Here is a 104,506-nt window from a genome sequence, read left to right on the forward strand (position 1 = left end):
ATTTATTGCATACTTATCATTATTTATGAGATTTTCAAAATCAATCTATAAAGACAATAACTCAAATAACATTATGATTTCTTATATAAGTGAGTAAGAATAACTATTTTTTCTCTTTTTATCTGCTTACTGGTATCTCTAGAGGTCCATAGAGATGTCCCCATATGCGTGAACCCAATATCTAAACCTGTCAATTATCTGGCCGTCCCCATACTTCGTCCGGTATGAGTGCAAAAAATATTGTCCCCATACCTCGTCCGGTATGAAGGTGAACTGGGCTATTCCCATACCTTATCCAGTATGAGCACCAAAAATGTCATCTCTCGATACCCCGTCCGATATGAGGTGACGTTTATGGTAGGGTTCCCTATGTACCCGATCTGTCCACCATCTCTTAGAATATCTAGTAAAACAATTATTTATTAACTCACATCATTAAGTAATTTTTTATTTGTATATAAATTTTACATTTCATAATCAACCGTAAATCACGCAAAACAAGTGATATATATCAAGGAAATACAACTAAATCATTTAAATATTTCAATATATTATCATGTATTTAAAGCTGTACAAGCAAATAATTAGTTAAAAATGATAAATAAATAATTAACCGATTTCGACTATATTAGTGGCCTGTAATCATTTTCAAAATTTTTTAAATTTCACAGAATACCATATTATTGATTTTTAAGTTTCAATGCCATAATAAGGTGATGCGGAACCCCAAGACCCTTGCTTGAATCTTAAAACTCTTCAATCGGTTTAGAACAGAATTTAGATCATAAGTAAAAAGGAATCAAATTCATTATTGATTTTTAAGTTTCAATTCCATAATAAGGTGATGCGGAACCCCAAGATCCTTGCTTGAATCTTAGAACTCTTCAATCGGTTTAGAACAGAATTTAGATCATAAGTAAAAAGGAATCAAATTTGTTCAATCACTCAAATGGTAGAAGTTAAATAGAACCTAAGAAAGATAAATGATATCCCTTAAATCCAATCCAAACAAGCACCAAGAACAATCGAAATAGGAAATCAAAATTAAAATACAAGTAATAACAATTGTATTACAAATCAACACCTTATGCATAAAGTGAAAAGAAAGTCAAAAGATTCTTAACTCAATTCTGAAATATTTGATTACAACTCCTGATGTCCACAAAGAAGAGTTCATTTGGTATTTATAGCCAAAGAAATCAATGATAAGTTACAATACAATACCTACAATTGTAACTCCCATAATAACTAGGCTAATTATGTGATAATTACAATTGTAACTCCAACAATAACTAAGCTAATTATAGGCATGTAATTGTTATGTAACTCCAATCTTCTTAATCAACACCACTAATTGTTTGTGACACCATATAGTTATGGGCTCATTCTTGTAATAACACTGAGACAATACTTAAGCCCAAAATGAGTTACACTTCACTATATGGGCTTAATTAACTCAAACTAAAATAAAACAATGCAAAATACTTAAAACAACTCAACTAATCCAACCCATACATAAGGCTTATTCACTCATTACCAATAAGACTCAAACAAGCCCAAATTATCCCAAATCATTTAAACCCAATTCTTTGAAATAGCTTTTCGACGCACCCGCAATTTGTTTTACTCTGATATGGCCACAGGGGTCTCGGAATTGAATTCCGAGTGGGTAGAAATTTTTTTACTTTTTTTTAGCAATCGGAGGTGGCTCTGATGCAGCGATAGTTGGCGGTCTGCTTTCTTCTCCAGCCGGGGGAAAGGGGGGCTGACAGCTAGGGTTTGGGTTCTGTATGATGCGAAATATTTATACCCATCCCATATTAATCTGGACCGTCCATTGCGATCGATTTTGTCCGTTCGATCGCGCCTAAGGAAGAAATAAATCTGGACCGTTTATCGCGTTTGATCTCAATCGTTCGATTGCACCTACGGGAGAAAAGAATTTGAGTCGTTCATTGCATTTAATCTCGACCGTTCGATCGTGCCTAAGGAGGAAATGGATTCAGACCATCCACATGCACGGGATCGATCCTGAGCTATTCGATTATGAGGCATGTAGATCGCTAGCGTGCCCTCCTGAGTGGCGTCGACGTCAACATGCCTGGCCACGCGGCGTGATTCAATTCGTCGAGACTACTGACTGGGTGGTCCTACGTAGTCGAACTTTTCTATTTGCACTTTGACCCCCTATTTTTAATTTTTCTTTCAAAAATATTCACCTAAACTCAAATTTTCACATATTCTTCCCAAACTTATTTTTAATTTCATCTCTAATTCGTTTTTTCTTAAAAATTTAATCAAATTAATATAAAATAATTTTTTTTCAATTATCATATATATTCATAATCCGTAAAAATTATCTTGAGCCAATTTTCAGGCATCGATGTTACATATTACCCTTATCCGTACTTTTGTTGATGCAGAACAAGATCAACAGTGTGATCCAAAACTCACATAACACTCAAATAGCATCAAAGACTTAAATTTTAGATAAAATTCTCCCTACTTAATCCACTATCAATTTAATGATAGGAACTAAGATAATCAGGAAATCATAAGAACTAAGAAAATGCTACAAAAATAACTTGATAAGTTTATTCAATTCCTTGCTCAATGAGAAGGTTGAAGAATACTTCATATGTTGAAAATAAACTTTGTAATTTTATTTTCTTAAACTTGAAAGAATACAACCATGAACTGAACTCTTTTAAATTATAGTTGTAGACCATATAAAATATAAAGAAATAAATCTTCTAAATGAATTGTAGAAATTACATAAGAAATTAAATATAAACTTAAATAAGAATAAAATTACAAATTAAAAAATTAAAACCAAAATAGTGTAGATATGTTCTCCTTTTGAGGAAACCTCTTAAATTGTGAGGATCTTTTAGAATAAAGAAGATATCTTGAAAATCTCTTAATTTAAAGAAAATATCTTGAAGATCTCTTAGTTTAAAGAATATTTCTTGATTCTTTAAAAAAGTGAATCTGTCCATGATCTTGCGATAAATGCTTTTAATGTTGGTTTCCTTATTTATGAAGATATGATCTCGGTTAGGAAACTTGGAAATGTATGATTTTGATTTTCCCTTGAAGGATTCCTGAAATTCCTTGATTTTGGTTTCTTTTTTTACTATTTGAGAAACATATAGAGAAGAAAATGAAACTTTTCTCGTAGAGAGAAAAATCTCTGTTGAGTGAAAAAAATCTTTCATGGGTGGGGGAGATTTTCCCATGTGTTGCTTTTGGGTTTTCTTGGACTTTTAGACTCTTTATTGGTTTATTATTTTCTTGACTTGGTTGGTTGTTTGAATAGTTTAAGCAATTTGTACTTACATCATTTGCCCCTAACCTTTATGATATTATTTCGCCTATTGTCCCTTTTTTGCAATAATTGTCATGAAGTGATGGCAGGTGCACCTCTCCATGTTACACTATGCTAAACAAAGGATCTCTAACCCATTGGTTGTACCTGTTGACACAAATATTTCGTTTTTCAAATGACTGTATTATTTTTTCTATATAGTTCTGCAATTAATTTCTCTCATAATATTATAATTATTTAGAATACTTAGTATAAGGAAAATTTTCTTATTTGTACTTAAGAATTCTTATATATATATGAGTCATTTGTAATAATAAAAATATAGTGAAATAAAGTAAATATTTTTTTCAAATTTTTACATGGTATCAGAGTCAGGTTAAAGGTTTTTTAGAGTAAATCCTAGAATTTTCTCACCAGCCACCCAAAACAGAGAGAGAGACTCACCAGACGGCCGATCGCCCTACTCTAACTCTATCTCTACCCTACCCGACCTACCTGCTTCGCCCGACTAAATCAGCTCAAGCGGCATTTTATGCCTAGCTCTCTGGTTCATGTTCTCAATTGATTCGGTTCGCATACCAGATTTGCATGCTCCTTCGCGAACAATCCTCTGTTTACTCTATCTGACTGCAGTGATTCATACAGCCCCTCGCACACAACCCTCTAGTTCTAGTTTTGATCCGTCTGCTTGTAGTGGTGCATGCTACTTCCTTATTTGGTTTGCGCACACCCAACCAGGCCTGACGTTGCTCCCTTCCGGTTTCTTTATACATGATGCGCACACGCGACATAACGTTTTGGTTCGTGTACAGCCATTGCTCCTTTGCAGGGTTCCCTTGCGCGTGGTGTCTGATTCGTCGGGTTTCCCCGACCACTCCTCTGGGTTGCTTCAGTTATGTTTTTCTAGCTTATGTTTTTTATATTAACTTCTGTTTTTTTCAGCTTCTGCTTCTGCTATACTACTACAAATTGTTATTTTTCTGCGGTTCCAATAAAGGGCCATTCATCAGGTTTTTTTTGTCTTTTTTTGTTGGACCTCTTCTATTTTTTGCAATCTTGTGTTCTGTTTCAACAAGGGCTCTCTTTGTTTTTGTGATCTATTATTGCGTTCCAGCGCATACTCCAGGTTTTATCTCCATTTGCAATGTGTTTGACATCCTTGGTACTGATCAGAGGGATTTTTGTATCTTGTTGAGATCAGCACCTGGGTATTGTTCTTTCTCTATCTCTAGTTATTTTTTAAATAATGATAAGAGTGAAAAAATTAATTGTTTTAAGTATGGGTAACCATCCATCAACTATTGGTATGTCAAAAATGGTCAATTCAGGTATTGCTCTTCTCTGTATTATTTTCATTTTTGATACTTGGATTATAGATTCTAGAGTTAACTAACACACGATAAGCTTCTCTAAGACTTCATAACCTATTTTTTGTATACTCAACGAGAAAATGTATGTGTCGCAGATGGATCATATACTCCTGTATCTGGAACATGTTCCATTAATTGTACTCCGATTATTATAATGTTTTCAGTTCTCAATGTGCCTAATTTTTATGACAGTCTCCTATTCATTAACTATAAAATTAAGTTTTTTCTTGATCATTGTGTCCTATAAAATCTTCAAACAAGAAAAATGATTGACACCGGTATACTACACGATGACTTATATGTTTTGAATAGAAGTCAAAACATAATTGAGAATTAAGCTGCCTTCAGAGATACGGATGTCAATAGAAAAATCTTATAGTTGCATCGACGGTTGAGACATCCTTCTTTTTTTGCTATAAAAAAAATATATCACACATTATTTAAAAAAACTTCTATGGATTTCTTATTGTTAATGCATGTGAGCTAGCTAAATATAGAAAAAATTCATATCATGTGAGTAACCACATAAGTCCTACCCCTTTTATGAAAATTCACTCTAATGTTTGGGACTTACTCAAAATACATCTTTATCTAGTTATAGATAGTTTATTACTTTTATTGATTGTTGTACTCGATTAACATAAATTTATCTGTTGAAAGTCAAAAGTGATGTCTTCTCATACTTTCAGTCATTTTATAAAATGGTATGTACACAATTTAATGTTTAAGTTAAGATTTTACGAACAGATAATGGTATATAATATATGGATGGTGGATTATGTACCTACTTGGAGTCTAATTGAATAATTTATTAAACAAGTTACATGTACACCAGTGAACAGAATGAGGTTGCTGAAAAAAAAAATAGACACATACTTGAGATAGCTTGGTCACTAATATTCCCCATGAATTAACCTAAAAACTATTAGGGAGATACAATTCTCTCAGCCGCTTACCTTATTAATAGAATGTTTTTGCGGATTCTTAATTTTAGAAGTTCTCTGGAGTTTTTACAAGGTACAAATTCATATATTATTTCCCCGAAAGTGTTTGAACGTATTTGCTTTATCCATGCTAGAAATGTGAATAAGTTGGAACTTAGAGCTCTTAAGTGTATATTTGCTGGATATTCTCCTACTCAAAAGGGTCATAAATGTTATCATCCACCATCTAGAAAATATTTCGCGATTATGGATATTACTTTTAGATAATCTGAATCATACTTCAGCTCCACCCCAATACCTCTTCAGGAGGAGAACGAAATGAAAGAGGTAATGCTCAGTTCGATAACCCTTGACAACCATATTCAAGGGAAGAATTTTATAATAGAAGATTTTATTCAAGAGGAAAATATTGAACGACTGGATAAAGCATACTTGAAGAGATATTTGATGAGAGATAAGATAGGAAAAACCATCATGCAATCTATCCCATATAAAAAATCTTCTTTAGTTCCTGAAGATACTAATGAGTCTTTACTTTGTGAATTATCTAATAAACTCATAACTCTTAGAAAAGGAATCAGAATTTGCACTAAACACATGATGTCAAACTTTGTTTGTTATGACTCTCTATCGCCATCCTATAGAGTCTTTGTTTTATTTATTTCCTCTGTGTCTATTATGCATGATTGGAGAGAAACTCTAGGAGATCTAAAATAGAAGGAAGTGATTATTGAAAAAATGAAAGTACTGGCCAAAAATGAAACATGAGAGTTTGTTTTAACCCCATAAGGAAAGAAGATGATTGGTTGTAAGTGGGTATTTACTGTAAAACACAAAGCAAATGGGTCGATTAAAAGATACAAAGCTAAACTAGTGGTTAAAGAGTTTACTCAGACCTATGAAATTGATTATCAGGAAACTTTTGCATATGTTGTAAAAATGAACACAATTAGAATATTACTATCTAGCACTGTTAATCTTGGTTAAGACTTACACCAGTTTGATATAAAAAATGTCTTCCTCCACAGAAATTTAGAGGATGAGGTATACATGAAAATTTAACATGGATTTGAAGATGAAATAACATAAGGGAAAGTTTGCAAATTAAAAAATATTTTGTATGAACTAAAGCAGTCTCTAGGAACATGGTTTGAAAGGTTCAGAAGAGTTATGATTTCTTTCAGATATCAGCTAAGTAATGTTGATCATACCCTATTCATCAAGCATTATAAATGTATGATCACTTTTCTCATTATTTATGTAGATGATATTGTGGTAACTACAGATGATACATAGGAGATGACTCGATTAAAGGAACTCCTTGCTCAAGAATTTAAAATCAAGAATTTAGGAAAATAACAATACTTCTTGAGAATTGAGATTGTCAAATCTAGTAAAAGAATCTTCATTTCTCAAAAAAAAAAAATATCCTACACTTGTTAGAAGAGAGTATTATGATAGATTACAAGTCAGCCAAATCCCCAATTGAAAGTAATCACAAATTACAAATAGATAGTGGTACATTAGTTGATATGGGAAGATATCAGAGATTAGTTAAATGACTCATTTATCTCTCATATACCATACCACAGATAACATATGAAGTTAGTCTAGTGAATCAGTACATGCATGATCTTCGTGAGACTCATTTACATGCCATCTTTCAAACACTACGATATCTGAAATCTGTATTAGGAAAAAGTTTACTCTTCTCCAAAAATGGCCACCTTAAGATAGAAGCATTTACAAATGCCGATTGGACTAGATCTCTGAATGGTAGAAGGTCAACTACTAGTTACTACACATTCATCTGAGGCAACTTGATTACTTGAAAAAGCAATAAGCAAAGTATTATTGTCCATTCTAATATTAAAGTAGAATATAGAGCAATGGTCCAAGGGACATGTGAATTATTATGGGTGCAAAAACTAATGAAGAAATTAAAACTGTTTAAAAAAAAGAATCTATCATTATTTTGTGACAATAAAGCACCTATTAGTATTATCCAAAATCTAGTTAAATATGACCAGACGAAATATATTGAGATTGATCGGCATTTCATAAAAGAAAAAGTGGTTGATAACTCTTTATGTTTATATCATGAGTTTTCTGATAATCAAATGACATACTTCACCAAAAAGACTCCACAACTAAATTTTTTAGAGCTTGATATGTAAGTTGGGAATGTGCGATATCTTTACACTAACTTGAGGGAGAGTGTCGACACGAATATTTTGTTTCTTAAATGACCATATTATTATTTTTATATAGTTTTATCATTAATTTCTCATATAATATTGTAATTACTTAGAATCTTTATTATAAAAAAAATTATTATTTGTACTTAGAAATTTTTATATATATATATGAATTATTTATAACAATAAAAATATAGTAAAATAAAATAAATATTTTTTCCAAATTTCTACAGTTCCTCAGTGCTATTTTATGGATCACTTGAACGCATTTCACTTGGCCTCCTATGCTATAAAGTAATAATGTAAATATTACTAGCATTATAATACATCAATCATTAATTTAAGGTAATGTACTTGCATTTAGTGTTGATGTACCAATGTTGAGGTATGGTTCAAATCCCCTAGGTATATTGGACATGCCGGTTAACTTAACATGACTTACACCTTGTATGATGTCAAAGAGTTGACCCTATTATTGTTCTACCACATGAAAGTGCGAAAGTTGTAAGTAAGATGGTAAATAATTTATAATCCTTGAGTCATAGTAAGTTTAAATTAAAGCAATATTTATTCAACTGTAAGAAAAATTTGCATATTTTGTATCATAGACTCTTTCTTTTGTTTTTTGCATTTCTAGTGCTTGCCATATGCGAATTGTTCTGGATAAGCAACAAAATCAATGAAACATAGATTCTTTAAATAAATTCAAAGTATGTAAAACTTACTTATAATTAGAATTCTTCTTCTTACCTAGTTGGAATTTTACTATATTATCAGTTATTATAATCAATAGATTGACATATTGGGATAACATCTTCCTTCCCCTCTTGGACATAATGTCATATTTCTTTTGCTCGTCCTTGTCTTTTATGCTTCTGATCTTAGGCGTTCCTCATTTCACATAGAACTTTGAAGGTTTGATCAGACTCAATCCATTGCTCACTCATTTGTCCATGCCCCTTATAGGTTGCAAATGGAATTGATATGCACTCAAATAAGCATCACATTTTCCTCTGTTTTCTTCTAATCATAATATATTGCACACGATGAGTGCATAAAAAGGATATCAACCAAGCCCTATGCTCTACATGAATAATTCATGTTCCAAGGAGAATGGTGTGTTGTTCGTCTATACAAACAACCTCATACCCACTGTCACCACTCAAATCTACATGGCATTAACATGATTGGACTTTTGATTTCTCCAATCTCATGACAGCAAACAGTTAAATGTCATTAATCCACTCATCGACCAAACTTCGGTCTCTATATGACACATTCATACACATAACCCTAACATCATTTAACATACTTATAATGGGCTTGCACCTTGGTCCTAAAATCTGTGAAAGGAAAGTCTCTACCAAGTTGTTATCAACTATGTCAGATCTAGGTGTTGTGCACAAAAAGGTCTTGACCCATCGAGTTGGACTGACCTTGATGATTTCGCTGGTTAATCCTTCTCCTAACTGTTCAAGGAATGTCCAATGTTAAAAAACTTTTACATTTTTAGATGGAAAGGCAATAAAAATTGAATTCAAATTACCAACTCTACAATGGAACAAATTATATATATAAGTTAGAAAATGCTTTCATTTCTTAAAGTTTGCACAAAGTCCTAATCCATAGAATTTACTGATTAGTTTAATAAAAACTGAGTTAAAAGAATAATCAAAAAGGAAAGTTAATAGAATCTGAAAATGAGTGGTTTTCTCAGAGCAACTTTATCTTCTTCCTCATTTTCTTTTATACGAAACAATGGACTCATAAAGCACCTGATATATGGATATTCTTGTAAATACCTGTTTGCAATAGTATTTGGATATTCATGTGAACTCACAGCGTCCACAGTCTGATAGGAAAACATCTTAAAACCAATCACTTGAGCAAAACACTTCTAATCAATCAAAATAACAGAAATCATAGATTAACCAGGAAAAAAAAAGAACACAACAGGTAAAAGATCTCAATAATAGGAGACTAATAGTTCTGAAGAATGTATCCAAGTCTAAAGAATCTGCACCAATATTAATAGAAGGTTTGTTTACCCAGTTGAGACATTTCATGTTGTTATTTTCATCTATTTACTTTTTACTAAAGTTGCAAATTGCTCTAAGCCACGTCTGAGTAAGCTTTCAAGAAAAGGTTGCAGGGCCTGGATGCATTGACAGTGGAATACAATTGAAGGTCCGTGTTAGTTCAATTACAAAGAAAAAGTTTTATAAAGAGAATAACATATTATTAATCTTCCTTCAAAGTGATGGAATAATGTAACAATAATTTAAGGTAAGAATACTCACTGATGCAACTGGGACTAATAATTGTGGAACTTCATATGAAACAGTTAACTGAAAACAGAAAATAGCAATTGTAAGAACCTAACTCGTCAGCAAATAGAATAATAGAATGCGACTGGGTTTATCTGCTTTCCATTAATTTCCTTTCCTTCACAAGTCTGAGATGTACAATAATCACAAGTGTAAGATATGTAAAGAAATCTATACTGTTTGTACTTATTTCCTCGTGCCATCAAAATGGCTTGAACTAATAGAAGGGTGTAATCCTTTTCACAGATGGCATATATCAAAAAATGCAATCCAAAACAGTACAAGGACAACCAGAATGGATGATGAGCAGTGCAAAAACAAAATCCAAAATGTAGTTTTGAAGGGAGAAGGATTTCGAGAGAAAGAAGAGAATTGTTTCTCTACTCTTTTCCCCTTGCATTACAGAAAAGATGGAGTGCCATTTTATAGGCTCCATGCATGCGTAACAAACATTATAACAGAATGAAAACAGAAGGAATATTGTGGTAGTGGAGCAGCTGGCTATGCCACCTGTCCAAAGCAGAATATTCAGCAAATACTAAAGTACTCTCTAACAGCTAATGCTAATTTTCTACACTTCCTTTCAATCTAGGTACATAGATATTGAGTAAACCTAGATTGATACAATATTATTAAATGCTCCCTTTAGAAGAGTTTTTGTAAGAATATCTGCAGTTTGTTGATTGGTTGGAACATATAGAAGTGTTATAGATTGGTCTTCTATCTTTTCTCTGATGAAGTGGCGATCAATCTCAACATGTTTAGTTCTATCATGGTGCACAAGATCTTTGGCCATGCTGATGGTAGATTGATTATCACATCAGAGTTTCATAAAGATAGGAACTAAGAACTTAAGTTCAAGTAGTATCTTTTTCAGCCACACACCTTCACATACTCCATGGGCAAGTGACTGTAACTCAGCTTTGGCACTGCTCCTTGAAACAACTAATTGCTTCTTGCTACACCAGGTGACAAGATTACCCCATACATACAAACAATAAGCAGATGTGGACCTCTTACCAGTTACTGATCCTACACATTTTGCATCAGTGAAGATTTCAATGTTCCTGTTCATACTCTTTTGAAAGAATAGCCCTTGTCCTGGAGTCATTTTTAAGTATCTCAGAATCCGGTACACAGCGCTCATGTGTCCTTTAGTGGGTTGAGACTTGAATTGGCTTACGGTACTCACAACGAAACTAATGTCTGATCTTGTGTGAGCTATATAGATAAGTTTGCCAAAGAGTCGCTGGTACCTTTCTTTATCAACCGGTTTATCATCAATTTTGAGACCAAGTTTAATATTTGACTCTATAGGTGTTCCTGCAGGTTTACAGCCAAACATACCTATTTTTTTTAGAAGGTTTAGGAGATACTTACGTTGTGATACAGAGATTCCTTTCTTAAATCGAGCTATCTCCATTCCAAAAAAATACCTTAATATCCCAAGGTCTTTGATTTCGAATTCCTTAGCAAGGAAGTTTTTGAGTTTTAGGATCTCTTCATCATGATCACCTATCAAAATAATATCATCAACATGCACAATTAGGACAGCTATCTTCCTTGAAACACTGTTTTTGACAAATAGAGTGTGATCAGACGAGCACTGTGTATATCCCATATGTTTAACTGTCTTGGAGAATATTTCAAACCATGCCCTTAGTGACTGCTTGAGACCATAGGGGGTCTTTTTCAATTTACATACCTTTTGCGGATTTATTTCAAATCCTGGAGGGACTTCCATATACACCTCTTCTTATAAATCACCATTGAGAAATGCATTTTTCACATCAAGTTGGTAAAAGGGCCAATCAAGATTTGAAGCAAGTGAGAAAAGTACCTGGATGGTGTTATGCTTGACAACTGGGGCAAAAGTTTCCTGATAATCAATCCCATATGACTGGGTAAAACTTTTAGCAACAAGGCGAGCTTTGTATCGACTTATACTTCCATCAGGATTATATTTTGTAGTAAAAATTCATTTACATCCTATTGAAATTTTCTCTGAGGGCTGTTCAGTTAACTCGCATGTCGCATTCTTTTCAAGTGTTTTGATTTCTTTTTAAATAACAACTTTCCATTCAGGGAACTTGAGTACTTCATGAACTATTTTTGGTTCAGTGATGTTGCTGTCAAGTTTACTTACAAGTGCATGAATTGTTAGAGATAGCTTACCATATGAGGCATACTCCTGTATGGGATGCATGGTGCAAGAGCGAACACCTTTTCTCAAAGCAATAGGTAACTCATTATCAATATCAGTATCAATCAATGAGTCTGATATTTCATTACCTGGTGTGTTCTGAGTGTTTGGTCCAGGAGTTGATTCATGACATTGCATAGTTGGTTCAGAAGTTCTACCAACTTGAGTCTTATTCTTTCTTGTGTAGACACATAAGTTACTTTCTGCAAATAATGTGTTATCAGTATCTGTGATAGGTTCATACTCTTTTGTGGTTTCAGGTACAACTAGCTCTTTATTGGTTTCAGGGTCATGTTCAGTTGTTTGAGGAGGTGTATTTGGTAAGAAAATATGTGGAGGTGGAGGTAGGTCAATATCCCACAATAGATATTCTTGAGTGAAATTCTCCCCCAAAATATCTATTGTGGGATAAAATGGTTGATTTTCAAAAAAAGTTACATTCATAGTGTTGTAAAAACGATGAGTACTTGGAAAAAAATATTTGTATCCTTTTTTATTTGAGAAGTATCTAACAAAAACATATTTAATAGCCCTAGGGTCAAGTTTTTCCCGAAGATGAGTATGAATGTGAATATAAGCAGTGCAACCAAACACTTTGAATGGAACAGTGTTTAAGATGTGAGATTTTGGGAAGGCTTGAAAGCGAGTGTTGTAGGGAGTTTTAAACTTGAGAACACGGGTAGACATTCGGTTGATCAAGTAGGTAGCAGTGAGAATAGTTTCTCCCCACAGGAATTTAGAAATATGTGTAGTGAACATCAAAGAACGAGCAACTTCAAGAATATATTTGTTTTTTCTTTCGGCTACACCATTTTGTTGTGGGGTGTAGACATATGAACTCTGGTGAATAATACCTTGATTAGTAAGGTACTGTCCTAGGGTGGATTCAAAATACTCGCAAGCATTGTCAGTTTTCAAAACTTGTATCATGGTGTGGAACTGGTTTGGAATCATGGTGTTGAAATTCTGGAATATGTGGCTTACTTCAAATTTTTCTTTCATTAGAAAGACTCAGGTGATTCTAGTGTAGTCATCAATGAATGATACAAACCATTTTCTTTAAGTAACATTTTTAACTCGTGAGGGTCACCATACATCATTATAGATTAATGCAAATGGTTTGGAGGGTTTGTATGACACACTTGGAAAAGAATTTCGAGTATACTTAGAAAATTGACATACCTCACACTAAAAAGAAAGTGAATTTTCATTTTTAAATAAAGTAGAAAATAGTTGTTTCAAATACAAAAAGTTTGGATTGTCTAATAGATAATGCCATAGTATGATAGAATGATTATCATTTGAACTTCCTACAGATACTGAATTAACATATACCGTATTTGTAATTTGTCTATTCAAAGGAGATGTTCCATTTGCTAGAAGGTAGAGTCTAGAATCCATCTTAGCACAATCAATCATCTTTCCCGAAACTAAGTCCTGAAATACATAGAGATCATTGTTAAATTTAACAACATTTCTAATCTTTACAAATCTTGCTTATAGACAACAAATTGCAATCCAACTTTGATACATAAAGAACTGAATGTAATGTCAAACATGGTGATACATCAATTGACCCAATTCTTGCCACTCTAAAGCTTGAACCATCGGCAATCTTGATAGAAATTTTTTTTTTACATTCACTGTAATTGTGAAGCAGGGATCGATTTCCTGTCATATGGTTAGATGCTCAGGAATCCACAATCTAAACTTCTCTTTTTGTAGAATAAGCAGATAAGCCAAAAAGAAAATTACCTTCTTAGGCAATAGATGCATTACCGAGAATACCCTTTGATGAAAACATTTTTAGGAGAGCATCCATTTGTTCTGGACTGAAGGGAGCACTGTCAGGTTGGGTGGAGGAGCTGTCATCAGATGTTGCTGCCAGAACGCCTGTTGCTGCTAGAGTGCCTTGAGGAGTTTCGAGTCTCGAAGTCTTCTTTTTCCCTGGTTTTCCATTAAGTTTCCAACATCTCTCACGGAGGTGCTCTGGTTTTTTACAGAAGTCACACCATGGGCGACCCTTTTTTCCTCAGACATCGGGAGCTCAGGTAGTGAGAGCCGAAGCATTCTTACTCAATTGAGCAATTTGCGATTCTCCCACATAACCTTTTTGCGACTTTCCTGCGAGGGACCTCAGAGAAGACTTCTCTGATACCCATCAATGGTTTCATGCCCAGAATTCGACCTCTGACTTCGTCCAAAGATTTGTTTAACCCTAAGAGAAATCTGAAAATTCTCTTCTGTTTAACAAAGGTACGAAACTTCTTTGCATCTTCCGAACAGCTCCATTGGTAATCTTCGAAAGCATCTAGCTGTTGCCAACTGCGAGTGAGGAAATTGTAATACTGGGTGACATTCATTTCACTTTGTCGCAGCTCGTGGAGAAAAGATTCAACCTCGAAAATGGTTGAGGTGTTGTCGTGATTGGAATAAGACTCTCAGACCGCTTCTCATATTTCTCGAGCAGTCTCATACAGCATGAAGTTGTCTCCAATCTCGGAAATCATAGAATTTAACAACCACGATATTACCATGCTGTTTTCTATCTTTCAAGTCCTAGCATGTTGATCGTGAGCTGGTGGCTGTATGATTTCACCAGTTAGATATTCATCACAACCTTTCCCGCGGACGAACAGGAGCACAGACGTAGACCATTAAAGATAGTTGTTGCCATTGAGTTTGTGGTTGGTAATGAACGATGAAGATTGTTCCACCAGTCCAGAGTTGATGTGAGTGGGAAGATAAGCGCCTGAGAGAACTTCGGGTGGAGAAGAAGTTTGCTCCTCCGTGGCCATTTGAAGGTTTTGGCGTAGGTGGATTAGATTTTCTGGATCAAACAATGCTCTGATACCATGTAGTTTTGAAGGGAGAAGGATTTCGAGAGAAGGAAGAGAATTGTTTCTCTACTATTTTCCCCTTGCTTTACAGAAAAGATGGAGTGCCATTTTATAGGCTTCATGCATACGTAACAAACATTAAAACAAAATGAAAACAGAAGGACTATTGTGGTAGTGGAGCAGCTGGCAATGCAACCTGTCCAAACCAGAATATTCAGCAAATACTAAAGTACCCTCTAACAGCTAATGCTAATTTTCTACACAAAATATAACATAAATTAACAGTGGTAAAACATTAGAAGATAAAGAAATGGAACACATTGATTGAAGATTGAATGAAGTATCCTCACCTCCACCACACATGATGAAGGGCCTTTTGGAAAAAATCGAACAGCACCTCTGCCATTTGAGAAATCAATTTATCAAGACCCTTCTATCAACTTAAAATGCATAATATAACAGTACATTAGACACAACATATAACATGTAACAGTTGGACCTGGTTTCATCAATCAATGGAACTGGGGAGTGAGTGTAATCATAGAGTTGATTCTACACACAGCCCGTGTGTTCAAGTAATAAAAAAAAAAAAAAGCTGAAGAATAGATATTACTCGTGATGGCTCTAATGGCTTCCCTTTTCTCTGTTTCTGTTTCTTCTGTTGTAGTTCATAACGTGCAACCAAAGGACAACTTAAGGAGGATTAAGACTAAAGAAAATCAAGTTATATAAAATGTATAAAAGAAGCTGAGAATATAACTCCAAAAGTAACGATGCATTTTCATTAGAATATAGAAAAACAAAGGTGAAAGCAACCCTCATCATCTTCATCCATTTTGTATGACAGGTGGGCCCCCGAAACCTAATCAAGCTTTTCAATTATTTCCGGAAGAAATTAAAACTATGAAAAAGAATTTTGTATTTTTTTTTCAAAATTTTAACTGAAATTCACAACTCATCTATTCCTAGATGTTCATGCCCACATTAAACCATCATGTTTCCATCTCATTTAGTTCCTATTTTACACATTCAGTCTTCGAGATATTTTTTTATCGAGATGGGAGAAAACACATGATTATCGACCATACATTGCTTGCTGTCACTAGGCATCATATATTAGCTAACATTTTTAACATCAGGGTCATAAAAAATGAAGATTCAGGGAATCTCAAGGCTTCTGCTAGTTAATTTCCAGCCATGTCTCCTAGTACATATCTAAGTACATTGTTCAAAGTTATAATGTAAAATGAATACTCCTATCTTAATTTACATGAACTGAAGCATTCAGCAACGTGATGTGTAAGTGGGATAAAAGCAGGAGATTATTGTGTGTTCCAAATACTAGTGCCCTTTATCTGCTTAACTTCTTAAAGAAATTTTGCAAAAGATGCAAATTCTTTCTCTCAGTTACCTGTTAGGGAGACCTTCAAGAGATCTCCAGTGGATTTTCTGATTTGGAATGGGCTGCAAGAAGTAAATCATCACATAACTTGATGGAAACAATGTAAAACTACAAACAAATTTACTGTAGTTTTTTTTTTCCATGAAAAGAGAGAGCAAAAAAAAAAGACAAAGGAAAACGGGGAAAAGATTTGAGATATTCCATGAATATTATACCTGCATGTTTCGAGCAAGCCAAGAGTATTCAATATCTTGACCAAATGCTTTATATTTCAATGACCATCGAGATAAGTCAGGCTTGTCTTCCACTATCTATTGGAACATAATAAAAATCTTTCACTCTTTTACCAATTGAAATTGCAATTTCTCCAAATCATCAACGGTAAATCATGTTCATCCTTGCAAAGCAAAACTTAAACGACATCATTGTCAAAAACCCGATTAACCTATGGTCTAAACAAAATTATGGAAAAAGTTTATATATGTATGTATCTTAAAGATGAAGGAACTAACTGTCGATATGTACCTTAACAGATGAAATGAAGGGCATCCATTGAGGGATCGCTTCCCGATCAGAATAAAATTTATAAGCAGCAGATGCAGGCACATCAATTTCCATCTTTACCCTGCAATTTCATCATCGTCGCCAGCAATTAATCATTAACCTCAAAAGGATCCACCTCCAATTAATAGCACAAGCACGCTAATTAGTCACTCTTAAAACTGATCATTGAATCAATGCCCAATGAAATTTTTTAATCAACACGCATACCAAAGAAACGCGATATACGAAACACGATTACTGAAAATTCGAAGAAGAGAGATGAAATTACGTGCAATCTTGCCAACTCATGACAGGGGAGGAGAAGGGCTTGGAGGCAGTGGAGAAGTTGCGTTTAGGAGTCCCATTTGGGATTCTAAGAAAGAGTTCAGTTAGAGACAATGACTTCAAAGAAGAAGAGTTCCTGCAACTGGCATTGTAGGGGATAGAAGTTTGGGACTTTGTGACGGAGAAGTGGAGTAGACCGGAAGAATATGGCGTTGAATTAAAGGCGACTGCTGTTGCAGACATTTCTTAAAGGCTACTGCAGGAAGAAGAAGTCAATCTGACCACCAAGTCCACAAACCCAAGCTCATTATCTTCCTCCCGTGCCTTCTATATTTTACGATATAATGCTACCGTAAGATAAGTCTGTTAAAAATGGAAACATTGTTCATTAAAGATGTCCTCACACAAATTTATTAAAATTATATTTAATTTTAAAATATTATAATATATTAATATTAATATTAATAATTTATTTATCAAAGAAAATAAATAATTCTTATACTTTTTCTATCATTTGAATATCTACAATTATTTCTATAAAAATAATAATTTTTTTTAATATAACAATAATTTTTATAACTATTTTAATTAAATAAAAAATAATTTTTTATTAAAAATATTTCAACTAAAAAATTGTTGTAACACTATCTTTATTAGTCATAATACAAACCCAAACAAAAAAAATCTAAGTTTTGTACAAGTTTGAGGGTTGTGAAAACTTGCGTTTAGATATGAATTTTCAGAATTTAAAAAAAATAAAAAAAAATAATAATAATAATAAAACTGGATTCAACGAAATGTAATTTGGTTGATCTTCAGTTCAAGAGGTTGATGATTGAAAAAATCACTCTATTGTAATGTTGTTTTGGTTATTTTTAATTGGGATAGTTTAAAATAAAAAATTTAAGAACAATATATATATATATATATATAAATACACACACACACATAGAGATACACAAAAAGAGGAACACAAAAAACCCTAAAGTGAAGTTGAAATGTAAAACTGTTACCTTTGTTTTTTGCCTTCCTCACCCAAATGCATTCTACTCTGGCATCTGCCTCTCCTCCACATCTACAATCACTGTTTCCTATCTTCCTCCTTTGTTTTGTGTTTATTTCTCATCTCTCTTATGTTTTTGTTTGCCTCTTTTCTCCATTGTATATTCATTTATCTGTTATTTCAATTACATTTCTATTATAATAGAAATTTATTTATTTTTATCAATTCCTACAAATTTAATTAAAACAATTCTTGAATGAGTTATTTAACTTTAGAGATGAATTAAAAAAAAATCTTTATTAGTTTTATTTCATATTTTTTATGAAAAAAATAAATTTTTTTTATCGAATGATTAGAAAAAAAAAGATTTTAGATTTCTTACAAAAATAATTTTAAAAATTCAAAATTATAAAAATATTTATTAACAACAACACAATGAAAGCAATCAATCAATATATATTAATTTAAAATCTGATTCAAATCTAACATAGCACTTATGTATTTTTATATGTCCGTCTTTTCAATTATATTTGTGTTATATATTTTTCTATTTTTTAATTTTGATCTATATCATTATCTATCTTTCTATTTATTCTGCATTTGTCTTACTAGCAATGTTAAAGTTTCATTCACTCGTATTTTCTATCATGTGCTTGCTCTTGTATCTTGTATACTTTTTTTTTTTCCTTTGAAAAAACTCTCTTCCCTCCCTTACTCTTTTTTATTTATATTTAGTTAAAATTATTTATCTCTAATATCCTGTTATATTTTGTAACGGCCCCGGAAATATTAAAATGAAATGAGTATTTAAATATATCAAATGCGGAAGCGAGATCAAAATTTCAGTTAACATCCCTTACACGAAAAACAAAAAACGTACTTAAAATATAAAAGATTAAACTAACTAAGAGAGAAACTCGAAAATAAAACTATGAGTATGACTACAGAGTCTCTAGGCATCCCCTTCGTCGTCCTCCTGCGGAACGGGCTCGGGAACCATATCTTCCTGATCTGAAATAGTTAAATAAGGAGTGAACTACACTAGCCCAGTAAGAACATCACGATATCTCATCGTCACGGAGGTAAAGGTGGGTAGAAAAACACAAAAAGACCAATGGAGCATAATTTACAATAAACTCGTTTATTAACATGAAAACCTTTACTATCCACTTAGCTCGGTGGAATTTATGAAAACAATATAAGAAAAATAATAACATTATCATAATCATGGAATAATATAAGCTGTAAAACATAACACTTATCACGCCTCTTGTAATTCAATCATTGTACAACATATCTTTTTCTCATTTACCAGCCTACTAGTATCCGTGGGGGTCCATAGGGGTTCCGCTACCCGTTAACCTTTAACATTCATAATCAGTTTCCAGGACCGTCCCCATACCCCATCCGGTATGGGCGCCAAAACCATGAACCTCAATACCCCGTCCGGTATGAGGGTGAAACGGGCCGTCCCCATACCCCGTCCGGTATAGGTGCCAAAACCATAAACCTCAATACCCCGTCCGGTATGAGGGTGAAACGGGCCGTCCCTATACCCCGTCCGATATGGGTGCCAAAACCATAAGATCTCCATACCCCGTCCGGCATGTGAGACCACAATCCCGGTAGGGTTCCCTACGGACCTGGTCCGTCCACCATCTCCCAGGATATCTAGTTAGGCTGACCCTCATAATACAATTATCAGTCTACACAATCTTTCATTTTCCTTTTCCTCAGTCAGCATCATCAATTCACATACAAACAGCAAAACAGTAATTCATGCCGAACAGACAACATACAGTATCAGTTTTTCAGTCATTCAACCCATGATTAATAAAAACGTAGTATTTGCACACAAATCTGTAAAATGAACACATCAAACCTCATTTTGCATTTAAAGCTGTAAACAGGCTAAATAACAGTAAATCACCAATCACACTAGACTCGGGCTCCATTAGCCACCTTAAGCAATTTCACACATTCGTTAATTCAAGAAATACCATTTTATCATTTTGAACTTTAATACCGTGATAGGAAATAGGGTGAGGGGTCCTTACTTGTTTTCGGGATCCGAATACGATTCACAGTGCGCCTGCAGGCCGTCCCTAATTTTCCCTGAATTTTTTCCGGGGAACTGAAACACACTAACAGTACCTGCACGTGTTCCAAAAAAAATCCAAATTAGGCCCAGGGCCCCTTTCGGACCAAATCGCAACTCCGGCACGGCGGCGACGAGTCGCCTCGGGTTGGCTGTTTTCGGCCGAATTCGGCCACACTCGCATTGGTCCTTGTCAGAAAACAACCCTAGGGCCCTCGGGGGGCCAAAAATCACGGAAAAGCGGAGCTTACCGGCGGCGACGCTCTCGGGTACGGCGGCTCTCCGGCGAGGTTCGTGTTTTGGTGATTCGGCTTCGGTCAACCTGTAGAGAAAAGAATGGTGATCACGGTGATATAAAAATTGCATCGAATGGAGGCCGGGAAGGACCTCGTCGGAGGCAAAAACCGAGAGGGGCGCGGCGGCGCCGCTGGGTTTCGGCCGCGTATTCCGGCCGTTTGGCCGGGATTTCGGCCTCAATTTGGCCATAGGAGGAATCAGCGGAGAAAAACGAGTCGGGGGTATGAAATTTACCTCGATCGGCAGTCGGAAATTTCCCCGGTGCGGCGGCGGGTGGCGGCGGTCGGCCTCTGGTTCGTCTTCTCCGGCGAGCGGCGGGCGGCTAGGGTTTGTGGTCTGGTGTGGGGGTTCTATTTATAACCCATTGCCTTTTGATCACAGCCGTTCATTTCGTTTTAATCTGGGCCGTTCATTTTTGATTGAATCTGGGCCGTCCGATCGCGCGATTGATCTGGGCCGTCAGATCGCACCCACGCGGATCGCCAACGTGGCTCCTTTCGGAGTGACGCGGTCTTGCCACGTGGCAGGCCCCGGTTGGCCGGGACTGCTGACCGAGCCTGCTGACGTGGCTGCTGACGTGGCCCCCTTTTTTTTCTTTTTTTTTTTTTTTCCTCCTTTCCGGGTGCTACATATTTAGTTATATTTTTTTAAATTATAAATTTATGTTTTATTATATTTAATAATTATTATTTTTACTTAAAAATAAAAAATATTTTAATTTATTTTAACCGGACCAAACTAAAACAAAAAAATTAGTTTAGATCAAATTGAACCAAAACGAGAAAAGTTTAATCTTTGTTCCAGATTATTTTTTTATTTTAATTTTGATGAGGTCGGAATTGATATAATTTAGTCGAATTAGGATTATCTAACACCCCTGGCCAGGGGCGGTATCATTGACACGGTATCGTTTTACTAAAAGAGTCAAAGCTGAAGAGACGAGCTTGAGGCGCTGAAGAAAAAGAGACGTTGCAGAGGAGGCTTGCTGGGGAAGCCTTCGGGTGTCCATAAATCTGAAAAGAAGCAGAAAAAGAGCCGCGGTCGAAAAAGGGGATGCAAGCCGAGAAAAGGAGGTGCTGGGAATTGACTAGGCTTTCTATTTGAGGAAGAGAGTTCATCCAAAAAGAAGAAAGCCTAGGGGAATTTGAGGGTGACATTGAGAAGAAAAAACTAGAAGCCAAGTGGAGCCGAGAGAGAAAGGAAGAAACTCTAGAGGAAGGAGGGGATTATTTCTTCTTCTCTTGTGAGATTTGATGTTTAATGAAGTTCCGCTTTGATGATCTGGATATTGGCCCTTGAGGTGTGATTGACAAACTGATGTTAGCATGTTGATCTTCTTTCCTCTATCTCATCTTATCCCTTTTCTGTCTGACATACATTGATAGCTCAGTTTAATGCAAAATGACGGGGTCCAAAACTTGGTCTAGATGTGCTGTGGTGAATGCATGATCATGATTGAGTATGTGTCTGTTAACTTCTATCCCATGCATATGTTAAATTGGAGTTCAGTAAGGGCTGCTAGGGATCTAATGCGCTGCTAAAACAAGGAATGATGTTTGTTCATGATCTGATAATGGTTTCCATGCTGTGGATTGTGTTTAGTCATTCCAGTTTAAAGTATGCTCATGGAGATACTTTTTCTGACTGTCATATTAGAGGCCTAGCATTCATCAAGATATTGTAGCAACAAGTTTACAATAGTCTTAATGTTGTTCCTGCCTAGTGTGATCTCTTGTCATTTTGACTTTATCTCTAAGGCGCTCTTCATGCATTAAGTTTTGGGAAAGATGATGGTCTGCATGAGTTTTCCTGTTTTTAGGCTATATTATGTTATTAGGTTGACAATGAAGAATTAGTGGAGTCATTAGAAATCAGCAAAAGCACTTAATTGGATTCTTAGGTCATAATATATTCATTTCGGGAAGATTACATTCAGTGGTTTTAGTCTGTTCAAGGTTTGGTATATTACCTGTTTTACCTTCTAACTTGAGCGATTGGTGCTATTTGAATGACATTTCAGAGATGCTTAGATTTGTTAGTGTATTGTCCTTTGCTTTCTTTGAAAATGGTCTTCTTGCCCAAAGTGTTAAAACTGATTTTAGGTCCTGTCAGTCAATGAAGCAGTTTTAGGGATTGCAGTAGACCATGTTTAGCTGATTTAGTATTATTTGCATATAGCCTCATTTAAAACTAAGTTTGGTTCCTCTCAGCAGTCAGTTGAGCTGTTATAGGGACTGCAGTACATCATATTTAGCATTATTTGCATATTAGCCTGTATATAATTTGGCATAACCTCATTATTTATATCTGATTAAGTTGTCTTTTGGGTTCCAGTACTGTTGTCTTTATCATTTACTAAATGTGCAGTATGTTGATGGATCATGTGCATAGCCAATAAGCTTACATGAACATGTGAATAGACATATATGTGGATCCATTTCTATGCATCTCTACCTTGTTCTTTGATGAACGTGTAACTACTATAGTGGCCCTCTTTTTGTCTGGATGTATATAGATTTTGGAAATAAGACAACAATACAGAACAAGAAGATCCTTGAGTGAACATATTTAGACAATAAGATATATTTATGTAATTACAATGCTTATGTATTATTAAGGTATTTAAATTATCCAGGAACTAGTATCTATGGGCTATTCCTATTTAATTAGGAGCTTAGTTAGTTAGGATCTTATTTAGTTTTTCTCTATTATATGTTATTCCAATCAATTATCTTATTTTCTCATTTAAGAGAATTACCATGTAGACTTAAGATTTCTACTTTTATTTCTAGTGCCTATAAATATGGTACTTTAGCTTAGTTATTTAGTCAATTATTCATATAATTATTATTTAAAATTTTGAGTTTTTAAATTGATTATTAAGATCCTGATCTCTAGTATTGATCCTAATGATTTTTTTCTAAATATTTTGTTTAGACTCCTCTTGTCCCACATCAAATGGTATTAGCTGCTAAACTCAGTTCATTACATTGCCTAGATTATCTCATCCCTACTGTTTAAAAAGAAGTTCAATAAAAAAGAAATCCTAAAACCCTAATCAGTTGCCAATAGTAACATCAACAGATAGAACAATCCCCAACAGTGGTTGAAACTACCCTTTCATTGGCATTAAAGGTTGCTCACCAGCCTACGACCAAATCTTGGCTTCTGTAGTTGCTAAAATCCACCTTGCTCACTAACCAACCATCGGATCATTGCTGCAATAATGGGATCCCCTCATTTATGGTCATTGAAAGTAACACTGACACTAGATTTGACACAAGCGACTCCAAACAAATTCTTTATTGGATTAATGACTTTGAAAGCTCGTTGGGAAGCGAGTGGATGACTCCCATGTGTCAATTGCCTTCTTCCCTCTAGGATGGACCGACTTCTCGCATGCTCTAAACCCAACATTACTCTTTGCCACCCAACACCTCCAACGCCCTCTGGGATGCACAGTTTGTTTAGCCATTTTCCTTCTTCATGGGTGGAAATTGATAGATATCTTCCTGACCTCTTGGAGTGTATTTCCAATAACAAATATCCTGATTGTGTTCTGTGGACTGGTGACCATTGAGACATGCCATTAATATGCTTCTCCAGTGTATTCCTTACCCATCTTCTTCCTTCCTCATCCAACAAAATTTTAGAGAAGCGATGGAGATGGATCAAAGCAATGCTTGGGATAATAAATGCTTCAGCTGATCTTTATGAATCTCAATTTTTCCTCTGTTTCCACTACACTGACTTGCTTAGGGAACTTTCCGATCCACCAAGATATGCGTTCTAATTTGGACGTTGGATGGTCTACATCGATGATAATCAAAGTGAAACAAAACAGTAGCAAAATCCTATAATAATCAATTGAAAATATGACTTGGAAATGTTGGCATAATTCTAAAACAGTACCGAATTCAGAAAGAAGCCTTTCCTCTCACCACCTCAAAATACTTGCAAGAATTAGGTCATATCTGGTGACATAGGATTTTGATTATGAAGAATTAATTGTAGAAAAGTTCAAGGTTTCATGAAATCAATCCAACCTCAATGGAAGAATATTCTCTTAGACGTGGAAGATATTATGATCACTCTTTTGCAAGAAAATGATTACCTTAGTAGAGCTGCGCCTTCCAATACTGCATAGCATTCAAAGCGATAATGAAAAGATTTAGCTGATTGCTCATTAGTTAGTCGGGAGAGTTTTTGAAGGTTGTGCCATTAAGCTTAGACTATCTTTGTTGCAGGCAATAAAATTGAAGCTATTTGAGAGGAAATATTGCTTCTCCTTTATTTCCATCATGAATGGTGTGTACTTATACACCCTAAATGCTAACAAATCTAGCAAATTCTAACAAGATCCGAACAATTTTATGGGAAGGAAGAAATCTGTCTATGACTCTCTCTGTATACAGAATCTACAGCTAATAAAAAAAAAAATAGAAAATATATAACCTAATTTCTCCTTATTTTCTACACTTCCCCTCAATCTAGTTTACATATATGTTGAGTAAATTCAGATTAGATATTATGTCATCGAAAGTTCGTTTAGGTAGAGTTTTCGTTAGAATGTTCGCAATCTGTTGACTGATTGAAATGTGAATCAGTGTTATAGTATCATCTTCTAATTTCTCTTTGATAAAATGACGATCGATCTCCACATGTTTGGTTCTGTCATGATGTACAGGGTTCTTGGCCATACGGATAGTTGATTGATTGTTGCACCACACCTTCATAGGTACGTTGTTAAGAGCTTTTAATTCGACAAGTATTTTCTTTAACCACATACTTTCACATATACCATGAGTAAGGGTCCTAAATTCAGATTTTGCACTGTTATGAGATATAACTGACTGTTTCTTGCTTCGCCAGGTGACTAGGTTCCCCCAAACGTAGGTACAATACCCTGATTTAGATCTTCTATCACTTGTATAGCCTGCCCAATCTGCATCAGTGTAAATTTCAACGTCTCTTCTATCTGTCTTTTGAAAAAACAACCCTTATCCTGGAGTTTTTTTAAGATATCTCAAAATTCGATATACAACTCTTATGTATTACTCAGTTGGCTGATTCATGAACTGATTTACTGTACTCACTGCAAAGCTGATGTCAAGTCTTGTATGTGCTAGGTAGATAAGTTTCCCAACGAGTCTTTGGTATCTCCCTTTATCAACTGTTTTTGAATCCAAGCTTAATGGTTGAATCCATAGGAGTGTCAGTAGGCTTGCTTCCTAGCATCTCAGTCTCCTTTAGGAGATCTAGAACGTACTTTTGTTGAGATATTGAAATTTCTTTCTTGGATCTAACCACTTCCATATCAAGAAAGTACTTTAGTATCCGTACATCTTTAATTTCAAATTCTTGGGTTAGGAGTTGCTTGAGTTTCTGAATCTCCTCAACGTGATCACCTGTAAGAATGATGTTATCAACGTATACAATCAAAATGGCTTTCTTACCTAAGGTGCAATGTTTGACAAATAGTGTATGATCAGAGTGACATTGTTCATACCTTCATGTTTTACAGCTTTTATGAATCTATCAAACCATGCATTTGGAGATTGTTTTAAGGCATAGAGTGATTTCTTCAGTTTGTACTTTTTATGAGGATTGTCTGTTAGTTCAAATCTTGGTGGTATAACTATATTTACTTCTTCCTCTAGATCACCATTAAGAAATGTATTCTTCACATTTAGTTGACAAAGTGGCCAATCAAGGTTAAATGCAAGTGAAAGAAGTATTCGAATAGTATTGTGTTTGACTATTGGAGCAAAAGTCTCCTGATAGTCTAATCTATATGACTGACACTCCTATCTGGATTATACCGACTCACACTCCTATCTGGATTATACTTAGTTGTGAAGACCCATTTTCACCCCACTTGGTGCTTTCCTGAAGGTTGATCCACTAATTCCCATGTCTTATTCTTTTCAAATGCCTTGATTTCCTCTTGAACAACTATCTTCCATTAAGGTATTTCCAAAACTTCATGAATTGTTTTGGGCTCTGGTGAACTACTGTCTATCTTGCATATAAAAGTATGATGCTCCGAAGACAGCTTGTTCAAAGAAACGTAGTCTTGTATAGGATGTTTAGTGAATGTCCGAGTTCCATTTCTCAAAATAATAGGAACATCAATATCAGTATTTCAAGTAGGAGCAGAGATTACATTACCTGGATCAAGGGTGGATTCATGGCAGAGTTTTTGGATGATTTAGGTGCTTTTCCTTTGTTTCTTCTAGTATAGACACGTAACTCACTACCTGCAGGTAATGTGTTCTCTGTAATTGGCTTTGATTAAGGTTCTATGAAAGGTTTGTCTGGTGAAGAATGACTCTGTAGATATAGAGGAGGTATACCTTCCATTAAGGTATTTCCAAAACTTCATGAATTGTTTTGGGCTCTGGTGAACTACTGTCTATCTTGCATATAAAAGCATGATGCTCCGAAGACAGCTTGTTCAAAGAAACATAGTTTTGTATAGGATGTTTAGTGAATGTCCGAGTCCCATTTCTCAAAACAATAGGAACATCAATATCAGTATTTGAAGTAGGAGCAGAGATTACATTACCTGGATCAAGGGTGGATTCATGGCAGAGTTTGGATGATTTAGGTGCTTTTCCTTTGTTTCTTCTAGTATAGACACGTAGCTCACTAGCTGCAGGTAATGTGTTCTCTGTAATTGGCTTTGATTAAGGTTCTATGAAAGGTTTGTCTGGTGAAGAATGACTCTGTAGATATAGAGGAGGTATACTCACATCGCATAACTAATATTTTTGAGTAAACATCTCCCTCTGAATATCAGTTGTGGAGTAAAAATGTTAGTTTTCAAAAAAATGTGACATCCATTGTATTATAGAAGCGACGGATTTCCGGAAGTAGACACTTGTATCTTTTCTGATTAACAGAGTACTCAACAAAAATGTATTTTATGGCTCTTGGGTCAAGTTTCCCACGGAGGTGTTTGTGAATATGGACATAAGCTGAACAACCAAAAACTTTGAGTGGTAATGTATTTAAAATATGAGATGCAGGAAAAGGTTGTGAAAGAATGGCGTAAGGTGATTGAAATTGTAAGATCCGCGAGGGCATCCGATTTATCAGGTCGGTAGCGGAAAGAACTGCCTCTCCCCAGAGGAATTTTGGTACATGAGTGTGAACATAATTGATCTAGCTAACTCAAGAATATATCTATTTTTTCTTTCAGCTATGCCGTTTTGCTGTGGGGTATGAACACAAGAGGTTTGGTGAATAATTCCATATTCAGTAAAGTATTTTTCAAGGGTGGCTTCAAAATATTCACAAGCATTGTCAGATTTCAACACTTGGATGGTAATCTGAAATTGGGTTCGAATCATTGTATGAAATTTTTTAAATAGAGGTCCAACTTCTGATTTTTCTTTCATGAGAAACACCCACGTAATTCTTGTATGGTTATCAATGAAGGATACAAACCATTTAGTTCCGGTGATGTTAGAGACCTTGAAGGGTTCCCATACATCACTATGAATTAATGTAAATGGTTTTGATGATTTGTATGGTAAACTAAACAATGAACGGCGAACATGTTTAGAAAATTGGCATACTTCACATTGAAAAGAAACTGGATCTTTTTCTTTGAATAGGGAAGGGAACATCTTTTTTAGATACATGAAATTTGGATGTCCTAGTCTATAGTGTCAGAATATGATATCATGATCATTATTTGCAGAAATAGAGTTTGCACATACTGCTTTGTGAGATTGTCTTTTAGAAATGTTGATTTGAAGCAGGTATAATCCTGAGCTCATCCTAGCACTGTCAATCGTCCTCCCCGAGTCCAAGTCTTGAAATCACACATATTAGAGACAACTTTTGCAGCACATTTTAAGTTTTCACATAGCTTGCTGACTAATAGTAAATTACAATCCAAATTTAGAACATGAAAAATTGAACACAGAGTTAAATTTGGAGATGTTACAGAGCCCATTCCATCTATTTTTGAAAGAGAATCATCAGCAATTCTGATTGAAAAAACTTCTTCACACTTGCTGTATTTTTGCAATATTGAGGCATCTCCACTCATATGTTCAGAAGCTCCAGAATTTACTACTCACACCTGTTCTTTTTCTGAAAAAACAGATAAATCAAGGATATTACCTTTGTGTGCGACAGAGGCACTGACCGGGTATGAATTTTTACACAAAATATGTTGGAGGGCTTCCAGCTGTTCAGGACTGAAGGGGCTGCTCTCCACAGCATCAAAGGACTTTTTTAGCAATTACGTGGTTGCCCTGATGCTTGCTTGAGGTTTCTGCCTTGGAGGATTTCCACTCACCTGAAGGCTTCCAGTCACTCGGCTTGCCATGGAGCTTCTAGCAGCGCTCACGAGTGTGCCCTAGCTTCTTATAGTGATCACACCAGAGCCTCGTTTTCTTCATCTGAGCGTTGACAGCTTGGGTTGTGAGCGCTTAAGAGTTTTCGGCCAGGTGAGTCTGCTCAACATCACCCATCATGACCTTTCTAGGGCTCTCTTCGCGTCGGACTTCAGAGAACGCCTCCCGAAGACTCGGTAAGGGTTTGGTACTCAGCACGCGTCCTCGAATCTAGTCGAGGTTCCTGTTCAACCCTAGTAAGAATTTGAAGACGCGCTTCTCTTTGACGAACGACTTGAAGTTCTTCGCATCTTCGGGGTAGCTCCATCGACGCTCTTCGAAGGTATCCATCTGCTGGCAGATACGAGTTAAGACGTTATAGTACTGAGTGATGCTTAACTCACCTTGCCGAAGATCATGAAGCGCGGACTCTATCTCAAAAATGACGGAAGTGTTTTCTTTGCTGGAGTAAAATTCTTGAGCTGCTTTCTAGATTTCGCGAGCAGTTTTATAGAGTAGGAAATTCTCTCCAATTTCTGGGGTCATTGACATGATGAGCCACAAAATCACCATGTTGTCTTCAATCTCCCATACGCGAGCGCTTGAGTCAGTCGCTGGAGGAGATACAACTTCCCTAGTAAGATGTCCGTAGCGACCCTTCCCCTGGATGAACAATCAGACAGAGGACGACCATTGTAGGTAATTACTGTTGTTGAATTTGTATCCTGTAATGCAGGATGAAGACATCTCACTCGCAACGTTGCTGGTTGTTGTGTGATGATAGAAACCAGAGGAGACCTCTTGAGAAGACGGAAGCTCGCCTGTGGCCATTTGTGATTACAACTCAGCAGGGATCACTCTTCTTGGATCAAGTAATGCTTTGATACCATGAAGCTATTTGAGAGGAAATGTTGCTTGTCATTTATTTCTATTATGAATGATGAGTATTTATACACCCTAAATGTTAACAAACCTAACAAATTCTAACAAGATCCTAACAATTTTATGGGGAGGAGGAAATCTGTTTGTGACTCCCTTTGTATACAGAATATATAACTAATAAAAAAAAAATCAGAAAATATATAACCTAATTTCTCCTTGTTTTCCACAAAAATTATCAGGCATATGCCACAACCTATATCTTTCTATGGAGCAAGATGAGGTTGTTGTCATTGATGATCCAACATGTGAGAGTAAATTAATAAATAAGGTAACTGAAGAGATTATCATTGACTATCCAATTAATATAGCAAGTTAATAGATAAGACAAATGAGGAGATTCTTGTAAATATTTTAATTTCTATACCCAAATTGAGTTAGCTAGTGATGCATCTCTCGGTTTAATTTTAATAGGTAACGTTGTTGAGGTATGAAAAATGATGACATTCTCGTTGATTTTAAGAAGAAAGAGGCCTCACCTGAAGATACTACTCCAAACATTTCTTTGGCTCCTAATAGCAATGAATAAAGCTTGGTTATTTGTCCCTTTATGGGTCATGCCCTAGTGGTTCACTATGTCTTTGAAATATTTCATTTTGGAAGCATTCTTGTTTTCTCATGACAATTCAAGTTTCACAAGCTTGAATTGTTAGGAAGACAAGTTCTAATTTTGATATTTAAATTCCTTTTACTTTGATAATTCAAAACTTGAGGTCAAATTTTCATCTAGTGGGTGAAATGGTATAGAACAGGAAGATCTTAAAGTGGACATATTTCATAATAAGATATATATATGTGTGTGTGTAATTGTAATCTTAATGTATCATTAAGGTATTTAACGTATTTAGGAAATATTATTTATATACTTATTAGTAATATAAGTTTATTGTTTCCTATTTAAGTAGGATGTTATTATTTTATTCTCTAATTAATTAGCTTATTTTCCTATTTAGTAGAACTCCTAGATAGACATAGGAGTTTTTGTTTTAATTGTAATCTACTACCTTTGTGGCTTTGTTATTTAGTAGATCATTAATATGATACTGTTCAGACATCAAGTTATTTATTTGATTATTAAGATTCAAGATCTCTAGTATTGGCTGGTAATAAACTTTCTCTAAGTAATATGTTCGATTCTCCCTTCTTACATTAGACCTTATGTCATGAATTGGTCAAGGTGGTAAGTAATATTGCTTTCTTTTAAATGCATGAGTTCCTGACTGCAAGTCTAGTACACGTAAATGTGAAGGTGTGGACAAAGATAGGTCATGTTTTTCGTTCTTTTTTTTTGGGGGGGAGGGGTTTGGAGAATTATCAGTTGCAACCATGAAGACCTCTTTAATTTTTACATGTCTTTTATTTTAGTGCTTCTGATATGTATTTAAATTCCCTCTTTTGATTTGTAAATATTATAACTTTGCAGGTTAATAGGTTTCGTTAAGGATAAATGTCATTTTCACATACTAGGACATTATAAATGCATGCAAATAGAAATAGGTGTTGATTAGTTAGCCTATATCATAGTAGAGGTGCCTCACCCTGGACAGTTTTGGATCTTAATTCTCTATATCTAACCACCGTATGTTTCGGCTTTTGATTATGCTTATATAACAATTAGTGGAGGAACTCCTAATTTGAATTTTTTAGAGTTTTCCTGCATCATGGTTGCAACAAAGGAGATCGAGAGGCTACTCTTTCTTGATATGTATTTTAGTGCTTCTGATATGTATTGATTTGTAAATATTATAACTTTGCAGGTTAATAGGTTTCGTTAAGGAAAAATGTCATTTTCACATATTAGGAAATTATAAATGCATGCAAATAGAAATAGGTCTTGATTAGTTAGCCTATATCATAGTATAGTTGCCTCACCCTGTACAGTTTTGGATCTTAATTCTCTATATCTAACCACCGTATGTTTCAACTTTTGATTATGCTTATATAACAATTAGCGGAGAAACTCCTAATTTGAATTTTTTAGAGTTTCCCTGTGTCATGGTTGCAACAAAGGAGATCGAGAGGCTACTCCTTCTTGCTTTTAAAGCTCGATTCTTCCTCAACAGCTAGAAAGTAGAAACTAGAAGAAGAAAAAGAAAATAATACATAAATCCTTATACTAAAACCTAGGTTCTTTTTAGTACATAATTTTGAATTTAAACATACTTCACTCATAAAATCATTTAAGTTAGTTAATAATGAATGCAATTATACTGAAAATAACAATGAAGTTAGAAAATTTTAAGATGTTGTTTGAGTTTGATTATTTCACAAATGCACAGTTTTCGCACATTTTTATTAACAAATACATTAATTTTGAAAACAAAAAATTAGAAAATATTTTCATATATTACATGGAGCCTTGATTTCTCCTTTATGTACAAAAAGATTCTTTCTTTAAGGCTTCATGTTTCTAGTGTTGTGTATCATATTCAACAGGGAGATGCATAGAATAACCCAGAAACCTTCTTATCGTCAGGTAGGAAAGTAACATGCATTCCCCAAAGCAAGATCGTACCAATCTCCTCAAGCAAAGCATCAACGGCATCAGTTTAGACCCATCCTCTGATATAAGTTTGATAAACCCTCCTGATTATTCTACTGCTAAGTTAGAATCTTCTTCTTCTTTCCTAGATCCTATGGATTTTAACCCTAGAAGGTTTGTCCTTGGATTTCTTTTCTTTTCCTTTAATTTGAGTTTCTATAAGTTTCTGTTGAGTGTTGTTAATGCCAGTATGATAAGTGGTTGTGTTGTAGGTATCAGATGAAGGTGTATGAGGTTGCAAGAAAGAGGAATACAATAGCAGTGTTGGAAACAGGAAGTGGAAAGACTATGATTGCTGTGATGTTGATTAAAGAAATTAGTCAAATCGTTAAGTCAAGTGGCGTCAAAAAGTTGATTATTTTCTTAGCCCCTACTGTTAATCTTGTTAATCAGGTAGTTTTTTAAGACAGGTTCCAAATTTTGGTCAAAACTTCTTTTACATTGTATTTCAAGATATATTTCTTGTGTGTTATTGTGTTAATTGTTCATTCTGTTTGCAGCAATACGAGGTTATTAAAGTTCATACAAATTTGGATGTGGGAGAGTATTATGGAGCCAAGAGGGTTGATGAATGGAGTTTGAAGTCCTGGGAAAAAGAATTAAATGAGCATGATGTGAGTTAAGTTTTAAGTGCATAACAGAATCAATATGGTGAAGTATCAGCTTTTGTTTCTGTCTGCTTTGTCACTCTAGCTTCCTTTTTCTAGTTTTCTTTTGATACAGTTTCTTTAGGCATGTCTAGCAACTACTGTGTAAACTTAAGTAGTTTTGTTGCAATTTACAGTGAATTTTGTGTTTCTAGTCCAGATCAGATATTTAAAGTTCCTGCTAATACCATTTCAGATTGATAATCAAAAGGGATAATCAGAAGAAGGTTCTGTCAGGTGGGGTGGGGGTTAGTGGGAGCCAAATTGAACCCTACTTCCTTCATGCGTTTTGTATTTATGATCTCAAACATGCTTGCCTCACCGTTGTGACTGAACCTCTTCTTCTAGATTAAGTATCACTTCCGAATTGTTTGCTTGATGAGGTCATTGATTTTCTTTCTTTTTTGAGAGAAGGTGATGTGAGCAAGAAAAGAGAAAATAATTTATTTAAAGGGAGAATCAGCCAAGAGGGAAGAATTCTTCCTAAATCATGTGATATCTTAAAGGAAGAGGAAATTGAATCTTATTCTTTAAGTAACTAATCCTCATGATCTAGGAAAAATATGAGTAGCCTATTTGCTTCTTTAATTGTCAGACTTAATTAACCATATTGCTTTCCTTAATTCCTTTACAATTAATCAAAATATTCTAATTTAAAAAGAGAATATTCTATCTAGCCTATTCTAGTCAAAGTTTCTTAATTTTCATTATTTTCTCATTCAAGATGAGATTTATTTTTTTTATAATTTATACAGTTAATTTAGGAGATTTAATTTCTTATAATGCACATGACTTACTTTATAAATAGATTTTCAATTCACAATTGTAATCATTCAAGTTTGAAAATAATAAAATTATAAAGTTTTAGTTTTCAACTAATTGTTTCATCAACCTTTTTGTTGAGTGAGAATTGATTTAACTTATCAAGATAAGTTCTTGTGGCGTTTTATCAATTTTCTTTTGAATTGATTTTTAATTTATCAAGTTCATATTTGTAACATTTTTAATCAATTCAAACTATCCCAATTACTTTAGTTGACATTCACATGTTGAATGTAGATCAAGTAGGAAAGATTTGTTGAGGGTTTTATAATATAGAATACTGATGTTATATGCAGAGTTTTCTTATTATTTGGTATCAGAGCTTGGGATCGGGATAAATCTTATTATCTTGCATATTTTATCCTTACATATTTTTTTTATTCTTCGTATTTAAAAAAAACATACTTTGTATAATCTCTTACACATAAAAAAAAACAAAAGAATATCATGTTCGTATTTTTTTTCTTGCTCTCTAAGTTTTTTTTCGTCTTTCATTGTGCTTTTGTTCCATTATATCTCTAAGTAACTAATTGAACCCTAATTACTTAAAATCATACATAAAACACACACTATCTTCATCCGTGTGTTTGAACTGTTACTTTTAGAATTGTTTTACCACTTTCTTTTCGTAGGATTCCTTAAAGTGTTGTGAACAAAATTTGATTAAAGAAAATTCAATTTTCACATTCAACTTGAAGGAAGGAGATTGAATAAAATATAAGGAGTGAAATACGTGAGAGAGTGTTATTTTTTTACTAACTATTCCTTGCAAATTTTTGCGATGACCTTATACAACATTCCAACCGATGACATTTTCTTAAATAAAGCAGAATTGGTGAAATCTCGACATAAGAAGTGTTCAATTTGAGGACAAATCGTTTTTGAAGAGGAAGGGGGTGATTTGAGTAAGGAAAGGGAAAATAATTTCTTTAAAGGGAAAATCAACCAAGAGAGAAGATTTCTTCATAAACCATGTGATATCTTAAAAGAAGAGTAAATCAAATCTCATTCCTTAAATAACTAATCCTCATGGTTTAAAAAAGTTATGAGTGACCTCTTTGCTTATCTAATGGTCAGTCTTAATTAACTACATTTACTTTTCTTAATTCCTCCACAATTAATCAAAATATTCTCATTTAAAAAGAGAATATCCTATGTAGCCTATTCTAGTTAAAGTTTTCTTAATTTTCATTATTTTCTCATTCAATATAAGAGTTGATTTTCTTGTAATTTCTACCATTAATTTAGAAAATTTATTTCTTTTTAATACATATGATTTATTCTATAAATAGGTTTTCAATTCACAATTTTAATCATTCAAGTTTGAGAATAATAAAACTATGAAGTTTTAATTTTTAACTAGTTACGTTTTGTCAACCTTCTTATTGAGTGAGAATTGATTTAACTTATCAAGATAACTTCTTGTGCATTTTATCAATTTTCTTTCGAATTGATTTTTAACTTATTAAGTTCATACTAGTTAGGTTTTGTCAATTCAAACTATGCAAATTACCTTTGTTGACATTCAAATGTTGAATGCAGATCAAATAGGGAGAATTTGTTGAGGGTTTTATGATTTTGAATACTGACGTTATATATAAAGTTTTTAATCACGTTAGTTGATTTTGAATTCTATATCAGAAAGGGGGAGAGGGGGTTTAGAGTGTGGGAGAGGACTGCTTAGTCTAACCTAAGACAATTTTCCAACTACAAGAAGAGAAGTAGTGGCATGACAATGCATTGTTCAAGAAATTGTGAAGAATAAATAAACCCAGTTTCTTTTGCAAAACTATTATTTTTAAAGCAGTTTGGTAATCTTTAATTGAAGTTGGTTGATCCACTTGGTTGTGGTGTCTCATAAAGGGAAGAACTTTTCTTGAATATTTGAATATTCATCCTCCAAGATTCAGATTATTCTTAAATTAATGATTATCAAATTATGGTGCTGAAAGTGGATTATCATATCTTTTTTCCTGTTATCTTATAGGTTCTAGTTATGACACCCCAGGTTCTCTTGGATGTGTTGAGGAAGGCATTCTTGCATCTAGAAACAGTATGCTTTCTCATAATAGATGAGTGCCATCGTGCCACTGGTAATCATCCATATGCAAGAATAATGAAGGTTGTTTCTTGCACGCCCACCCTTGGTTATATTTTTTTGGGTTTTATCCATTTTTCTAAAGCTTTTTTTTGCGTATATTTTATAACTATAAGTGATTTCTTCGGTTCCCTCTTGTTTTGGTGAAGGAATTTTACCACAAATGTAATAATAAGCCAAAGATATTTGGGATGACAGCATCACCTGTAGTTAGAAGAGGTAAGATATTATTATATGCTCTTACCTGATGTACCAATGCCTGTGATTTATGGATTCAATATTCTGCAACTGACTTATGTGCTTTTGTTGAATAATATTCTCACTGTTTTTGATAAAATCTATTATGGCCTTGATGTGGGATAAATGGAGATAATTTCCATATTTAGGAATTAAAGATTTAGTTTAGGAATTCGTTGGGTTGAACTTGGGCAGACTGTTGGTGAATTGAAGGTTCCTTGGGTGCATGTGAGGACAATGGAAAGTTGGAAACTGTAGGATTGGTTTTAAAGGTGTTTGTTCGGGTGTATTTAGGCTTCGAGGTTAGATTCAAGTGAGAATCAATCAGGGTTCTTGGTGGAATAAATTAGAACTGTCTGCCAAAAAGGTCAGATCTGGGTGTTGCATAAAATTACAGATAATTGAGTAGAAATTGAGAATAAGGACAAAAGTAACATGGCTTCACATTTTGGTTGCTTTAGTTGCACAACCAAGGTCATAATGGATTTACTAAAATTGAAAGAGCTTTAAAGTGGGTAAGGAATTGCTTTGCAGCTTTAAAGTGGGTAATGAATTACTTTGCCTAAGCAAGCAAGATCACAAGAGTGTGACTTTGTGCCTTCCAGGAGCAAGTCATTCTATTGTCTAGTACCATTGAACAATATGACTTAAGTACTAAGCTAGAACGATCACCAAGAGTTTTCTTGTTTCTATTTTTTTTTTGTTTGAGAAGAAAAAGTATGAGTATATTAAAAGTCATCAATGTAGTTTAATTCACATAAAAAAATATATTTACATGTTTAACAAAATATCAATCAAGGAACCCTAATTTCCTCGTTAGAAAACAACAGTTGACTCTTTAATCAGTAACTAAGGGTCTTGAACCACGTATCTCTAAAGCTATCAAAAGAAAGTTCTTTCCCTTTAAATGCTCTCCTATTTCTTTCTTTTCAATTTTTTTTTAAATAAAAAAATGTGTATGTATTCACTCACACACTAAGGGGTGCAAGCCCATGTATAAAAGGTATTTATATATGAATCAGAGTGTCAATAAAAGAATCTAAGGTCTTGAAGCAACTACTCTTAACTTTATCGATATTGACCTCTATGTCCTCAAAAGCTCTCATGTTCTTTTGCTTTCGCACTATACAAAAAGTAATAAGGGGAAGGAGGCTCACGTATCTTTCCTCTAAATAACCAAAAATTTGAATGCCCTTCTATGCACACAGCTCCTCACCCACAGATCCAGCAACCACCAAACTTAGCCCCAAAAGACTATAAGTCAAAGACCAAAGATAATAGGCAAACATGTACCACAAAATGAGGTGGTTGCATGTCTCTGCATCTCTCTTGCACAAGAAACAACCATTCAACAAGATTTTCCCTCTCCTTAGCTTATCTAACTTATAGATATGCTCTTAAACAACTTCATAAGAGAAAAATGCAACCCTGGGGGTCGCCTTCACCTTTGAAACCATACCCAATGGAACTTCTCACTGGTATTCTATCTCGTGGTCAAGAATGAATAAAACATTTTCACAAAAAAGAGCCCCATTTTGCTGTGACACCATATCGGCTCATCTCCTGAACCAAAGGAAATCACTACCTAAGATAGAGAGTTGAGAAGTCTCATATAATCATTAATTTCTCAATCATTCAAATCCTTGGAGAAAGTTATAGAGTAAGTTTATGCAACCGAGGCAAGTTTATATGATTGGTAATGGCCAGATGGAGACCGTCAGGGAATATTTGTGGCCTTATAACCAAGCTTGAGTCATGGTGCCCTAAACTAGATGGTATTAGAATTTTCTTCTTCGGACGGTGTTGGTAAGATATGAACTAAAAAAGCCTCTTATGAAGAAAAGATCCAGTGGCTTTGACTATGTATAATGGGGACAAAGACCCATGTACACATTGTTTCACGATTGCTTTCCTCACTAGATGTGTAGATCAAGTTTCATTTTACAATGAAGGATTAGAATTTGTTTATCTCATTTTTGTGGGTAGAAGTCTAGGACTTGCCACCAATTCTAGATAAGCACCTTCTTCCTTGAAAATACATCGACTTTGCCAAATCTCACACTCTCAAGGCAGGACTTGTTGTTTCTTGGGAATTTTTGAATACTAGTTCAAACATAGGATTTTCATACATAAGATTTGACATTCGTTTAGATGCAGGATTTGACATTAATTGAGACACATACGAGCAAGGTTTGGATCCTGATTAAATACAGGTAGTGTCAGCAAGTCAAGTATAAGATCCTTACCTTCCATTATCGAATTCTCTCACTAAAGGTAAGGAGTGTCAAAATAAAACTCATGCTTATGGAAAGTAACATTCACTAAGATGTAAAACCTTTAATTGTAGAGTAGAGTAATACTTGCATCTTTTTTAAGTTGAAGAGTATCCAACGAAAATAAATCTTAATGCCCTTGGATCTATTCTCCCAAGTTGGACTATGGATATGGACAAAATGAAACACAACTAAATATCTTGAGGACAAGATGATTTGTTGTGTATTAGACTTTCAAAATGATTTAGGTACATTTTTCTGAAATGGAAGGACTCGGGTGGTATAAAACATATTGTCATTTTTTCTTTTTGTGGCTGTGTTTTGTTGTAGGGGGTTGACTCAAGATGACTCATGAATTATCTCTTTATGAAAAAATAAGGTTGGGACTTCATTGTAATAGTCCCTTATACTATTTATCCAAAATATTTTGATAGTTTTAAAAAGAAAGTAAATCAGAATGTTAAGGAAGAATTAAATCAGATTTAATAGTGTAATTATTTAAAAATAAATAAATCATAAGCGTTAGAGAGAAAGAAAATTAAGTAAAGGGTATGATGGTAATTTACAACATTTGTCATTAATTGTCTATTTTATTTTTTCGTAATGAAAAACTTGTGCATATTGAGTTGTAATGTTCAATGGGATACACATCAATAAAAAAATTGTTCTTAACATGATATCATAGTCAGGTTAAAAAACCTTAGTTGTTATATAAACCCTATTCGCTCTTTATTGCGAAATAAAGAAAAACATTAAAGAGCTAGCCTTCATAACCTATCACCGCAATATCTACCACCATTCTTCATAGGTAAAAAAAAAAGGCAGATGCACAACCCACTGTTGTGAACCACCAACCTATTGTCAAAGCCCACAACAGTGTGCTGCCCCCTGCTCAACTTCCAGCCGCATGCAGCTACTGATAATGTGCTCTCAACCACGATTTGTTCCCAGCTCCAGTCACCAAATCTCGCCGTCGACCACCATAAGACTGACTATTAGTCCAAAAAATCGGTGCTTTCATAGCCGGCTCCTATCTCCAAGCTGCACGGCCTGAAGCAGTCTAGATTAGTCACTGATCCCTGTAGTTGCTAACCTCTAGCCACACGCCACCCTGTATACACCTTCCTATTATGCCAAACTCCAGCCTCTACTCCGGCCTTCATTACTGGAAACCCTATGTCAGAAGCATTTGACATGACTATTTGATCTTGAGAAGGAAAGAAAAGAAAGAAGAGAGAAGAAGAGAGAAGAAAGAAATAAAAGAGAAACAGATAGAGAAATCTGAAAATTAATTCTTATTTATTTAGTTGATTGATTACAACATAAAAATTGAGTTTTTTTATAGGTTATAAGCAATTAAAGCAACAACTATCATGACCGAAATCAGTAGCCATTCTTGATGCAATGGTGGCTGCAGCAGAAATATATTCAAAACATTAACCCTAATCCTAATTGATACATGCAAAAGATTAATTCATTCCTTTTATTGTTTTTTTTATACCTTTGATGTTCTAACAGTACCCTTCTCTTCAATATCAACCTTGTACCCAACGTTGAAAATCCAACTTCTGTTTTTTTTTAATTTTTAATATATTATATATATTAGATATATATATTTTAAAGTATTTTTTTTAATTTTTATTTATATATAAAAATATTTTTTAATTATTATATATATTGTATATATTTTTAAAGTAGTTATATATATATATTAGTTATTAGATATATATATTTTAGAGCTAGTTTTTTTTTATATAAATATATATTATTATATATATTTTATAGTAGTTTATATGTATATATTAATTATTATATATATATATTTTAAAAGTATTTTTCTACTGCTTCCATCCTAGGAAAATAGATTTTTACTGAATGGTCCCTCCATACCACGGTTGCAGCTGGCTACTCTAATCGCTCCGCTTCTCGTTGCTGCAATATCGTCTTCTTCTTCCACCTCTTCTTCCGCCTCTCCTTTTGCTTCTCATTCAGCCCCTCCTTCTGCTTCTCCTTTTCCATATCAGAAACCATTTGGAGAACCGGAGGCCTGTAAAATTCCATCTTGACCTTGCAAATATTGAAACAGAACCCAAGCAGAGCTTCCAGGAGGTAGGTCTTTCCGGCTAGTTGACCAAGGTAGTCAAGGAAGAAATCTCTAGGGTCTTCATTCCTGGCTGTTATTGATTGAGAAAGAAAGAGAAGCGGAGCAAGTGAACTGATTCGATTCAAAATGTAGGCTGGACCGGTTCGAATCGGATTAATTAGGGAACCTAGTTTAGTCTGTGTTGTTTGAGCCAGTTCAATAACTGAACCGATGTTAGAGTTTATTTTTTTATCTGAACCCCATATCTTTTTTTCTTCATCATGCGGAGGAGGGGTTGGGTGGCTGTCAGGTGTGAACCCTTGGGTCGTTAGCCTCGCATCTTTCGGGATATAACCACCTTTCGATTGAGGCAGAAGGCCTCCGCCTTCGTCAGTCTCGGCCGCCAGGCGTGCCAAGCTGTCTTTGGTCTCGGCAAATCTGCAATGGAGTAGATCTAGGATCAAGCTGAATTGCCAATGTGTTTCGTCCTTGAACACGTAGAGTTTCCAATCGACGTCCTCCACAGTGAGTTCGAGTACTTCGGTTTTTGCCCATTTGGCTTGTTTTGATAGTATCTTATCAGAAGCCTTTAGTATGATTGTCTGATCTTCAGAAGGAAAGAAAGAAAGAAGAGAGAAGAAGAGAGAAGAAGAGAGAAATAGAAGAGAAACAGAGAGAAAAATTTAAAAATTAATTCTTATTCTTTTCTTTAATTGATTACAGCATAAAAATTGAGCTTTTTTTGAGATGTTGATATGAATATTTGTTACTTAAATAGTTGTATAGTTTTTCCTATGTAACTCTTACCATTAATTTCTTCCATTATATTGTAGTTATTTAGAATCCTACTATTAGGGTAATTTTCTTATTTGTATATAAGACTTTTATATATATATATGCGTCACTTGTAACACCAGAATATAATGAAAAAATAAAATATTTTTTCCAAAAATCTTCATGGTATCAAGAGCAAAATAAAAATATTTTAGGATTTTTCTTCAGAGTTTCTTTCAAACTCTAAAATATTCTCACCACCCAAATGGAGTCTTAACCTCAATGGTGGCCTGTCTTATTCCGGTGACCTTCTCTGCCTACCCACTCCCTCTGCTCTGGCCGCACTTGCCTAATCGCACTGTTTCCTCACGAACGACTTATGGTTCACAGTGTTTTCTTCTCTGGCCGCACCTGATTAACTCTTCTCTATTTCTGTTCGTACACGACTGATTAGCGTTGCTCCTTTGCACACGACCATCTGGATTCGCGACGTTTTTTCCTCCGGTTGCTAAAACCCCCGGCTTTTCTTCGACCTGATTTCGTGCACAAGCAGCTCGACCTGACATTTTGATTCCGCGAATGGGTTTGCATTGTGTTTTGCGCGCGAGACAGATTGATTTACTTCAGCTGTGTCGATCCGTCGCACCAGCAGTTTCTCTTCATGTGGCCGCGCGTGACCCTTGCTTCTCCTAGTTGTGCGACCACATCTCGCCTTGCACCAACAGGTTTGCTTGCTTTTTGGTTGGAATCCGGTCGTGATCTGCCTTCTTGCAGTGCGCGCCTGCCTCTGTCTCTTGCTCCAAACTTGTCTCTCTCGGATTCGGCAATGGTTCTCTTGTCTCACCGGACAGACGTGTCTTCGGTGATCTTCTCTGGTTTTGTTGTGTTCTTTTGGTCTTCGCTGATGTTGGAGGTTTGTTTTATTCCTGTGAGATTTATTATTAAATTTTATTCCCGTGTTCCTTTTTTCTGGTACTAAAAAATGATAAAAGTAAAAAAAGTGATTGTTCCTAATTCTGATAACCAATCATTACAAATTAGTATAATAAAACTTGATGGAATTAATTATCTTGTCTAGTTTAAATTCTATTTACTGTTTATCAAAGTTAGAAGTTTATAAGGTTATATTACTGGTGATGCGAAAAAACTAGAAGTCAGAAGTTCAGAATATAACAGATGAGATTCTGAAAAACTCCTTGGTTATGTTTTAACTTATTAGTTCCATGCAATTTTACATTGGTGGAACATATTTATTGTTCAACACTACTTTAAAAATATGAAATGCAGTCTCTTTTACATACTCTAAAGTGAGTAATGATGTTCAAATTTATGAACTCCGAAATAAAGTTCACAGCATAAAACAAGGAGAGTTGATTATCTCCCAATATTTTTATGAACTTAATGAACTATAGTAGGAGCTCGATTACTATCAAGATTTTTAGACAGATTTCTCAGAGGATGCTGTCAAATTTAAGAAAATGAACGGATTTATTATTTCTTGGGTGGTCTGAATGCCGAATATGATTAGATACGGGTCCAGGTGCTTGATAAGGATCTTCTTCCCTCATTAGAATAAACATATTCTTATGTTCAGTAAGAAGAGAGTAGAAGAAATGTAATGCTCCACATAGCACTGGTTGAAGAAACTGTGTTAATTGCTTAGTCTGATCACTCTAAAAACAAACAGAATTGTGGCTATTATGGTAAGATAAAACACACTAAGAAAATTTGCTGGAAATTGCATGAACGACCCACTAGAGGTCGTGGGGGAACGAAAGGTGGACCTATGAGAGCTTAAGCAAACTTGGTTGAGGCAAACGAAGTACCCAACACACCAACAGTTGGAACTTTTTCCACCGAAGAGATTCAGAGTGTGAAGCGCATTCTATCTCAACTTAACTCTTTAACTACTATTAGTGCATAACATATGGTAAAATTAGATATTCCTTCTCTTCTTCATTCCACTCTTAATATTTGCATTATAAATTCTGAAGTTAACTGACACATGACAAACTTTTTCATTGAATTTCTAACTTATTTTTCTTCTATTAAAGGAGAAAATGTTCGTATAGCAGATGAGTCATACACTCGTGTTTGAAACAAGTTCCATTAATTGTACCCCAATTATTACATTGTCTTCAGTTTTACACGTGTCTAGTTTGCCTAATAACCTTTTATCTATTAGTGCCCTTACTAGAGATTTAAACTGTAGAATTGAATTTTTTTCTAGTTCATGTATCTTTCAGGATCTTCGAACAGGGAAGATGATTGACATTAGTAAACCGCAAGATGACTTATATGTCTTGCAAATAAGTCAGAATCTAATTGGGAATCAAACCACCATTGAGAACGAGAAAGTCAATGTGGAAATACTACAATGGCACCAGCTGTTGGGGGCACCATTCCTTTTTTATTTTAGAGAATTTATATCCTACTTTGTTTAATAAAATTTCTGTGGATTATTTGTTTTATGATGCATGTGAACTTAGTAACCGTAAAAAGAGTATGTATTATTTGAGTAATAATGGTTAGTGCTTGGTGAAAAATAAATTTTTCAAGAAAAAAAGTTCTTGGTGAAAATAAAATTTTGGCTTGGGATTGGTAGTCCACTAACAAAGAGAGGAAGAATCTTATCTCCCTTATTTCGTTGGCTACAATTTGGGTGATCTGGAAGGAGACAAACAAAAGATTGTTTGAGGCAGCATCTCTTCTTTTGGTAGTATTAAAGATCATCGGTTTCAGACCTTGAGTTTTTTGTTTAGAGATCAATCTCTACATTATGCAGGTGGTCTTGGGAACCATTCTAGATGTTTTAAGCTCTTCTTGAAAGTTGTAATCCTTTTATTCTAGGGTGGTACTCACTTGCTGGCTTTTTTTTTAAGAATAAAAATGTGTTTATGTCATCAAATCCAAGCACCAAGAGTGCTAACCCCTATACTAAAATATTTACATATCAATCAAAAAGTCAATAAGATCTCCAGAATCCTTAAAAGAATATAGAGAATGACCCATAGCTAAAACACCTGGTGAACAATTGTGAAGTCAATTGGAAGACCTTGAGAAGCTTAAAGGTACAAGTGTAATAAAATACTAAGGTCTTTTTTTTTTCCACACGGTGTGAATGTCTTAGATAAATTATTTGAAAATTCTTAAATTACAAACTTAGAAGCACTGATCATATAATAAGTACTTCTAAACTTTTCCATATATATTTTCCCTATCCAAGTAACGAGAAAATTATCACTGTAAACACTTCCCCAAACGCCATTGTAGGCAAAGGGAACATTAAGTTTAGTTCTACCTTAGAAATTATGATATATACTCCTAAATTATGCACTAATTTTGTGTCAGTAAGTAAATTATTATAAAATTTAAACTATGAAGTAGCTTTTGATTTTTCTTACTGTGACTTTTAGGATTAAAATTCAGGAAAAAATAATTGGACATGCTAAGGTCAGTCTCAGACTCTACTACTTGGATTCACTCGAGCGAACCCTTTTAACCGCTACTATAGATCTCATATACAAAAGTTGGCTACATCACAAGAGACTTAGACACCCATCAGTCTCTATTTCAAAAGTTATATTTCCTTTATTGTTTACAAATTCAGAATATAAAAATATATACTGTGATATATGTGAATTTGTAAAACATAAGCATATAATGTTTCCTATTAGTGATAAGAGAATTTCAATTCTATTTTCATTAATTCACAGTGATATTCAGGAACCATTTCATAAGCCTAATATTTATGGGGCTTTATGGTTTATGTCACGCATTGATGATTGCATTACAATTACATAACTATTTTACTCAAAGCCAATTTGAGGTTAGTTATTATCATACATCAATTTTGTAATATAATAAAGATTCAATGTGGAACATCCGTAAATAAATATTGTGCTGACAATTTAAATTTTTTTTTTCAATCACTCACTTTCATCATTTATCTATTAGGAAGGAATTCTTCATTAATTATCATGCATTCACACTCCACAACAGAACAAAATAGTGGAACATCAGAATTGTCACATTTTAACCACCATCAAATTCTTTCTTTTCCAAAATAATGTCCCAAAACAAAATTATGACGAAACCATCCTTATTGCCATTTATATTATCAATTACTTGCTCTTAAATGTTGACTTCAAAAGTTCTTTTGAAACACTTCGATAATTTTATCCAATATTAAGTGTTACAAATCATATGATCCCTTGAATATTTGAGTGTGTTGCCTTTGTTTATAATCAATGAGGGAAACTTAACTCTTAAGATTTAAAATGTATATTTATCGGGTACTTATATCAAAAGGGTTACAAATATTATCATCCGTCTGCTTGAAAATTCTGTGTTTGTAGATGTCACATTTATTCAATAAAAATCATATTTTATCCAATCTTATCTTCAAAGAGAGTCTATATTCAAAGATAAGGATGTAAAATTTTCAACGGATTTTGATCAACGATATTTTCCACACACCTCAAAATCATCAGTATAAAAGAACGTTTAGAATCTACTAGAAAATTCAACACCAAAAGATAACATTTTAGGCCCACTTGAAAATTCATTACTACAAGAAAACCTTCAAAATCCATCATCTGAAAAGATCATGTTAGACTCTAGGTTTTCTCAGGTGTATACAAGGAGAAAGATGCTGAGTACTGAGTCAAAGGTAGTCCCAGAATCTAATATTGATCCTAGAATTGAGGTAAGTTATAGAAAGCTTATACAATCCTCTGATAATAATATACCTATTGGATTTTGTAAAGATATAAGAGAATGCACTAAGCACCTATTTTCTCGTAAGTTGTATTATTTGATAAATGGTTATTGACCCATAAAAATTTACTTACAAGTTTAAATACTATATTCCTAAAACAGTTTTTGAGATATTGTCCCGTAAAAAATGGAAAAATGCTAGGAGTATGAAAATGTAGGCACTTGGAAAAAACTAGATTTGGAAGTTGTGAATTTACCCAAAGGCAAGAAACTAATGAGATGCAAATGAGTTTTCTCAATCAAATAGAAAGTGTATGGATAATTGAGATGTATAAAACGAGATTGGTGATAAAAAATTATACTCAGATATATGAGATAGACTAATAGGAGACATTTGCACCAGTCGTCAGAATGAATACTTTGCAGATCTTGTTATCAGTAGCTGCCAATTTTGATTGACAATTATAATAATTTGATGTAAAAAATGCATTTTTACATACAGATTTGAAAGAAAAAAGTTACGTCAATATTCCACTAGGTTTTGACAGAGAAACAGGAGTAGATAAGGTATGTAAACCCAAAAAAAACATTGTATGGACACAAACAGTCACCAAAAGCGTGGTTTGATGTTGAGACTGGGTTGCAGACAAAGAAAAATCAGTTAGGAAAAAAAACAATGTAGAATGTATAACTTAAATTGAAGGGACTTTACTTCCTCATCCCTATATAATTATTTTGTAGTAGATATTATTGTTTCTTTAGAGTTTCCTTTAGTAGCCTGAAATGGCCCAAAGAATCTTAAGTGGCTCATTGGTACCATGTTCATTAGCAAGTTTCTGAACTACACAGCAGGACCTTATTGAAATATCATGAGGCTTTTTAAACGTGGCTTTACAATCAGGTGTTTCATCTGCCATGGACTGTGAAAATCAAATGTCAGAACTTGAATGCCTCTTGGACTCCCAGGTACTTAACGATTCTAAAGATTATTTTATTTAGTCTCCTCAAAAAATTGTTATTACTATTATGCTGATGCATTGTTACCTTGAATATGCACTACTTAGATTTACACAATCGAAGATAGGACAGAGATGGAAGTATTTGTTCCTTCGGCAAAAGAAATTTATTTATTTTATGATAAATCACAATTTTCAAGTTCAGATTTGAAAGAAAAAATTGAAGCTTCCTTCTCCAAGGTATTAATACAGTATATGCGTTATGGATTTATATACATAATATTCATATGTATGGAATACAGTTTTTATTCATATGCTGCTGAAATATTTTCTTGCATGAACAGTTTGATGCTTCAATGTTAAATTTGCAAAAGTCACCCGAAAACTTTTATAAGGACATCGATGATAAATTGAAAGCACTGCAGAAGCGATTATCCAATGATCATGCGAAGATTTTATATTGCCTTGATGATCTTGGTCTAATATGTGCTCATGAGGTATGGTTGTTTTCTCAATAAATTTAAATTTATGCTAGAAAAAGACGTCCTCTCTGTGGTCAGCATGATATTATTCTGTATCCTACTTCCCCTTAATTCCAGTGGCTATGGTTCAAATATGTTTTAGCCCTAACTGAGTTCTTGTCAATGCTAGATAAGCCAGGATTTACCAAGTTAAGTTTTCTTTAGTTAGGATGCATTTACTTGAGGACTTTCATATGATTGTTTCTGAGGCATGACGTTTCCTGAAATTACCAACTTATGGGTGACTTGCATAGTGGTTTTAGAATACCTATTTTGGTAATTCGGGGTGGTCGGGAAGCCATTAGGTCAATCCTTTATTTAAGGTGGGTTGGTAGGGGAGTGAGCTCTCGGAGGATATCTGGTGCGGTGAATCTCCAAATTTAGCTAAATATAAGTTATGAACAAAGTTATGGGGTGGTTGCTGTGAGATTATTAAGGGAGGTTGGCCTGACCAAGTGATGCAGAACAGGAAAGATTGTAAGGTGGACATATTTCAATAGTAGGATAAATTTATGTAATTGTAATGTTTATGTATTATTAATATATCTAGTTTGTTTTAGAACTAGTATCTATAGGCTTATTAATGGTGTAAGTTTATTATTTCCTATTTATTTAGGATTTTATTTTATTATTCTCATTCCAATTAAGTAATTCATTTTTCTATTTTGTAGAATTCCAAGATGATCTTAAGAATTCCTATTTTTCTTATATTTTGGCGCCTATGATAAAGTACCTTGTTATATTTCAAAAAAAGGATAAAGTTCCTAGTTTAGTTATTTGGTGGATAATTTACATGATTATTATACAAATATAGAGTTAGTGTTTGATTTTTGAAATTTGAGATCTTCAATTTTGATTCTTAATAAATTTTCTCTGAATATTATGTTCAAGCTCTTTTTGTCGTACATCATCAGGATTCACAATATTGGTGCCAGATGATTTCGTTGTCCCACCCAATTGCCTCTTTTCCCGTAGGGTCCTTCATAGTCGAGAAGGCTAGAGTTTTGTGTTTGAGCATAGGGACTCCTCTGTGAAGTCTTTTTATCATCACCTTGCTGGCAGGATAGTCTTATAATGCTTGCCCCATATGCAACTTTGGAACAAAGAGCTTCACCTGGTACCGAGTTCTTTTCCAGGCAGGTGGCTTGGCAAAGATTGTTTACCTTCGGGATCTTAGGAAGAGAAGGAAGTGTTGGGCAATGAATAGATTTTTCTTGTATTTGATCTGCAGCCTAATCATCTGCTTGTTTCATGCCCTTTTTCCTTCTAGTATTGGAGCACAACCTGAAGAGGCAGGAGAGATTTTGGTTTCTTCAAAGCTATGTGAGTGGTAGGGTATTCTCGTCTTGGGAGCATGTAATAAACTCCTTGGCCTCAGTTCATCATCCATTGTTTGGCTTGTATGTGAAGAGAGGAATAAGAATGTTTCTGAGGAAGTGCCCCTTCTCTTAGAAGATCATAAGATAATTCCTCCAGACTGTCAAAAACTATATCTTTTAAGGGTCATCCTCAGTTTTTTGAGGATGATGTAGAGAACTTGGTTGACATTTATTCACTAACCTGGAACCCATTCTTCTGTATATTGGTGCCAGCCTCTTTATATATTTTCTATAATATGCCTGTTTTCTTTTTCTTAAAAAGAAAAAAAAAATCAGTAATATCTTGATTTTTCGATTTTGTTTTTTTCAGGCAGTTAAAGTTTTTTTGGAGAACGCTCCTGATGCTAAAGAGGAGTGCAAGATTTATGGAGAAAGCATATTGCTGTACAAAAATTTTCTTGACAGAGTATTATGCATGATTGAGAAATCCTCGAGTCTAGGTATACTTGCTATGTCCATTAATCTAATTTTTTTTTTTTATAGTTTAAGATAGCACAAAATACTTTGTCATCCAGCTTATTATGCATTTACATTATAGTGGCCTTTTCAATATCTGTTGCTATTTACATATACTTTTGCATGTTCTTTCTATCTAATTTGCTTACTTGTTTGGTATTACCTTCATCTTTTAAATAGAGTCAAGCTATTCCCAAAAGTCCTGTCAGACCTCTCTGACCATAACACTCAACCTAGCCAAAAAGGTTGAGAACTGGATTGCATCGTTTCCATAAAGAGTCTCATATCGTTGGGAACTTGATTTTCGCTTTGTTGTAACTTTCTAGGAAAGATTCCTGCAAGAAAAAGGTTTGTAGAAAAATTCACTCCCTTACCAATCTCTCTTGCTTTGCTCAAATCAGCTTTCACTCTCTTTTGAGCTCACCCACTCTTTACCTCTCAGTCTTCTTCCCACAAGTTGAGTGTCAGATATGATTCTCTTAAATTAAGATATTCAAATTTTGTTTTAAGACACGTCAAGAAATCCTATGAAAAGAAAGTATGGCACAATTTCTTGAAGTAAGAGTTTAACACACGAATGAGAAGTAGAGTGTGTCTATTTTGTTATGCTAAGCAACTAGGATGCAATTAGTTATTTAGTGGTGTCTTGGAGTTAGAGCTTAAAAAAAGAAAAAAACTTAGAGTGCAAGAAAAGACAATTATGGAAATAATAAATGGATCGGTTTTTTTCCTAAGGAGGAAACCAAGGAAGTTACTAATTTTTAATCCCGATGTACGTTACATTCTAAAATGTTGCTACAGTCTAATGCTAATGAGATGTGTATGTATATTATTTTTGTATAACTTTCGATCTACACTCTCTCTCATATGTATCTATTTCTGTGACCTTGAGTAGGCCAATTCGGCCGCCCTGGGTTAACTCTCATAAACGCGTACGGGACACGGTACTTCACATGTGATAACAAATCTTTTGATCTAGTTTGTGAAGGCAGGAGAACGAAAGGGTTGAGAATCTATGAAAATAGGAAGGGTTTTCGAAAATCAATCTTTCTAGACAAGGGGGAGCTTAGATGGTTCGTAGATGGCCTGGAAGAGTTTTGGTGGAGAAGAAAGCTAGGTGTATGGGCGAAGCATCTAGTGAGAAGGAGTTATGAGCTGTGGTTGATGTGTGGAAAAAATAACAGAGGTGAATATTTAGTTTTGTCAGTGAATGGAAACCAGAAGGCAAAGAGAATTTTTTTTCCTCAGGGCAAGAATGGAAGGGGTTGGTGGAAGCTTATTGTCGCAGCTTTTGAACTTGTGGACCGCTCTATTAAAAAGTCTCAGAACAAGGATATGCCATCAATGGGGAAGAATTCAGGCTTACGGATAAAAGCGCAGGATGCTAAGGTGCCATGGAATGCTTCTTTTAATTGTCCCAACTGTAACATCCCTATTCACTTCTTCATGAATGTTGGCGGGATACATTCCTACGTGGCGACTATGCGAAGGAAGGAGGAAAAGAAGACTGGGGTAGGGCAGAAGCATTCCGTAAGGTCTTTGGAGCGGAATGACCCGGTGAACTCAGTCTGGATCCATGAGGGGCATAAGAGTAAACATCATAGTGCTCCACTCCTTGGTCGATCTGATAGCAGAAGTATAAGGGCCCAATATATTTTAGGCCAGACTCATAATAAAGTTTCTGGGGTGGGTAGTAATAAGGCTAGATTCACATGGGTTGAAAAAGAGGAGTGGGCTGTTGACCCGAGCCCAAGTGAGCCCTCTGTTGTCTGTGGGAAACCCATTGGCCTTGAAACAGAGAATTTAAAGGTTTGTGGCCAGACCCGTGGAGAGGCTTTAGGGTCAAAAGAGGTAGGGTTTGCTTCTGAGGCTTTCGACTTGTGCAAGGAGAAATTAGATGTTGAAGATGCTTCTTTCACTGAAATGGAAGGAATCAGTGAAGAAGGAGAAATTGATGTGGATTTTGGGGTGCTGTTGCGCTCAGATAAAGAAGAGGATGATCAATGCTCTGTTTTTTCTACAAAAGAAGATTTTGAAAATGAAGGGAAATTCTTTCGAGGACAAGCAGGGTGAAGTGTTCGATAATCTCAGCTTGGTGGTGGTGAAGGAAGAAGCCCAAGTTATTAACTATCATCATAACCCAGAGCTGGAGGAAATTCTTCAGATTAGTTTGGTTGATGTAAATGTTGTGGAAGGGGTATAAGTTGGCTATTCCATGTGGGATGCTCAGAACGTGCAGAACTTCAGCAAGTTAATTGGTGTCTCATTAGAAGGTATGGAAGCTCTAACTTCTATTTTTTAGAATTAGAAAATAAGAAATTGGAAGAAAAAGAAAAAGATAGGGGAAAGTTGAAAGAAAAGAAGAAAAACAACGAGGAAACTCCTAGAGAACTCAAAAGACTGGAATCCTTGATAAACTATGAAGGGAAGCAAGTCAGAGGGGGGCCAGGAAAACAGGGTTAAATGGTTAACAAAATAATTTCTTGGAATGTAAAAGGGATCAATAACTATTGCAAAAGGCTGATTATTAGGGGATGTTTAACTAAATGGAAGCCCGAGGTTGTTTGCTTGCAGGAAATTAAAATGGAGTGTATTGATAATGAAGTTATTAAAAGCTTGTGGGCGATAAACAGTTTTAAATGGCTCGTATTATCAGCAAAGGACATTGCTGGGGGTATGGTGATGTTGTGGAGGGAGGACAGTGTTAGCTGTGATGAGGTGGTGATTAAAAATTGTACGATCTCATATAGGTTTAAATGTAACAAAGGGGGGTTTGAGTGGACTTATGCCGGGGTCTACTGTAGAAGAAACAGAGAGGAAAGGGAGATTTTATGGAAGGAATTGGAGGAGTGCAGAAACATGTGGGGCGATAATTGGATAGTGGGGGGAGATTTCAATATGATTTTGAGTAGGGAGGAAAGTAATGGGTGCAACTTCTCTTTATCTGTAGCTAGCGACTTCAAAGAGAATATTGATTTATTGAATCTTGTCGATATTCTCCTTGTTGGAGGACAATGGACCTGGTCCTATCAAAGATGCTGGTCTCGGATTGACCACTTTCTGATTTCTTCTGATCTCTTACCACAATTGGGAGAGGTGTGCCAGAAAACCCTCCAACGGCCCATCTTCGATCACTTCCCCATATGTTTGGTGGTTGAGGGTGTTTTTTGGGGCCCTATCCCATTCAGATTGGATAACAGATGGTTGGAGAAGGATAGTTTTTGCTCATTGGTGGAATCTGTGTGGAACTTTACATCGGTGCAAGGTTGTTCTAGTTTCAGAATTGCTCATAAACTTAAAGCAATTAAGAATGTGGTCAAAATATGGGCCAAAGAGGAGATTGAAAAAGAAAAAATGGAATCCAACGACATTCTAGAGGAGATTGATAGATTAGATAATAAAGAGGAAGTTGACTGCTTTTCTGATGATGACAGAGCAAGAAGGGAGTACTTAAAAGTTAAGCTGGCTACTATTTTAAAAGCAGAGGAAACATCTTGGAGGCAGAAATTTAGGGAGAAGTGGATCAAAAAAGGGGACCGTAATACCAAATACTTCCATACTATTGCGTCGCATAGAAGAAGAATCAATTATATCAGCGAAGTTCTAATCGATAATAGTGATATAAAGGGGAATAATGAGATTAGAAAGGTTGCCAGGATTTTCTTTACTAATCTGTACATGGAACTTTTCAATCAGAGACCTACTTTGGATGGGCTGGAGTTTAAAAGGTTGTACCTGGTTAGCAAACAGTTTCTGGAGGCAGTGTTTAAGGAAGAGGAGGTTCTGGAATGTCTGAAATCTGCTAATGGAAATAAAGCTTTGGGGTCTGACGGGTTTAACATGAAATTTGTCCAAGAATGTTGGCACTTGATCAAAGAGGATGTGATGTGTATGTTTAATGAATTACATAAATTCGGAAGGTTTGTAAAATCTCTTAATTCCACTTTCTTGGCCCTCATCCCAAAAAAAAGAGGCGCTAATAAATTCAAGGATTTCCTGCCGATCAGCTTGGTGGGCTGTATGTATAAATTAATTGCTTAAGTTTTTGCAAAGAGACTCTCTAGAGTGCTTGGGGAGGTGATAGGGGATTGTGAACATTTTTTTTGTTGAACGAAGGCAGATTCTGGAGGCTGTCATGTCTGTTAATAAGGTAGTGGATGATTTATATGTCAACAAAATTGATGGGTTGGTTTGTAAACTCGACATGAAAAAAACATATGACCATGTAAGCCGGAATTTTATTGACTACATGTTGGATAGGATGGGATTCGACACAAAATGGAGGAGATGGATGAAATCTTGTATTATCACTACTTTTGCGGTATTGGTAAAAGGTGGGCCATCTGAATTTTTTACTGCTTCCCGTGGGATTAGACAGAGTGATCCTCTCTCCCCTCTACTCTTCATCATTATGATGGCGGCTCTGAATGGGTTATTGAGTAAAGCCAAGGATATGAATTTATTGAAAGGTGTCAAGATTTGGAAAAGGTGAAACGCGATTGAAGTCTCTCATCTTTTCTTCGCTGATGATATAATCATTTTTTGTCAACCAGATATCAAGAATCTATTTTACCTTCGCTCTATCCTTCATTGATTTCAGGCTGCATCGGGATTGAAAATAAACCTCTTAAAATCAAAGCTTGCTAGAACAAAGAGTAATGGGGATGGCAACGAATATGCGAAGGTTTTGGGGTGCTAGGCAGTGGTGTTTCTTATGAAATATTTGGGGGTTCCTTTGGTGGCCAAATTTAAAGATAAGTGTACATGGGAACCGGTTATTGAAATGTTTGAAAATAGACTCGCGAGTTGGAAAAAGGAATTTCCTATCAAAAGGAGGCTGCTTAACTCTAATCAAAAGCACTATGTCCAACCTCCCTATTTACTACCTTTCGACACTCACAATTCCTAAAGAAATTGCAAGGAAATTAGAAGCTATTCAATGTAGATTTCTATGGGGCGATGAAGATGGAATAAGAAAGTACCATTTGGTTAATTGGGAGGAGATTCAAAAACCGATTCATAGTGGTGGTCTTGGGATAAGGTCTCTTGTCAACATGAATTTGACACTCAAACGAAAATGTTTATGGAAGTTTTTGAATGAAGATTACAAGCTGTGGAGAAAAATTGTGCTTGTCCACTGGGGTGATATGAATGCAGTATGTTATGGGGCCAACTCTAGGTCTGATGGACCTGGCTTGTGGAAGAATATAATGAAACAATGGCCGAGGTTCTATAGTTGTATTAAATAGAGCTTGGGAAAAGGGAATAAAATTAGTTTCTGGTGTGACAAATGGGTTGGTGATGACAGTTTGCAGAACAGGTTTCCCAAAATTTTTGAGATTGCCCATTCAAAATCGATGTTGGTGGCTGATGCATATTGGATTTGTAATGATTGTATCATATGGTCTGTTAGAGTGAATTGACACTTAGATGATTGAGAAATTTAAGAGTTTGAAGAACTTTTGGCACTTTTGGAGAAGTAGAATGTGAAAGAGGGCTCGGATCTGGTCTCCTGAAAGTTAGAAAAAAAGAGAATTTTTTCTGTCCATTCATACTACATAATGCTATTTGGTGGGGATGGGGATGACAGTTGGGATTTCCCTTTTAAACAAATTTGGAATTCTAAAGTCCCTCATAGTGGGCTTTTTTTGCTTGGGAACCCCAAGTAGGGAATGTATTCTCACTATGGACATATAAAGAGGGGGCAGGTTATTGTTAATAGATGCTACCTTTGTATGTGTGCAGAGGAAACTTGCAATCATTTACTTTTTTGGTGCCCCGTGGCCTATAGTTTGTAGTGTATAATTTATGGGCTGCTGGGGATTAATTGGGTTGTGACTGAGAATGTTAGGGATGAAATTTGAGCTTAGGATGTGATTAAAATCAATGGTAATGTTTCTACTTTGGTTCTATTGACCCTTTTTTGGGTTCTTTAGAAAGAAAGAAATGCAAGAGCATTTGAGGGGAAAGAAGTAGGGTTATATAAATTAAGGGATAGTTGGTTCAATTTTTTTGGAAGAAGTTTGTTAGGACATGATATGATGAGTGAGAAGGATTTTGGGATTGTCATTGATATGGTAACTACACTGTAAATCTTTTGTAAATGTATTGGTACCCTTTTTTTTAGGTACCATGCTAATATATTAATACATTTTTATTTCAAAAAAAAAAAAAAGAGATGTGTATGTATGGATTCAAGTTGATTTTTGGGATGAAAACAAAAGGGAAAATTTTCTTTAAGGTGGTGAACCGATTTTATGAGCGATTGGTTTTGCTTTGAATCAAATAGTTGAACAAGCACAAGTACGAACTGATTTTATAAGTGATCGTTTTCGCTTTTTTTTTTTTTTTTGGACTAAATAAGAGACTTGGTCACTTGAACAAATATTGGAAAGAAATTCAAGTGAAAAAATAAAATGATAGTAATGTTGATGATGATGCTCAGTGGGAAAAGTAACAAGCAAAGAAAGCTTCAAGTATTTGCTTCTTGCTTGGATCTCCCTTTTTTTTGGTCAATGAATGATAATAATAGTGCAAGAGAAAAAAAAAATACAAGAATAGTAAGGTTTATGTCGAGTATAAGCTTTGATCCAAATGATGCGGAACACAGAATCAACAATTTAATTCAAAACTCACACAATTTTAATTAATACCATTCTAAGTAAACCTTCTCTACGCAACCCGTTATCAATGTGTGATAAAAATTAAAGTAATTGAGAAAAATTAAAGAATTAGAAAAACATCATAAGATTATCTTAATAAGTTGACCCAATTCCTTGCCCAACAAGGAGGATAAATAATACCTCACTTGTTGAAAGGTTAAAAGAACTTTATATTCTATTACTTTGAATTTGATGCTTATAATCATGAATTGAATATCTATTTATAGTTGTAGGCGATGTGAAATACAAGAAAAGAGATCTCTTAATTTAATCGTAATAAATTACATAGGAAATTAAATCAAAAATAGAGTAAGAATACAATACATTTAGAAAAAATTATAATTCAAATAGTGTAGATACATTGTCCCTTTGTGGAAATCTTTTAAATGGGAAGGATCTTCATTATGTGTAGTAGTAATGGAAGGAAGAAATAAAGCAATTTAGGGCTGACCTTGGAGAGGAATTGAATGCCGCCTATATCTTTTCCTAATGCTGACTTTAATGGTGAAACTATTTGTTTTCCTCTTTTTGGAAGATCATGGCTGATTTAGGTGAGGAGTGCATTCTAGGTCGATTGCTTCCATATAGGGAAGGAAGATTGCTTGCGGGTTTGGAAGGGACATTCCCGTTTGGGAGGAAATCCCTCACAGGTTGGGAGGATTCCTCCTACATGCGAGATTTCCTTTCCCTGTTCTCTTAGTTTCCTCTTCTAGTTGAATTAGGATGCATGTACCATTATATCCTTGACCTAATGGGCTTCCTTCCTTTCTTGTATGTGCTTCCTTGCTTGATCCAAGCCTTTTTTTCTCATTTATCCGTTCTTGAATAAAGAGTTGAAAGACTTGTTGGAGTCTTTTAGCTCTTCCTCTTGTAATGGGTCCACTTGGCATCATAATATTCTTTCCAAGTGACCCAAATCCATCCAGATTTCTTGAAATTGATCTTGATTCTTATTGGCCGCAAGTCTCTTCTCTTGAGTGGGCCTCGCCGCATGCATTCTTCTCTTGGCCGCCTAACCTTTTCTCTTGGCTGCCCATGAAGCTTCCTTGGCCGCCTGTGGATCCTTTTTCCTCTTGGCTGCCCATGAAACTCCCGTGGCCGTCCCTCTCTTTCTCTACTTGGCTTGGGTTGTGTTTGGGATGGCGTATTGCTTCCATGCTTACATCATACACTCATGACTTATTAAGGGATATGAACAAACTAGCATGTAAGTCAACTAATACTCTCATTGATCTAATCATAAACTAAGACTGACAGAAGTGGATACACTAGTAGAAAGAAATGTATTAGAGATTACTTTTGACACTGATATACTTTTTATAGGTAAGACTTAAGATCGCCTATGTAGTAAGTGATATAGATCTGTTCATGTATAATCCTTGAGAAGCGCACTTACGGACAACATATAAAATGCTATATTATCTAAAAGGGTCACTTGAAAAATGAATCATATTTAGAAAGAATGACAAGTTGCTCCTAGAAGCTTGTACAAATGCAAGGTACCTAAGGTTAATGTTAGATAAAAGATCTACCACAGGTTATTGTGCCTTTTTTGGGAATAAAACTGCATATATATACAAACACGCATACATATATAGTGTATACTACGTATACATACAAACACGCATGCATATATATATAATATATACTGCATATACATACAAACACATATATGTATTCATGCATACAGTCACGCACATGCCTATATATGTCTATATATATACATTTAATGTGTGTGCATTGGCTTATAAGGATATATAATTGATACATATATATAGATATATATAGGTGTGTGTGTGTGACTGTATGCATGAATATACATCTATGCATGTTTGTATGTATATGCAGTATATTACATATATAGATGCATGCGTATTTGTATGTATATGTAGTATACACTCTATGTAAGTATGCATGTTTGATATGTGAAATAGTAAAATACAAAATATAGTTCCAAGGTCAAGTGTAGAATTAGAATTCTAAATAATGATTTTAGGGATATGTGAAAGAAAATTTAGAATATCTAAAAATTAAGTGGGATAGTCTCATGCACCTATATTTTTATACTAAAACAGCTATTAGCATTCATATAATCAGTTGCAACATGAAAAAACGAGACATATTGAAGTTCACAGATATTTCATCAAGAAAAAGTTAGAAAGTGGCTTAATATATATATATCCGACATGCTGACCATCTCTCAACTTGTAGATATGTTGATTAAAGATCTGAATATTGTAGCATTGAAGACCATCATTGGCAAGTTGGGGATAGACAATATCTATTCTCCAACTTGAGGGAGAATATTAAAGAGAGTATGTAATTAATATAGTCAATGGTTTACTTTGTTTTCTGTTCTATAAAACTCGTATATCTAAGGCTGTAATATTCAATAAAATAAACAATCAACCATTTTTCACGCATTCCCTTGGTGCTTTTTGAATATACACACTTTTTCATTGTAAAAAAAAGGTAATAACATGTCTATAATTTGTTTGCTTGCATGATGTACTTGCTAAATTTTAATTTATCTATATGCTGATAGTTCCGTAAATATTCTGGTAAATCTGTTCTAATTTGGAATATAATACTTGTTCCTCAGTTTCCTCACTTTTGTCTTCTCATTTAAATAGGTGATGAAAATTTTTTGAATTTGAGTTTTGACCATTCCAAAGCGTTAGATTTAGGCTATATATCTCCGAAACTACATGAACTTCTCAAACTTCTCCAATCATTTGGGTAATGGAACTGCTTCCTTTATCATATTTTTCTATCTTGTTAAATATATTTTATTTTAAAAAAATCTTGTCAAATCTAAACTAACTATTAGTTTTTTGGTGCAGAGGAGCTAAGGAAATCCTATGCCTTGTTTTTGTTCAAAGAATTATTACAGCTAAAGTGATTGAAAGATTAGTGAAGAAATCATCCTGTTTAGCTCATTTTAAAGTTTCATATTTGACGGGGAGTAGCACATCGGTTGATGCACTGGCACCAAAAGTGCAAAAAGAAACCTTGGAATCATTTCGCTCTGGGAAGGTGTGCAATTCTCTATATTCTTGTTAACTTACAAGGGTCTAGCTGTGTGGAAATTTTATAATCAATCACTAAACACTTCTATTTAGGTCAATCTATTATTTGCTACTGATGTGGTTGAGGAGGGAATTCATGTTCCAAAGTGTTCATGTGTGGTGCGCTTTGATCAGCCTAAGACTGTCCGTAGTTATGTCCAGTCCCGTGGACGAGCTCGACAAACTAATTCACAGTTTTTCATCTTGCTTGAGAGGTGAAATACTCCTAATCATTTATGTTCCTCTATTCCATATTTGTTGGATTCTTAAATCTATTCACTTCTTTCTTCAGGGGAAACATGAAACATAGAAATCAACATTTTGATCTCATCAGGAGTGAATATTCAATGATGGATACATCTATAACCAGAGATCCCGATACATGTAATCTTAAAGTATTTACTTTTGACGATACAAATTCATACATTGTGGATGCAACAGGGGCATCGGTTACTGCTGATGCTAGTGTCAGTCTCATACATTGTTATTGTGGAAAGCTCCCGGGTGATAAGTATGGATATGCTTTCCTTGTCAGTTATTCAGAAATAATTATTTAATATGTGTGCTATGCATACTTCAGCAATGCTTTTTTCCTTCTATGAGGAAGCACTAGGTTTTGTATTTGTCTTGACTGGCTACTCTGCAATATAGGTGCTATGTACCAAAGCCCAGTTTCGACTTTTCCTTTTCTGGAGAAACATATGAATGTAAATTGACATTGCCTGCTCATGCGGCTTTTCATTCAATAGTTGGTCCCCCAAGTAAGAATTCACATTTAGCAAAGCAGCTTGTATGCCTTGAAGCATGTAAGAAGCTACATCAAATGGGTGCTTTGAATGACCATCTTCTACCCTTCATTGATGAGCCTTTGGAAAATGGGGCCAGATTAGAAAGGAAGAAATCAGCTTCAGCAGGTATTTATAATTGTGGATCTAATTGTCGATGCTGATCATGTTTGGTCCAAATGCATAGAAATATGTATCTATATGTTTTTACACAGATGAAGAATGACTGTTTTCGATTGACTGTACAAGCACATTATTTTAGGACAAAGTTATGCCTGGAAGATTTATATACCTACAAAATGTTACGCAAGTTTATAATTAGTCTTTTACGGCATTTGGGTTCCTTTGTTCTCATTCTTTCTCTTTCTTTCCTTTTCTTTTTGGGTTGGGGGATATGGTGCTGGGGAAAGGGGCTGGCAGGGTTCCTTCGTTCATATTGCAAATAGGTTAGGTCGCTCATCTCTCTTTTTCTTGTCTTCATTTGTTCTTCTAGAGGATAGCTTGTTTTAACTCATTGTGTCTTTTCAAAAAAATCATAGATAGGTACAGGAACACATAGACACATGCATATATCTTACAGCATCTCCTAGCTGCATCTCTACTGAACTCAAGACATCATAGGATGTATACTACCCAATTCTGAATAGGAGCTTGATGGTTAATTGAAATTTCCATGAAGCAACTTTTCATCAAGTTGTGGTCCTGTCACAGGCATTTTAAGGCCTAGCTCATTCCTAATCTAGATTGAATTTGGTTTGTTAGGGTAAGTAATAACATATATATATATATATATATGTTGCAGTAGAGACGCCTAGCAATGGAAGTAGACTGAAGTTAACTATGTACCCTAACATAGCTCATATCATAACCTTGGCATTTTTAATGTGGAAAGTGGATTCCTTGTTGAGGCCTTGTTATCTGCATAAAAAATGTGGAATAGGTATTGATATCTGAAACTAATTTAGGTTTTTGAATTGTTTTCTATAGGCTGATTGTCCAGTTCCATGCACAGTATGATTGACATTAATCATTAACTGTGCTAACATTTCTCTTATACCAATCCATTATTCAAGTTTGCTAGCATGGTATTAGTTACTATACTAATTTTTGTTCCGTATGCATTCCGGTTAATACAATTAGATCCCGTGTTTCTCATCTCAGATTCATTGAGTCATCCTCATTTTTTTTTTCTTTTCCTTTTCTCTCTCCTTGTTACCCTGGTTTTCCTGAAAGGAACAACGAAAAGGAAGGAGTTACATGGGACAACCTATATCCAGGCATTATTTGGAAATTGGGGTGAGAAACTTGGTGGTGCCATTTTTCACGCCTATAAATTTGATTTCCCGTGCAACATTATCAGTAAGGTGTATTCTGGATTTGTTCTTCTGACTGAATCAAAACTTGATGATGATGTTGGAAATGTTGAGATGGACCTTTTCTTAGTCAAAAAAATGGTTAAGGCTTCTGTTTCTGCATGTGGGCTTGTTAATTTGGATGCAGAACAGGTATCAACTTAAGCCCATAGATTCTGCTACTTCTTGGAAAAGTGTTTATATCTAACTAATATTTTCTGTCTTTGTTTTCCTTTGCTTTCCCTTAATCTTGCAGATTGTTAAAGCAAGGTGCTTTCAAGAGTTTTTCTTTAATGCTTTGTTTGGTAAATTGTTTGTTGGATCTAAATTGGCTGGAAAAAGAAGAGATTTTTTACTTAAGAATGATGCAAAATCTCTGTGGAGCCCGTCCTATATGTATTTGCTTCTACCACTTGAGATGTTGAATAGTTCAGATCAGGAAGCTTTGAAAATTAACTGGAATGGGATCAGTGCTTGTGCTGATTTGGTAGAATATTTGAAAAAAAATTCTTTGCCAAGTACTGGTCATTGTAATGCTGAAATATGCAAACCATCAACCAATACCAGTGCTTCATTGGAGAAAGAATGCAATGTGATTAATGCAATCCAATTCGCCAACGGTTCATTTGATCGAAACAATCTAACAAATATGGTAGTGTTGGCTATTCACACTGGAAGGATCTATGCCATTGTAGAAGCAGTGAATGATTCTTCTGCCAATAGTCCTTTTGATGGAAAGACTGATCCTGTTCGGTCAGGATATACTACTTTTGCTGACTACTTTGACAGAAAGTAGGTGACTTTCAATCATGAAATAGATCTGGTGTGTAACACAACCTCAAGGTTGTTATATGATTCAGTTGATATCATTTCATACAGGTATGGGATTATGCTGAAACATCCAGAACAGCCTTTGCTGCGGTTAAAGCAGAGTCATAACCCACACAACCTTCTTGTGAACTTCAATGATGAAGGTCCCTTGATTTGTTTTTTTACTAGCATAAGACTTTCTCAAAATTGTGTCGATTATTCAATTTTTACAATTATGCCAAAAGTTAATGATTCTTACAGGGAGCACTGGTTCTTAGACATACATAGCAATTCCTGATTTCCTGTTGAGAGCCCTTTATAACTTAAACTATTTTCCAAAGGTTTCATCCTGTTTGAACAAATAATTTGCAGAAAAAAATTACAGTCATCATTTTCTCCCATAAACTATCATGTTCCTGCCTTTTGATTGTCTGTGTCCTGCTGGTAGTTAAGGATTGCCCAACTTTCTGATCTGCATGCTGCTAGCTTGCAACTAATTATGCCAGAATTTGTGTGGTCTACATGGGAGGTGTTTTTTTTTTTTTTCTTTTTTTGGGAGGGTTGGCGCATGATTTTCTAGCATGTACTACAAACACCTTAATATCGTTTATAATAAACTCGTTGCAAATTACCAGGTGCTGCTACTAAGCCCCACATGCATGTCTATATGCCTCCAGAGCTTTTACTTTGTGTGGATATACCAGTAAATGTTTTACAATCTTGTTACCTGCTACCCTCAGTGATGCATCGCCTAGAATCCTTGATGTTAGCCAGCCAACTGAGAAAAGAGATTGATTGTCGTGCTAGCGACTTCCATATATCAAGTTCACTGGTTAGTCTTTGTAAATTTATCCCTGCTATTTTCATGAAGTCCTTAAATATGATGATCATTCCAATTCGTTTCACAGATTCTAGAAGCTCTTACAACACTTAGATGCTGTGAAAATTTTTCTATGGAACGATTGGAATTGCTCGGGGATTCAGTTCTGAAGTATGCAGTGAGTTGTCACCTCTTCCTTAGGTACCCAGAAAAACATGAAGGACATCTAACTGCTCAAAGGTCGTGGGCTGTTCGTAATGCAACTTTACATAGATTGGGAATTGGTCGGAAATTGCAGGTACCTCTTGGTCCTTTTGTGCTTCTCAACTACCCATCTAATTATGTTTATCTCATTCAAGCTGATTGGTTACAGGCTTCTATTTGAATGCATGCATGATTTTACACTTCACTTATGTATGATATAAGCTATATTAATGAAATAGTTTGAGACCCTATGATTTTTTGCAATGGGTCAAACTTTATACTCAATGGAGTATTGATGATGTGATATATTATGATTGATTTGTAAATATTTTTGTACATGAACTTGCACTCTCTTGGTGCTTGTAGTTAATGATACTTTATATTTTTTATTTCAATAAAAGACAACCTAAATCTTGTAAATATATATTTTTTATTTCAAAAAAGGATATAAGCTCTATCGACGTTATGAATTCCATGTAAAGAAATTACCCAAGCAGCACACTGATTAAAATAAAAGTGAGAGAGAAAAAACATAAGAGAATTTAATGTGGTTTGGCATATATGTACTTAATGAAGCCACCTGCAAAATTTCTCACTGTCGAAGAGTTGAATCTTACATTTAAGTTTTTTATCTTTATGTAGAAAAGAATATTTTAAAACTGCCCTAGGCTCATCCTAGTGAACCGACAAACTGGCCCAGGCAAGACCATCATCTTCACTTGGGAGATTAGCACTTTGCCTAACCTTATTCCTATATCTGGGCCTCCTTTTTGCAGGCAGTAATCTCTCTAAATATGAGCCACAATTCAACCAACTACTAATTAACCAGTCCACTTTTATCAGCCTTCTGAAAAAAAAAAGTGGTTCTGCATTTTTTCTCAGTTTCATATTTAACTCCTTGGTCTAAATTTCTATGTAACAGGGCTACATTCTAGATAGTGCATTTGATCCTCGTCGTTGGATTGCTCCAGGCCAACGATCTTTACAGCCTGTTCCATGTAAATGTGGTGTTGATACTTTGGATGTACCTTGGGATCCCAAACTTCAGACTGAAGACCCAAAAGTTGTTGTTGGAAAATGTTGTGACATGGGTCACAGATGGATGATTTCAAAAACGGTATCTGATTGCGTTGAAGCTCTGATAGGAGCATATTATGTTAGTGGTGGATTGGTTGCTGCATTACATGTGATGAAGTGGCTTGGGGTTGATGCTGATCTTGAGCCTTCCTTAATTGTTGAGGCCATTAATAGTGCATCTCTACGATCCTATCTCCTCAGGAGTAATGAGCTTGATGGTTTGGAGTCAAAGCTCGGCTATAGGTTTTCTGTCAAGTTTCTCTTACAGGAAGCAATTACACATACAACGGCTCAAGAGTCATACTGCTACCAGGTAGTAATGGAAATTCTGCTTTTTTTTTTGGTTTCGCTGTGTACATGGTTTTCAAGTTTGCTTGTTAAGATTCTCCTAGAATACAAAAAAGGAAGAGCAATCAAAAAGAAAAATGAGATGTTCTTTCAATGTTTCATTTGTATGTTTATATGGATGTGAGTTCACTTGATCTCCATCTTCTAATAGTTGAACTTCTTCCAGAGACTTGAATTTCTTGGTGACTCAGCATTGGACCTGCTTATTACTGGGCATCTCTATCAGACCCATATAGATATTGATCCTGGAGATTTGACTGATTTGCGCTCAGCATCTGTTAGTAATGAAAATTTTGCCCAAATCGCCGTCAGGAAGAACCTCTATAAGCATCTTCAACATAAGTCTGCATTACTCGCTCGTCAAATAACAGAGTATGTGAAGTCCTTTATTGAAAATGAAGATACCACTGGATCAAGGCCAGATGTAATGGGTCCTAAGGTTAGTTTTTAATATCGGGTATTTGCTTGATCTTGTTCAAGATTTCTAGGGTGCTTTGATAAGGTTCAAGTTAGACAAATTACCTATAATCCACTAAGCTTTATTAACATTCACAATTAGTTAAAAGAAATTTTTTGAAAATCCACTAAGGATATCTTGAGACTTTGGAATCTTCCAAGATAATAATTATTTATTCGAGAATAACATAGAATTTATTAAAAGTTGAATGTCCCCTTTGAACCATGGGACTCATTTATTTATGATACTTGTTGAGAAATTTGTATTTCTTCTTAATATTACAAGTGATTACGTGCCTATTTATAGTGTTGTTGTAGCTCTATAAAAGGAAAACTAGGATTCTACTTAAATAGGTTCAATTCCATAGATTATAAAATATACATTTTCCTTGTCCAACACTTCCCCTCAAGGTGGTGAGTATGTGTTCTCCATTCCCAGCTTGTTAACAATCTTTTGAAACACACTGGGCTACTCATTTCTTTAGTAAGCACATCAGCTAACTGACCATGCAAGGGCGGGCACAAATGGTGTACAAATCATTTCATCCTCTAGTTTTTTTGAACAGAATACTTTTACCTAGTGTACCTTTAAGGTACAACAACACCGTTACCTATAAGTGGACTTATCTTAGGTTATGCATAAACTGATTGATTGTACTTATTATAGAGAAAATATCTGGTTGTGTGTAAGTTAGATAATAAGTCTTCTCACAAGGGTTTGATACATTTCTTTGTTTACCTCCGAATCTTCTTCTACTTTTCCCAACTTGAGATTTGGGTCCATCAGGGTACTTGCTAGTCTGCAGGCTGTCTTGCCTGCTTACTTAAAAAATCAATAACAGACTTGTGCTGAAAGATGAGAATGCCCTGTTTAGAGTGAGCTACTTCAATACCAAGAGAGTACTTCCAACTTTCCTGGTATGTTGATATCAAATTCTTTAGTTAGGAATTCATTCAGTTGTTGTCTCTTTGCATTATTATCTCTTATTACTATTATGTCATCCACATAGACTAGAAGTACTGTGACTTTTGCGAAAGATGAGTGTTTAATGAATAATGTGTGATTTTCTTGGCTCTGCTTAAATATCATGGCTAGCATAACTCTTGTAAATATGTTAAACCATGCTTGGTGATTGCTTGAGTCCATACAAGGTCTTCTTAAGTTTGTATATAGTATGACTAGGCAAGTTCTCATTAGAACTCGATGGGGTATCCATATATATATCTTCCTCTAAATCTCCATATAGAATATATTTTTGACATTATGCTGTCGTAATTTCCATAGAAGCTTAGTAGCCAATATTAATAGGGTTCTTATCACATTCATCTTTACAATTGGAGATTTTTTATGGTAGTCAATTTTATATGTTTTAAGTGTACTGTTTTGTCATCGCCTTGTATCTTTCTGTTGATCCATTTGCTTTGTATTTTATTGTATATACTCATTTATGGCGCACGAGTCTTTTCAATATGAATTTTTGTATCACTAGGATTTTTGATGAGGTAGGTGAAGAAAAACTTGCAAGCAAGTCAAAAGATTCAAGAGTCCAAGACCGTCTATCTTGTTGGGAGGTAATTTGTGTAGGCACTAGCATGATTAATAGGGTTAACAAATTAGAAGTCTCTCCATTAGATAAGTTACGGTGAAAATGGAAGTTTCAAGATAATCTTCCCCCATAATTACTTATGAAACTCGAGATATCATGTGTTGGGTAGACAATTGGTTTAATTAAGAGAATTTTGTGCGAAGCCATACCTCAATATGGGTGTCTAACACCCACATCTTGATTCTTTAGACACCAGCTTGCAAAATTTGTGCAATACCCTTCATTAAATACAAGCAATGCTAGTAATTCAAAGACAGGAGCCTTATATTCCGTTATTGAACTCTCCCATGGAGGATAAGGTTGATGAAAGTAGCACTCGTACTCATAGAATGTGACATTAAATGTGACATAATCATTTTGAGAGAGGATAAAAATATTTATATCTTTTATGAGTTGAGAAATACTCAGAAAAGACACTTTAAAGCCTTGAGATTTAATTTTTTCTGAATAGAACTATGAACATGGACAAAAGTGACATACCCGAATATCTTAAGGACAAGATGATTTGTTATATGCAGATTAGGGTAGTATGTTGAGAGAAGGTTCACAGGGCTCTTGAATCCCAAAACTCTAGAAGGTAATCGGTTGATGAGATATTTGACTGCAAGTATAGCTTCCTCTAAAAGGATTGAGATAAGTTTATTTGCAACATAAAAGCTTAGGTGGTTTCAAATGATAATTTAAGAGATTTTGAGTAGAAAATTTTTTGTGTTCTCCGTGGAGGAGAGTTCTTATTATATATACAAATATACAAGCTAATTTTCATCCCCTAAATTAACTAAACAAATGTCCTAATTAAAGTTAATAAAGTTATACAAGTTATAAAATTAGATATAAAATTTGCTGGTTAATTAATTGAATAATTTGCTGCCATAATTGTCTGAAATCTGCTGATTAATTATATAGAATCTACTGCTATATATGCTGGTTAATTGCATATAATCTACTGCCATAATTGTAATAAATCTGCTGATTAACTGCATATCTGGTGATTAATTGAATAAAATCTGCTGGTTAATTAATTATTAATTAATTCCTTTGACATTCCTCTCAAATTGATGCTGATAAATTTACAAGTATCAATTTACTAATGAGAAAGTTATGGTGCTGACGTGTCATGGATTTAGTAAAGAGATATGTTATCAGAGTGGTGGATATGTGGCAAGATAATTACTTGATAGTAATGTCTTCCGAATGAAATGACAGGAAATTTTTATGTGTTTCGTCCTTTCGTGCTAGACAGAGTTGGCGACGATTTGGATTGCACTAGTATTGTCAGTGTGTAGTGGATTACGTTGAACCTGCGAGAAACTAAACTCTGTAAGGAGACAACGCAATCAAATAATCTCTAAGCATACAGCAGACATGGCTTGGTACTCTGCCTCAATGGAAGATTTGGATATAAAATCTTGTTTCTTACATTTCCAAGAGATAAGGGCATCACCAAGAAATATACACTATTCAGTAGTAGATTTCTTAGTGTCTGGACAACCTGCCTAATCAGCATCACTATAGACTTGTAGTCGAAGAGAAGAACCATTAGAAAAGAATAACCCACGACTAGAAGTGCCATGGATGTACTTGATGATTTGACGAACTGCTGATAGGTGAAGATGTCGAAGAGTTTGTATGAATTTGCTGACAATATGGACAGAATAAGAAATGTCTAGTCAGGTGATAGATAGATGAGACTACCAGCCAACTTTCGATATAAAGTAAGATCCTCAAGAAGTTTTCCTTCATCACGTTGATATTTGACATTAATTTCCATAAGAGTGTCAACAGATGCAGTGTTCGTGAGACGAATTAATTTAACCAAATACTGAATATACTTTTGTTGATTTAAAAAAATACTTTGAGACCGATGATGTACCTCTAACTCCAAGAAATAGGTAAGTTGTCCAAAGTCTTTTATATGAAAAGAAAAGTGCAATAAATTTTGAATTTTAAAGATTCTCTCGTTATCAACAACAGTGGTAATTATGTCATCCACATAAATAAGTACAATTAAGCTCTTAGATGTCATTTAAAGAAAAAGTGAAAAGTCATATTGACTTTAAATAAATGAAAAACGAAGAAGAGTGAATTTGATATTTTCAAACCATACCCGCGATGCCTGCTTCAAGGCATATAAAGAACATTTTAGTTTACAAATAGCGTTAGGTGATGGAGTAGGCATACCATGCGGAAGTTTTATGTAAACTTCTTCCTTTAGATTACCATGCAATAACGCGTTTGTAACATCCATTTGATGCAGCAAGGGATAGTATAATCCGCACGGTTGTCATCTTAGCTACTGGTGCAAAGGTCTCATCATAGTCTAAACCATACTCTTGCTTATTGCCAAGAACCATCAATCGAGTCTTGTAATGGTATATAGATCCATCAAATCGAGGTTTTATTGAAAACACAAGATTACTTCCAACGGGTTTCACAGATGGGGGGACATGAAACAACATTCTAAGTTTAGTTTTCTTCTAGTGTCAGAAATTCTGCTTCAATAGCTTGCTGCCAACACTCATGCTCCATTGCCTGTTTATATGAAGAGGGAATAGGAATAGATGACAAGGTGGCAGTTAAGGAAAAAAGAGGAATAAAACCATACCTATTTGGTGGTCTACGAACACAAGTATTGCGTCTAAGAGGAGCAGGTGCAACTGTTGAAATAGAATCAACTGTCAAGGAATATATTGGAGGGAGTCCGTTAGGTATAGAAGTCTTATATGATGTTTTGGGCCCGCGTTGTTGATACACCAAGAGAGGTTTAGAAGTTATAGGATCTATAGAAGAGTTAGTAAATCATGGCAAAATAGAAAATGAAGGAGAAATATAATCATGGTGAGTAGCAAAAAAATATTGATTTTAAAAAAAGTCACATTTTTTAGATATCCGAATACGACGCATATTAGAATCATAACAAAGAAAAACTTTTTGGTATACTGAATATCCTAAAAATGTACGTTGAACTGAGTGAGTTGTAAGTTTTGTGCGTTCATATGCAGGAAGATGTACAAAATACACACAACCAAAAGTACGAATGTTAGAATAATTTGGAGTGCAACCAAGTAACCGAGTAAAAGGAGAAACATGGTTTAATGAGGGAGAGGAAAATCTGTTGATGAGGTGCACAGCAGTGGAGAGAGTTTCACACCAAAACCGAGAGGGTACAAAAGACTCTAGTAGAAGGGTGCGAACAACACCTAGAAAATGATGATTCTTTTTCTCCGCCACCCCATTTTGTTGTTGAGTTGAAGGATAAGATTGTTGATAAGTTATTTCATTAGTTTGTAAGAACTCTTGAAAAGAATGAGACATGTACTCACCCCCACTGTCAGAGTGAAAGATTTTGATTTTAGCGGAAAATTGAGTTTTAATATGTACATGGAAAAGCTTGAAGATAGAAAATATTTCGTCCCTAAAATAAAGAAAATAAATCCATGTAAAATGACTATAATTATCAATAAAAGTGATAAAGTACTTGTAATTAGCATAAAAAGTAACTGGTGTCATACCCCACATATCACTATGTATCAAATAAAAAAAGTAGACTATATTTAGTGTGTGAGTGGGAAATGGTAAAGTTTTACTTTTGCCAAACTCTAATTGAATAACAATTGGAGATAATGAATCTTTATTTGTAAGTAAAACAGAATTTAGTAAAATATGGAGTACATTAAAGTTTGGATATCTGAGACGTTTATGCCATGTTCGATAATCAACATGAGTAGAATTACAAATGATAATGGGTAGAGAGAAACATAGAGATAAGGAAATGGGAGAGGAAAAAGACGTCCTACTTTAGGCCCCCTTGCAATAGTATTCCTTGATTGTTGATTCTGTACAATACAACCATATTTAAGAAATTCTACTTTATAGTAGTCATCAACTAACTAATCGATAGAAATAAGGTTACTTGTAAGATTAGGAGAAACAAAAACGTTTGTTAGAGAAAAAGAAATGTCATCAGTGGCTGTGATAGATAAAGGGTTTTCATCAGCTGTATAAATCTTGAGATTTGCAAAGTATTTCGTTATATTAGTAAGAAAATTGGAATTGTTAGTCATATGATTAGAGGCTACAGAATCAAAGTACCAAGGAGATGGTGTTGAGAAAAATTTATCTGAGAGCCCTAAGGCAGAGAATGCGGAGATGATCATTTGTTAAATCATTACAGGAGTTACAGGTGGAGTAGGAGCAGCAGGAGCACTCTGTGCTATATTCACAAAATTACCAGTACTAGAAAAACTAAATGCTATATATGGTGTTTTAGATTTTTTAGGAGGTCGGATAGGACATTTCTTAATAATGTGGTTGTCTTTTTTACAGTAGTTGCATAATTTTTTTGAACAGTTTGAAGCATAATGTCCAAACTTCTTGCAACAAAAATACTAAATTGTATTCGAGTCTCTACCTTTCGACTTACCTTGTGCTGCATAAGTCACAGGGACAGAGGTAGATATTTGTTGTTCCATGGTGATTTGAGTGAAAATTCGTTGTTCCTTATGAAACAAAGTATTGAGGCATACATCCAATGAGGGGATAGATTCTCGATTCATAAGATTAGACTTGATGTTTTTAAATTCGGATCTAAATTTCATAAGAAGATGGTTCATTTTAGTAGTTTCATGAACAGATTGAATAGAGATAAGACCTTCAAGAGGTAAGGTACCATATACTATATAAGTATATTCAGCCTAAAAATTCATAAAAATAGAATAAAAATAACAAGCAGAGAGATTGTCCTATTGAAGAGTAGCTAATTCATGTTTATGCTAAAATCTTCAAGCAGTATTGTGGTGGTTGTAGAGTTTCTTTAAAAAAAAGTTTTCATCTTAGCTGCAATCTTGAAGAGTTGGAGGTTCAAGATAATATTTGAGCCAACAGATCCTAGAATCCATGCCATAATTTGAGCATCCTTGACCTCCCACTTTGCATGCTCATCATTTTCTTTATCTTTGTATGGCGCAAGTTTGCGGCAATCAATATGGCTCATTAAATCTCTCTCTTTGACAAAAACTATGAAACGAAATGCTTAAATTGGATAGTTTTTGCCATTAAAACGAATCAAAATAGACTCATACTTGTCTGTATACATGATGTCGAGAGAACTTGAACAAAAATAATTAAGAATAAGGGACTATACTAAGAACAAGAATAACATTGAGACTTGAAACAAGAAAAAAGAATTTAAGAATTTAGAACCTATGCTCTGATACCATCACAATTTAAGAGATTATGAGCAAAAAAAATTTTGTATCCTTCATGGAGGAGAATTCTCATTATATATACAAATATACAAGCTAATTTTCAGTCCCTAAATTAGCTAAACAAATCAATCCTAATTAAAGGTATTAAAGCTATACAAGTCATAAAATTAGATATAAAATCTGTTGGTTAATTAACTGCTAACATAATTATTTGAAATATGTTGATTAATCGCGTAGAATTTGCTGCCGTATACGTTGGTTAATTGCATATAATCTGTTGGTATAATTGTAACAAATCTGCTGATTAATTGCATAATATCAACTGATTAATTGCATAAAATCTATTGGCTAATTAATTGTTAGTTAATTCCTTTGACATCAAAAAGAGTAACATTTCTCTTTTTTATAACCATATTTTGTAATAGAGTGTAAGTAGACAAAGACTCATGAATGATACATTCTTTTTGGAAAAATTGAGTTAGGGTTTGATTGAAATAATCTCGAGTTTAATGAAAACAGTACTGATTTCACACTTAAGTATGAGCAAAAACAACTAAGTAATATGAGTATAGTCATCAATAAAAGATGTTAAAGAAATGATAAATTAGATTGAAAGATATGAGAGTAAATTACATCTTAATTGTAATTAATTATAATTGATTATCTATTTTCTTTTTATCCTAGAAAACTTGTGTGTATAGGACTGTAATATTAAATAGAATTCCAATAAAATTACTTTTGACATGCTATAAGAGTTTAGGTTATGGAAACCTTAGCCTCAGTTACAAACCTTATTCGACATTCATGGAAAAATCATCTAAAAGGTTTCGTCAGCCTGCATAGTTGATCATTGTAAATCAGCTACCAACCATTGTTATCGGCCCCTAGTAGCAACCAAACCAACCTTCATCACCAGTGCCATAAACTTAGTCGTGCATCCAGACGTAATTGCATTGTAAATAGACGAAGCTGCACCACTAGACACATCTGCTACTAGACATAGACGCGACCCTCTTTGCTTCCTTGTCATCTGTTGTGACTCATTGCACGACCAGAGGCAGACGCTAGACGCAAGTGTGATACCATCATAGACGAATAATGCTTGCAACGAACAACAAATGTAGTGAGCGATAGATGTAGATGCAATGCTTGCAAGATGATTAATCCTCTGCTCCTATCGTGACTCTGTGCATAGTGTCTCTGCCCCTTGCTATGCTAATGCCTCTGCTTTGTGTGCACTATCTTGAGCCCTCGTGCATCCTGCGTGTGCCTTTTATCCATATCCAAGCTGAGTCAAGGAAAGGTGGTAAGGTTCAAGGGGGCAAATAATAGTCTGAGTTGATTCTTTGAGTTCATGATCTGAGTTGACTTAGTGCAGAACTAGATTAGTTGCAAGCTGTGGATTCCCATTTCACACAGCCATGTGTTCTGGATAAGATCCTTCTGATAATTTCTGATAATTTTTTCTTTTCGACATTAATTACTATATAGTTTTTAAATCATGTTGGAAATTATGTTCCAAGTTAGTGAAGCAAATCTTAATATAACAACTTAGATCTTAGTAGATTCAAAGTGGTGATTGAAAGAATAAGAGCTCAACTTGAGTCTCTGGAGAAACAAATAAGTATAATTTACTGGAATACTCAAGTACAACTTCTATCTCACATTGGCAAAATGTCTCAGATAAGTTCTTTGAAAATTCTTGAATTGTAGACTAATGAGCCAAAACATTTTCATACATATGTTCAATGTCTAAATAATAAAAAGATTGTCATTACAAATGATTCCCTCAATACTATTACGGGTAAGGATGACATTAATTTTAGTACTACCCTTATCCCGAAAAATGTATTACATGTTTTCAAAGTATATATTAATCTTTGTCAATCATAAGTTATTACAAGATTTGAACTATAAAGAAACATTTAATTTTTCTCACTGTGATTATCAGGACTGGTATTCGGAAAGATGATTTGAAGTGCTAAATGCAAAAAGAGACTCTACTGCTTAAATACAGCTATTGACTCCATACACAAGATTTGAACACTCATCATAAAAGACTTAAACAGTCATCATTTTCTATCTTAAAGGTTATATTTGTGGAAGAATTCGAAATATGAAAATTTATTTTGTGATATCTGTGAGTTTGCAAAATATAAGCATGTGACATTTTCTATTCATAATAAACAAAGTTTGACTCCACCATAAAGGACTTGAACACATCATTTTTTATCTTAAAAGTTATATTTATCGAAAAATTCGAAATATGAAAATTTATTTTGCAAAATCTGTGAGTTTGTAAAATATAAGCATATAACATTTTCTATTAATAATAAACAAAGTTTAATTTTGCTTTCACTAATTCATTGTGATTTTTGGAGATTAATTCACACACCTAATATTTGTAAGACTCGATGGTTTTTATTATTTATTGACAATTGTATTAGAGTCGCATGACTAATTTTACCTAAAGCCAAATCTATATTAGACGTGTCATATCTCAGTTATGGCAATATGAATAAAATTCAATTCAGAATTGGCATAAAAAAATTTTGCACCAACAACACCAAAAATTTTTTTAATCACACACTTTCATCATTCTTCCATTAGAAAGGAATTCTCCAAAAATCATCCTGTCTCCATACTTCGCAATAAAATAAAATAGCAAAATTTCAAAAATAGTCATTTTTTAACCACTGCTAGAATTTTCTTTTCTCCAAACAATGTTCCAAAATAATATTGGAGCGAAACTGTTCTTACCACCACATGCATTATTAATCGTCTATCCATAAGCATTCCAGACTTAAAAAGTCTATCAAAAACACTTCAAAAATTTTTTCCAGCAGTAAGTGTCACAAACCATCTTGTCCCTCAGATATTTGAGTGTTTTGCCTTTATTCAAATTCATTCCTATAAAAAAGGAAAACTTGATCTCTAGGTAATGAAATGCGTATTTGAGTACACTAAACACTTTCTTTGTTTTATCTCATAGTTTGTTTCTTCTGATAAGTGCTTACGATCCTATAAAAATTTTCTCACAATTTTAAATACTGAGTCTATTTCTAATATAGTGCTTGAAAAATTATTTTGTGAAAAATAAAAGAATGTTGTGATTATAGAAATGCATGCACTTGATAAAAATCATACATGAAAAATTATGGATCTACCTAAAGGTAAGAAATATGTAGGATGCAGATAGGTTTTTACTATCAAATACAAGACAGATGGGACAATCGAGAGATATAAAGTAAGATTGGTGGCAACATACCATACACCTGCATATAGGATATATTACTATTAGACTTTCATACCAATCACCAAGATGATTATTGTGTGAATCTTATTGTCATTAGCTTTTTATTTTCATTCACAATTATAATTTTGATGTAAAATGTGGCTTCTTAACTAGAGATTCCACTAGGTTTTGACATAAAAGGAGTAGATAAGGTATGTAAACAAAAATGACTCTTTATGGATTCGAGCAATTGGCAAAAGCATGGTTTGGTAAGTTCGTAAAGGTAATAATAGACCTGAGATTTAAGCAAGTTGAAAGAGATTGCATTTTGTTCATCAAACAGTTAGAGAATTAGGAAGATATAGCTCTGCTAATATATGTCGATGATATTATCGTTATAGGAGATGATGAGAAAGAAAAACAGATACTAAAATAGTATATGGCAGAAGAATTTAAAATCAAGAACTTCGTAAGTTTATGTATTTTATGGGAATTAAAGTCGTTCACTCAAAGTCTGATATTTTTATTTCGCAGTAGAAATACATTTATGACCTATTGAGAGACTCCTGCATGTTAGCATTTAAAACAGTTAGAACTCTTATTGATACTAATCACAAATTAGAAATGGTAGAAGAAAAGACACCAGTAAATAAAGAAATATATCAGATCTTCGTTAAGAGATTGATATAACTATCCCACATGAGACTAGACATCGTTTATGCAGTAAGTGTTATTAGTCAATTCATACACAATTTGAAAGAAATGCAACTACAAGTAACCTACAGTATATTGCATTACTTTAAAAGGTCATTTGGAAAACTAATTATTTTCAGGAAGAGTGTAAACTAATATATACCCCTATACTGTGACAACAAATTGACCATAAATATCACTTACAATCCGATGCAACATAATCGGACCAAAGACATGGAGATCAACAGACATTTTATCAAAGAAAAATTTGACAATAACCTAATATATATACCCATACATACTTGCTAATTCTCAACTGGAAAATTTGTTAATTAAATACTTAAGCAATCTAGCATTCCAAGTTCTTATTGGTGAGATAGGGATGGACAACATCTACTCCCTAATTTAAGGAAGCGTTATTTTTTTTTTATTTTTTATTTTTTTTACAAAAAGTAAATTAGATTGAAAACTACAAGGGCAAGTTACATCTTTTGTAATTAATTATAATCTATTGTTTGTTTCTTTTTCATACTAGCAATATTCAATAGAATGCACATAAAATTATTCTTGACAAGTCATCTTGCTCTAGAGACATTAAGACTATTAGTGGATCCCCAAACATCACTGTGAATTAAACAAAAAAAGAAGAATTTTTTTTAATTATTAACTTAAAAAGGTACACGTTTATTTTTAGATAGTTCGCACACTTAACAAATGAATTGTTTGATATCTATATTTTTTGATAAAGATAGAAACAATTTTTTTTAAAACTCTAAATAACAGATGTCCTCGTCGATGATGATGCCAAACTCTCTCGTTATTGGATGAAAAATATCATGAATAGAAGACTGAGGAACCTTGCCCTTGAGGTGCATGATTGATTTGGGATTTCAAGGTAGTTGAGGTCATCTCATTTTCTAGCAAGTCCAATCATCTTCCTTAAACCTTTGTCCTGAAGTACATCATCAAGAAAAATAACATTGCAACTCAAGTATTGAGCCAGTTTCCAAATGGAGATAAGATTTGTAGACAACTTAGGATATAAAGGATGTTTTTAGTGTTATAAATGAAAGGAGATGAACATCTTCTTTTCCTACTACAATGGTTAATAAGTAATCAACTACGGCAATTTCTTGTTGTTTGGATACAAAGAATAGGTGGAAAAGTTATTAATGGAACGGGTTATGTAATTGGTTGTTCTCAAGTCCATGACCTAGAAGTTGGTCAAGGTTTTATGAAGACATTTAAACCAATAGAAAACAGAAACTTACCTAGATATACAGATGAGCAAGTATTTGAAGGCTTGTTTAAACTGTTGATAAGAGATTTCACCCTCTCAATTTTTTCATCGTTCAATCCTCTTTTTACCTGTGGTTTTTGTCCCCCATAGCAACATGGGCTTGCCCATTTTCTTTTTGTTGTTCTCCCTTAATGCCCGCATTCCCAAGTTGGAGGTTTTCCATGTAACTTCCAGGATCATTCCCAAGTGGTTGTGTTTCTTGCGATAGGTACACAACTGACCATCACGATTCTAGATTTTTGCTTGACTAGATTTTTCAAGATGTAAGACTAGTGCTTTGTCAGTATCATTCTTTTTGTTGATAGCTATCATAGAAGAGTTATTAGTGTTATGAAGCTAAAGCATCAGGCCTGTTTTACTTTATTTATCTCGAATTAAAGGTATCACCTCATTAAAACATGAACCTTCACATGTACTAAGTATCTAGATCTTAACCTGGTCAAATTCAGGATTGAGTTTGTAGAGGAAACCATAAATTTTGTCTTGTCAATGAATTCGTTGAGGACAACAGCATTTCCAGGATATTTGGTTTTTAACACCCTGTAACGGTCAAGTTCTTGTCATAGAGTTCTCAACTAATTAGCATATTCTCTAATTGTTCTATTACTTTGTTTTGCAACTATTTTCTTTATTCTAACCTCATATACCTAGATGGTGTCTCTAGCCTTTGAATAGGCTTGAAAAAATGAGTTTCAAAGTCCTTTGCAATAGTCAAGAACATCTACGTGTCACAAATCTCGGGTATCATGAAGTTCCATAACCAGACCATAATCATGAAATCTTCTTCTTCTCATGCTTCAAACCAAGGATCTCTTAATTTTGGTATTGTGCTTGTGAAGTGACTAATTTTTCCTTTTTCTCTCAACGTAGTCTGAAGAAGGAAAAACCACCTCAGTAGTTCTTGTGGAAGAATGAATTGTTGTGTATATAATTGAATATTAGGACGCAATATATACAAGTAGCAATAACAAAAGAAAACAATATTAATTACAAAGATTATAAAGATTCGAGATATGTTACTAATATACCATTTACCCTAATGACACCTTAATTTATACTTCTTAACACTCTCCTCAAGTTGGTGAACATGTATTATCTATTTTCAGCTTGTACATGGGTAGTGTTCCCTTAGTATTTCACATCACTACATCTTCGTACTTTTATTTTAAAAAAAAATATCTATTTCTAACTTGACAATGATGTTTAAAATACATGATTACTTAATCCTTTACTCAAAACATCAACAAGTTATGAAGTAGTTGGTACATAAGTAGTGCAAATCAGCTAACTATCCAGCTTCTCTTTGATAAAGTATTTGTCTACTTTAATGTGTTTAGTTTTGTCATGTTATACTGAATTATGAGCGGATGTTAATCACTAACTTATTGTTGCAATAGAATCTCATAGATCATCATATTGAATCTTCAAATTTTCTAAAATCATTTTCAACTATAGAAGCTTACGCATTTGTTGGATAGATCTGAACTCTAATTCCGCACTAAATTGGATTATTGCATTATACTTTTTACTTCTCTAAGTCACTAGATTCTATACAAGAAAGGTATTATACCAGAGGTGGATCTCCTGTCAATTGATAATCCAGCATAGTCGAATCAGTGTATAATACTCAAAGGTGGATTTCTTTTTATGTTTGAAGATGGATTGTAGATGGGCAATGACTGGATGTAAGATTGGTATTGAAGGCTGGTTTTGGAAGAAGTTTATTGATGCAGAACTTAGGATCAACTATGCAATCTGAACCCACACATCCATAAATAACATAAAAACTTCTTTTCTAAACAAACTCTCCATACTTAACTCTCAACCAACTTATGATTAGAATTAAGATAAAAGAGATAAAATGAATTGATTAAAACACCACAAGAATATCTTGATAAGGTGAAACCATTACAAGAAAAGAAATTGATGAAAACACCATAAATTACCTTAATAAGTAGACAACAATTCTCTATGCAATAAGAAGGTTGAAGAACCTTGCAAGTATCAAACTTTATTGATTGAACTTAAGTTGAATTCTGAATTACAACGATTACAATGAGAACCTATTTATAGATGCAGGTTATGAGACTCCTTAAAGAATTAGGACTCCGAAATGATCAATGATTCCTATCTACAATACGTATCTTAAAGATTACAAGAAATCTTTAAAGATCATAATAAAAATAAGGACTCTTCTCTCTTCCATTAGCCGTCCATGCTTGATCTTTATCCTTTGAGTGTTCAGCAAGGACAACTCTTTAAGGAAGGATTCTTGGCTTTATAGATGGATTAAGATCCAACCTTGACCTAGAGGAATAAGGACTCTTATCATTGATTTAGTTGGAGTTGAAATTTGTCCATAATAAGAAGAGTGTGCAGCATGGAGTGTAGAAGAGTCTAATCCCGGCCATGACTTATAGTAGTAGGATTCTTCTTCTCTTATCTCAACTAGGACTTTAAATTGATGAAGATTCTGGTTTTGGTGATGTAGATATGTTGAAACGTGATCATGCTTGTTAGGATAAGGTTGTGGAAGAGTAGATAATCAAGTGTGCAAGATTGTTAGGACTCTTATTATTCGCATGTTTAATATGCCTTAAAAGATAGGAGTGTTTGGCTATGACTCTTCCAAGAAGAGTGATTGGATCCCCATATTGAAATACCTGAGAGTCTAATAGTTTAAAGACTCTTTTGACAGCCACTTGCTTGTTGACAACTTTTAGAAGAATTGGCCGAACATTCCTAAGTTGTAGGACTCGTTGATGGCCGGTTGTGAGGAGTTGCACATGGATATAAACTCTTGTAAATGAGCTAACCGAGAATCCTTGAGTTGTAAGACTCTCCCCTTGGCTTAATGGGCTTGGCCTTCCTCTTTCAAGGCCTTTCAAGTTTGGCCCAAGACTGACTTCTTCATGGATCCGATCCGTCTTTTAACATAAACTTGAAATCTTTCTTGAGTTTATTGGCTTGTGATATAGTGATATTCCATCTATATAGCCTGAGTGCATCTTGAGTTGAATACATCCAATGCTTATCTTTATGTGGATGGGCTCCCTCATGAATTATGTCTTGACGAGCTTCTTAAGTGGTGTCTCAATCTTCTTTAATATGGTCATAACCTTGTAAGCTCATGTGACCATGATTTCCTTTATGGCCATGAGCTCTTAAGCTTGTGTAGGTATAATTTCCTTTGTGGCCTTGAGCTCTTAGGCTCATGTGATCTCTCATGTAAGCTTGAGTTGTGTTTTGGCCGTGAGTTAGGGTTTGTGCCACCTTGGTCTTCATCATTTATTTCAACAATAAATGTTGGTTCAGTGTTTGAAGATGAAAGAGGAATTTTTGTTCCTATAACTCTGATATTGTATGAACAAATTTTTATTTTTTTTATTGAATATTACAAGTGATTAAATATCTATTTATTATATTGTTAGAGTTACATAAAAAGAAAAACTAGTTATTTTGGAATCTTATAATTTATGGGATATTTGACCATGATACGGTCCTTAAATAGGTGCGTATCTATACATCCAAAAGGAAAAAATACATTCCCATTCTTTTTCTAATAGTATTTCTAGTATCATGAAATTCTTGTGTATTTCTTCCACATGTATACTTTCAATTTAGGCAACTAATTAAACCTTAATACATAAAATTTAGGGATACTAATCAAGATTAATTACAACCATTTTTTTTTAAATTACAACCAAATATTTTCTACAAGTCATACACAATAAATATTAATTACAGAAACTTTAAACACGATTTTTCTTATATAGGAAAGGCTGTGTGGCTCTTGTCCATGTTCCCACTCAAGTTGATGAATAGATATTATCTATTCTCAACTTTAAGAATCATTTGGAATGAAAAATAATATAAAGTTTATTAAAAATTAAATATCTTTTTTGCAACCCATAGGGTTTTGTAGATTTTGTAAGAAAAATATTAACTTTATTTTTCATACTCCTTGTATTATTACAAATAGGGTATCTATACAAAATTCCTACCTATAAATAAAGAAATTTACATTATTATAAGGATTCTAATTGATTTTATTAATTAATTATATCGTTATAGGAAAGATTACGAAAAAAATTATAAAAGAAAAATATCTCAACTAATGAAGTAACGGAATATTCTAGTCAAGACTCCCTTTCATATTGATGTAAAGATGTCAAACATGTCCAACTTGCAGATTAAGTTATGGAAAGATCTGTTATAAAGTCATTTAGTGAAGACATTGCCACCTGTTCACTAGAAGGCACATGATATAGGCCTAAAAGGCCATCAACCACTTTTTCTTTTATGAAGTACCAATCAATTTCAATGTGTTTTGTCCGATTATATTGAATTGGATTATGGGATATGCTAATGATTGCTTTATTGTCACAAAATAAGGATAAACTCTCTTTTTTGAACAGTTTTAATTCTTTCATTAATTTTTGCAACTATAATAATTTACATACTCCTTGGGTCATTGCTATATGTTCTGTTTCATCACTACAACGAGCAACTACATTCTGTTTTTTACTTTTTCATGTACTCATATTGCCTCCTATGAGTGTGCAATAGTCAATAATTGATTTTCTATCATCTTGAAATCCAGTCTAATCAGCATATGTAAATGATTTTATCTTACAGCGACCATTTTTTGAGAAAAGCAAACATTTTCTTGGTACGGATTTTAAATTTTTTAATATGCAAAAAATGACATGTAAATGAGGTTAACTGCATATGCTATATTAGATATGACATATAAGAGATACATGAGTCTTTCAACTAATTTTTGATATCTCCCTAAGTCAACTGTTGTACCAATTCTCACTTGTAATTTGTGATTACTTTCAATTAGAGATTCTGTCGGTTGCAGAGACTCTACCAGCTTGCAGCCTATAATACCATTATGTTCTAATAGGTTTAAGATATATTTTTTTTAAGAAATGAAGATCTCTTTTTTAGATCTGCCAATTTCAATTTTCAAGAAGTACTGCAAGTTTTCTAAATTCTTTATTTCAAACTCTTGAGTAAAAGTTCTATAAATCGAGTCATTTCGCTTATATTATCTCCAGTGACAACAATATCATTTACATAAATAGTAAGAAGAGTGATCTTACGTTTATAATGTTTGATAAATAGGATATGATCAGTATTGCTCTATTGATATCGGAAAGAGATCATAATTCCTTCTAAACCTTTCAAGCCATGTTTTCGGAGACTGCTTCAAATCATATAAAGCTTTCTTCAATTTGTAAACATTCTCTTGTGTTTTTTCATATTCAAAATCAGGGAAAATCTCCATATATTCTTCTTCTTCTATGTCTCTGTAGAGGAAGACATTTTTCACATCGAAATGTTGTAAGTTCCAATCAAAGTTGGCTGCACAAGATAGCAATATTCTTATTGTATTCATCTTAACGACAGGTGCAAATGCCTCCTGATAATTTACTCTATAGGTTAGTCACCAATCTAGATTTGTATCTTTCAATCGACCAATCTGTCTTGTATTTTACAGTAAACATTTATTAACAGTCAATCATCTTTTTTCCTATTGGAGGTGAAACAAACTCACAGATTTTTTTTTGCTAAAGTTTTATCTCTTTTATCATGTCTTCCTTCCATTTGGGATCCCATAGAGCTTTTCTCCAATCCTATGAAATAAATACAGAGAAAACAGATAAAACACAGAATCTACAGGAGGGAGATAAAGAGTCATAAGAAATAAAATTAGACATAGAGTGCTTAGTGCAAGACCCGACTACTTTTCTAAAGCAATGAGTTTACCCATATCATCAGATAAATCATAAAGTAAAAGTAACTTACGAGTATTTTCAAAAACTAATGAACATTCTTGACCTGAGACAGACTGTATGTTGACTTTCTCTATCTTATTCTTTCTTGAATACCTTTTCAAATGTGGTTATCCAGACATCCGACATTAGCTTCTTGAATGAGACCTTCCGAAGTAGAGCTCTTCCCTTGAATATGACTGTTAAGAATTAACAAACTAAGCATAATCTCTTCCTTCTCACTCTCCCCTTGAAAAAGTGTTGAGCTTAAACTGAAATAAAACTTCGATTCCTTACAAGTAACATCCATAATTATAAAATATCTTTTAGACGGAGAATGGTAACACTTGCAACGTTTCTAAGTAGAGAGATATCCAACAAATGCACACTTAAGAGCTCTGGGTTTCAACTTACTAATATTTCTAGCATGGACAAAACAAACACATCCAAACACCTTTGAAAGAACAAAAAGAAATTTTTTCCTTGCAACACCTCCAAATAGCTTCTAAAATTAAGAATTCTCATGGGCATTCTGGTGATAAAATAAGTGGTTAAAAGAATTGTATCTGCTCAGTAACTTTTCGATGAATTTATGGTGAACATAAGAGAGTGAGCTACTTCCAGTGTATGTTAGTTTTTTCTTTCAGTAATACCATTTTGTTCACTGGTATCGGCACAACTCATCTAATAGATTATTCCATTAGACTTCGAGTAGGCAGAAATCTACTATTCATATATTCTGTACCATTATCTATTTTTAGAATCTTAACTTTAGTATCGAACTGTGTACATATCATTTTATGAAATGATCAAAAGTATGAGAATATATCAATTTTTGCTTTCAACAGATAAATCCATGTTAATTTAATTTAACAATCAATAAAAGCAACAAATCATATATGACTGGATAAAGAGGTATTCTGAGTAAATTCTCAAACATTAGAGTGAATAATCATAAATCGAATAGAACTTCTATGGTTACTCACGTGATAAGAACTTTTTTATGTTTAAATAGTTCATACGCATCACAAAATATAGAATCCATGAAAGTTCTCTTAAACAAATTAAGATATAATTTTTTTAAAGTAAAGAAAGAAGGATGTCCCAACTGTCGATGTAATTATAGAATTTTCTGATTGATCTTCGTATTCTCAAGAGCAACTTGATTTCCGATTAGACTTTGACTTTTATAAGCCATCTTGCAATCTACCAATGTCAATCATGTTCCCTGTTTGAAGATTTTGAAGGATACAATAATTAAGAAAAAATTCAATTTTACAGTTAAGATCTCTAATGAATGTATTAATAGATAAAAGAATGTCAAGAAAACTAAGCACATGAAGGACTGAAGACAGAATAATAGTAGGAGTATAATTAATGGAACCTGTTTCAGATGCAGAAATATATGATCCATTTGTTATATAGGCATTTTTTCCTTTAATATAAGGAAAATAGGTTAAAAAGTTTTTAGCAGAGACTGTCATATGTCTATTAATATTAGAATCTATAATCAAACTATTAGAATTAAAGATAGTAGAGAGATGAGCAATACCTGATTTACCATATTTGATGCATCAATAGTTGATGAGAGATTATCCAAACTAAGAATAATTAATTTTTGTGCTTCTGTCATGGTTTGAAGTAATAGAAAAAGAACAACACCCAGTAACCAATATCACAGGGATAAAACAAACCTTTTAACCAGTACCCCATTGAGTTGGAAACAATAGAATTATGCTAGAAAATGGAAGTATGTTGTCCGAAGTCAATAATCGGAAACAGACCGGTCCAGCAGCAAACGCGGCAACTTGGCTCAGTGTGCGGACAAACTAGATCGAACGGCTCGGTACATGGAATTGCTAGATCATAACTTCTCCGAGCGCGGCGGAATACCCAAATCGGCAGTGAGCGCGGTAGTTGCATGAAGACAGGAGGCACGGGAATAGCCGGCTGGGTGTGACAAGCCGAAGAAACGGCAACCACGGGAACAGGCGAGTGTGCGAAGGCCTTCGGCGATGCGCATGGCAGTTGCGTGAGGGCAAAAGCTGGAGAAATGCGTTTGAGTTGCAGCGGCCGCGTGATGGCTAAAGGCAAAGAGATGTGATTCAAGTCGGATCGCGTGCGACAAGTCGAAAATCAACCCCAATTGAGGTGTCTAGCAGCGACTAGAAGTGATTCAAGCTAAATTGCGGATGTTTGGCGGCGCATGTAGCTCTCGTGCTTGGAGAAACGGTCACCAACATTGGGAGCAGGCTAATGGTGAGGCTGAGACTCCATCTGAGATGGTGGTGAGAATGAATTTTGTCCTATTGTACTATTTTGGGGTTTGAGAAAAACTCCGAAATTAATAACTTTAAAATTACAGTTTAGTTCTGATATCATGTAGATTTTAAAAAAAAATATTAATTTTATTTTCTCATACTCTTTGTAATATTACAAGTGGGGGTATATATATAGAATTTCTAATTACGAATAAGGAAATTTACATTATTGTAGAGATTTTAATTAATTGTACTAATTAATTACATCATTATAGGAAAAGATTACAAGTGAATAGTATTCTCAATAGAAATTTAGAAGAAATTAGAAAGGAAATCTAACAGTAGAGTAATTAATACAATCCCTAATTAACTTGGAAATTTAAATCAGTATAATCTAGGAAATAAAATCATCACTATATTAATATATAATAATAACCTATTTAGGAATTAAAATCTACAACAAACATCAATACTTCGAATTATAAATAATAATAATAATAATAATAATAATAATATTCCAATTATTCTTCTCCAAACCAGGGTCTTGTACATATAAATTCGTATATTTATGTATATTTGTAAGTTTGCATGTATGTTTATCTCTTTGATATCACACTATTGATCTATTATGTTATAAACTCCCTTTCTTTTGACTTAGCATCCTTGTGAGAGGATGAAGACAAGATCAAAAAGCCATCCTCTACCACCAAACACTTACACCAACCTGTCAACTTAATAAATTTCACTAATCCAACATGATAAAAATGGTTTATTCCACAAACAACCACAAGATATCATTGCAACATGTAGGATATCATTATGGTTTTTTCGTGTCTTTATCATGCAATCTTATCTATGTTTGAATCTTTTATATTATGGATTCTAGTTGTTTTGATCATTCCTTTCGGTTCAGGCTCTCGGAGACCTGGTGGAAAGTATTGCAGGGGCAATGTTGATAGATTCCAAGTTTAATCTTGATGAAGTATGGAGAATATTTAAGCCACTACTGTCTCCAATTGTGACTCCTGATAAACTTCAACTGCATCCACTACGTAAATTGATGGAATTGTGTGACTCTCTTGGGTATTTCATCAAAGAAAAATGTCTGAACAAGGGAGAAATTGTGCATGCTGAGTTGAGGTTGCAGCTGGAAGATGTTCTTTTGGTTGGAGAGGCACATGAACGGAGTGCAAAGCTTGCAAAAGGAAAAGCAGCTGCACATTTATTGAAACAACTTGAGGTTCGTAAGTTCTTCTATCAATGCATGCATTACTTTTTGTTTGTTTTTACAAGTGAATTATGATCAATAGCACAATCTATATAGTAATTGAACATTTTGGAGCCACTTAGTTCTTGTTAATTGAACTTAATCAAGATTTGATTGGTTAAAGAACATTTTTACCGGATGCTGCATAATAGTGAAGTAATGTCCACTTTTTCCAACTTGTTCCTAAGATTGTTAAAATTTGAAATTCTGCAGAACAGAAAAATCTCTCGCGGTGGTTCAAAGAGGAATCAACGGGATCTTGATCATTCTGGCGAGTTATCTTCCCTAGATTTCAGTATTAACATTTACAGTCAAACATCTGATGGCAGTTTGTCAAGCGCAAAAAAGCAGAAGACAACTGAAACTCACGTGCTTGAGTCAGCCAGTGTTTCTTCGTTTGCTTATGACTGCTCTAAGAATGCCAGCAGTTCCTACACTCCCATTCCAGGTATACCCTATATTTTAATTCTTCTTGTTCTCAATTATGAATTTCCTGTGACTTGTACTTGAAATACTATAAGGTCCTGTCTGGTTTAGTTCATATTTTATTTCTACTTAATTCCTACACTTAATTTTCATATTGACCCCGATATGTACTACTATAACATTAATGTTTAAATTACCTCTGTCTATTTGAATTCTTTACAATGGGATGATCTCAAGTATTAAAAAGAAGACATAATATTTTTATGTGTCAAGGCTAAAATGATAATTTAAGAATAGAAATTTGCTTGAAATGGATTAGGAAGAATCTAATGAGCTGCAATTGCCTGCTGCAGCTCGTATATATATGTGTGTGTAGGTCCTTACAATTGTCTCCCTAAGTTGAGCCAGGCTCATATGTTATAGTTGTTTCCGGTTTTGTAGTTGTAGCCCCCATCAGCATGAAGAAAGGAGGACCCCGGACTTCTCTTTTTGAGTTTTGTAAGAGACAGCTGTGGCCAATGCCTACATTCCAGACGACAGAGCATAAATCGAAGTGTGTCCAAGCTGTCATGTTATATTATCTAATTCATTCCTGCTTTACAACATGGAGCAAAAAAAATGATGAGATGTTCACTTTTCTTTTGTGGAAGAATAGAATGTTATTATTTTTATTGAATAATACGACCTATTTATCTAAAACTTTTTGAACAAAAAAAAAGAAATCCTAATTTAAGTATACTTCAGATATCCTAATTTAATTACATCTCTATTTAGGAGACTAATAGTAAAGATATAATAGAAGAGAAGTATTTATATTTAATAACACTTTCCAACACTCTCCTTCAAATTAATGAATAAACGTTGTCTACTCCCAGCTATTAATTGTTGTTTAAAATTCTACATTGCTCATATTTTTGGGTAGTACATCGCAAGTTAAGAGTTGGTAGGCATATAAGACCTAAGGAGTTGCTCTCTAATTTCTCTTTGTTAAAATAACAGTCCCTTTCAATATACTTGGTCCTACCATATCGTACTAGATTGCGAGCAATACTAATGGCAGATCTGCTGTTATAATAACGTATCATCGACCATCCCACCAATTTGTATTTGCCAAGATAATTTTCAACTGTAATAGCTCACACACTCCTTATACCATTGCTTAAAATTTTGAGTCTGCACTTGACCTAGTTATTACTTTCTATTTCTTATTTCTCCATGTAACAAAATTTATTCCTGAGAAAGTGCAATAACCTGTGTTGATCTTCTATTCACTAGTGATCCAGCATAGTCAGCATCAGCGTATGCTTCCAATCTCAGTCCAGTACTCCATTTGAATAAGAGGCCTTTTCCTAGGGTTCCTTTTAAGATAATGCAATAGTATGTAAGTTCTTGTAGGTGAATTTCTTTGGAATTGTACATGAATTGGTTTATTAAACTTATTGTGTGGGATAATGGCTGACCTTGTATGTGTCAGCTAAATGAGTCTTCTAACTCTCTGATGCATCTCCTTCTTGACAGCAACATCTTCTTCTGCCAATTCCAACGTGTGGTTGGGATCTTTAGGTGTACTTACAAGTTTGCATGCTACCTTATGTGTCCTTCAAAAGATCACTTATGTACTTTTGTTGGGCGATGAAGATTCCTTAATTTGAGTGAATCACCTCAATTCCTAGGAACTTTTGTCTGCCTAATTCTTGGATCTCAAACTTCTTCGTCAAACATTATTTGAGTGACAGTCTCTTCTTCTAATAATTTCCTATCACAATTATATGACCAAATACACAAATAGGATATGACTTCCCTCTGAATATGAATGTTTGACAAAAATTATATGGTCTTATTGAAATTGTTTGCATCCCATGATCAATATTACTTTATAAAGTTTCCAAATCAGGGTTTAGGTGATTGTTTCAATCCGTATAATGCTTTTTTAAGTTTGTGTCCCTTATTGGTTCCTACATGGTCAATGAAACATGATGGAATCTCCATTTATATTTTCTTCTAGAGATCTCTATATAAGAAGATATTCTTTATATCAAATTATTGAAATTTCCATCAGCAGCTAAGGACAAAAGTATTTGGGGTATGTTCATTTTGGCAACAGGTGCGAAGTTCTCTTAATAGTCTATACCATAGGTTTACGTGTACTCTTGGCCATTAGTGTGGCTTTACACTTTTACTATAGTATCATCTACTTTGTACTTTATAGTGAACTACCACTTGCATGCCACTAGTCTTTTTCTTTGCAGTAGGTCCACTTCCAGGTTCTGTTTTTTTTTTTCCAATACCTGCATTTCAACATTCGTAGAACCTCTCTTTTTATTTCACATGATAATACCTCAGATAATGTAATAAAAATAGACAGTATGCAGACTTGTTCATTTCTGAATTCTTGTGAGATAATGAACATTTTCCAAATGATAAAATTTGAGAGTGAATGAAGCGATTTTCTAGCTTATTCCTTGTTTCATTTCTGCATTGCAATGAGTATATCAGTATTAGAAGATGAAAAATTATCAAAATTTCCAAAGTCTGCTGCTCGGACTTGTTCTGATTCAAGTGTAGGATTCTTCTTTCTTGGGTATACCTCAGAAAACATTGGATCATATATGAGGTTTCATTTTTTCTAGTTGTTGGTTCTAGGTCATTATCTAGTCTGTTCTCTGGATTTGGAGGTGAATCCAGTTTGTTTTCTGGAGTTTGAGATAAGTGAGGAGATATTGGTGATGGTGAAGGCAATGTTAGGCCAAGAAGAAATAGCTTTTTGTCCTTATCTGCTACTATGGTCTTTCGATAAGGTTGAGTAAAATATGGCTCGTACTTAGCAAAGGTAACATTCGCAGAAACATATAACTTTTCAGTGGGCGGATGATAGCGTTTGTATCCCTTTTGTGTTGGGGAATATCTCACAAGGACACATTTAATAGCTCCTAGGTCTAGCTTCACTCTGTTGTGTTGATGTATGTGAAGATAGAAGACACACCCAAACATTCAAGGAATCAAATGATTTGTTGTATTGATGTCCAGGTAGAATCTAAGACCCATGGTACTAGTTTGTGGATGACATGTGTAGCAGTCAGAATAGCTTCCTACTAGCAGTATTCAGGTCATTATTTTGGAACAAAAATGCCTGAGTTGTGGCAAGTAAATGCCTATTTTTCCTTTTTACCACTCAATTTTATTATGGAGTATGGACACATGATGACTCATGAATAATCCGTCTTGGTGGAAATATGATGAGAGAGCTTGATTGAAAAATATTTGGTGTCATCAATTCAGAATTTTTTTAGCTTGAACGCATTCTGGGTTTTGATCATGTCATGGAAATTGGAAATTATGACTCATCCTGTGGAGTGTGGACACAAGATAACTCATGAATAATCTCTTCCTAGTCGAAATATAATGAAAGAGTTTGATTAAAAAATCTTTAGCACTGTCAATTCAAAAATTTTTTAGTATGAACGCCAAACTAGGTTTTGATCATGTTATGGAAATTGGAAAGAACACAACTGACAGTAGCTTTGGATTTAAGAAAGAAAATTGAAGTAACTCGTATAGAATTATCAATAGAAGAGAGAGGGGAAAAAAAGCAAAAAAAAAAAGCCATCTGGCTCTTGAGATATTAGAAATGTTGAGGATCCCAAACGTTACTGTGAATTAATGAGAAAAAGATTAGAGCTTCTTTATTACTGATAGGAAAAGTTAACGTCTATATTTCGTTAATTCACATACATCACAGTGCAAATTTCCATTATCTAATTCGTTGAATAAGGAATAAAATATAACCTTAAGAACTGAAAAAGAAAGGTGTCTGAGTCTTCAATAATGGAGCTTTTACATGTGCTGGTAGTAGGTTATTCAAAAAGGAAGGAAAGAAGTGCTCTAGGTGACTTTAAGAAGTACAACATGTCCCTTGTCTTAGAATTTCCAATCATCATCCTACAATTCTGATCCTAAAATACACAGTGGGAGAGAAAATATGTGACCTTACAATTTACATCATGAGAAAGTTTATTGATTGAAACTAAATTAGTGGACAGCTTTGGAACATGAAGTACATTCTTAAGAATAAGAGTAGGACTAATCTTGACATTGTCAACTCCTGCTATAGTGTTTAGTGAACCATCTGCAATAGGTATTTTCCTGTTGCTAGGATAAGGGATATATGAACTAATTTTTTATGAGAAATACATCATATGGTCTGTGACTCTTTAAGTTTATAATCTATGAATTTGAAAATGATCTATCTGAGGTATTTAGCTTATGTGAAAGAAGGAACTTGTCTGAATGTGCCGAAGAACTGGTACCTATGGGCTTTTCCAGAGATTCGAGGAGATTTTTTAGCTTGTCAATCTCTTGTTTGTTGAATTCTGTGGTTTAGAGCCTTAACTTTCTTGAGTTGATTTGTTACGTGGGCCTGAGCCTGATTTTTTGCTGGTCCATTTTTGTATCTCTGCTCCTTGCTGGAGGTGGAAGACTTTCCATTCAATTGCAAGCACTTAAGTTTATCATATGGTCTGTGACTCTTAAGTTTATAATCTATGAATTTGAAAATGATCTATCTGAGGTATTTAGCTTATGTGAAAGAAGGAACTTGTCTGAATGTGCCGAAGAACTGGTACCTATGGGCTTTTCCAGAGATTCGAGGAGATTTTTTAGCTTGTCAATCTCTGCTTTGTTGAATTCTGTGGTTTAGAGCCTTAACTTTCTTGAGTTGATTTGTTACGTGGGCCTGAGCCTGATTTTTTGCTGGTCCATTTTTGTATCTCTGCTCCTTGCTGGAGGTGGAAGACTTTCCATTCAATTGCAAGCACTTAAGTTTATCATATGGTCTGTGACTCTTAAGTTTATAATCTATGAATTTGAAAATGATCTATCTGAGGTATTTAGCTTATGTGAAAGAAGGAACTTGTCTGAATGTGCCGAAGAACTGGTACCTATGGGCTTTTCCAGAGATTCGAGGAGATTTTTTAGCTTGTCAATCTCTGCTTTGTTGAATTCTGTGGTTTAGAGCCTTAACTTTCTTGAGTTGATTTGTTACGTGGGCCTGAGCCTGATTTTTTGCTGGTCCATTTTTGTATCTCTGCTCCTTGCTGGAGGTGGAAGACTTTCCATTCAATTGCAAGCACTTTTCTTTAGTGTGCTTTGCTTTCTTACAGAAGATGCACCACAGTTTGTCTTTGTCATCCTTACTCAATTTTTGTGATTCAGGATTCCCATGTTCCTTAGTTGCCTATTGATGGGACTTAGGCCCATAGTTGGCACTATTGCACCTTCAATGGACTGAGGCTTCAACATGATTTCCCTCGACTTTCTTCTGCCACAATTATGGAGATTACCTCATTCAGATTGGGCAGTTCTTTGCCCAAAATTTGAGCTATAACTTGTTCAAATTCTATGTTAAGATCACCTAAACTCTATCTTTCTCAGTAAATGTTTTCATGATGACTGCATTCTCACTCCGTTTCATATCTATGCAGCGATTATGAGCTAACTCTTGTCACAAGCTTTGGAAAAGATTAGCATACTTGGTAAACGACCTGCGTCCTTATTTGGTAGAAGTGATCATCCTCAGTTTATAAATTTGAGCAGCATCACGAACTTTAAAGTAGGTTTGTCGAACTGCCTCCCTAATATGTTTGGCAGTAGGTAGGGACATGCAAGTATCGTTTATTTCTAGTAGCATTAAGTTCCAGAGTCAAGCCATTATCATAGATTCATCATCTCATGTATCAAAATTGTTTCTTGGTTTCGACACTGTTCCCAAAAGATGGTTGATTTTTCCTTTTCCTTTAGAAATGTAAGAACCAGTTCGGACCATTTTAACTAGGTTTTTCTATTCAGTTGGTGAGCTACCTGAACATGTTGCAATTCTCCTGCATGACTATATGATGCCATACCTTCTGAGACAATGTCAGTGGTTTATGATGTTGCTTCAAACATGACAAGCTAATGCATTGGCAGCTACTGGAGCATGACAGAGTTCAGCTATGAAGGCCAAGTTAAGCAGATCAACTGGAGTCTGGTGGTGCAACTTGAGCAAGCGGTGCAGCTAATACAGAATTTGGCTATGAAGGCCGGTTGTTGGGTCTAGGCTCTTTTCTTTTGTTTTCATTATGGCAATAAAGATTTGGATTAGAGTTCATAAAAAAGTTGAGATATTTTCCTACAGCTCTGATATCATATTAAATGTTATAATTTTATTGAATAATATAACCTATTTATATACAATTTGTTGAAAAACAAAAAAGAATATCCTAATTTAGTTACACGTAGGAATTCTAGTTTAACTACACTTAGAAGACACAAATTTAGTTACATCTCTATTTAGGAGATTAATAGTAAACATATAAAAGAAGAAAAGTATCTGTACTTAATAACACTTTCCAACATCTTTTACTTCTTCCTTACAACTCAGTTTTTGTTCCTCTAAGTTTGAAAAGAAAAAGGAGGAAAAAAGACAGAGCATAAAAAAAATATAAGGAAAATTTTTTATTTTATTGCTACTAACTTGTCTATAATAAAAGTTATTATTGACTATTTTCTTATAAACAATAATTTCCTTTCATTTATAAAACTAAAACAAATAAACTATTATAACAATCATTTTCTTTTTATTGTTTTTTAATTTTTAGTTATCAAAAGAAAGGAAAAAACATTTCCTTTTTCTTCCTCTTTGTTCTTTTAATATTTCTTACGTGAATGTGGTTTTAATGTTCTTTTCTTTTTGGATGAGTTTTCTTGGCCATAAGCTAGTTATTTCTTAATAGTTTCAGCCTGATCATGTTTTATCTTGCAGAACACCAATGGAATTTGGGGAAGGATCTGAAGTAAGAAAAGGATTTAGGGGTTTTGTTTCAAAGATTACGCTGCACATACCTGGGTCTGGCATTGTTGAATGCACGGGAGAAGCTAGAACTGATAAGAAGAGTTCATTTGACTCTGCGGCGTTTCTTATGCTCTATGAGCTTCAGAAGCAAGGGAAACTCATGATTAGTAAATTTTTGTGAGTACCTAATTTAAGATTTTCAATTTTATTAGAGAAATAGAGAGAATATTATGGTAAACTTTTTAGTAATCCAACTTCATTATCTTCATATACAACGAAGCAATTAGGAAGTAGGCACTACTATATGTATGATAATAGCCTGTGTATTAACTGTAACAAATAAGTCATGAGAGAATGTGATCTCTATTGTCAAAAGACATGAATGCTATTACTGTCCCTTCTATATATATATGTGCTCTCTCTGTTGGGGGAAGCTTTGCTGTTCAAATAGCTTGTTGCTGGTAAGGGAAATTATATGGAATGGTTTGTTTCTGGGAAGGGGAATGGAGAGAGAATAATGGTATTGAGAGATAGCTATTGGTGTGGTGAGGAGAGAGAGAGAGAGAGAGAGAGAGAGATTTCTTAGGTGTCGGTAAGGAGTGAGAGAGATCAAGAGAATATGCATCTCTTAAATAAATCTGCAACTTAAGACAAAGTCATAACTTGATGTGTATATTGATACAATTCTGAATATAATGGTTTATTTGATACAAATACGAAAGTGCAACATTACTTTTGTATGTCAATCTTCAAAATTACAATCTTCTGTATCCAACACGTGTAGACCTGGGTACATCCAATTACATCTTGCACCGACAATAAACCATCCCAATGAGATATTATACACATGGTGGCCACGGGTAATCATTAAACACTCCTTGACCGTTCTGGGAGTTTCTTGATTTTGGGTGGTATCAGAAATTTATCTAAATGTTTTAGCTTACTGTTAATTTTTTTTAAGCGTCTTAACTCTTGTAACTAGATTGTCCATGTTTTAGTTAACCAAACTTATCCCTTTTCTATGATTTTATTTATATTGAGGAAACAATTGTATATTTTATCCAACTTCTTTTGGAGGATATGGTTGTACTCCTGCAGATTAAATATATATAATTTCTTTCTTAAAAAATGGTCTTTTGTCATACATGCTTGGTGACTTGAACTGATCCATTTATTGATATTTTAATCTACTATTCAGTTATTGATATTTTCTTCCAACAGAAAGTAAAACATCTAGTCCGTTGAGAGGTATCCATCTTTTCAACCCTCTAACCATACCCGTGCTTCGGCACACGAAAGAACATAGCCCTCTAGGGGTTATGGTAGGCTCAATATCAAAATCAGCCGGTGCATAAGGGTGTATCCAACTGATTTAGTTCATAAGATATATATCCTTGTATTGAATAGACAATCAATTTCTAATATTTGATGGTGGAATCAGAAGAGCAGTCAGAAGTAATTTGGTAAGATGCGTCCGCCTAAAAATATTTTAAAAGTTGAATACAGATTGTTCAATGGTCTAGATTGGAGTTTGTATGTTTGAGACTGGAACTGTAGGATTGTGTTTTCTAGTATGTGTCACATATTCTCCCCAGTGTGCATAGAGGTAGCATAATTAAGTTTTGGCGGTTCTACATGGGTTACAAGCAGCAATCTCAACGAGTGTTATACATGTATTGTTGAATGGCAGTTCTATAGGTTTTCGTTTTTCACTTTATCAAATAAATTGGTAGATAGGTTTGAGAATGGTTGACTATTAAAGACATTTTAGCTTTATTTCCTTATATTTTTCTTTATTTCGTCGTGATGGATACTTAAAAATTGTAATCAGGTTGTTCGTGTGATACAGAATAGACATTTTCATTAATAGGAGAAATAAAACAAAACTAATAAAGAACATAAACATTTTAGGAAGTTAACTAAAATGATAGAAAGAATTAATTTTCTTGTTTTAATTTTTAAAAAAGTTTTAGAATAAAGAAAAATGGGAAGATTTATTTTCCTATTTCATATATTTTTTGTTTCTTTTTACTTAAACTTATTTTCTTATTTACTATACTTTTTAGTTATATATTTTTTGATGTATTTCGTACATATAAATAAAGTACCTATTGTAATTATTAGATAGACTATTGATGATTATTATTCAAATTTGGATGCATTATTTATATTATTTAGATCCAAAATCTCCGAATTTTGTTTTTAATAACTTCTTTCTTCAAACTCTTTTCATCATACATAAGTTGGTATTAGAACTTAAACATGATTCACCATGTTATCTTATTTTTCTTAACTCAACTTCACAAAACTCTAACTCTAATATCAAAAGAAAAATCCTAAACTCATAAATAAGTTGCCAGCAGCATCATGATAAAAAAAAAAAAAAAAAAAAGACAACAATTTTCAGTGCAAGACCATCTCTAAACGCTACTTAAAAGTGGCCAACACCACCTCTTCCATTGACCACGAAAAGGGTCTAAACAGGTTATTCCGCCAAGTTTAAATGCTCAATGATGCCAGGAACCATCCTACTCTTTGCTTGAAGTTATTATCACAATTGTTTCGACAAAGTACCCTTTCATGATCATTGGGAGTAACATCAACATTAGATCTAAAATCATTGCTTCTAGACTAGAGATTCGCAGAAAGTTAGTGCATGACTCCCACATGCCAACCAAGTTGCTCGGCCTTTGGTTTTTTTACACTCTTGTTGGTTTGAATTATTTTGACTCAATTCATTTTACTTTGTCAAGTTCAACCACCTTCAAACTTATTTTGATTTTTCTAAAATGATTCTTAAGGTTTTTAAACCTACTATTTTATTTTTTTAGTTTAGTTGACTCAAATTTTTATTCTCTATTCAATTTTATAAGTTAATACTAGATAGTGTATTTCATGTCAAAGAAATATTAAATAAATGCAAGACATGAATTTCTTTTAATTACATTTTATCAAATAGATGGATCAATTACAAATGATGATTTACAATGTGTTTTATATGAAAGTTTTGATCAATATGAATAAAAGGATAAAATTAAAATCAGTTAATGTTCTGCAAGGTTTCAAGCTTTTTATGACCTATGAATTTTATGAATAAGCTATTTCGGACTCGAGATTCTCTTTAATCATATCACTTATATGATGGATGTTATCAAATTAAAATCTAATATTATTTATCGATACTTAAAATTTTGAAAAAAAAAAATGCACCACTTATAAAAAAAAAAGTCATAAAAACAACATGATAATTCTCATCTTTACAAAGTAGCTTTGGAGAAGTACAAGATAGCTATTGAGGATTAAAAGTGATGAAATTGATATGTACAAATGAAGCTGTAAAGATAGAAAAAATCTTAAATCTTCCATTACGTAATAACTTAAGGTATTCAAACTTCAATAGAACATGAAAAACAATAAAATAATGAAAGGGTCTATGAATTAATGGTTAACGAACATTTTATGAAAATGCTACAACTTAATAATCAAGAATTAAGTAATGATATCAAAGGTATGTATACAAATAAGGTAATTGAGATAATAGTAGGTACCTTGCACAAGATTATTATTCCTGTGGATCAAGTTAAGTTTTTTTTTATGATTAATCTCTCAATTTAGTTATAAAGTACGATGTTCTTGAGGTTAAAAATAATTCTAGTTTCGCACTTTTAAAAGAAAGAGACTCTATTGAAAGACACAACTCTAAAAATATTTTTCGCTCCTAATAACAACAAGAAAAGTTTGATCGTTCTTCATTTCTTGGATTTTATCATTCCTAATTTATTAACTATGTCATCAGAATCTCGAATTTCGGAAACATTCATGTCCTCTCATTATAATTTCAGGTTCTACAATCTTTAATTATTAAGAAGGCATCTTACAATTTTGATATTCTTTCTATTTAATATTTTAAATTTTGAAGTTAAGTTTTTTACCAAAAGTGAGGGAGAATGATGCAGAAAAGGAAGCTTCTAAAGTTGGTATATTTTAATAATAAGATATATAAGACATAATTGATAAAAGGACTTTAAACTTTTTGGGGATTTAACTAAAAAGAATAGAAATATTTAATTTTCTTTTCTAAGTTTTGAAAAATTTATGAAAAATAAAATATGAAAATTTATTTCCCTGTTCTATGGATTTACTTCTTTCTATTTAACTTATTTTTCTATTTGTTAGGTTTTCTAAATTTTATATTATTGATATATTTAGTATTTATAATTAAGTTACCTAAGTTAGATATTAGGTAGATCTTTGATGATATTTTTCAAATATTGACAAAATTTCATATTTTTTATATATTTAGTAGTTATATTTAAGGTACTTAACTTATTATTAGGTAGATCGTTGATAATATTATTCAAATATTGATATATTGTAATACCCCGAGCCCAGAATTTAGGCTCAGGATGACAAAATTATCTTAATAATAATTTTAAAATTTTTAAATTTAATTTTTTGAGTTATATGCATTTTCGATGCATTTGAAACAATTTTCAAAGGTTAAAGTCCAACCTGTAAATAAAGAGATGATATATTTGAAAGAAAAATCGAAAAACATGGGTCAAATCATACAAAAAGAAAATGCAGCCACGTGGGACCGCCACGTCAGCAACGCGACGAATTGCTGTGTGCCACATGACAAACATGCCAATCCAGTTCTATGCGAGAAGTCACGCGGGTGATCCGCGTGCCAGGCCGATTGAACAACTCAGGGCCTCTCCCGCGTGTGTGAACGGTTGAGATCGATTCTCCGAATATGCTTGATCGAACGACTCGCGTGCCTAAAATCGGATGGTCCAGATCAATTTTTTCATTAGGCACGATCGAACGGTCCTTGTTGCTCTACATGTCTTTGCAGAGACGGTCCAGATCAAAGTAGAAGAGGTATTTAAACCTCGCTACCCGGCTCCCCAAAACCCTAGCTGCCGAGACCACCAGAGAAGAAGAAAAAGGGCAGTCAAAAAGTATAGCAGTCACCGAAGAAGAGGAAGTCGGCTATCGTTGCCGCCGCATAGAGACCTAAACCGACACCGATAAGTGAAATTTTTTCTCGTTCGTTCCATTTTTTCATTCTATACTACCCCAAACCCTTATCGACGCAGGAAAATCAAAGGAGAAACTAGAAACAGATGGCGAAACTCGGTTGAGTTGCCGCACCTGAAACTGAAAAACTCCTATAGTGAGCCCAAATCCTTTTTATGTTCCCTTTCATTTCTCAACCATAGGTTATCTAATATATTTGTTGTGTAGGACAACCAAAGGAAGACTGCGACCACGAGGGAGTAGCAGCAGAGCCGCCTCATTGGAAACCCCAAACCACCGGTAAGTTGCGATTTTCCACCTTTTTCCACCAACAGAGGCTACCTAACACCGAATTTCATAAGTTTTCACCCAGAACTGGCCAAAACGGCCTGACCAAGGGGAGGAACCACCGTAGGCGGCAGAACCAACGCTGGAGCACGGTGGTGCTGCCATGTCGGAACCCTAAACTGGCCCCCGAGAGAATTTTAACATTTTTTGCCATTTTTTTGTGTATTTTCATGATATTTGACGTATGTTTTGATTTTCGTAGAAAAATCCAAGAAATTTAGGAACCAGGAACCACTAAGAAGCGTAATGAAAAAGGTAGTTGTTCGGACATCAATTCGGGGTAAATGTTGGTGATCCCATGATTAATTAAATACATATCACTGATGGAGCCAGTAACTAGTCAATGTATAGTTGTCCCTAACTTATCTATGTTGCCTAGTTGTTGTTATATTCCTTTACTTGCCTACTGTTACTTCATATACTTTAATTTATTAATTTTAATTTCTTTTCTTGTTTATTTAGTTACTCAACCATTTTCATCTTTATCCGTTAATTTAGTTTGAAACAAATGTCTTAATTTCATCTTCTTGAATTATTGAGTATTAATTTATATCACTTATTAAAGGATCATTCTATTGTCCTGTAATTTTGAAATGTGAGTGTTTCATGTATTTAGTGGTTAAATGGTAATAGGGACTGATATGTGTATACAACGTGCTAAAAATTAAAGGAGCTTACCGGGTATCATGGGAAAGGGTGTACGGACCTAGTACATAGGGTAAACCCTGCTGTGAACATTATCCTCAGTCGGATGGGGTTAAGGGATCCCATACCGAAAGGGAGTTAGAAATTGTTTAATTATGCTTATTATCGAACAGAGTATTGAAGCGGTGGTGTGTTTGGTGTCCTTTACCAGACGGGGTACGGAAACGACTAGTTGATTAATAGAATGGATACTTAGTCCACGTGTAGTGGGAAACCCTATGGACCCCCAACGGCACTGGTAAGTCAGTAAAAAAGTAAAAGTTCATTACTGTTGGTCTTTTAAAATTATGTGAATTACTATTCTGGTTCTTTTCTTCACAAATGGCATCTGGGAACTTAAAGGTGAGTGAAGAATAAATGTTTTAAAGTTAAATGAATTTACTTAAGAAAAAAAAAAAGTTTTATTAGTTGTTTTTTTATTTTTACAAATATTTAATTTTCTATATCGGTGGTAAAGTATTGATATTCTTACTGAGTTAGTATAGCTCACCCCTTTATTATTAACTATTTTAGATCAGGATGACAAAGATTTAAATCCTGAACAACAAGAAAATTAGCAAAAAGGTTGCCTTCCATTATCAGAGTTGTGCAACAGAGGTTGATTGCATAGGTTTTTAAGATTACACTTTTCTTTCTTTTATATTTTTTAAAGAGTATTCTCGTATCCCTATTAGGAATTTTAATTAAACTATGCAAGGAATATAATACCAAATTCTAAATTGTTTCTGCAAAACTAATAAATTTTAATATTATTATTTAGCTATTTGAGGGCTCTTATAATTGGTATCAGATCCGCGTTCTTCGGAACCATTTCTTACACATAGGATTAAAATAATTCAATACAACTCGAATCTCAAACCTTTGTTGTGAAATGTAGATGCAAAGACATAAGGAGAGGAAGGCCCCCACTAAATAGAGCAGCCCAGGAGGGATCGCTTCGGGAGGATGTCGATCGGTTCTTCGAAATACTGGAGAAACTCATCTTTACCCAACAGGCTAGGAAAGAGATGAGGGAGTTGTTTGATCCTCTTCTACCACTGCCACAGTATGAGCCACCTCCACACTGAGAGGATTCAGTGCCACCACAGTATAACCATGCTCCTCCATCATATCATTCAGCACTGTCATAATACAATCTGGTGCCCCTACCATACAACTAGGTGTTGCCACAGGGCCACCTAATCCCTTTCCAGCATAATCAAGTCCCCTTCAGCAAGACCCAGCTCTACCTGTGATGGACCTAGACTATATCGAGAGGTACAAAAGTCTTAATCCATCTATTTTTGTAGGGGCATCCATTTTTGAAGAAGTCAAATACTAGTTTATAGAGACGAAAAAGGCCTTCGCAACCCATGGAGTAATTCCCAAACATAAGGTTATTCTTACCACTTACATGCTCGTGGGTGAGGCAGGCATTGGTGGCAACTTAAGCAGATTACTCTACCCACTTCAATCACTTAGGAACAGTTCCTGACAACTTTCAATGTTGAATACCTTCCAGAACACCTCTGACATTTAAAGAAGATGGAGTTTGCACGCCTGGTCTAGGGAAATTTGTCAGTGTCAAAGTATGCTTAGAAATTTCTAAAGTTAGGATGATACTCTCTTGAGAGCATGACAGACGAAGGTCTCTGTTCTAAAATCAAACAATAGATATATGTGTTCGAGCTCAGCATTTACTCAGCAATTTTGGCCAAGACATAATTGATAGAAATGAACCTCTGTATGTTTTCCTAAGTAATGGGCAACTCTAGGCTCTCGGTTCCACATCATAGACTAGCACCTACTACACTGAACCAGTAGAAGAAGAGACCAAGGTCCACAACTCAAGCTTCTTCCCAGGTCCCAATAATAGGATACAACAAGATTTGTCAGCACTATGGCAATGATCATGGAGACTGATCGTGCTATCGCCTTAACAACACATACTGCATATGCGGGAATGCCCAACACTACGCAAGAGAGTATTTACAGAATCAGAATTAGGCCAAACCCGCAATCTAGGGCAGAGTCTATACACTCACCCAGTAGGATGTTGAAGCCAACCCAGATGTAATACAAAATATGTACACTGTTTGTAAACACTTTGTACGTATTTTAATTAATACTAGTGTTTCACATTTTTTTGTTTCACATGCTTTTACTCAAAATTTAAATGTGTTACCTGAAAGTCTTGATTTTATACTATTTATGTCTACACCTAGGAGTAGGACACTAATGGAGAATATTATATACAAAGCTTATATCATAAAAATAGCAGATAAAAAATTGAGTGTAGATCTTATAGTACTTGATATGGAAGATTTTGATGTAATTCTGGGAATAAACTGGTTAGCAGTGTATCACGTCACTGTGGATTATTTTCATAAGGAACTTGTATTCAATATTCCTAACGAAGAGTCTATCATAAATTAATAAAAGTTTTAGATATTATTCACACATGATAACTGCATTGTTTATCAAATACCCTTAACTCAGCTATTCTTTTTCACATTAGGCAAACTTAAAAAAGAGATTTGCATTCAAGATATTCTTGTTGTCCGAGATTTTTTGGATATATTTTCTGATGAACTACCAGGATTACCAGTAGATCGAAAAGTCGAATTTATCATAGACATTCAACCTGGCACCCAGCCCATCTTGGTTGCCACATACCAAATGAGATATGTCGAGATAAAGAACTGAAAAAATAGATGAAGTACATGATAATGGGTTCGTCCGATAGAGCATATCCCCTTGGGGTGCCGAAGTCACATTCGCAAGGAAAAGTGATGGGCCTTTGAGGTTATGTATTGATTATAGGAAATTGAATAGTGTCACAATAAAAAATAAGTACCCCATCCCCAAGATTGATGATCTTTTCGACCAATTACAAGGTGCTCAAATTTTTTCTAAGATTGATATGCATTCAGGATATCATCAGGCAAAGATCAACGAAGAAGACATCTCTAAAATAGTCTTCAAAACCTAATATGGGTACTATGAGTTCCTGGTCATACCATTCAGATAAACTAATATGCATGCACTCTTTATGGACTTGATGAATAGGATTTTTAGGCCGTTTTTGGATTAGTTCATCATAGTATTCATTGATGATATCCTTATCTATTTGAAGAGCAGAAAGGAATACATTCAACATCTGACTCAGGTCTTACAAGTTCTCAGAAAAAATAAACTATATGTAAAATTAAGTAAGTGTGGTTTTGCCTTGAGCAAAATTCCTCCCTATGGCATATAATATAAAGGAATGGTGTGTTAGTGAATTTTGATAAGATTAATGCAGTGATGGGTTGGAAGTAGTATGACTTTGGTTAAGGAAGTTTGAAACTTTTTAGGTATGATAGATTATTACTCCAGTTTTATATAGAAGAATTTTCAAGGATAGCCGCCCTCTGACACAACTTACGAAGAAAAATGTCAAGTGTAAGTGGAATGACTAATGTGAAATGAGCTTTACGGAACTTAAGGAACGACTATCGTGCTAGTCTTGGCACTGCCGAATGAAACATGTGGATATACAGTATATAGTGATGCGTTCTACTAAGGATTGAGTTACGTTTTGATGTAGTACAAGAAGGTCATAGTTTATGGGGCTAAACAGTTGAATAATCATGAAAAGAATTACCCCACTCATGACTTGAAACTTGTCGCCATTATCCACGCTTTGAAGATCTAACGTCATTACTTATATGGGAAAACATTTGAAATTTATACAGATTATAAGAGTTTAAAGCATATATTCAGCTAGAAAGATCTCAACATGCATTAGAGGTGGTGGATAGAGCTCCTTGAGGATTATGATTGTAAGATCTTGTATCACCCAGATAAGGGTAATGTGGTAACCGATGCCCTCAGTAGGAAAAATGTAGGTATGTTAGCTCATATAATTATTTTTGAATGCAGGATGATAAAGGCTACGCAGCAGATACAACTCAAAAATTTGTAAATGGCCACATGTTTGGCCCACCTAACAGTCCAACCCGAATTAATCCAAAGAATAAGGGAAGCTCAATTGACTGATCCCACTCTAGTAGCTCTCAGAAAGGATACAGAAAAGGATTTAAATTTAAAATTTTGAGTTTCTGCCGATGGGTTGCTCAGGTTATAGGATAGGTTATATGTTCCCAGTGATAGTGAACTGAAAAATGATATCATGATAGAGACTCACAGTTCAAAGTTCACCATACATCCAGGAAGTACTAAGATATATCAAAAACATGTGGCCCCGATTATGATGAAACGAGATGAAAATAGAGATTGTCAATTTCGTCTTTAAGTGTCTTGTATGCCAACAAGTCAAGGTAGAACATCAACGTTCAGATGAGTTACTTTAGTCATTACCGATCCTCAAGTGGAAATGAGAATATATCACCATGGACTTTATAACAGAGTTACCTATGGCACGCTTGAGACATGACGCGATATGGGTGACTGTTGATCGACTCACTAAATTCTCTTATTTTCTGACCATCAGAATGACTAACCCCTTGGACAAACAAGGTAAAATCTATATTTGAGAGATAGTCATACTATATGGAGTTCCAATTATAGTGGTATCAGATAGGAACTCCAGGTTCACCTCTTGATTTTGGACAAGTTTTCAACA

At 34.3% G+C, this 104,506-nt stretch overlaps 2 protein-coding genes across 20 annotated transcripts; one reads left to right on the forward strand and one right to left on the reverse strand.

Annotated features, from left to right (window-relative positions):
* Positions 1–9,741: 9,741 nt before the first annotated feature.
* Positions 9,742–17,803, reverse strand: LOC110813211 (Polyketide cyclase / dehydrase and lipid transport protein). Of its 3 annotated transcripts, XM_088220376.1 has the most exons (8): positions 17,445–17,801; positions 17,138–17,237; positions 16,828–16,923; positions 16,622–16,674; positions 15,561–15,609; positions 13,706–13,807; positions 10,141–10,188; positions 9,742–9,995 (listed from the first exon to the last, which is right to left on the reverse strand). In XM_088220376.1, the coding sequence occupies exons 1-8, from the start codon at positions 17,681–17,683 to the stop codon at positions 9,921–9,923; spliced, it is 762 nt and encodes a 253-aa protein (XP_088076502.1). In that variant the 5' UTR covers positions 17,684–17,801; the 3' UTR covers positions 9,742–9,920. The 3 variants fall into 3 exon arrangements, with proteins under 3 accessions (XP_088076502.1, XP_021895945.1, XP_088076501.1); XM_022040253.2 differs by lacking the exon at positions 13,706–13,807 and having other exon boundaries at positions 9,798–9,995; positions 17,445–17,797; XM_088220375.1 differs by lacking the exons at positions 9,742–9,995; positions 10,141–10,188 and adding an exon at positions 12,435–12,573 and having other exon boundaries at positions 17,445–17,803.
* A 3,909-nt stretch (positions 17,804–21,712) lies between these two features.
* On the forward strand, positions 21,713–94,273 carry DCL3 (dicer-like 3). 17 transcript variants are annotated; one of them, XR_015819302.1, is made up of 28 exons: positions 21,713–22,138; positions 32,605–32,784; positions 32,883–33,063; positions 33,171–33,284; positions 36,127–36,261; positions 36,387–36,456; positions 47,225–47,289; positions 47,388–47,519; positions 47,624–47,776; positions 49,490–49,619; positions 58,931–59,036; positions 59,141–59,333; positions 59,420–59,580; positions 59,658–59,876; positions 60,017–60,279; positions 61,384–61,655; positions 61,759–62,294; positions 62,382–62,476; positions 62,948–63,144; positions 63,221–63,430; positions 64,259–64,726; positions 64,928–65,200; positions 86,217–86,543; positions 86,784–87,018; positions 87,438–87,549; positions 92,208–92,395; positions 92,477–92,608; positions 92,841–93,835. XR_015819302.1 is itself a non-coding variant. In XM_088220381.1 (27 exons), the coding sequence occupies exons 3-27, from the start codon at positions 32,618–32,620 to the stop codon at positions 94,004–94,006; spliced, it is 5,025 nt and encodes a 1,674-aa protein (XP_088076507.1). In that variant the 5' UTR covers positions 21,714–22,138; positions 25,526–25,576; positions 32,605–32,617; the 3' UTR covers positions 94,007–94,273. The 17 variants fall into 17 exon arrangements, 13 of the variants coding, with proteins under 13 accessions (XP_088076511.1, XP_088076516.1, XP_088076507.1 ...); XR_015819301.1 differs by having other exon boundaries at positions 92,477–92,604; XR_015819303.1 differs by having other exon boundaries at positions 92,477–92,604; positions 92,961–93,835.
* The last annotated feature ends 10,233 nt before the right edge of the window (positions 94,274–104,506 follow it).

The sequence above is a fragment of the Carica papaya genome, chromosome 5 (assembly GCF_054855325.1).
Source record: "Carica papaya isolate Zhongbai chromosome 5, ASM5485532v1, whole genome shotgun sequence".
NCBI classification, from domain to species: domain Eukaryota; kingdom Viridiplantae; phylum Streptophyta; class Magnoliopsida; order Brassicales; family Caricaceae; genus Carica; species Carica papaya.

What these genes read in the sequence shown, in the direction of transcription:
- LOC110813211 (XM_088220375.1), bottom strand. Translation starts at nt 17,683, where the DNA reads ATGTCTGCAACAGCAGTCGCCTTTAATTCAACGCCATATTCTTCCGGT. An exon ending in ATGAGTTGGCAAGATTGCAC is followed by an intron (nt 17,238 to 17,444) that starts GTAATTTCATCT and finishes ATGAAATTGCAG; the next exon opens with GGTAAAGATGGAAATTGATG. An exon ending in CCTTCATTTCATCTGTTAAG is followed by an intron (nt 16,924 to 17,137) that starts GTACATATCGAC and finishes ATGTTCCAATAG; the next exon opens with ATAGTGGAAGACAAGCCTGA.
- DCL3 (XM_088220381.1), top strand. Translation starts at nt 32,618, where the DNA reads ATGCATTCCCCAAAGCAAGATCGTACCAATCTCCTCAAGCAAAGCATC. An exon ending in ATGGATTTTAACCCTAGAAG is followed by an intron (nt 32,785 to 32,882) that starts GTTTGTCCTTGG and finishes GTTGTGTTGTAG; the next exon opens with GTATCAGATGAAGGTGTATG. An exon ending in TTAATTTGGATGCAGAACAG is followed by an intron (nt 61,656 to 61,758) that starts GTATCAACTTAA and finishes TTAATCTTGCAG; the next exon opens with ATTGTTAAAGCAAGGTGCTT.